The sequence below is a fragment of the Antechinus flavipes genome, chromosome 3, assembly GCF_016432865.1.
Source record: "Antechinus flavipes isolate AdamAnt ecotype Samford, QLD, Australia chromosome 3, AdamAnt_v2, whole genome shotgun sequence".
NCBI lineage: Eukaryota > Metazoa > Chordata > Mammalia > Dasyuromorphia > Dasyuridae > Antechinus > Antechinus flavipes.
In genome coordinates, this window is record NC_067400.1 from 382,198,825 (window position 1) to 382,311,081 (window position 112,257).

At 33.3% G+C, this 112,257-nt stretch overlaps 1 protein-coding gene and 1 pseudogene across 1 annotated transcript; one reads left to right on the forward strand and one right to left on the reverse strand.

The window, feature by feature from the left end:
- The first annotated feature begins 3,417 nt into the window (after nt 1-3,417).
- On the forward strand, nt 3,418-4,363 carry LOC127557996 (olfactory receptor 8A1-like; annotated as a pseudogene).
- A 6,924-nt stretch (nt 4,364-11,287) lies between these two features.
- On the reverse strand, nt 11,288-103,000 carry LOC127557273 (aldehyde oxidase 4-like). Its single transcript, XM_051990655.1, has 35 exons — nt 102,941-103,000; nt 100,070-100,127; nt 93,215-93,311; nt 80,010-80,118; nt 78,417-78,543; nt 73,208-73,269; nt 71,249-71,335; nt 70,835-70,915; nt 66,893-67,037; nt 66,450-66,542; nt 63,736-63,887; nt 62,464-62,557; nt 61,351-61,463; nt 59,483-59,667; nt 55,098-55,260; nt 50,417-50,509; nt 47,851-48,020; nt 45,815-45,929; nt 44,040-44,162; nt 42,918-43,014; nt 35,699-35,820; nt 33,601-33,734; nt 27,391-27,478; nt 26,133-26,219; nt 25,772-25,963; nt 25,315-25,542; nt 21,896-21,991; nt 20,766-20,894; nt 18,640-18,714; nt 17,777-17,829; nt 17,250-17,364; nt 15,812-15,877; nt 14,018-14,203; nt 13,296-13,463; nt 11,288-11,557 (listed from the first exon to the last, which is right to left on the reverse strand). Exons 1-35 carry the CDS (start codon nt 102,998-103,000, stop codon nt 11,504-11,506), a joined length of 4,017 nt encoding a protein of 1,338 aa, XP_051846615.1. The 3' UTR covers nt 11,288-11,503.
- Between the last annotated feature and the right edge of the window lie 9,257 nt (nt 103,001-112,257).

The following is a 112,257-nucleotide window of genomic DNA, read 5'->3' on the forward strand; positions in this document are numbered from 1 at the left end:
TTGAACACATAATTCCATCCACTCAATATCATACTCAAAACTATGCTAACAAAACTAAAAAAAACAGAGATTTCCAAAAGCTGTCAGAGAAAAAATTTTAGGAACTGAAAATATCCAATAAATTAATAAATAAGGATATTAATAGATACTTTTATTTATAATATGTAATATTAAAAACTATTTTAGTATGATACTTCCATATTTCATTTCATAAGGTTTAATACCTTGCTTACCATTTGCCTAACTTATAAAAGGTCTATGTAATGATTTTTTTTAAATTTTATTTTATTTAATAATAACTTCATATTGACAGAATCCATGCCAGGGTAATTTTTTAACAACATTATCCCTTGCACTCGCTTTTGTTTCGATTTTTCCCCTCCCTTCCTCCACCCCCTCCCCTAGATGGCAAGCAGTCCTATATATGTTAGATATGTTGCAGTATATCCTAGATACAATATATGTTTGCAGAACCGAACAGTTCTCTTGTTGCACAGGGAGAATTGGATTCAGAAGGTAAAAATAACTCAAGAAGAAAATCAAAAATGCAAATAGTTCACATTCGTTTCCCAGTGTTCTTTCTTTGGGTGTAGCTGCTTCTGTCCATCATTTAGCCATTGAAACTCAGTTAGATCTCTTTGTCAAAGAAATCCAATATCGTTGTCGAAATGTATAATGATCTCCTGGTTCGGCTCATTTCACTTAGCATCAGTTCATGTAAGTCTCTCCAAGCCTCTCTGTATTCATCCTGCTGATCATTCCTTACAGAACAATAATATTCCATAACATTCATATACCACAATTTACCCAGCCATTCTCCAATTGATGGGCATCCATTCAATTTCCAGTTTCTAGCCACTACAAACAGGGCTGCTACAAACATTTTGGCACATACAGGTCCCTTTCCCTTCTTTAGTATCTCTTTAGGGTATAAGCCCAATAGAAACACTGCTGGATCAAAGGGTATGCACGGTTTGATAACTTTTTGGGCATAATTCCAGATTGCTCTCCAGAATGGTTGGATTCGTTCACAACTCCACCAACAATGCATCAGTGTCCCAGTTTTCCCACATCCCTTCCAACATTCATCATTATTTTTTCCTGTCATCTTAGCCAATCTGACAGGTGTGTAGTGGTATCTCAGAGTTGTCTTAATTTGCATTTCTCTGATCAATAGTGATTTGGAACACTCTTTCATATGAGTGGTAATAGTTTCAATTTTATCCTCTGAAAATTGTCTGTTCATATCCTTTGACCATTTATCAATTGGAGAATGGTTTGATTTCTTATAAATTAGGGTCAGTTCTCTATATATTTTGGAAATAAGGTATTTATTAGAACCTTTAACTGTGAAGATGTTTTCCCAGTTTGTTGCTTCCCTTCTAATCTTGTTTGCATTAGTTCTATTTGTACAAAGGCTTTTTAATTTGATATAGTCAAAATTTTTTATTTTGTGATCAGTAATTGTCTCTAGTTCATCTTTGGTCACAAATTTCTTTCTCCTCCACAAGTCTGAGAGATAAACTATCCTATGTTCCTCTAATTTATTTATAATCTCGTTCTTTATGCCTAGGTCATGGACCCATTTTGATCTTATCTTGGTATATGGTGTTAAGTGTGGGTCCTTGCCTAATTTCTGCCATACTAATTTCCAGTTATCCCAGCAGTTTTTATCAAATAATGAATTTTTATCCCAAAAGTTAGGATCTTTGGGTTTGTCAAACACTAGATTGCTATAGTTGACTATTCTGTCTTATGGTCTATGTAATGATTAAAAAATTCTGAGAGATAGTTGCTGGGTAATTTAATGCTTTAATTAATAATGTCTGCATGTTTATTACCTCCAAATTGTAGATGACCTTGATTGCTACTCAGTATATTAAGATTGTGTAATATACACTATAAAGTCACTAATGATTTTTGAGAAGAGTAACAACCTAACCAAGTTTATATTTAGAAATTTTATTTTGCATATATGAAGGATTCATTAGAGTAGAGAAAGAGATCAAGAGAAAAGGGCACCTACTAGGTTTTTATAATAGTCAGGGAAAAAATATTTCAGCTTCTATTCTCATGGAAAGGAAAATTGCACAATGAGAGGCACAGTTACATAGAAGACCAGATATGGAGTCATGAAAACCTGCGTTCAAACCTGTCTGTAATACATATTAACTTTGTGATTGAGGTAACATTACCCAATTTCATAATGAACCCCAGGAAATATAAAAAAATTAAAGAATTAGTTACTTATTTCTTTAGATGAAGAAGTTGCTGGCAATCTTTCCCAGTAACTTCATAGCTCTGAAGTCTCCAGAATGATAGAATAACGTGAAACTTTAAACATATTTTATTTTCACTCCTATAATTTTATACTTTTAAAAATACTATGAAATGCAACTAGTGCCATTATATTTTATAATGTTTTGTTGATAATATTTGTTTTTATATCATCTACAATTCACAAGATAATTCTACCCCCTAAATTCTCTCTCTCACACACACACACACACACACACACAAGAAAGGGAGGGAGAGAAGGAGAGAATGAGTTCAAACAACTTAAAAAGCACATTCTGGTTCCATATTCATAGTACTAGCATTTTCAGTGAAGATGAGTAGACACTTTCTCAGATTTCTTCTTTGGGGCAAACTTGGGTATTATAATTTCACATCAATCAGTTTCAATTATTTTAGGTATGTTCTTTCAAACATTGTTGTAATCATTGTGTATTTTATTATCCTGGCTTTTCTTACTGAATTCATTTCCATAAATTTATTGCTTCATTTGGATCTGTGTTCATCATATTCATTGTAGCATTGAGCTAAACTGCTATATTACTATTTCCATGTTATTGTGGTCTGGAAGCTTGATATTCTTGTGTCTTGAAGGCTATCACTTACTTTATAGTTTCTGAAATGGAGAAATTGGATGCTTTTCTTTCTCATAGTTATCAGGAAATTTAATACTCATTGTTTTTTTTTCTTTTTGATCTTTCTTTTACCATCTTTCTTTCTTAAATCTTTTCATTTGAGGAATTTTTATTTCTTTTCACTCTATTTCCATCATTCTGTCCTTGAGAAAAAGAAATTTATTCTATTATATCCATTAGTTTGTTCTATTGTCACTTCATGATATTTCTTTTTCATATATAATTATTTATTTCATCAAATGTATTTTTATTGTAAATATAATTTTTATGTTGGTATTTATTGGATTATAAGATACTTAAAATTCTTTTCAAGATCATAGACTCTATGATCTAAATCTATATTAATAATTTATGAATAAATGTGAATGCTGATGCTAACTTCAAGAAAATATATACTGCCTGAGATCTTAGACTGATAGAAATTGTCAAATAGTTATTTCTATTTAATAACATTTTTTTTCTCCCCATCTCTACAAATCATTACTTTAACTTTCAAAGGACAATGTCTACTGGAAATTATTCCATGGTGACAGACTTTAACCTTATGAGATTAACAGACCAGCCAGAACTCCAACTCCCCCTCTTCTTACTCTTCATACATATATACATTATATCCTGGTGGGGAATCCTACTTATCATCAAGAAAGTAATAAAGGATCAGTTCTCAGCTTCATAACCCCGTGTACTATTTTCTTTGTAACTTGTCCTTCGTTGATCTTTGCTATTCCTCTGCCATTACCCCCAAAATGTTGGTGAGCTTTATATCAGAAAAGAACATCATCACCTACTCAGGGTGCTTGACCCAGTTCTTTTTCTTTTGTATTTTTGGTATTGCTGACTGCTACATGTTGTCAGCCATGGCCTATGACTGTTATGTTGCCATCTGTAGTCTCCTGATCTATACCACCTTGTCCCAGAGAACCTGTTTCCTGCTAGTGGCAGGAGTTTATACTATGGGAGTCTTTGGCACCATTACTCGTACAAGTACTCTAGCCAGACTGTCCTTCTGTGGAAACATTATTAGTCATTAGTTTTGTGACCTTCCTCCCCTTTTGAAATTTTCCTGCTCTAGAATATACATCAATGAGCTTTTGCTAATGCTTCCAGTTGTGATCATCTCATTGCTAACTACTCTATCTATCTTGATCTCTTATGCTTTCTTCCTCTCCAGCATCCTAAGCATTCATTCTGCTAAAGGCAGATCTAAAGCATTCAGCACATGTGCATCTCATCTGGCATCTGTGGCGCTCTTATATGGCTCCATCATTTTTATGTACTGTCAGCCTTCATCAACCAGCAATATCACTTAACAGAAAGTATCCTCAGTGATCTATACCATACTCATCCCCATGCTAAACCCCTGGATTTATAGTTTGAGGAACAAGGATGTAAAGCATGCATTAAGGAAAATCAAAAAGGACTGGTGTAAGTAGCACAGTAAAAAGCCACTGAGATCTTACATATATTTTCTGTTTCTTTACACTAGTGATTTATTCCCTTTGAGACACAAGGCATATGTGTACAATATTGCAAAATTGGAAAAGTTGTATTTTTTCCTAACAGTTTTCCTTCCTGATTTACTTGCCACTCCTACCCAAATCCCAACAATTTAGGTCACCAGGCTCATTACAACACTTAATATAATATATCACTCATGTTTTCCATCAGTTCAATATGTTCCCTCCAAAATTTGCCTGTGCCATATGCCAGCATTTAAGATCTCCATCTCAAGTTGTTGGCAGTATTAAAAAGCTTTTTCATCAATTGCTCCTTGCTAAAATGAAGTACTGAAGATTGATTGAATATTGAATTTCTATTGTAGGTGAGTAGAGATTATATCACAACTGTAAAATCAGAATGGTACCATCAGGATTAGTCTTGTTTCCACATTCAGATTAATGGGAAACAAATCCAAATCAAGGCCAATGTAATTTTGTACAATTTAGGAAGTTTTCCTAAGTATTGAAGTACCATTGCCTTGATCTAATTTCCCCTAGGTTCAGTCTAGTGCCAAAAATATAAGACAAATCTGATACGGAAAAATTAAGTGTTAAAAATTAAAAGAATTAACAAAAATGTAAAGGAAGGAGATTTAGGTTTATCAGTATCAGATTTTAAACTATAAAATACTAATTACCAAAATTATCTGATACTGGCAAAGAAATAGGAAGGAAGATCAATGGAAGAGAGTAGACATATCATTTACAGCATCAAAGAAATATAATAAATGTGGTGAGATGAGAATTCATTAATTGGCAAAAATTGATGGCAATAGAGAAAAGCTATATGGCAGAAACTAAGCATAGACCAATATCTTACACCATTTACCAAGTTAGGATCAAATGGATACATGACCTAGAGATAAGAGATTTTAGAAGAAAACTAGAAGAACATGGAACATATTATTTTTCAGAATTATGGGTAGAAGAAAAATTTATGATTAAATAAGAGATAAAAAGCAGTTATGTATAAAATGAATATTTAAATTATATTAAATTAAAAGTTTTTATACAAATAAAATGAATGATGAGAAGATTAGAAGAAAAGCAGAAAATTGGGTGGAAGGTTATACAGTTTCTCAGAATAAAAGACTCATCTCAAAAGTGATTTTTTTTTGTTATACTATGCTAGTTATGGAATGGCACAGTTCATAAATTGAAAATAAAAATATAAAGTAATTCTGATACAATTTTCATAAATGTATGGCTTATTATGCTCCTACTTCAAATTTCCTGATATTACACATGATTAAATCCACTTTGACTCCTAAATCTAGAAGATTAAGAAAAAGAAAACTATTCAGAGTTTCTCAATCCCTGTATTTTTCATTCTTCAGTGAAATTGCCTCCTTTCCAGTTGGAATCATTTCTAATTTGAGTGAAATGAGAGAGAGAGAGAAATTAGATTCCATTTAATTTCCATCTAATGATTCCATCCCCTTTCATCCATTTGAATTAATATAATGGTAAGAGGCAGAAATTATGAGTATTCCATAACATTTGAAAAAAGAATCCTCTGTGCTATAACATTCTTGACTAGAAGTCAGAAGAACTGGATAAGATGTACCATGTGATGGTGGGAAAATCACTTAAACACTCTGAGTTTTAATTTCTTTGATTGTAAAATCATGATACTGACAATATATAGCTCATAGGGCATTTTATGGAGAGTACTTTGTTAGCCAACAAAGCTTATTTAAACATGAGCTCATGATATTAGTCAGGCTTAAATTGTCAAAAATAAATACCTAAATACTGCAGAAAGCAAAAATTTCTGGAAGGAAAAAGAAATGGGCATTTTTAAAAAGTCAATACTGAAAAGTGGCTTTCATTGTATCCTCTTGCATGTTGCACACTTGGACCTTATCACCTTCCCTTAATTCCAGCTTTTGCCATAACAATGTAAAATTTCTACTGAAGGGAAGTGGAGACAAAATGGAGAAATAAAGGCAGGAACGTGACCAACCTCTCCCCTAAACGCTCCAAATTCCTTTAAATAATGACTAGACAAGTTTTAGAGCAACAGAATGCCCCCCAAAATGGAGTAGAACATTTTCCAGGTGAAAGCAACTTAAAATGTCAGCAGAAAAGGTTTGAGACACCAGGGTAGCATGCAGTCCTGGTGCAGGTAGCATCAGTGCAACCATGGCTCCAGCCCCAACCCCAGCATAAGCAAAGCAGAATCTCTGAATCAACAGCAGTACTGGTGGCTTCCAGACCTCTCAGTCCAAAGATACCAAAGAAGTCTTGGAAGGTCAGCAGTCCAGTATGCAACCCCAGTGCAGGCCAGTGCTAGCACAACCCCAGACCCAGCCTTAATCCACCCCAGAGTTAGCAATACAGGATTCTGTTGCTTTAGCAAACTAGATTTTACAGCTACAGTAGGGCAGGGACACTCAACAATTACAGGGCAAAAAAAGAATGCTTGTGGTCAAGTCCCTAGAAGGAGTTCTGAAAATAACTGCACAAGAAATTAGGCATGGACCCACACTTAACACCATATACCAAGATAAGATCAAAATGGGTCCATGACCTAGGCATAAAGAACGAGATTATAAATAAATTAGAAAAACATAGAATAGTTTATCTCTCAGACTTGTGGAGGAGAAAGAAATTTGTGACCAAAGATGAACTAGAGACCATTACTGATCACAAAATAGAAAATTTTGATTACATCAAATTAAAAAGTCTTTGTACAAACAAAACTAATGCAAACAAGATTAGAAGGGAAGCAACAAACTGGGAAAATATCTTCACAGTTAAAGGTTCTGATAAAGGCCTCATTTCCAAAATATATAGAGAACTGACTCAAATTTATAAGAAATCAAGCCATTCTCCAATTGATAAATGGTCAAAGGATATGAACAGACAATTTTCAGAGGATGAAATTGAAACTATTACCACTCATATGAAAGAGTGTTCCAAATCATTATTGATCAGAGAAATGCAAATTAAGACAACTCTGAGATACCACTACACACCTGTCAGATTGGCTAAGATGACAGGAAAAAATAATGATGAATGTTGGAGGGGATGCGGGAAAACTGGGACACTGATGCATTGTTGGTGGAGTTGTGAACGAATCCAACCATTCTGGAGAGCAATCTGGAATTATGCCCAAAAAGTTATCAAACCGTGCATACCCTTTGATCCAGCAGTGTTTCTATTGGGCTTATACCCTAAAGAGATACTAAAGAAGGGAAAGGGACCTGTATGTGCCAAAATGTTTGTAGCAGCCCTATTTGTAGTGACTAGAAACTGGAAAATGAATGGATGCCCATCAATTGGAGAATGGCTGGGTAAGTTGTGGTATATGAATGTTATGGAATATTATTGTTCTGTAAGAAATGACCAGCAGGATGAATACAGAGAGGACTGGCGAGACTTACATGAACTGATGCTAAGTGAAATGAGCAGAACCAGGAGATCATTATACACTTCGACAATGATATTGTATGAGGACATATTTTGATGGAAGTGGATTTCTTTGACAAAGAGACCTAACTGAGTTTCAATTGATAAATGATGGACAAAAGCAGCTACACCCAAAGAAAGAACACTGGGAAACGAATGTGAACTATCTGCATTTTTGTTTTTCTTCCCAGGTTATTTATACCTTCTGAATCCAATTCTCCCTATGCAACAAGAGAACCTGCAAACATATATTGTATCTAGGATATACTGCAACATATCCAACATATAAAGGACTGCTTGCCATCTAGGGGAGGGGGTAGAGGGAGGGAGGGGAAAAAAATAGGAACAGAAACGAGTGCAAGGGATAATGTTGTAAAAAAAATTTACCCTGGCATGGATTCTGTCAATATAAAGTAATTATTAAATAAAAATTAAAAAAAAAAGAAAAAGAAAAAGAAAATAACTGCACAAAACTATTGAAGTTTGGGGTAGTGCTCCCTCCACCTTGGAAACAGAGTCCTACTTTAACAAAGATTTAAAAGCAGAGTGATAGGTTAGAAAAATGAGCAGATTATAACAAAAAAGTTTACTATAGAAAGTTTCTGTGGTGACAAGGAAGATCAAAACACACACTCAGAAGATAACAAAGATAAAGCTCATATCCAAAGCCTCCAAGAAAAATAAGAATTTGGCTCAGGCCATGGGAGAGTTCAAAAGGGATTTTGAAATCAAGTAAGAGAGGTAGAGAAAAAATTAGGAAAAGAATTGCGAACACTGCAAAAGGAAATACAAAAAAGAAAATTGGCCAAATGGGGAAAGAGGCATAAAAGCTCACTGAGGAAAACAATTCTTTAAAAATTAGAATTGAGAAAATGGAAACTAATGACTTTAGGAGAAATCAAGATACAATAGAGCAAGACAAAAAAAGTGGTAAAATTGAAAAAATTTGAAATGTTTCTTTGGAAAAGCAATTGATCTGGAAAATAGAGCTGAAAGATATCTTAAAATTGTTGATCTACCTGAAAATCATGATCGAAAAAAAAGACATCGTCTTTCAAGAAATTATAGAGGAAAACTGTCCTGATTTTCTAAAATCAGAGGGTAAAATAGAAATTGAAATCTAATCACCTGATCACCTGATCACTAATCACTTCCTGAAAGAGATCCAAAAATAAAAACTCCCAGGAACATTATACCAAATTCTGGAATTCCCAGATCAAAGAGAAAATATTGCAAGCAATAAGAAAGAAACAAATAATTTAAATATAATGGATCCAAAAAGAAAAAAAAAATCAAGTAGAGTGGAGCCACAGTCAGGATAACAAAAGATCTAGCAGCTTCTACATTAAAAGATAAAAGAGAGTTTGGAATATGACATTCTGGAAAGCAATAGAACTAAGATTACAATCAAGAATCACCTACCCAGAAAAACTGGTATAATCCTTCAGGTAAAAAGGTGAATATTCAGTGAAATAGAGGACTCAGGCATCCATGAAAGACCAGGACTGAATGGAAAATATGATTTTCAAATATAGGACTCAGGAGAGGTGTAAAGAAGAAATCAAAAAAGTGTTTCATAAGAGACGTAATTAAAGTTTATTTGTTTACATTCCTGCCTGGAAGGACAATATTTGTAACTTATCAGAACTTTCTCATTATTATATCAGTTGAAGAAATATATATATATATATATATATATATATATATATATATAGAGAGAGAGAGAGAGAGAGAGAGAGAGAGAGAGAGAGGGGGGGGGGGGACAGTTTTAGTAGAATATGAAGGGATAATATCTTTTTTAAATAATGAAATAAAGGGGTGAGAGAGGAATGTACTGGAAGAAAGGCAAGGGGAGAAGTGAAATGGTGTAAATTACCTACAATGAAAAAGAGTAAAAAAAAAAAAAAAAGCTTTTGCAACGGAGAGGAAGAGGGAAAGGAAAGGGAGAGTGAGTGAACCTTTGTCTCATTAGAATTGGCTCAAAGAGGAAATAACATACCCACTCAATATGGTATAAAAATCTATCTTACCCTGCAGGAAAACAGGAAGGGAATGGCATATTGGAAGGGGAAAAAGTGATAAAAGAGAGAACATATGGGAGGAGAGAGGGAGAGGAGTGATCAGTAGCAAAATGCTTTTGAGAAGAGACAGGGTGAAAGGAAGGAGAGAATAGACTAAATGGGGAGGGTATAGTTAGCTATAGTAATTGTAAAAAAGAACTTTAAAGCATGTTTCTCTGATAAGGCCTTCTTTTTCAAATAAAGAGGGAACTGAGTCAAATTAATAAAATATATGAGCCATGCTGTAATTGATAAAAGATCAAAAGCCATAATTTATACCCAAAGGGTTATAAATTCATGCTCATCCTTTGACCTAACAATACCACTACTAGATTTTTTTTTTTTAAGGAAAAGGACCTATATGTACAAAAATATTTGTAGCAGCTCTCTTTTCAGGGCAAAAAATTAGAAATTGAGGGAATGTTCATCATTTGGAGAATGGCTAAATAAATTGTAGTTTGTGAATATGATAGAATATTTTTGTTTTATGGAAATGACTATCAGAATACCATCAGGTAAAAATCTGGAAAGTCCTCTAGAACTCAAGCAAAATGAAATTTACTATATACAAAATAATCTCAATATTCTGGGATGGTTATCTATAAATGACTTTGCTTTTCTGAGCAGCGATCCATGACTACTCTGAGGAATTATGAAGATATTGTATTCTATTGTATTAGAATAGATACACACAATAAGTTTTCATAATAGAAGTTCAGTGAATATATATTTTAATATAAATACTTTGAAATACATTAGGATCAAACAGAATTGGGTAGGACAATTCTTTGGAAAGAATTCTTTTTTAAAAATTTCTTTGTAGGGTATATCTATATTTGAGAAGTCTTTCTTCTGCTCAACTTGACCCCACAGCTCATAGCTCTGCATCTTCTATGATATGCTTGTTGCTAAACATACTTTTATCTGTAAATAATGGATTCTGATTACTTATAAATAGATTATTCAGGTGTGATCTAACCTTCTGATTAGTGTCAAAATTAGTAAGCAAAAAGTAATTTTTGCTTAGGCCCAAAGGTAATACCTAATATCAAAATGAATTTTCTATTTGTAACTAAAAAAGACAGAAATAAACAAATGAAGAAAAGTAAAGAGAGGTGGCTTATTACAATAGAAGAATATTGAAAAGATGTGAGAATATTTAGATTTCCAATTTTGTCACAAGTGAGCTCTGTGATCTGAAGTCTGTCACTAAGACCTACTGAGACTTTATTTCTATATGTGCAAAATGGAAAAGGCAATCCCCTGAAATATGTAGTTTATGTACTATTTCTATTATATTGTTGCCCTAGTTGCACTAAAACATGATATCATTTTTTAGTCAAAAATGTCTAAAAGTTTTGTAAATGATTATGAGATGGATTTTCACAGTACTGCAAAATAAAGTCAGAATTCTAAATATGGATTGAATTTTATTTTCTACATATGCTATATATTTTGGTGAAAAATCTGCATCCCTCAATCCCCCAAAAATAATTACACAAAAACAAACAAGCAAAGTTTAGAAGCCAAAAAACATTTTGTTTGATTTGAAACTTTAAAAATCAATCATAGATGTAATCTTTTACTATTTTCTCACATTTTAGGAAACGTGGATGGACCAAGGTTTGAAAGTTGAAGGATCATCTCTAGGAATCTAAAAGGAAAGACAAAAGAGCAAAACAAGAGCATACAATTATTTAACTTTTCAAATCAATTAAGACCCATTCATTTCTACCCATCTGATATTAAAATTAATGGCATTAAAAAGAAATACTTTCTGCGTATTTGGAGAAATCTTTGCAATTTCCTCAAAATAACCAGGTCATCACTCTGCTCCACTCCTCTTTCTTCTCTACCTCCTTCCTAGCAACTTTGTCTTTGAATGCATACTTTTCCTCTCTTACTTCCCAGTTCCCTCATTAGAATGTAAGATATTAAAGAATGAGAACTCTTTTGCTTGTTTATCTTGGTATCTCCAGATTCTAGCATGGCACCTGGCACATATAAACACTTAACAAAAGCTCTGTCTCTGTTTCTCTTTTCCCCCCAACTTCTCTCTCCTCTATCCCTCTATTTCTTCTTTCCCTCGTCTTTCTCCTCCTTGTTTTTCCTCTTCTTGTTTTTCTTATTCCTGTTTTTTTCTTTCTCCTCTTCTTCCTTTTTCTTTTTCTTTACTCTTCTTATTTCTCTTCTTCCTTTTGTTTTTCTTCCTCTTCTTTCTCCTGTTCTTCTTCCTCTTGTTCTTCCTCTTCTTCCTCTTCTTCTTCATCTGATCCTTCTTATTATATGTGTCACTTCTTCCTCTCCATCTTCCTCTTCTTCTCCCTTTGTTTTTCTTCTTCCTTCTTCTCCTTTCTCCTCCTCTTCCTCTTCCTCCTCCTTCTGTCTTCTTCTTCTTTTCCTTCTCTTCCTATCTCCTTCTCCTTCTACTTTTTCTTCGCTCTCTCTTTCTCCGGCCCTCTCTCCATATCAGGTATACACTCATACTGTCACAAATATACATATCAATGGACAAACACTATAGGTAGTCAAATTTTTCTTTTGGTAACTCACTTTTTAAATGACATTTCTGAGGTAGAGACCCCTTCTGTCTTTAAAGACCAAGTTAAGTAAAAACAAAATAGAAAAAAAAAAAAAAAACATGTAGAACAATGGGATCAGATTCTTCCTATCTGATTTAGTTTCTTCTTAACTGGTAACCAGAGGTAGGGTCAGAGTAGTCTGACTGAGCCACTGAGTGAGATCTTACTGAAGGAACAAATATAGATTTTTTTTTGAATTTTATAAGGATGTAAATGTCAAGACATGTGAATAGTCATTCTATATATAGTCACAAATACTATAGGAATAATTAAGATCCAGCTAGCACTTAAAATCTGGGAAAGAGATAGGGACACCACAGAGTGTTCAGTGACATTACATCAGGCAGAAGAGCTGAGTCTAGAGACTGGAAGCAATAAAGGTAGGAAGGCCACCATAATAGCATGTTCAGGGGCACAGCTGTTTTAGAAAGGAAGAAAAACCTTATATAATGGTCTGAGTCCCCTTTTTATGTGAAACATCTCACATGATATACTTTTGTGAAAAATCTTTATCTCTACAGAAGCATCTAAATTATAAAGAAAAACTAAAAGAGAAATAAAACGACTAGCATTATCTCCATTGAGACAATTCTTGTTTGGGGTTTGAGACAATTAAATTATTATTTGTTAGTGTGAATCAAAATCTTCCCTGCAGAAAAGAAAAAGATGAAAATAAAAAACTTTCAGTATAATTTGGAAAATAATCTATAGTGTAACTGGACATATTTAAATTTAATCAATAAAGGATCAAGGATCTGAAAACACATGGAAGTTATCAAATAACAGTTACTCCTTCCTAACCCCCCATACCTGTTTAGTAAACTGATCCTCACAAGACATCCTAATCATCTCAGGTGTTGCTGGACTATTCAAAGTGAAGGGCTCTGTCAGTCCTCTTTCCCTGCGAGCTGCAGCCACAGCATCAGTAATAGCAAAGAACACAGATGATCCCATGAACATTCCAGCCTCCCCTAAACCCTAAGAGGAGAGAAGAAAGGAAGTAGAGGGTCATTCTTCATTTATATTGGATCTGCATTCTGTCTCACTATTAGTTGCTGAGAATTTGCTGAATGATCAAAATTTCTTTTCCTCTCCAAATAACAAAGGACATTCTTTATAAAGCACATCCAAAATGTCTATAATGTGCTCTATACCATGACAGAACAAGAGGCCAGGACACCAGATAAAATGTCAGGGCAGCTTGTCACTTTTATTCCACTTTCTTATAAGTGTAAAAGATATGTTCCTTCCTCAAAATCACTAGAAAAATGACACAATAAAAATGCAGTCTTTCCATCTGAATTTCAAAGATATAATTATTCATTAATCTTAAAATAATGAAAGCATAAAATGTTAAAACTGGAAAAAAAAACTTTAGTGATAATCAACTACACAATTTATTTTACAGTTTAATTTCCAATTACTTAGTAATGTCTCCTAGTGTGTTAATGGGATCAAGACCTATTTTTCTGCTTTCTTTTTTTTTTTGGTGGTACTGGTGGAGAAGAAAATAAAATTATGGATATCCTTACCTTGGTTGAGTAGATGGCTATTGGGTTTCGGGAATGCACAAAAGTGACATAGAACTCTTCTGGAATTTCACTAACTATAGGAATTTTATAATCTTCTGGACTTCTAGAATAAAGAACACCTTCTGGGGAATATTTCAGTTCTTCAGTTGTATATAGTCCCATGCCTTGAACTAATCCACCTTCAACCTACTCCAAAAAAAATAAGGGTTATGAAGATTGAAATATGCTCAATTTTATGGGTTTAGTATGAAAAATGAGTTCTGAATCTATACTGAGTTAAAAATAGTGGGTCTTCTTAATCATTTGACATGAAATAAAATATGTTTATTTTAAAAGACATTGATAGAATATTGTTCCAAGATACTGTACCAAGATAAAAACTTTTTTTATTCTTTTTTTAAAAACAAATTATCATGAAAAGGAGAGAAAGAATTAACTAACACTCTCTTTTTTTTTTCTGAATGGCTCCAATAATACAAAATTCTGCTCTATTTATTGTTTATTAATTACCACTCTACAATCTCTTATCCCCAAATAACTCAGGAAAAATAAACCTAAAAACTCTCTTTCAGTCATAGTTTCACATGTAAATATAAAGATGACACATAAATCTTCACAGTAACTCCAATCAGGAAGAAACTATTTCATATCCTTTGTTTAATATTTTCTTTAATATAGGGAGATATAGGCTTGACAGAGGTGTTTTCAAGAATGAAGGAGGGAAGGAAGGAAGGAAGGAAAGAAGGAAGGAAGGAAGGAAGGAAGGAAGGAAGGAAGGAAGGAAGGAAGGAAGGAAGGAAGGAAGGAAGGAAAGAAGGAAGGAAGGAAAGAAGGAAAGAAGGAAGGAAGGAAAGAAGGAAAGAAGGAAGGAAGAAAGGAAGAAGGAAGGAAAGAATGAAGGAAGGAAGGAAGGAAGGAAGGAAGGAAGGAAAGGCAGGAAGAGAGGGGGGGAAAGGAAGAAGTAAAGAAGAGAGGAGGGAAAGGAAGAAGGAAGGAAAGGAGAACGGGGAGGAAGGGAAGGAAGGAAAGAGAGAAGGAAGGAAGAAAAGAAGGGAAGGAAGGAAAGAAGGAGGGAAGGAAGGAAGGAAGGGAAAGAAGGAAGGGAGGAGAGTAAGGCATTGGCTTCAGACAATGAATTGGACTGAAAACTGAAAGGGAGTAAAGGAACTAGCAAGCTTGTATGTAGGAAATCATGTGGTTCTTTCAATGATCACAATAGTCTATTTAGGACTTAGAAAGGTTCTTAAGTTTCCTTTTTGTTTACCATGCCATTTTCCATGCTACAAAAAGGAGTAGTAGCCTGAACAAGATATAGAAAGAAATCGCCCTGGAGAGATGTTATCTACCAGGAAAGAGCATAGAAAAGGAAGTAGCAGCTCCCAATAACTACCCCTATAGCGAATGCCCATGATGTAAAGGGCAATGAGGAAGTGAAGCAACTTAGATTCTTCTTGCTAAATGAACATAATTTATATACTTGTCCATGAGCAGTGTACATAGATAGATGGGAAAATGTGGTGGCATCAGGGAGGAAATAATCAATGATGTCCATGTTCATAAAAATCCAGTGTATGTTCATATATATTGGAATATAAGAATTTCAGGAATTATTTTGTTTTAAAATTTAAACTTGAAATAATAACATTCATTGGATGGAGAGACAAGAAAAGAGCATGGTTTGGAAACAACTTAGTAATGTCATAAACCAAATATCTATCATACTACCAAATAACTATCAAAAATGTTAAAATGGGGGAAAAGTTGCATTCAGATCATGTGTTAGTTGCTACAAACCTGTCCTATGTCAATAGCAGGATTTAGGCTGACAGCAGCATCCATGAACATGTCAGTTCTGAGGAGCTGAGAAAAAAAATGGAAAAAACTATCAGGGAACAAATAAGCTGAATGACCTTGATTTGAAAGTGGATTATTTTGGACAAAATTATGCTCACAGTTTTGTCTCTTTAGTCTCTAAAACTTCAGTTTAGATGAGGAACAATAGGGAATATGTGGGGGAAAGAGTCAATAAACTTCCTAATGAATCCTTGCAATTCACATGTGCTAAGCAAATTTGTCCAGGAACACCCACAATGTATGTTCAGCCTTAGGTCCTACAAGACAGGACTTTATTCATTATGCTAAAGGTCACTGGATAGCAGATTTGCACAGGGATGATGTTTTCAACTAGCATGCTGTCTATGTATATTTGTGCATCCACATTCACCCAGACATGTGCATCTACTGGGAAGATACAATATGGAAAAATAAATACCAGTATTTTTGCAAAACAAATACATAGTGATTGAAGTTAGGCACTACTAATAAAAGAGAGTACTATAAAAGAAAGATAATAAATTCTACTTTTGACATTATGAGTTTGAAATGTTTGTAGGAAACTAAGGGGAGATTCTGGATTTGGTGCTCAGGAGAAATAGAAATGATGTATATATAGATCTGGGAACCTTCTTCATTAAAGTAATAGCTTAATCCATGGGAGTTTATGAGACTACCAAGATACAGAATGAAGAGAGGATCAAGGACAGAACCAAAATCAATCTCCAGGCATAAAGGAAATATCATAGTTGATGATCCCTAAAAAGAAAATGAAAAGTAATCCCTAGTTGTTAAAGAACAAGAAGAGAATGGAGGAATCAACCATGTCAAACAGAAAAGAGAATCAAAAGGTAAGAACTGAAAAGAAGCATTGGATACAGTAATAAAGCAGAGAATGGGGAACTTAGTAAGGATGGAATTCTGATTGCAATGAGTTAAAAATTAATAATGATCATTCTATAGCACTTTTCTATAGCACTTTTAAGGTTTTCTAGATGCTTTATAAATTTTATCTCATTTTATATTTAGAACAAGCCCATTTTACTGATCAGGAAACTAAGAAAAAGAGAGATTAAGTGCCTTGTTTAAGGACAAATATCTGGTAAGTATCTGAAACTGGATTTGAACTCGGGTCTATGCTGTCTGTAGACCCAACACTTTATCCACTATATTACCTAGTTGCTTCAAAGAAATCATAAAAGGTAACACAGCTAGTTGGGAAGATTTGGAACTAGAACTTAGGTCTCCCACCTCTTATTCTAATGTTCTTTTTATTCAATATACTATATCATATATATGTATATATGTATACATATATGCATATATATATATTCCATTTCATTTCCTTAATGAGATGTCCTAAAGAATTTTCACTGCATATTTACAAAAAGGTATTTACCTTATGAGCTCCAGTCAGACAATCAATCTCAACTTCAGAACAGGTTGCTCCATAAACAAAATATGGATATGGATGACCTTTTTCTTTCTCCCAGTCCATATTTGTCTGATAGCCCCTGAGAAAATAATAGCATATAAATCAGGATAGAAACAAAAAGAAAAAAATTTATCTCATTATCTTTTTTCCTAGCTTAGTTCATACCCAGCCAGAGATACTACACTATGGTCATCATGCCTTCTATCAGATAAAATTCCATAGGTAACTCTTGCAAATGATTATTGCCTAGGCACTGTTTGTCTTGTTTTCTGTGGCTATATGATACCCTTCCTTCTATCCTTCTTCCACTGCAGGTGATTGAGCTACTGGTGAAAAAATTCCTTGGTTATTAAAGAAGTGGGCAGGAGTTCTGTGTATGGGGCCAGTTGGAACAACCTTTCCTTCAGGACATAAATGTCCTGGGATGTATCACTGCTTGAGATGTCTATGGAACCTCCACAATCACTGGGAAAAGCAAAAATATGTTTTACCTGAAATATCCAGTAGCTGAAAGATTGATTGATTCCTTAAAAGCCTGAGAAGCCTGCAAAAGGAGACTATTTTTAGAAGTGAGTGTGTGGGGAAACGAGCTAAATGCTTTCTGTTTGAGATTTGCTCTCTGTTTTGCACCATCACTATCCTTATAGTCTTCACTTGAGTCTAAATTGGATGTGTGTACCTATTGTTGGCATTTTTCTAAGTCTATGAACAATAACAATAGTGGCAACAGTAACAGTATTTATTTGGTACTTTCCCTTTTTAAAAGCACTTTAGATACATAATTTCACTTGATCATCACAAAATCTAATAGGGAACAATGAAGGCCACAGAATTAATGATTAACAGCCACTTTTGGTTGTGTTATCTAAATCCTCCTCCTTTCTGGATATATACCTAAGTCTGTAGGAGATAAAAATACTGATGTCTTGATAAACATCTTTGTTCAGGACACACTTTTAATAGTAATCTATACTGTTAATACTTTCTTAAATATAGATAATTAGCAAAATAGTGAATCAAGGACTGATTTATAGTCTGATTTCTATGGTGTAAATGCTCACACTGAAAATTTAACAGTCCCCTTTCATGGTTGGGATTGGCATCAACATACTCATGGCTAAGAGTGAGAAATTACTATGTATGATTCTCTTTCATTTAGAATGACAAGTGTTTAATTTTTTTTTACCTGCAGTGAAACAAGATGGGTATATAAATTTTGCATTTGATTAAGTATACATCTATCCTTAACTACAAACAAAATTTTTAAATAGTCTTTTCTTCAATCTTGATAGTAGAAATCACCAATCTCAAACATTCATTTGGTTAGTTACCTTTTCTTGCTGTCAACACTTACCCATTCTTCCCATTTTCCTTTTGGATTTTTTTTGATGATGGGTTCAAGGCGCTTCAAAAGAATCCGACAGGCATTCTAGGAGTTATAAAGATTTGGAATAGCATCAGAAAGATGATACTTCAAAAATATAAAATTAAATGGTTCTGATTCAAAAGTACATTGAAATTTATCTACAATACTTCCTTGTCATCTTTAATCCCACCTCAACTTACTATTTATACCTTTGCTGTGATTTCCATACATATTAGTCACAATGCTATTACAAATAAGCCAAGCTGGGACTTCCATCTTCTCTGCCTTTCTCTCTGCTTCAAAAGGTTTTTCACATTTTACTCAACTAGTTTCAATTGCCTTATTTGAAACCATCCGAATTTTTCATTCATTTCTAGTCCAGATCTTATCAAAACATGATGCCCTTCTCTGGATCTCATATCCTTCACTTTAGAGCTTACATTTTTTTCCTGACAAGGAAATTTGCCCTTTAATACATTTAATCTCAAATGAACATAAAATTTTATGTTGGTGAATATCTATAATATTTTTAAAGGATATTTTCTCATACTTTTGATCACCCACTCAGATCTCTATTGTTCTCTGTGGCAAAATCAAGATCTTAATCCAGGTTTCAAAGATTTTACAGTGTGATGACATTCTCTAACAGAATAATCAAATATTGATCCTTAGAAGGTCAGCCTTATATATCTTCCAAATATTTTATTTTCAGAAATTAGCAAGCTGGAATGCGGAGAAGGAAAGGATGCTGTCTATGGTTAGAGGTAGTTAGTAGCATGGTCAGAAATAGAATCCAAGTGACTCCTAGTCTTATGATTTTTCTACTATATATATATATATAATATATATATATATATATATATATACTATTTTTCTCTACTTTCCATTTAACTGAAAAAATAAAACAATATAAAAATGATCTATTTTAAAAAGTCACATGAACAAAATTTTGGACTGCTTTTAAATATATTAGAAAAAGAAAATATAATATCATATGGAACATAAAGTTATATTTTGTTTTATTTCATTGTTTTTCATTCAAGATAACCATGGATATCCTCAACAGAAAAGGTCAATATCACCTCCCAATATAAGTACAAGTTGTCAAATTTAATTCACCACAATTTTGTGACAACGTGAAACATTTTAATACACTTACTCCATAATGGTTAATATTTTAAAAACTGTTTTCCAACCAAATGGTTATTTATTTTTATATAATTTAATAATGTTAGACTTCTCATGCATTATACTAAAATGATTAGGTTATTTTGTTTTGTTTTGTTTTGTTTGCTGAGGCAATTGGGGTTAAGTGACTTGTACAGCTAGGAAGTATTAAGTGTCTGAGGCCAGATTTGAACTCAGGTCCTCCTGACTTCAGGGCCCGTGCATTATCTATTGTACCATCTAGCTGCCCCCTACCTTATTCCCTACCTTATTCACTTTTAAGAAAATTTATATACTAGCATATAATATTTCATAGATAACTAACTCTAGTTTTCCTTAAAAAGAACTTTTAGTCATTTAGAAATGCAAAATGATGAAGGTAAAGTTCAATTGCTAGGATAGTCCAAGATGGACAATTGACTATAAAAAGTATTCTGAAAGTTTTGATGAAGTTTTCAGCTGTTAAAACTTGAAATTTTATTAAGAATGGCTTAAAATTGTACTAAAACTTTTAAGATACCCTAGTATGAAATCATAGGGACTGAAAATAAGTTGGTTTTTTTCATGTTATCACTTCTAAATGGGTTCACTTAATAATAATGCACTGATGATCATTTTTTAGCAGATCCTTTCCTAAATAGTACCTTAAAGACCTAATCCCATAATCCCCAAATAAAGAATTGAATGAGAAAATGTCCATAGAAACTTAAAAACATATTAGAAAACAGAGTCAATGATTTTTATTTTTTGGTCAAAATTATTCAAGATATAGATATAGATAGTTTTCATTTAGTTGTTTACCTTGAGGATAGTCATGAGGAATTCATATTGGTATTATTATGTAGAATATGTAATATTTAAAGAGACACTTCATACTATTCTTGTTTTTCCATATAAAAAAACAGATTTGACAAAGAAGGGGACTTCAAAATAGAAAGATATCTAACCTGAACTGCTTTTCCATTGATATCTGTCCCCATAGATCCAGCTGTATAAGTGGCATTGGGCACGGTGGTAGTGCTTGTTTCAGAAACGTGTATGTATGATGAAGGTATTTTCAGTTCTCGACTAGCAACCTGGGAGCCGCACATGGAATTTAAAAACAACAACAATACATTTCTGATTTCACTGACTGTCATGGTAATATCTTTCACTACCCAATCCCCGAAGAAACATGTTGTAAGCCAATAACTAAATTAAAAAAAAATAAATGGGGAAATTTTCATTATCTACAGTTAACTGGTAAAATTAATAATAACTACTACTAATAATATCTAAGATTTATGTAAAATTTGCTACATGGCAGGGACTGTGCTAAGTGCCTAATAATTATTATTTCATGTGATTCTCATAACAATCTTGATAAATAGGTACTATTATTATCTCCATTTTACACATGAGAAAAGTGAGGCAAAGAGAGATTCAGTGATTTGTCCATGGTCACACAGCTAGTAAATAACTGAGGCCAGATTCACAACACAGTTTTGTGATTGCACTGACTCTATCCATTGTGCCACACTTATGTTAGTCTCTATTCTAGTAATGAGTTCTTAAATTTGTTTTTAATCTTGAAAAACCATATATTTAAAATCTTCAAGTCATTTAAAAGCAAAATAAGAAAAGTGACCCAATTATTATTTATTTTTTTATCAATTGAAATAGAAACATTTTCTTGAATTGACACATTAATTAACAGTAATTAATTAATTAACATTAAGTAAAGTTCCCATTTTGAGATTGTAAATTCAAAGTATATTTTATTTCTCATCATATATAATGCACGTTTTTTTCAATTTATTCAAGTTAACATAATATTGCATGTAATAGTCCTCCAATATGTTTTTGAAACAGTTTATTCAGCAAAAAAAAATTATTAAGGATTTGTTATATGCAAGACACTGGGGGAACATATAAGAATAAATAAGATGAGGTAATTAATCTCAAAAAGTTTACATTCTAACAGATTTGGATTTTTTTCCTAAAAAGAGAAGATAATCTAACCCTAATGATATGGATAAACTTTCTTATCTGATGAAGCATGTATTATTGTCCTATAGCACAATCTAAAATGTCTCACCTGAATCATTTTGGTGTAAAGACCTTGCCCCAATTCACAGCCACCATGAGTCACTAAGACAGACCCATCCTGATAGATATGAACTAGAGAAGCAGCCTAGAAAAAGAAACAAATATCAATTATGATAAGATAGAAGTGAAGGAGCAAACAGGTGCTGCTAAACATCTGGTACAAATGGCCAATGAGAGAGTATTTTTATTTTGCAGTCTATATTAGTTTCTTCCTTTTGTATTGCTGAAGAAAATCATAATCTTCACAACTACAAGAAGTTTCTAATGCAAAAGTGCCTGAATTAAATATGACTCACAAATGCATGAGTGAATAGTCAACCTCGTGTATTGGAATAAAACTCTTTTCTCTCTGCCTCTGAATATCCTGTGAAGATTGCCCCACTCTTTTTCTCCCTTTACCCCCTTAAGAATACTCTGTAAGATATGTTGCTGCCCATTATCCACTTCTGAAGATTCTATAAGGCTCTAATAGGAATTGTTTCTCTATATTCACTTCTCAGTAGTATATCACCATCAGCAACATGAAGATGCATTTCTATCTCCTCTTGCCTTTACATTTTTAGGCAGGTTTTTTTCTTTATTAAAGTTTTTTATTTTTCAAAATATATGCATGGATAATTCTTTGACAATGACCTTTGCAAAACCTTGTGCTTCAATTTCTCCCTTTCCTCCACCCTCTCTCCTAGATGGCAAGTTAAATATGGTTGAAATATATGTTAAATGCAATATATGCATACATATTTATACAATTATTTTGCTGCACAAGGAAAATCAAATCAAACCAGAAAAAATGAAAAAAGAAAAAATGCAAACAACTAATAAGAAAAAGAGTGAAAACGATATATTGTAAACCACACTCAGTTCCCACAGTCCTCTCTCTGAGTGTAGATGGCTCTTTTCATCACAATACCATTGGAACTGGTCTGAATCATCTCATTGTTGAAGAGAGCCACATCCATCAGAATTGATCATCATATAATCTTCTTGTTGCCATGTACAATGATCTCCTGGTTTTGCTCATTTCACTCAGCTTCAATTCATGTAAGTCTCTCCAAGCCTCTCTGAAACATCCTGCTTATTATTTCTTACAGAACAATAAAATTCCATAATGTTCATATACCAAAATTTATTCAGCTATTCTCCAATTGATGGGCATCCATTCAGTTTTCAGTTTTTTGCCACTACAAAAAGGGGTACTATAAACATTTTTGCACATGTGGGTCCCTTTCCCTCCTTTAAGATCTCTTTGGGATATAAGTCCAGTAAAAACACTGCTGGATCAAAGGGTATGCACAATTTGATAACTCTTTGGGCATATTTCCAAATTGTTCTCTAGAATGGTTGGATCAGTTCACAACTCCACTAACAATGTATTAATGTCCCAGTTTTCCCACATCTCCTCCAACATTCATCATTATCTTTTCCTGTCATCTTAGCCAATATGAGAGGTGTGCAGTGGTATCTCAGAGTAGTCTTAATTTGCATTTCTCTGATCAATAATGATTTAGAGCACTTCTCATATGACTAGAAATGGTTTCAATTTCTTCATCTGAAAATTGCCTGTTCATATCCTTTGACCATTTATCAATTGGAGAATGGCTTGAGTTCTTATAAATTTGAGTCAATTCTCTATATATTTTAGAAATGAGGTCTTTATCAGGATCTTTGTAAAAATATTTTCCCAGCTTATTATTTCCCTTCTAATCTTGTCTGCATTAGTTTTGTTTGTACAAAGGCTTTTTAATTTGATAAAATCAAAATTTTCTATTTTGTGATCAATAATGATCTCCAGTTCTTCTTTGGTCACAAATTCCTTCTTCCTCCACAAATCTGATAGGTAAACTATTATATGTGGCAGATTTTTTTTTTTTTGCCTGTAACAGCAATTGAGGAAGGCAAATGTTTATTAATTGAATTATAGAATCTGTGGTGAACAACATACTTCTGATTTTATTGGTCAAATGGGATTTTGGAAACTGTTTAATGAATATCTTATTTTTTATGTGAAAATGTGTTCCAAGCAACCAGTTTACACAGTAATTTTTGGAACTTGTCCCATTTGGGAGTTGAATTATTCTTATACACTTTTTCTGAGAGGAATAAATACAATGTCATATCATATGGACATAGGATTTAGAGTTGGAAAGGACTTTAAAATTCATCTAGTCCAAAGTCCTCATCCTACAGATTAAGAAACTTAAGCCTATACAAGGCAAATAGCTTGCACAAAATCATAAAGTTAGAACATGGCAGAGGCAAGCTTTCATGCTAGGTACTTTGACTCCAAAGTATAATAATTAATATTTCTCTATAGTGTTTTAAGGTTTGCAGGTGTTTAGATACTTTATCTCCTTTAATTCTCACAATAATTCTATAAATTTACATGCATTATTTCATTTGATCTTCCCCAGGACATTATGAGTTAGGTACTAATATTATTCTCCTTGGAATAATCTGGAAGCTAAGATAAAAGGTGAACAGACAATATTATAGGGTCACAAGGCTAGTAAATAAAAAAACCATAATCCAAAGCTTCCCCCAAATCTAGTACACTTTCCATTACACTACAGCTGTCTTCTATAATTAAAAAGTAGCTTGACTTAGTGTTCCCTGCATTATTTCCCTCCTGATTTCTGAAAGACACAAATCATTGGGGATTAAGTTGGCACTTGTGCTAAAACCCTTAGTCAAAGTATCAGAAGACTGAGATTTGAACTTTAGTTTTGAGTTTACTAACTGTATGATCTTATACTTTAGGTATTGGACAATAACTTCTCTAAACTTTGGTTTATTCATTTACAAAATGGAGAAAAAAAACCACCTACTTTGTTTGCCTTGCTGCTGGTGGTAAACATAAATCAAAATATGTCTAAGAGTGATTTTTGAAATAAAAAAGTGCCACACTTATTTAGTAGTTAAATAAAGCTTGCTCATATTTTAGGGCATATTCCATAGGCTTATAACTTTTTAAAACACAATAGTACTTTACAAATCCCCGAAGTGAAACTTAGCACCACATCCTCCTCCTGTCACCCAGAAATTAAGAAGATTGGAAAGGAAGGAGTCATTTTCTCTATGATGGTGGTCACTTTCTCTCCCCCTTTGTCTTCCCTGTCTTCATTGTTTTTTTTCCCTTCTTTCCTTCCTTCCTTCCTTCTTTTCTTCCTTCATTTTTCATTCTTTTTTCCTGACTTCCTTCTTTCCTGACATCACACTTCATCATCTTTCTTACTTGCTATCTCCCTGCTGTCCCACTTTCCTATTTTCCCAACTTTCTGCCTTCTTTGCTTTCTCTCTTTTTAAATCATCTGTTCTCTTTTCCTTTCTATTTAAAGGTTCTGTTGCTATATTTATCTTCAACAATTTGGAGAAGGCTTTAATATGATGATAGGTCTTTTCATGACCCACCTGGCTTTCATATGCAGTAGGCACTCCAACTGTAAATTTCATGGGAATAACAGAAATTCCTTTCTTCTTCCAGTAATTTTTGTTGTTAAACTCTTCGATGGCTATTTTCCTGCTCTGGAATGAAGATTTCTCTAGGCATTCTTTCCAACATTTTAACAATGGCTTTGGATTAAATGGTTCCTTGTAAGCTGTTTTGTTAACTGTTTTGTACATGTTCATTTCTCTGACCTGAAAGAAAAGGAAGACAATTAAATCATGAAGACAGAAAGCTGACTATTATATTTAAGTCATCTTTAATTACGTTGAATAATATTCTGAGGAAAGAGACAATTGCAAAGATAACATGTGAAAACTGATTTTGTTTTCATGTCTATATGTATACCCAGAAGTTTTACCTTATTTGATCATAAAGTCTTTATTGGTACTCTTATCAATCATTGATAGTTTACTTGATTACCTTCTCTGTTGGTAAGCCACATTTGAATGCCACAGCTGTTATGTAATTCTCAACTGCCAAAGTTCCTTGGGGGAAACCAAATCCCCTAAAGGCTGTGTTGGATGGCAAATTTGTTTTGCAAGCCCTACCTCTGCACCGAAAATTGGGAATATCATAAGCAGTTTCAGATTTCAACACAATGAACTCTATCACCTAGATTGAAAAGAGACAATATACATATATTAGAAATTCAAATGTTATAAATTTGAACTGAACTCTGGACTGAAATGTTTTTTTATAATATATGAATGTAGAAATGCATAATATAGAACTAAACTCAGACATGCTAAAGTCATGCTTTATCTTTTTATTAGAAACTTACCAACTCAGACTCATCTGGAGTACACCCAGCATTGATATAATATTGGAGATCAACAGCTTTAATCAGGCCATTTTTCATGAATCCTATCTGCAATATGTTAATAAGGATGTTAGTAAATTGTAAATATTTGAATTTAATAGCTTTACCTCAAAATACTAAAAATAATTGATTATAGTTGTCAAATCACATAGCATAGCTATCATAAATTTCAGTAAATGGCTCGTAAATAATGAATTACACAACTTTAGTCAAGAACTGAAGATATGTTACTTCTTTGTTTTGAGAGAGCTCAGAGAAGAGCTCCTGTCCTGTGAAGGAGTGAGGATCTTCCTGATGACCTGAGTTGATGAATGGAAACTGTTTTGACAATGACTTTGTGATCTTTCATAAGCTACATCTATCATTTTGGAGTTTATGTCTCCCTGCTTTCAGTTTCTCTTTCTCCCTTCTCTCTTTCTCCCCTTCCCCCCTCTGTGTGTATGTGTGTGTGTGTGTGTGTGTGTGTGTGTTTTTCTCTCTTCCTCCTCCCCCTAAAATACAGATATTTTATGACAGTTTTAGATACAGAACATACACACATATATTATATATACATATCATTCAGCTATAAATATATCTATATCTATGTGTTTGTATCTACATAGTTAGAGGCAATTATATCTATAGATCTCTATATCTAGTCAGGCATATGAGAGAGAGACAGAGACAGAGACAGAGAGACAGACAGACAGAGACACAGAGAGAGACAGAGACAGAGAGTTCCTTATATCATGTGACTTTTTAACTATAATATAGTATCAATGTTAAACTTGTGAATCTAGGCTGAGATGCTACAATACTATACATATATAATGAACAAATAAGGATATGTCTTTAAAGAAGTAAATACAAATTAGGAGATTTTATTTAAACCAATAACTAAATTAAATATTTTTAATTTTCTTCATCAATCAATAATATTAAATATTATACATCCTATTGAATATAATTATAACTCTTTTCACTTCTGATCTGTTAGACAAAAATGGTTCCATTAATACTTAGTAACTGAAAATTTTGTCTAAATAGCAAGATAGTAATTGTTTTTGTAGAAGTAGTAATAGTAGAAATAGTAATAGTGTAGAAGTAGAAATAGTAATAGTTGTAGACATAATCATAGTAATAGTCATTTTAGCAGTAGTAATCATTATACTAATAGTAGTAATAAAAATATTTGAGACTCTAAACCATAATTTGGAGAGTTTATTACTATTCCTACTTTATATTTTGCAAGCAATGGATGGCGACCAGCAGTTATTAGCATGTCATCTCCTCGTTCTAGAAGAAAACGAATTGGGTGGCCAGTCCTGAAGAGAACAAATTAACACTGTTAATTACTATGGATTATGTTGCTTCCTAGAAGTATACCTTAGAGCTATGAATTATAATTTTATATAATATGTATACATATATATATATTTACACAATAATATTTGTCTGAACATCTCTTCTCACAAGCAAATGAAGATCAAAGAGCAGGAAAAAAGATTAGTAAATTAATTTTAGGACTCAGAAAGTCAGGGTTAAGATTTTTCTTAAGATCCTACAGTTGTCCTTCTTTGAAAAAAGAAGCTTCCCAACAAACTGGGAAAACATCTTCACAGTTAAAGGTTCTGATAAAGGCCTCATTTCCAAAATATATAGAGAACTGATTCAAATTTGTAAGAAATCAAGCCATTCTCCAATTGATAAATGGTCAAAGGATATGAACAGACAATTTTCAGAGGATGAAATTGAAACTATTACCACTCATATGAAAGAGTGTTCCAAATCATTATTGATCAGAGAAATGCAAATTAAGACAACTCTGAGATACCACTACACACCTGTCAGATTGGCTAAGATGACAGGAAAAAATAATGATGAATGTTGGAGGGGATGCGGGAAAACTGGGACACTAATGCATTGTTGGTGGAGTTGTGAACGAATCCAACCATTCTGGAGAGCAATCTGGAATTATGCCCCAAAAATTATCAAATTGTGCATACCCTTTGATCCAGCAGTGTTTCTATTGGGCTTATATCCCAAAGAAATACTAAAGAAGGGAAAGGGACCTGTATGTGCCAAAATGTTTGTGGCAGCCCTGTTTGTAGTGGCCAGAAACTGGGAAATGAATGGAGGCCCATCAATTGGAGAATGGCTGGGTAAATTGTGGTATATGAATGTTATGGAATATTATTGTTCTGTAAGAAATGACCAGCAGGATGAATACAGAGAGGACTGGCGAGACTTACATGAACTGATGCTAAGTGAAATGAGCAGAACCAGGAGATCATTATACACTTCGACAACGATATTGTATGAGGACATATTTTGATGGAAGTGGATTTCTTTGACAAAGAGACCTAACTGAGTTTCAATTGATAAATGACGGACAAAAGCAGCTACACCCAAAGAAAGAACACTGGGAAACGAATGTGAACTATCTGCATTTTTGTTTTTCTTCCCGGGTTATTTATACCTTCTGAATCCAATTCTCCCTATGCAACAAGAGAACTGTTCGGTTCTGCAAACATATATTGTATCTAGGATATACTGCAACATATCCAATATATAAAGGACTGCTTGCCATCTAGGGGAGGGGGTGGAGGGAGGAGGGGAAAAAATCGGAAAAGAAACGAGTGCAAGGGATAATGTTGTCACTATAAAGTAATCATTAAATAAAAATTAAAAAAAAAAAAGAAGAAGAAGAAGAAATTGAGAGCCAGAAGACACAACTGTTTGGCCTCAAAACAGGAATAGAAAAAAAAAAAAGAAAAAGAAAAAGGAAAAAAGAAGCTTCCTACAAATATGACTATTAAATTCCTAATTTAGCATGGGAACATGTTGCATAACCCAACAATTCTAGGTCCAAAATTATTCAGAATCAAAACAGTTTTAAAATAAAATTTAAAATAAAATCGATGCAGTAATATTTAACTTTTTAAAATTCTATTCATTCCCTTAACTTCTTTGTTATTTATTTATGGCTAAATTTATTTAGTTTTGATAAAAGCAAAGTTGAGCCTCTCTACTAGTATAGTTTTACTGTCAATTTCCTCCTATAAATCGTTTAAATTTTCCTTTAAGAATTTGGGTGTTATGCTATTTGTTGTACGTGTGTGTGTGTGTGTGTGTGTGTGTGTGTGTGTGTGAATATATTATGATGTTACTTAATTGCCTATGGTACTCTTTAGCAAAATATAGTTTTCCAACACATCTCTTTAATGAGATCTATTTTTCATTTTGCTTTGTAATCATGCTCCCACACTCTGCCTTTTTTTACTTCAGCTGAAACATAGTACATTCTTTTTTTTTTAAATTTAATTTTTATTTAATAATTACTTTATATTGACACTCGTTTCTGTTCCGATTTTTTTTTCCCTCCCTCCCTCCACCCCCTCCCCTAGATGGCAAGCAGTCCTTTATATGTTGGATATGTTGCAGTATATCCTAGATACAATATATGTTTGCAGAACTGAACAGTTCTCTTGTTGCATAGGGAGAATTGGATTCAGAAGGTATAAATAACCCGGGAAGAAAAACAAAAATGCAGATAGTTCACATTCGTTTCCCAGTGTTCTTTCTTTGGGTGTAGCTGCTTTTGTCCGTCATTTATCAATTGAAACTCAGTTAGGTCTCTTTGTCAAAGAAATCCACTTCCATCAAAATATGTCCTCATACAATATTGTTGTCGAAGTGTATAATGATCTCCTGGTTCTGCTCATTTCACTTAGCATCAGTTCATGTAAGTCTCGCCAGTCCTCTCTGTATTCATCCTGCTGGTCATTTCTTACAGAACAATAATATTCCATAACATTCATATACCACAATTTACCCAGCCATTCTCCAATTGATGGGCCTCCATTCATTTCCCAGTTTCTGGCCACTACAAACAGGGCTGCCACAAACATTTTGGCACATACAGGTCCCTTTCCCTTCTTTAGTATTTCTTTGGGATATAAGCCCAATAGAAACACTGCTGGATCAAAGGGTATGCACAATTTGATAATTTTGGGGGCATAATTCCAGATTGCTCTCCAGAATGGTTGGATTCGTTCACAACTCCACCAACAATGCATTAGTGTCCCAGTTTTCCCGCATCCCCTCCAACATTCATCATTATTTTTTCCTGTCATCTTAGCCAATCTGACAGGTGTGTAGTGGTATCTCAGAGTTGTCTTAATTTGCATTTCTCTGATCAATAATGATTTGGAACACTCTTTCATATGAGTGGTAATAGTTTCAATTTCATCCTCTGAAAATTGTCTGTTCATATCCTTTGACCATTTATCAATTGGAGAATGGCTTGATTTCTTATAAATTTGAGTCAGTTCTCTATATATTTTGGAAATGAGGCCTTTATCAGAACCTTTAACTGTGAAAATGTTTTCCCAGTTTGTTGCTTCCCTTCTAATCTTGTTTGCATTAGTTTTATTTGTACAAAGGCTTTTTAATTTGATGTAATCAAAATTTTCTATTTTGTGATCAGTAATGGTCTCTAGTTCATCTTTGGTCACAAATTTCTTTCTCCTCCACAAGTCTGAGAGATAAACTATTCTATGTTCCTCTAATTTATTTATAATCTCGTTCTTTATGCCTAGGTCATAGACCCATTTTGATCTTATCTTGGTATATGGTGTTAAGTGTGGGTCCATGCCTAATTTCTGCCATACTAATTTCCAATTATCCCAGCAGTTTTTATCAAATAATGAATTCTTTTCCCAGAAGTTAGGGGCTTTGGGTTTGTCAAACACTAGATTGCTATAATTGACTATTCTGTCTTGTGAGCCTAGCCTTTTCCACTGATCCACTAATCTATTTCTTAGCCAATACCAAATGGTTTTGGTGACTGCTGCTTTATAATATAATTTTAGATCAGGTACAGCTAGGCCACCTTCATTTGATTTTTTTTTCATTAATTCCCTTGAGATTCTCGACTTTTTATTGTTCCATATGAATTTTGTTGTTATTTTTTCTAGATCAATAAAATATTTTCTTGGAAGTCTGATTGGTATAGCACTAAATAAATAGATTAGTTTAGGGAGATTGTCATCTTTATTATGTTCGCTCGGCCGATCCAAGAGCACTTAATATTTTTCCAATTATTTAAGTCTGACTTTATTTGTGTGGAGACTTTTTTATAATTTTGCTCATATAATTCCTGACTTTCCTTTGGTAGATAGATTCCCAAATATTTTATGGTATCAACAGTTATTCTGAATGGAATTTCTCTTTGTATCTCTTGCTGTTGGGTTTTGTTGGTGATGTATAAAAATGCTGAGGATTTATGGGGATTTATTTTGTAGCCAGCTACTTTGCTAAAATTATGAATTATTTCCAATAGCTTTTTAGTAGAATCTCTGGGGTAACATAGTACATTCTATTCTAGCCCCTTATTTAAATTCTCTGTATATACTTTTTCCAAGTGTATTTCTTGTAAACTAACATATTTTTGGACTCAGGTTTCTAATCCATTCTGCTAATCCATTTACATTTTATGAGTATGCTCATTCCATTCATATTCACAATTATGATTACAATGCATTTATCTCCATCTCATTTTTGTCCTGTTTTATTTCTCTCTCTCTCTCTTTCTCTCTCTCTCTCTCTCTCTCTCTCTCTCTCTCTCTCTCTCTCTCTCTTATCCTCTTCCTCCTAAGTCTGGTTTGTTTCTGACCATTGCCTCATTTAATCTGCCCTTTCTTATCATTCTTCCTTTCTTTTATCCTCTTTCCCACCTATTTCCCTGCTGGATAAGATAGATTTCTATATTCAACTGAGGATGTAAGTTATTCCCTCCGTGATCCAATTCCAATTTCCTTCTCCTCATTTCTCATTCTACTGCAAAACTTCTGAGTTTCTCTTTTATGAGGTATTTTCCCATTTCTTCCTCGCTTATAATTCTTTTTACTTTTTTATATAAAGAGTAATGACCCCCTTGTTTAAGAAGATGTTTAAGAACACATGTGGGTCTTCATGACTCACAGTTTAAGAAGGTGGATTGTAGATCATTTGGTATTGGCTAAGAAATAGATTAGTTGATCAGTGGAAAAGGTTAGGTTCACAAGACAGAATAGTCAACTATAGCAATCTAGTGTTTGACAAACCCAAAGATCCTAACTTTTGGGATAAGAATTCATTATTTGATAAAAACTGCTGAGATAACTGGAAATTAGTATGGTGGATTCTAGATCATGGAGATTGCTTCAATTTTATCTTCCATATATAATTTCTGTTCTAGAAAGATTTGAGAAGTGGTAGGGGTCAGAGAATATTTGTAGTTCTCCATCTTCTTGTTCACATGACTCAGAAGTATGTCATAGAAACTATTTTTACTGAACACTAAAGATTCGATTTCTATTCCCACTTTATTATCTGTATGTGTGAATGTGTATTTCTTCTCTGAGCATTAGCCCTATATATTTTTCTCTAATTGTGGTTTGTAAATTATAAATTATAAATTGCTACTAGAGGTAAGGGGGACAAAGACCAAGGACAAGTAATTCAAAGCAGTTATATAAAAAATTAAACTATCTCTTTGATAAGCAAATTTTTAGGGGTCAACCTTTTTCAATATGATCAACATAAAATTTAAGTTTACATTCTTAATAAATTGGCTCTTATTTCAAGGAAGAAAATAATGAGTGTAAATTGTTGGGAACAATCTATCTATATAAGTGCAATCCAATCCCTACTTCACAGATCCAAAACAATTTCAAGTTTGTTATTCTCTAATTCCACATATGTATTAAAAAACATATATCCACCATGGAAGCAATTTTATTAATATCACACTAGATACTTTCATGCTTTTTCTTCTATGTTCTGCTGTTGTATAATGTCTTACAGAAAATGCCAGACACAAGGAAAAACATGTGTGATTGTTAGAAATTTTGTAATGTCCTCTTTTCCCTTTCAAAAAAAGGCACTAACAATACAGATCTAGGAGGATTCATGAACAAACATTGCAATGTCCTCTGAATTATATGTTTTGTTGATAAACTTCATGATATAATTTTAATTCACATTCTGAATTATTCTTACAAATTAAAATACAATTTTGGTTAGAAACCACAAATTCAATATTCTGAAGACAATGAATGATATGTGAAATATGCTTAATAAAAATGTCTGGATGGAATTATTAAGACCAAAAGATCATATTTAGTATTAGGATTTTTTTATATTGATGATAGTATTCATATAGCAAGTATTTGTTGTGTAATTTTATATAATTTGATCCTTACAATTACCTTTGAAGGTAAATATAATAATGATTCTATTTTACAGATGAGGAAACTGAAGTGTTTCACTTAGGGTTACATAATTATTAAGTGTCTAAGGCAGGATTTGAATTCAGGCTTTCCTGACTCTAAATCCAGTACTCTCTCCAGTGAGTCTTTAATATAAATAATTATTAATCTTTTTGATTACAAAAAAATCTTACTTGTGAGCAGCCACTGCAGCAACAGCTCCCAGCAGAGAAGGCTTGGTCATTTTCCCTCCAAAGGCTCCACCAGTTCGTTTCATGTGGCACATAATCCTGTTCCTTGGGACACCCAAAGCAGCAGCTACAAAGTTCTACAAGAGGCAATGTCTTGTTTTTATGATGAGTCAATTTAAGTTTTATAGATAAGATGAAAATTAGAATAGTAACTTATTAGGTCAGTGAATTAAGTACTTATTGATTAAGAGCTTGTTATATACTAAGCACTGTGTTAACTTCTAGAATTACAAAGAAAGAAAAAACATAGTCACTGTCCCACCAAAAATAAACATTCTAATAGGAATGACAAAAAAAAAAAAAAAAAACTAACTGTGACCAAAATACTTTCAGAGTAAATGAAAAGTAACAACAGAGGAGTGCAGGAAAGCTAAGAAGTGGAAGTAAGGAGGGAGAACATTGTAAGCATGTAAGTGTAAGTGGTCAGGGAGAAGGTATACTCAGAAGATGTAGAGTCTGTCCTGTTCAAGAAATAGCCTATGCCACTGGATTGTAGAAAAATTAAGGCGGAAGACCAACTAGAAAGTGGTTGTACATGACATAAAGAAGGTTTGAACCAGGGCTGAAGCTGAATGCCAGGAAGGTGACATATACTAAAAATGTGAAGGTAGAAAGTACAAAAGTTGACAATGTGTTATATATGAATTTGATATATGAGGTGAGTATGAGTAAAGAATTAGTTAAGAATGACAAGATTGTAAACCTAGTACCCTAAAGAATACTAGGGAAATTAGGAAGAGGCACATGCTGGGGAGAGGGGGGGTAAAATAGAGGGAAAATTAATTCTGTTTTGACCATATTGAGCTTGAGATATCTATGGTATATATAATTTTAGATAACCAAAATGTAATTGGTGATATGGAATTAAGGCTCAGAAAAGAGGTTAGCCTGGACATAAAGAAGTGAAATAAACTAGTTAATTTTTTAAAAACTAATAAGCAGGGGCAGCTAGGTGGTGCAATGGATAGAGCAATATCCCTGAAGTCAAGAGGACCTGAGTTCAAATCTGGTCTCAGACACTTAACACTTCCTAGCTGTGTGACCCTAGGCAAGTCACTTAATCCCAATTGCCTCAGCAAAACAAAACAAACAAACAAAAAAGTGAATAAGCAGACAATAAAAATGAATTAAAAATTATAACTGCTATAGAAAGTTAAATCTACATGCAATTAGCTCTAAAGTCAAGGTTGAAAATTTTCATCCAGGAAAACCAATAAATATATCAAAAATGACTGGCATTATTTGTAGTGTTTTATCATCTGGACTTCCCAATCTCTAGTAATAATGGGAAAGAGATCTTTTCATATTAATTCCTTGGTATTAAGCTTGGTATTTATTCTTTTCATTTACATTGTTATGGCTACTGTGTACTGTTTTCCTAAGTATTCACTTATACAGCTCTAAAATTTAATACATAATGAAAATACAGGTAGAATTTCCTTTAATATATAATTGCATCATTAGTTTCAATTATTTTTGCTACGTCTGTTTCTGTATAGAATGATATGAGACTGCATTTTTGAGAGAAAATGGATGTGGCGTTTTTTCTGTTATTGGAGAAATATTATTACATTTCATAAAACAATGTTGCAGGTTATTTTACTAAATAGGATGGCTCTACAATTCTATCATATTATTTTTACACATTCATAATTGGCTAAGGTAGGAAACACACATGGCAATCAATATTTGAAAAACAACTTTCAAAGAATAATGTAAATTTTGCAGTTTCTTTTCTTTAAACTTAGCTATATAATCATGTTCTTGGAGAGATGGAGAACTTAGGATTTGGGAATGTAAAAAACCTTCTAATTGTTCTGAAAGCTTTTTAAGGAGCCATCTGTTCTATTTTTGTTTGTTTTTAAAATTCTGGATTTCATGAACAGTGTGCTAGAAAGGAAGGTGATAATTTGATATTTAAAGACTATAGGACCATTATGCTCCATCTATAATACTGTGATGGCATCCATCAATAACAAACTTATGGCATGATCCAAAAGAGGAAAGAAGACAAGGCTTTCTGAAAATGCCCCCATTTTACCTGAACTTGGGTTGGGTGCTGTGTTCCTGTGTATATCATCATTTCTTTATCTTCTGTTGGGAAAACCAGTATAGTTTGTGTTTCCATATAAAAATGTTCTTGCCCTTCAACATGGACTTCACCTGTTGTAATTATAAGGAAAGGAAAAGTAAAGTTTTACATAATCATTTATTATATTCACTTGATACAGAAAAAAAACATATATTAGCTTAGAAATGTTACTTTCTTTCTTTCTTTTGATTTAAAATTATATATTCTAGTCCTGACTGCATCTTTAGCTATCTTTCTGACCATGGACAAAAGATATAGCTTTTCTGTACCTCGTTTTCTTTATCTATAAAATGAAGACATGAGTCTAGATGATTTCTCAATTCCTTTCCAGCTCCCACCTTTATAAGTCTATGGTAAGCATATTGTAATTATTTTATTCTGCTTTGTATTAAAGCATTTCACCTTTGATTTCACCTTAGGCTTAGTTAAGTGAGAAGGAACTCTTATTGTCATATATTTTCAATCTTTGTAAGGCACTTGGACACCCATAGGAATTAAGCCCTTCTTAGGTAAAATTATTCCCAGAGTTACAATCCATTTCCTTTCAATATATCTCATTCTATTATTTGAAAATTTTGCTTGGTAAACTCAATTTCTTTTTCAAAATAACCTCATAGAAGAAAGACAGAGGCAACATTAAAATATAGTTTAACACACATTTATTTTTAATATAATGTTTGCGTTCTTCCTAGCTTGCCCATATTCCTGTTTTCCTTTAAAAGGGACCAAAATTAGGTTGAGCTATATATTAATGATCCTTCCTAACTACTCAGTGATACAAGATAAGTTTTGCTTTTTTTCCAATTAGCATAAATTTATTTTTCTCTTCCTATATCCCTTAGTTAAAAAAAGAAGAAGAAGAAAACCTTTGTAAGAAATACATATAGTCAAATAGAACAAATTTCTATATTGGCCACATATAAAATTTATTTTTCAATCTGCAGTCAAAGGCTTTCCCTTCTCTTTCAGAAGATGAGTATCCTGTTTCATTAGGGTAGTTTGTTGTTTTAAAGTATCTGAGTCAGTAAGCATAGCTTTGGGATGGAGTGAGCTAAAGTTATTTCTTGTGTACTTTTGGTCATTAAGCAATGCTATCCAATGGACCTTTAGATTATCCTTTTTCTGTCTCAGGTTTCAGCTTATCAGTTTTATGGATGGAAGAGAAACTGAATCTTAGCTTTAGACTATATTATGCTATTTTTGTTTTATCATTGACTTTAAAGCCTTTTTATGGTCAATCCAATTGAGAAAAGAAACTGAACTTTAGTACATGTTGCTGATATCTCTATTGGTTAGGAATAATATACAAAGATGAATGAATATTATATCTAAAAAAGTAGGAATGAGGAATTAAGAATCCTTAAACCATATACATTTTTCTTCTAGGATAGTGTTCCTAGGGAAAAGACTGAAGTAGTACAAAGCTTTATTTGCATTTTTCATATATACCCACATGTATACATATACATATATATGTAAATGAACCAACATCCTGCCATTATAATTTTCACATTGCTCTGAAAAATGGCCTTGAGAAATTGATTATTAGGATCTATCTGAACTGTCCACAAGATATATCCAATACTGACAGGGCCTCAAGATATAGAGATTTTAGGTTGGGATAGATAGATAGAGATAGACATAGAGATAGAAATAGATTTAGGTATACATACAAATATATACATGTATGTGTGAATGTGTATACAAATGCATATGTGTGTATATACATATATATTCATGCACACACATATATATGCGTATAGATTAGATTTATACTCTACATACTCTAGATTTATGTTTGTCTAAAAACAACTTCTAGACATTTTTTAGGGATTAGATGATTAGATCAGATAATATGAAGTAACTAAACCTTTATTTCCTTGATTTTTAAGAGGGATTTGAACTGCATTCATTGAAAAAAGAATGATACTTTTGAAAGGGGAAAGTTTGATTGTCTCTTTCAAGGAGAAAGATATAAAAGAGATATCTTCCTAAACTAGCAAAACAAAAATGACTATCAAAGTTTCTTTCCCTAGGATCATGAAAATATATTTTTAGATAATAAAAAATGATTTTAAAAAAGATAATAATTGTCAACTTATATTTGGAGTCCTAACTAGATTCTCTTCTATTCTTCCCTACACATCCACTATGGAGAGGATATCAAAGAGAGTATGAACCAATTTCATGAATTTCCAGACAGAATTTATCAAACCACTGAAGCAGGGCACTTTGGATAGCATTTGATAGTTATGATGAGAGGCAGCATGATGAAGCAGAAGGAACACTCAATAACATCAAGAGCTCTTAGTTCAAATTTTCATTCCATTATGGATCATTAGCTTTGTAACTATGTATAAATGATTTTATCTTTCTGAATCTCAGTTTCTTCAACTCTGGAATGGACATAATTGTTAGAGTTCAAATGTTGGAGTTTGTTCTTCTCAGGGCACAGCCGGTTTAGAGGCTTAGAGCCCTTCGGATGTCTCCAAATCCAAAGGTTCTGTCCTTCAGCCTCTGCCTCTGCTTTCTTCTGCCTCCAACAGAGATGGAAGATCTCTCTTATCTCCTTCTGGGGAGCCCCGTCACCAACTTGCTGCGGAGAGAGGGCTTCTGGCGTAGCTCCACTGAAGTCCGTCAAAAGTGTTCTCTGCAGCAGAGTCGTTCCTCTCGAGTCCAGCGCGATCAGCCAGCCAAGAGGAAAAAAGTGTATTCTGGAATGGCTGTCTCGCCTTATATCTGAACCTTCTGAGAGAATGGGATTATGGGTTTTCTCCCATAGTGCTCTCTGGCCCAAAGAGTTTTAAGGTGTGGACTCCCTTGAGTAAAGGTGGGAACACAAGCCTTGTCTTGATTAGTTCTACTTAGTACCTTGTTTCAGGTTCTGGCCAAAACAACTTCTTGTAAGATTAGATCAACTCTAATTACTTAGCAGTTAGTAAGGATTCCAACATCTCCCCCTTTCTTTTTTTTTAAAACATAGGGGGTTTCTGAGGGGGTACACATAAATCCATCAATATGGGCCAGAACTTTGTAACAGATATACATGGTATACATAAATCCATCAATATGGGAGGCATTATACATAATTTACATGAGCACATAGCAATATAACACAGGCTAGTAGTAATGTAACAAATAACAAGAATCAATCTGAAAATTTACACATGTCCATAAGTCCTAGAAACAGTCCAATAGGATTCCATTGTCCATTAGTTCATGTGCCAGGAATCTAATAATTCTTGTGAGCACAATCAGCAACAGAACCACCCGATATTTCTTGGGTCTTCTCCTTTGTTTCAAGGGTCTGCTCCATCTTTCTGCGATGGACAAGGCGAATGCGGCTCGTAGGCACCCATCTGATTCCTTCTCCACTTGTAGAGATGCAAGCAAATCCTCTCCCCCAAGCAGTTAGCCTATCTGGTCCCTTCCATTCACCACTTTCTGGGTCTCTCCACATCACCTGGCGATTATCTAAAGATAGTGGAGCTGCTCGCATTGGACACTGCTCTTCTGGTGGGTTATAAAACCTGTCTGCTGGAGCCAGTGCATCTTTATCAAAGATTAAAAAATTAATGGTATAGAGAACTAAATTTAGAAGTTCTCTAGGGTTACCCGTGGCTCCCCCTTTCTTTTGTTTTTGGAGGAGTGTCTTAATGTCTCTGTTTCTTCTTTCTACTATTGCTTGACCTTGAGGATTGAAGAATATGCCAGTAGTGTGTAAAATCTTATACTGTGCACAAAAGTGTTCAAAATGTTTGGAGGTATATGCCGGTCCATTATCTGTTTTTATTTCTTGTGGCACACCCATAATTGCGAATGCTTGAATGAGGAATTCAGTGACCACTCGGGCTGTCTCTTTTGCTGCTGGTATGGCAAAAGTGAATCCTGAAAAGGTGTCTACCACAACGTGGATAAAAGACAGACGACCAAAAGATTTATAATGAGTCACATCCATTTGCCAGATTTCATTGGGTCTCAAACCACGAGGATTCTTCCCTGGAGGCAGTGTAGGAGCTTGGAAGGGAAGGCAAGCTGTACAGCTTTTCACTATGCTCCTAGCTTCTTCTCTTGTAATCCCAAACTGTAAACGCAAAGCTCGAGCAGCCTGATGGTATTTAGAATGGGATTCCTGGGCCTCCTGAAATAAAGGCGTACTGGCCAACATAGTTAAAAGGCTATCTGCCTTTGAATTTCCATCAAAAATAGGACCTGGAAGTCCACTATGTGAATGGACATGCAGGATATAAATCTTTCCTGGATGCTTTCTCACTTGCTCTTGAAGTTCCTTAAAGAGCTGATATATATTAGAAGCTGCAAATTTTATTTGGGCTGTGGCAATTCTTTGTACCACACCTACTGAATAGGCTGAATCAGATATTATATTTATGTCGCCTGGGTAATAAGTGAGAGCTAGCATGATCGCATATAATTCGTTCTGCTGAGTGGACTGAAAAGGAGTTCTGACTACTCTTTTTACGGTTAGATCATGAGAGTATACAGCACAAATATTTTGTTTGGCTGCGTCTGTAAAGATGGTTGGTCCTTCAAGAGGAACCTTAGAAACCTTCTCTTCAAAAATCCATTGCCAATTATGCAGTAGTCTGGTTATCTTTAATGGAGATCCATGTGCAAAATTTGGAGCCATGGCCAATAAAATCTGCCACTCTGGGATGGTTTCACAGCATGCATTAATTTGTGCATTTGTATAGAAGGTATATATCTTGTCAGGTCTTGTCCCAGATAATTGTATTGCTCACTTAATGGCCTTTAATAGAATCCTAGCCACAAGCACTGGGTAAGGCGTAAGGCTTTGTTCTGGTTGTGCTGGGAGGTTCACCCACTCTATCACACTGTCTCCTTGATGAAGGACTGCTGTGGGTGCTTCTTTCGTAGCAAAAACTGATATTTCCAAGGGTTTTTGAGTTACTCTCTCAACTACATTGGATAAAGCCAGTTCAACTTCTCTCAAGGTCTCTTGAGCTTCTTTTGTAAGCTGGCGTGGTGAATTTAAAGCAGTGTCTCCCCTTAAAATGTCATATAGGGGTTGCAATTGATTGGTAGTTAAACCTAATACTGGACGCATCCATTGGATATCTCCTATTAATTTTTGGAAATCATTTAAGGTGTTCAACATCTCTGTTCTTAAAGACAGTTTTTGTAGAGTAAGTGCCTTAGGATATATTTCATATCCTAAATATTGAAAAGGAGTATGCCTTTGAATTTTTTCTGTAGCGATATGAAGTTTGTAGTATCTTAGTGTTTCTATGGTTTTTTGTAGACATGCTTCTAGAATTTGTTCCTCCGGTGCACATCCCAATATATCATCCATATAATGTAATAGCATAACTTTTGGAAATGCTTTTCTTATTGGAGCAAGAGCAGCAGCAACATACATTTGACACATAGTGGGGCTGTTCTTCATACTCTGTGGCAAAAGCGTCCATTCATATCTTTTATAAGGCTCAGCTAAATTGACACTGGGCACCGAAAAGGCAAATCTCTTCATATCCTCCTTATCCAGAGGAATGGAATAGAAACAATCCTTGATGTCTATAACCCAAAGAGGCCATTCTCTAGGAAGCTGAGTAGGAGATGGAAGTCCAGGCTGAAGAGTTCCCATAGTTTCCATCTGTTCGTTCACTTTTCTTAAATCAGTGAGCATCCTCCATTTTCCCGATTTCTTTTTTACAACGAACACTGGTGAATTCCAAGGACTTAGAGAAGGTTGTAAATGCCCTTGTTCAAGCTGCTCCTGTACTATATCTAATAAGGCCTGAATTTTATCGCTACTTAAGGGCCACTGTTCTATCCACACTGGTGTATCAGTTTTCCATTGGATAGGAATAGGTGAAAGTGTTGGCAGGCCTTCAACAGCAGCCCTGATTAAAAAACCGAAGTACTCATTTTTAACCCCAATTGTTGTAAAACGTCTCTTCCCCACAGATTGATGGGGATTTTTTTAACTATAAAAGGAGTAAAAACTCCTGTTTTGCCTTCAAAAGTCCATCTCATAGGGGCAGCACTAACTTCAGCTGCTATTGATCCTCCTACTCCAGACATATAGGTATCTGCTTTAATCTTTGGCCAGTGACTGGGCCAACTGGCACCTCTAATAACTGTACGATCCACACCTGTGTCTACCAATCCTTCCAATGGTAGGCCATTTATATAGATAGTGAGCATAGGTCGATCAGCCGTTACTGCTGCTGTCCAATATATTTCTGGTTTTTGTGGTCTGGAGTCAGAACCTGGGTGACTATCACGAGGCTGCTTATTAGGATTCTGTATGAGTAAACCTGATGCTACTACGTCTCCTGGGTGATAAGTCACACATTGTCTACCTGTATTAGTGACTGGGATATTATCTATACATTCCCCAGTTTCCCACATCAGTGTGTGGATGGACACTGTTTTGTACATACAAGGAAGTGAAATGGTCAAGCCTACTGTGCCTGGAGGTAAGGGATCCATAGGCTGGAGAGGAACAGATTTCACCTCTTATATGTCATGATAAAATCACTTTCTAAATATTGAAATATTAATAAATTGATTTAAATATTTAGTTCCTTACATTGAGTTAGTTTATTGAGTCACTTTGCTATAGTGGATAGAGTCTTAGACTGGGAGTCAGGAAGAGATGGGATCAGAATCTTTCTTTGATATATATATATTAGATTTGTAGCCTTCCATATGCTTAAGACAATAACCTCCATATGCTTAGGGTAATAATTTAACCCCCATATGCTTAAGGTAATAATCTGCAAAGCAACTTCATTAGCAGAGTTTCCTTACTCTTAAGCTTCTCATAAACATTTAATCACATCCCAGATCAAAAAATTGGTTATATAGAACGTGGATGGTACTTGTCTTCTGATACTCCTTCTACTGAAAGATTGTTCCTTCATCTTCTTTCCTTCCTCCATATTCTGCATTCTAGATGTAATTCCCACTTTCCCAATCATGAATATCTGACAAAAATTTGTCTTGAGTCTTTTTTCTGCTTTTTCTTAGAACCCAGGTTCTATAATTTCAACTATAATTTCTATACATAGTTACTTACAGATCTATATATCCAGATCCAATCTCTATCCTAATTTTCAGTTAACATTACTAGCTCTCTGAAGGATACCTGCAAATTACGCATCCCACATAAGGAAAAACTTACCTTCAATGATTTCATCTACATATTTGAATGCTTTTTCTACATTTCCCTTTTCTATTTTCTTCTCTTTAAATAAAAAGGAATTATGTTTTATGGCTTCCTGTGCAGAAAAAAAATAAACAGACACATTAAGATATTTTTCAGAGGAGTTTTAATGTCATTGTTAGCTGTCCTAGCCTCAAATTCTCACAGACCTATTTCAGTGACAATAAACAGAGGTATAATTTTGATTTGTTCATAAACATCATTTACTTTATTTATTCATTCCATGAATTTATTGAATATATACTCTGGGAAGAAGATTACAGAAGAAATGAGTATTTATTCTCAAAGAGCTGTTGTCATAAAATATCACAAATACCCAAATAATTCAAGGTTACCTTGTGGTGTCCCACTGTACCTTAGGCAATCTATTCCCCAAAGAAGTAGATGGAATTCAGAAAAACAAGGATTCATATATATATTCCTTGTTATAGAATCTAATTTTGCAGCTCCTTATCACAACTATTCCCACTGGTATACATACTAAACAGTGTAAGGCTCCTCCACCACTATCCTGGAATTTGTGAAGGTTCTTCTAGGTTTTGTCTATAAAGAACCAACAATATCAAGTATAATGGAAATAACTGATTCTGTGAAACAGCATCTTTCCAAGAGCCAGATGGTAAAGTTCACATTGGACACAATGAACCTCATAAGGAAAAAAAAACCTTTCCTCTATTTGAGCTTCTACCACTAAAGCTATAGCCTGGACTAAAGACTCAAGGGCAACTCATTACAGTCAATTCTATACCTTCTGCTTCTTTATATAAAATAGGAATCAGTAATTAGTCTACTATAGTTTACCCAGTTCTGTTTGCAAAGGGAAAGGCCATCATTACCACCGGGCAGAGCTGAACATAAAGAAACACTAGGATGAGGTTGCCAACAAAGCATGAAGTAGGTAGAAATAAATAAAAGGGGAAGAAGTAGCTAGATAAAGAAGTGTACCCACTGGATAAAGCAGCCATGAGCCACTAGTGGAGGAAGTCCATCCTGAATGAGGCTAGTTTGTGAAGTGATGTGCTAATTTCTGAGAAAACCTCCATCATTTTTACCAGCAAGAATAGGAAATAGGGTGATTACCTCTATGGTTATGATTCTTGGCTCCATATCTTCATAACTAATCTTCACTTTGTCAGCTGCTTGCTTTGCATGGGCATATGTATCTGCAGCCACAGTACAGACAATCTGACCCACACAAATCACCTATGATACAACCAAATATTATCTTTTATTTCATGAGAGTAGTCACCATAAATTTTATACTCTGTTGATAAGAGTTTATTTCATTTCCCAAAAAACACAGGGCAAGTAGATAATATCATGTTCTTCGGCTTTCTCATTTGTAAACTGAAAACATTGATAGCACCTACCTCCCATGATTGTAACAAGGATCAAATAAGATACTAATTATAACATGCTCAGCACATGTTTTTCTTCAGTCATTTCATTCCCTATCAGCCCTTCATGACTTTATAAAGGTTTTTCTTGGCAAAGAGACTGAAGTGGTTTGCCATTCCCTTCTCCATATCATTTTTACAAATAAGGAACTGAGGCAATTAGGGTTGATTGACTTGTCCACACAGTCAATAAGTATTTCTGGTCAGACTTGACCTAAGGAGAATATCCTTGATACCAGGTCCAGCATTTCTATTCACTTCACAAGTGTTTTGCACATAGGACTATTTAAATGTTAGCTGCTATTATCATTATTAGTAGTAGTATGCTTAGCATAGTGCCCAACACATATTAAGCATTATATAAATGTTAACTATTATTATTCCTTATTCCTGGAAATAAAATTACAATTTATAAATTCAGAGCTGGCAGAGATTTTAGCTATGATCTAGTAAAGTATCCTCATGCATTCTTCTTGTGAGAAAATTGACATGTGGAATGATGAAAAGACTTGCTTACAGTTACATGAGTAGTAAGGACCAGAAGCATGCTTAGAACCCAAATTCTCATTTTTCCAAATTCATTGTTTTTTCCACTACTGAAGAGGGTCACAGACAGTGGGGAAAGTATGACCCTTCAGTCCAGAGGGAACCTCCTAACAATGTTTGGTTTAGCTCCCCATCTCCCCTAAGGGCTGTCAGCCTTCCTGAGAAGTCAGGGGGCAGTGACAACCTGTGCTGTGATTGAAGCAGAGTGATGCCAGGTGGAAGTGATACCAGGTGGCAAACTACGTACAATAGCAAGTTGTTTATATGGTCCCACATGCTCAGTATATATTGGGTGCATGCCCAGTGGTTTTGTTATATAAGGGTATGAGGGTATAAAAAGGGGAAAGTCCTTGAAATAAACAGACTCCATTTTCCCTCATCCTCAGGATTCCTGCCTCATCACTTCTCCACTAGGATGAGACATTTTATCACCCCAGCTTGAGGGCTCTAGAAAACAGGACACAACACACTTCTCCACAACTTATCCAGGAAAAGAATTTAGTTTCCCTCCATTATTTTGTTGGATTTCCAAAACTGTGAGTCAAATAGCAAAAAAAAAATACTATTACATCCATTTTACAGCTAAGAAAACAGAATTTTGGAGAAATAAGGTAAATTTCCCAAAGTTACACAGCTAGAAACAAAATAAATATAACAATTAATGTGCTATACTAAACTGGGAATATAAATAGAAAAAGTAAGAAATTCACTGATGGTACTATGACTGGGATTCAGACATAAGTTTTCTGTCTATGAGTATCTGTATATGATGCATTTAATCTATACGATTGCGTCAAAGAAACAAATGACTATTCTGGATAATTAAGGCAACATATTTAGACAATTAAATCATACATAAAAATAATCAACTGAATATTAAGTTCCTCATTGGTCCTGAAAAAGATAGCACACCTCATTTTCTGCATAAAATATCTCCCCTTCATGGTTATTTTCTCCTGGGACATCATTAGCAGTTATCACATCAACGACTCCTGGTAATTCTAGGGCTTCTGAAAAATCAATTGACCTTGGAAGGAAAATGTTAGAATTAACAATATAGATTGTGATACCATGATCTTGATCTTAATATTGAATTGTAGATGTGTGCTAATGATTATTTCTCATTGTGACACCAGAAATCTTGAAAACCATAAGGAAGAACCCAAATCATGGAGGTCAGTCTGCCAATCCTACTGACACAGTTACTCCCATTTTCATAGTAGGTGATGGTGGTGTGAACTCTTCTGGGAAATGAATTTGGGTGTGTTGGAAGGAAGGTAGGAACTGCTTTTAGTTTGTACTTCTGAAGAAGTCAGCAAGTAGAACAAACAGAGTGCTGAGATTACAACACAATATGTGTCATATTAAACCTTTATAACCTGAAGGACTATTTCATAATGAGTTCCTGGCAGCTATTGGCACTGCTCCTTATGCTGACTTTCACTATGGGACATCTCAGCTTTTCACTTTGTCCAAATCTCGAATCTTGATCTATTTGTATTTTATTCTAATCCTTAACCATTCAAAAAGTTCTCAAATGCTCCCTTTCCTCTAATCCTCAAGTGAGAATAAAGAGATGAGCAAGAAAAAATTTCCAAGATTGGAGACTTTCGAATCTCTAGGAAATTGTAACAAGCAACTACTATATTGGTACCAAAAATCCAAAGTTCAAAATGAAAACTTCTGAGTCCAGAAAAGTAAAAGTTTTCTTTATCAAATGGTTCTAGGACAAAGGAAGCAATTCTAAGTTCCTTCCTTGCATGTTAGGAAGCCAGATATAAAGTATTATTTCAAGTGTGGGTCGAAACAGGAAAGAGTATGTTTCCCTCAGGCCTGTAGGCTAGCAGAGTCAAAGCTAAAGGTAGAGTAGTTAAGATTATGGAAAAGTTGAGGCACCTTTATCAACCCAAATCTATTCTTTATAGACCCAGTATCTAATCTAACAACTAAGTAATATCCACAGATATTAGCAAGGAACTATCAATAGACATTAGTAACCTAAGTCATGAGGGTACTAGGGAATAGTAATGATCGATCAACTGATAAATATTATTAAATGATTTTATGTACCAGACCCTATGATAAACACTGGAAATACTCAGAGGTAAAATATTGCCCTGCTGTCAAAGAGGTTATAAATTAATGGGGAAACAACTTGCAAATACATACATAGCAAGCTATATAGTAGATAAATAAGAGATAATTACAGAGGGAAGGCACTGAAATTTAGAGAAGTTACAGACAGCTTACAAAAGAAGGTGGAATTTTAATTGAAGCTTTCATGAAATCATGAGAGGAGAAAGGAGAATGGGATAGCTGGGATGTGCTGGTTAAAGATTAACAACTATTCTTCCTCCAAAATGGATTCACAGCATACTTTTAAGTTTAATCTGCAGTATTAACATTCTTTCCATCATCTTAAGTCTAGAGATCAATAAAATCAAACTGTGATTTGTATTATTTACCAATTTTTCAAGTACAGAGGCTCACATTTAACTATCATCTTGCAAAGCCAAAAAAAACTGGTTCTAGAATACTCCTGGGTGACATGGGCCCAGAGAATTACATGATTGCTGCAAAGTTAATTCTAATATGTGTTTATTGCGGAACAGTAACTTTAAGTAATTCCAAATAAAAAAAAGAAATCACAATGGACTTATGAAATCACATGTAATGTATTGTGATATTTTCATAGCCACTATGTTATCCTTCAGGCATACTTTGCTCTATCCTCTCTCCCTCTCCCTACTGGATTGTATCATATTGAACAGATATTGACTCTCTTGAGTCATGTATTTCTTTTTTATTCTGCAATAAATAAACATCAATTACTTTTTACTAAAAGACTTGAAGATGTATAAAAGGACTCTAGTATAGAACTGAGAATCTATTTTTTTTATTGTAAAAATATTCAATAGCTTTGTAAGATGTCTTTTTTGTTTACTTACAAGATTTTTGCATGTGCTCTGGTACTGGTCACTACAGCCAGGTGAAGTTCTTTGTCAACTCGGGGTATGTCATCATTATAGACAGCTTCCCCAGTGGCATGTTTAATCCCTGACTGGTGCATGACTGGATGTCCAACTGGATCTTGGGGAGATTGGTGAGGATCTACACACTGACAAATGTAAAAAAGTAAATTAATCCACCATTAGACATTTTTATCCATCAAAAAAAATCATAGAAATATTTCTGAGCCATTGATAAACTCTAAGAAAAAGAAAAACAACATAGAGGCAATGATTTACTAAATATTCTTATCAATCCATCAGGTATTTGTTTATGAACACTTGTGTGCTGAACATAGTACTAGATATTTACACTTTAAAACTTGCAAATTATTTAGTATTGTTATACGGTAATAATAGCTAACTTTTATATAGTGCTTTCAGATTTCCAAACAATTTCCATATACAAGGTATCCCTATAAGTCTTAAGCCATTTGAAATTTTAATATCTCTCAAGATATTAAATTTGCTTAAATTCTTTTGTACTGATACCTATCTAAATATTTATCATTGTCCTATTTGATCCTTACAGTAACCCTTTGAGGTAGATGCTACTATTATACGAATTTTATATATGAGGAAACTGAGATCAGAGTTAATGTGACTGGTTCAAAGTTATAGAATCAGAATCTAAGAAAAGTTTCAGATTCTGGTCTTCTGACTCCAACATTCTATCCACTACTGCATCCTTCCCCACATATACAGCAATATATTACCATTATATATATGGTATTATATACAGTAAAATATATAGTTTTGTGTATCAACATATTATAGTCTATATCATATCATATATAATATATGCTATATTATTACATATAGTGTTATATGCAAATATAAATATAGAGACCTATGTATATGCATATATACAACATATACTATGTATGAATACTATGTTCATACACACATTATCATATTAATGTGAAGCATATACATATAATGCATAGCATATTTACATACATATAACATGTATATATGTAATAAATAGTATATATTATATAGAGTGTATATTAGTATTGTACATGTTATATGCCATCTTATATATTAGTATATAGTATGTATATATCCTATAATGTATATATTCATGTTACATACATATCTTATATAATATTATATATCTCTATATAGAATGTATATAGTATGCAATATATTTAGTATTGCACGTTAATTAAAGGACAGGGTAGTGTAGAGGGTCGCAGTCAGTGGGGAAACTCTGGGTAAGGTATAAGACCCTTCAGCCCAGAGAAAATCTGCTAACAATGTCTGGTTAGACTCCCCATTTCCCCTAAGTGCTCTTGGCCTTCCTGAGAAGTCAGGGGGTGGTGACAACCTTTGTTGAGATTAAAGCAGAGTGATACCAGGTAGAAGAGGGATACCAGGTGGCAAACTATGTACAATAGCAAGTTGTTTATGTGGTCCCATGTGCACAGTGTTATTTTTGTTACATTATATAAAGGGGAAAATCCTTGAAATAAAGGGACTCCATTTTTCCACCATCCTCAGGAGTCCTGCTTCATCACTTCTCCACTAGGAATATATATTTTAATCATACTGTGTGGGGACTCTAGAAAGCAACAGTAAGTTTTGTCACCCCAATTTAGGGGCTCTAGAAAGCAGGATATTTTAATCACCCTGGCATGGGGACTCTAATGATATGTTTTGTCACCTCAACTTGGGGCTCTAAAAAGCAAGACATAACAGGTACTGCTTAGAGAGCATGAAGAGAAGCATAAAAGAATGGTCAAAATAAAATGAGATGAATCAGGGCATGCTTCCTGGAGATGAGATTTGCATCGAATATTAATGGAAAAACATGAAATGTTACAAAACAACAAAAAGGACATTTTTAATGAAAGTCTCAAAGTAGAAATTCAGATAAAATTTCCTTCGGTAAAAGCTTGGAACCAGAATGGAGAAAATCATATGTAAATGACAATGATCAAGTCTACTTAGTTGCAGCAAAGTCCCTAAAAAGAAATATGCTTGCTGAAAATGGGGAAGGGCATGAGGAATCCTTGCTAGCCTCAAGAATATGAAGTTTCCTCTCAGTTTTCAAATTAAATGTGAAATGGGCAAAGGACTGGCCTCTCCTCCCCTCCCTCAGTCTTATGGCCGGGGGCTGGCAGAGAAGGGTCTGCTCAGCTAGATTAGGGGACTTCTTTTGCACTTCAAAGTGCCAGATCAACAATCTCCCAAGGATATCTGTTCCACGAGGGTGGTCACCTAACCCTGATCCCTATCTATGTTAAAACACCTGCCTTTGTATCTTTTGTCCTGTAAAGTGGAGTCACTGTTTAATGTCAAAGGTGCCAGCAAGGGTGAACAAGAATGCTTATAAGGCTGCCCCTACTTCAGTTGGGCATTGAACCATGCCAGAATCCTTCTGGAGGTCCATCCTGGCCATGAACACCATCTAGGCCAGTTACAAATAAATATTTCTAAATTATGAATTACTATGGACATCTTGAATTTTATTGCCTGGACTATTTCAAATGGTGCTACCAACCTGGAACATTTGTATTCCTTTTGGAATATTGATGGGAAATTCTTCCAGAGCACTCATGAAAGTTTCTGGAATTTCTGGGTACATCCCGGGATTCTGAAAAAGAAAAAAAAATATTTTCTTAATTCTTATTAAGTTTTTTATGTTTCATGATTATCACAGTTTGGGGGTAGCTTTAAAAGTGACATTTTCCATTAATTTCCAAGGCTTCAGTTGCCAGTTCCACTATGAAAAAAATCATGAGTTAAACTTGATGAGGTTAGGGTTCCTGGTGGTCAGGGAGTTAAATGATAAAGTTAGTGGCAGGTTCAGGGAACCAAATGAAGAGGTTGGAGGTTGCGTCCCCAAATGGTGAGGTTCGGCACAGGGTCCCCTTGATTGTCCTAGGATTCAGCGCAGGGCAGGGAGTTGTGAGAACCTCTTCTGGCAGCGCAGAGGTCCTTTGTATAAAGGAATTTACAAATCTGAAAAGCTAGACTGGCAAAAGAAGTTTTTTATCGGCATTGAGAAGTCTGTCTTAGCTATGCATGAATAGAAAGACTGAATTCTTTGGTGGCAAGGTCCTGACAGAGAAGTAAAGTTTCTAGTGGAGGAATCCTGACAGAGAAGCAAAGTTTCTAGCAGAGAAATCCCGACAGAGAGATATAAACTCTTGTTAGGGATATAGGTGAGAAAGAAATAAAAGAGGGGGTAATGCTGAAAGAGAACATCATTTCAGTGGACAGAAGTTGCTGCTATGCCAGGGAGAGAGAGAGGTTCCTTGGCAGGTTGGGTTCTCTGCAAGGACTAGGCCCCAAATTGGCTCTTTTTATAATAGAAGCCTAGGCTAGCAGCTCTTGATGGGGGTTGGGTGCAGTCTGGGCTGGAATCAGAATAGAAAATCTTGGAATTGATTGAGTGTCTCAATGGGGTTAGAATCTCCAACTCAGCTAAGTAGGAGTGGAACTCAACCAATGCCACCTAGATAACAGAATGCTTGATTCCCTGGCTCTGGTCTTTTGCAGAGGCAGGGTTCAAGAAAAATCTCTCCTTTTTTTAATCATTATTATTATTATTATTATTTATTTTTAAATAACTTTTTATTGACAGAGAGAATCTCTTCTTCAAGGAGCTTCTCAAGTGGTTTACCTCATGGCTCACCCAGAAGTTAGAGAGAGGGAAAGAGAAAGAGTTTTGGGGCCCCCCTCATCAAACTGAAAGAATAAAATCTGATCTCGAGAAAACTTTGAGCAAGATACAATGATCATAGAGTTTGTGGTCCCTGGCATCAGCCTTCCCACCCTAACATACTGGCCAAGAAGCCATATTTACTTAATTGGAATGATGGATATTGGGGAGGAGGTGACTGAATATGAGTTTGAAAGAAGTCATTTAAAGATACTCTTCCATCCTAATTTCCAAAAACTCTTGGTAGAACCACAGAGGAAAACAAGCCTCCTCCTCACTCTGTCTTTGATTTGCTTCCTTTTTTCTCTCTCTAATTCCTATCTATTTGTTGGTCCCATACAGCATTTCAATGCAACTATCATTTTCAAATGCCTCATAAGTTCCAGACTCTTTGCTAGGCCCTGGAGCTGTACAATAACAAAGGTACATTTAAATAGCACTTTAAATTTTACAAGAATAGATTTACATGTCTTAACTCACCAAATCTTCACAACAAACCTATGTAATAAGGTGGTACAGGTATTATTCTTATTTCTATTTTACAAATAAGGAAATTCATGATCAGAGTTCCTAAAAATAACTTGTCTTTTTAAAATGTGTTTTATTATTAACAAACACCAAAAGGTTTATTTTCATGCACATAGAAAAGAGAATTCTTTTTGAAACCATGAATCTCCATTACGTTCAAGACTAAACTGTTTGACTCTATTTCCATCTGAACTTTCTCTTGCTCTCCTCTGTGAGTTTTTAAAAATTTTACAATGGCCTTTATTTGGAGTAGGGAGAAGATTACATTTGCTAACTTACCTTCTCAATTAAAAAAAAAAAAGAAAGAAAGAATAAAATAACTGTAACAAATAAACTTGAACAAAGAAAATAAATTAACACATTGGCCATATATTAAAATGTATCTATTATCTTGCTATCAGAAGTTAGATAGGCAACATTCTTCATCATTGTTTGTTTTTTTTTAAAGACATGGTAGGTCAATATTTTGATCAAAGTTCTTAAATCTCCCAAAATTGTCTTTCTTTACCATATTGAATACTTATATAAATTTTTTTTTCTGATTCTGCTCACTTTAATCTACATCACTTTATACCCAGGATTCTCTGAAGTTTTCTCTTTAATCATTTTTTATAGTACATTAGTACATATTTATTCATGAATACATGAATACATATTCATATACCATAATTTGTGCAGTCATTACTTCATAAGTAATTAAAAATTGCCACACATTCTAGTTCTTTGATTTTCTTATTCCCAACCCTTTAGTTATCCTTCAGGATTAAGAAATTTGTTTTTCTTTTGACTATAAACTCTCTGGTATTATCCTCTCATCTTATGCTCACCCTGCCCAATGACCACTTGTTTCCTTGTTGACTTTCATATTTTTCTGCATAAGCTTGTGTGTTTAACCTTTCTTTGTATATTTCAAAAAATAGGTTTATCCAATGTCCACTTTGCCCTCCTTCTTTCTTTTACATTTGTATATTCTTCTTCCACACCCCCAAAATGACGAATAGTAAGTTCACCTTCTTTTACCTTTCCATACCATTTTATTCCCTCCTTTACTTTCCTCTTAAAATCCCAAGAACAGAACCAATTCACCACCAACCTCTTTGTTTTTCTTGTTTCTCCATTCTCTATTATTATGCTACCTACATAATCATATAGTCACATCTAATTAATTAAATAAATTTACCTTTCTTGTTTGCTGTGAAGCTTTTGTGTTTTAAAAGTCTTACACATCGTTGGGCTTTACATCAGAACTGCTTGAAAATCCTCTACAACATTAAATATCCACTTTCCCCTCTTGAATATGTAATACCAGAGAAACTGAGGCAAGACAGAGATTGGTTTTTAATCTTTTATTGTGGAGAATTTTAGTCTAGCCAACCAGATGGAACTCATGTTCAAAAATCATTCCAACCCAAAGGAAATGAGGCAGAGAACTTATAAAGTGTTTTAGTCAGGAAAGGATCATAACTTAATACTGATAGGATAAGGGTCAAGATAAGAAGGTCAAGGATAGGAGACAGAGAGGCAAGGGACAATACTCAAAAGGAAGAAGAATTATCCTTGCAAAGATCCAGATAATGTACCTGGGTTTTATGGCACAATAGTATGTAAAGGTGACTGAAGTTCCAAGATTTTTCCTAACTCAATTCTCCCAGTCCTAATGGCAAGGAAAGGTAGGGTGGCCATAAAAATCTTGTTCAGGGCATAGCAAGTTAGGATATAGCAAATTATATCCACATATAATTCCTTATAGAGAAGTTATTGTTGGTTTTTAATTGGCTTCTTTTGTCTTTGTGAATATCTCCTCTAGTTTTGTTTTTGTTGTTTTTTTTTTAATGTTAGATCCAATATATGTATATATATCTTTTTTTTTATTTTATAATAACTTTATATTGACAGAATCCATGCCAGGGTAATTTTTTTTACAACATTATCCCTTGCTCTTGTTTCTGTTCTGATTTTTCCCCTCCCTCCCTCCACCCCCTCCCATAGATGGCAAGCAGTCCTATATATGTTAGATATGTTGCAATATATCCTAGATACAATATATGTTTGCAGAACCGAACAGTTCTCTTGTTTATGCATATATATCTATACAAGCGTCTTGCTACACAAGAAAAATCAATTCAAAAAGGAAAAAAAAATGAGATACTTAATAACTATTCACTTGATCATCCGGAAAAAAAAATGGAACATATACATTCTGTATTTGATATAAGCTGGTATTTGGGAAATTATAGAGATATGCTTAAAGGATTTATAAAAGGAGAGGAGAGGATTTCTATGATGATCAAGAGGCTAGGTGAGAATAAATAATAAATAAGCAAAAGAAATATGAATTCCTAAGAAGAAATCTCATAAGAAAAAGACTGCTTTTATAGGTTGAATGCCACTGAAAAGATTATTTGGTAGGAAGCATTTTTTCTTTAGTAATGTCCAAGTGAGAGGAACTTGAAGAGTAATATCTTGCTTCTGACTATACCTAAGTATGTATGTGTGTGTGTGTGTGTGTGTGTGTGTGTGTGTGTGTGTGTGTTTATATATCCTTGCTTAAATATAGTTTGCTTGGGAGAAGTGGAGGATGAAAGGGAAAAAAAGAATAAGGTAAAAAAAGTCGCACAGCAGAACACAAAAGAACATCCTACGAGGAAATAAAGAAAAAATGGACACTCATGAATATAATTTTTTCTACTATCATATAGCCTTTCTTGAGCTAGTAATTTATTGTTATATATATTTGCATCCTTTCTGATGTTCTGCTGGGCACATGACGATGTTTTGTTTTGTTTTTGTATTCCTTTTCTATTTTTTCTTATCATTTTTAATACAATAATTAAAAAGACATTTTAAATAACCTGGTAATATAAAAAATACTATCTGATAGCAAAACCTAGACTTTAAAAAATCTTTTTTAAAGACTGCTCTGGGGAAAACAGGCTCACAAAGCATGAACAAATATTAATAAACTTCAAGATGGAAAAAAGCAGTTTACCAGCTTATGTAGTTCTCTTAGTACTTTAAGGTAGAATTTGAAGATGAAACTTATCATCAGGGTTCTTTTGTATTCAACCATGCCTCCCACTGCTGTTGGTGGAATTTGAATTTCATCCAGCACCAATCTGCAGGCTTCACTCAACATAATATCATTCCATTGTCTATATGAAAAGAGTAGACACAATTAGCATGCTTTGACAAGAGAAGCTAAGTAGCCGAGAGGATAGGGTTTAAATCTGGCCCCAGACACTTAAGCCCCTTACTCTTCTTAGTCTCAGTTTCCTCATTCATAAAATGAGCTGGAGAAGGAATGGCAAAATATTTCAGCATCCTCGCAAAAATAACACCAAATATAGTCACTTAAAGTCAGATATAACTGATATGACTAAACAAATTATTAGTAACCTGTACAATAGTGCCTATGAGAATAATTTCATTTCCACTTTCAAAATGTTCTGAAAAGAAACATTTTAATGTCCCCAAAAGTTAATATAGTTTACCAAGCAACTAATTTGTTATTGAGAAATCTATCTATAGCAATATAAATTTCACTAATATACCAGGAAGGGAGGTTAGATAAAGGAAGTCATCAGAGATACAGATTATAATTATATATTTTCTTACTCACTGTTAAAAACTTTTATCTTAAAGGGGTTGATTCTGTGGTATTAATTTTTCCAAAAACATCTGCTGAGTATCATAATACTGACAACCATCTGTCATAATTGTTATGACAAAAAAGTATCAGCTAAATTGGAACATTTTGCAAAAGAAAATGCATACTATGTTGAAGTTTCATAATTTTGTCATAAGAAAATCAACAAATCTTTAAAATGAAAGATATTCATTACACTATAAAGTACTTCATAGATTAGACTATTGAAACACTTTGGTTTTGGATACTTTAATAATAGTCTATAAAATTTTATGCATTTCCAGCTCTAACTTCTTTGCCTCAATGGCAAATAAATTCTTTGTTGAATATTATAATATTTGATCCTCAAAATAATCCTAGGAGGTAGATGTCATTAACATCACTATTACACATGAGGAAATAGATTATGAGACAAGTTAAGTGATTTGTCCAGAATCATATAGCTAGAATGTCACCAGTGAGTAATATAGCCAATGATTTTATGTAGAGAGTGTAGGATCTGTGGAAAGGAAAAAGAAGCACATTTATTTTCTCTCTTTTTGGTTCCTTTCTCACCTCTGCTACAGGTCTCTTTTCCCTTCCTAATTGAAATATTTGAAATTTATCTCTATAACCTCGTGGACTCTAAAAAATTCCAGACAAAGCAATAGCTCTGCTATTGGCTATACTTAAACAGTTTCCCCATAAAACATTGTTTTTATTAAAGAAATAATTTAATGTGGAGGATCTATCTTTTACTTTGCTTCATATAGCAGATGATCACATGTAATCTGCCTTTAGTGGTTTACAAAAAAATTGGCTTTTCATATATTTTAAAAATAAAATCTAATATATATTGTAAACTGAGATTTAATAGAAACATCTGTATTTTTATCTCTAAACTTCCCATACATTATAATTTATCCAAAATTTTTGTCTTTCAAATTTCTATAATGCCAGCCACATATCTTCCAACAAAATCTGATATAACACAAATTGGTTTGTTGTCATATGTTTCCTATATGACAGTACTGATTTTTACCACAAAAAGAATAAGTATTCTCCAGTGGCATATGACTTTTTGCCTTTCAATAATGAGTAAAAAATCTCAACAGAGGTTTCTAAGGATTGATCATTAAGTTTAGTAAAATCTTTATAAATTTCTTGTAATTTTTATAAAAATAATGGACTGAGTTGGATCATGGCTTTGACTTCATCATATAGTTGAAGAAGAGCCTACATTGGGAATAGTCTCTCATTTTGTTCTTTTTCACTTATCCTTGTTTTGTGAGGGTTATTTCCACTATACAAGAAATTTGCAGTTATCTTTTAAAGCCCCATTATTCATTTTTTGAAGATGAATTTATTTATAAGTAGGTAATATGAAAGGCAACTAGGCAGTATAGTGGATGGAATGCTGGGCCTGAAGTCAGGAAGATTCATTTTTTGAGTTCAAATACAGCTTCAGAGACTTATTAGATATGTGGGATAAGTCACTTTTCCCTATTTGCCTCAGGTACTAAATCTGTAAAGTGATTTGCAGAAGAAAATGGCAAAACCCTCCAGGATCTTTGCAAAGAAAACTTCAAATGGGGTCACAAAGAGTCAGACATAGCTGAAATGACAACTAGATGATATAATCCATAAATCTATTTAACTAGGCAATATAAAATGCAATATATTGTAAATAAAAGACAGAGTACTTCTCTCAAATTCTTACCAAATTTCTTCCCTCAAAATGGTGTGTGTGTGTGTATTTGTGTGTGTGTGTGTGTGTGTGTGTGTGTGTATCCCTTAGAAAGACCAATTATATGGGATTTTCACCCTATTGTTAGAGACTGATTACTCAATGTCCTGTGCATGTGCAAGGGGTAAAGTGGATTTGATGAGAATGGGAGAAAAGAGAAATCTAGGGTTCTTCTGGTTTCTAGCTTCGAGAGATATTTCCATTCTCTCTTTTTTAGGTTATTAGAGAGAAAGACAATGAAAAGAAACTGATATGAGAGGAACTGGCAATTCTCTTCCATCATCAGCTATATTTGATACTCAGAAAAATTTTCCCCTTGAGTGACATCTGGGACTTTCTTTGTCTCTTATGTCTTTGTCCATTTGTCTGTCTATCTCCCTCCCTCCCCCTTCTCTTCTCTTCTCTTCTCTTTCTCTCTCTCTTCTTTTCTCTTCTCTTTTCTTCTCTTTTCCTCTCTCTTCTCTTCTCTTCTCTTCTCTTCTCTTCTCTTCTCTTCTCTTCTCTTCTCTTCTCTTCTCTTCTCTTCTCTTCTCTTTTCTCCCTCTCTTCTCTTTTCTTTTTCTCTTCTCTTCTTTTTTTTCTCTCTCTCTCTCTCCTCTTCCTCCCTCTCCCCCTCTCTGTTATTCTACATCTCTATATCTGTCCCTCTGCCTCTTTCAGATAATCTAATTATTTTGCTCCAAATGGGAGAGATTCTTCTTGCTATATTGTCTGGTATATATTCTTCATTATTTACTTTCTCTTATTTCTATTTGCTATTCACCATATGTGTTCATAATGTATATCTGGTGGGAAGAGAGTCAAGTCTTGAATATAAGGCTTAAGAGTCTCAGTTCTCATTAAAGAACAACAATCAAGAGTTTAATTTGAAACTAAAAATTATAACCCCTAATCTAATAAAACTATTGAAGAAGACAAAGTTCTAGTTCAATACTCTTCTCTAAGGAGAGTGGTCTTTTAACCTAATTCCCCACTTCCTCTTCTGTCAGAATTAAAATCTCCCTTGAAGAATAGTGAACAGAAAAAATGCTAGTTGTCTTTTTTGCCTACCTATGTACTTTATGTAGACCCATGGAGATATGCATAAGGATATATATGGGGATATACATAAGGGCCAAAATAATAGCACACTAACACTTCTTGCATACAAATAGAGATAGGGACTGCACTGATAACTTAATTGGTATAGAGAACACATGTTGAAGAAATTTCTCTGTCTAGGCTGGTTGACAACTTTTCTATAACTTATAATCCTAAAGGGCTACATAGAAGAATAAGGAAACTCATTCACACCAGGACATAAAGTCAATGCCAGAAATTCAGTAAAGTTAAACATCTGATTAAGAGTCCCATAACTCATAAACTAAGACCCATGAAACAATGAGAAGATCATAATGTATAAGGGAAGGAGAGTAGAAAACACACTTTTATATCTTGTTTCAAGCAATATGCTAAGTATTTTACAAATATAATCTTATGTGATTCTCCAACAATTGAAAGATAGCTGCAAACAGATTAAGTGATTTGCACAGATTCACACAGCTTAAGATTCATACAGTTTATAAGTATTTGCTATAGATTTGAACTCAGATCTTTATGACTTCAAGACATATCTATATATCCACTGTACTATCTTGCTGTCTCGTGACATGCTATCTTCCATCTCCAATTCTTTGTCCTTCCCATTCTCCATACCTGAAATGAAGACCTATGATCCTTTTCCCATTTAAAATGCCTCTTTTCCAAGAACCAATTGAGAAAGAATTATCACCCAAAAATTAATAAGATCATAATTTTTCTTTTTACTACAGTAATCTATAGATTCACAAAGAAGTTATGACCCACAAATAAGGTGATACTTAAACTATTGAAATGAATGACTCCCAACATATTGAAGTACAATATTCTAAATAAAACATTGTACAAACAGAAGATAGGCAGTTTTAAAAGTAGTTGTTAGAAATTTTAAAATGTTCCTTTCATCCCACATTTTTCAACATACTTGCCAATGAGCTGCTCACAAGTTTTACTTGCTGAGACTGTGGTAGAACCAACATTTCCAAAGAACATCTTAAAGTCCTTAATATTGTTTGTGCCTTCTTCAAACTGGACGCTCATTCCAGCATTAACAATTGCAAAGGCATTCTCTAAACGCTGTGCTTGTCGTTGGGCTGCTATAATGTTCCACTAAAAAGAGAAAAGCTCTGAATTGTTATCCTATAGCATGGGAAGCACATACAATTAATAGTCTATCATCCTGGTTATCCTCAGTGTCCAGGATACAATATTAATCTGAATTCCTAGAGGTGATTAAAGGTAAGTGATAACATACTTGAAGAAAAAAACCCAAAGAATTCTCATTTTAAGTGGATGTTGTTGCAGTAAGTAAATGAAATGGTAGCAGTTGTCTCATGCCATTGAATATAACCTGTACATATCAAGGGCATTAGAGAGGAAGGGATTGGATCCCTAGACCCTGAAGATTATCATACATGTTCAGATTGTCACCTGAGTTCAGCTAGGCATGAGAAGATATGAGTAGGAAACTTGAAAGAGGAGATCCAGAATGAGAGAGGAACTCTGGGGAAAATAGCCATAAAATCACGAGGCCTACACCTCGGGAATCCCTGGGCTTGCTTGGGCATGGAGGGACACAAGTAGAAGAAGTAACAATTTTGTCAGGGATCAATAGGATAGTAAATGGTTCTTATCTAGAATAGCACTTCTCTATGAGAGAACTAAAATGCCTCTCTAATGAGGTAGTTGATTTTACTGCTTGAGCAATAGCCTATTTTCTTTTTTTTTAAATTAAAGCTTTTTATCTTCAAAACATATGCATAGATAATTTTCAATACTCATACTGGCAAAACCTTGTGCTCCAAATTTTTTTCTCCTTCTCTTTCCCCTTATCCTCTCCCCAGATGGCAAGTAATTTAACATACATTAAATGTGTGATTCTTCTAAACACATTTCCACAATTATCCTGTTGCACAAGAAAAATCAGGTCAAAAAGAAAAAAAGTGAGAAAGAAAAGAAAATGCAAGCAAACAACAACAAAAAAGTGAAAAGACTATCCTGTGATCCACACTCCGTGCCAGTCTTCTCTCTGAGTACAGGTGGCTCTCTTTATCACAAGACTATTGGAACTGGCCTTAATCACCTCACTGCTGAAAAGAGCTATGTCCATCAGAATTGATCATATAATCTTATTATTGTTGAGTACAATGTTCTTAAATTTCTAATGACTTCACTCAGCATCAGTTCATGTAAGTCTTCCCAGACTCTGTGAAATCATCCTGCTGATAATTTCTTATTGAACAATAAAATTCCATAACATTCATAGCATAACCTATTCAGCCATTCTCCAATTGATGAGCATCTACTCACTTTCCAGTTCCCTGCCACTACAAAAAGGGCTGCTACAAATATTTTTGTACATGAGTCCTTTTCCCTTTTTTATGGGATTACAGGATACAGTCCCAGTAGAGAGACTGCTGGATCAAAGGGTATGCATAGTTTCATAGCACTTTGGGCATAGTTCCATATAGCTTTCCAGAATATTTGGATAAGTTCACAACTCCACCAATAATGTATTAATATCCCACTTTTCCCACATCCCCTCCAACATTCATCAGTATCTTTTCCTGACATCTTAGCCAATCTGAGAGGTATATAATGGTACTTCAGAGTTGTGTTAATTTGCATTTCTCTGATCAATAGTGATTTAGAGCACTTTTTCATATGACTAAAAATGGTTTTAATTTCTTCATCTGAAAATTGTCTATTCACATCCTTTGACCAGTTATCAATCTTTTTTTTTTCAAATGGCCAATTGTAATGGCACAGACATGAATAATCAACAAAGCTTACCTTGGGCAGTTGGGGAATAACAACAGAATAGATAATCTCTCCTTCATGAAGTTCTTCTTTGAGAGGTGTTGATGTGAAAAGTTCTTCTATAAGTATTTGCCGTTCCCCTTCTGCTAGAGAAAATGATACTTGTTTGAAAAAGAATTTAACAATTCACAGAGCATTCTGTACTTTATAAGGATAAAATTTATTGAATCTATGTTTTTAAAAATTACTTATAAGTAAAGGAATTTTGCAGTGTACAATACTCAGTAATATGTATTTTTGTATCTGATTTTTAAAATTTCTTTAAAATGTATATTATCTTTACTCTGAGGTTGATATATTATTAAATAAGTGGAAAAATTAATGTACCTGCTAAATATTATTTCATTTCAAATGTAAAATCCTTCAAGAAAAATTGCCTCCTCTTGATTCAGAAATTTTGAAAATTTATTATAAAAATTTTAGTTTTAAACAAATTAATAATCTGATGCCTTATATGGAAGTGAATCTCAATTCTAAAAAGTGTTGTTGAAGGAACAATAGTTTCTACAGATCCTAGCATATTTTAAAGGTTTTATTATAGACCAGTAAGTATACTGAATAAGTCTACTGTCCTTTGTACAAAAAAATGTCATCCTCAGAAATTTCTTTTGTTTTTTTTTCTGACATAGCAATCAAATTGTTTCATAAGACATGAGAAATTATAATTTATGTTGATAGAAGAATTTCATGGAGAAATTGAAGAATTTCAGCTATTTCAAATCATAGATATTTTAAGATAAGCAAATTTTTTTTAAAAAATAGATACATAACTAGTATATCTTTTTTCAATAAAAGTATTTTGGCAAAGTTTAGGCTATAGCACAAACATGCAAAAAGAAAATGGGAAAAAATAGTGAAACATTTGGATAATTGTTCTAAAATTTATGATCTAATTAGACATTGTCTGTAGTTTCAGGTAGATGACTCACGCCACTCAATTCAACAAATATTCATTAGATGCCACCTCTGTGTCACTATGCTAAGCTCACCACTAGTAAAGGCAAAAAGCAGTATCAACTCTTATCGGCTTAAGGAGACTAACTACCAATAGCATTTACAAAGGAAATAGACAATTTGGTATCTTACTTTTGGAGATTAAATTGAGGATGGCCTTGCCTGCTGCCAGGATGGGGTTGATATCAGAATAGTCATGTTTGCTTGCCACATGTCCCCCTAAAGTCTGAAAAGAAATGAAATGAAAGGAAAGTGCATATTTTCAGCTCTAATTGCTGAAGTGAATACTTATATATCTGTCTGAGCAAATTTGGGAGTCACGTTCATTCCTAAAAGGCCTTGAGTTACCCTTGAAAAGAACATGTTCAATTGTTTTGTTCTATCTCTTTGTGACCATGTGATTTTCTTGGCAAAGACATTGGAGTAGTTTGCCACCTCCTTTTTCAGCATGTCTTCATTTTACAGATGATAAATTGAAGCAAATGTGGGTTAAATAACTTGCCTAGGGTCACACAATAAGATTTTAAAGTGGGGTTTAAAATCAAATCTTTCTGACTGCAGACCTCTTGTTCTATCTATTGTACCACCTGGCTGCTTTCTAATTGCTGGAAGAGTCTTGTCTTCTTTTAATCTATACAGTAGGATCAGCAAAGGTCTTGCTTTTATGCCACATCCTAAAGTGACCAACTCTGATTTAAGGGAAAGAAAAGGATGCACTGAAAGAGGAAGGGCTCAACTTGCATACCTAGCCCTTGGCCTCAAGCTAAAAAGTGTTAGACCAAGAAAAACACAGGAGATTTTGGCAAAATAGACTCATGTCTATGAAATCTTAATATGATGTCACCTAATATAACAGAATCATAGATTTGCATTGCAAAGAGCTCTAGCAGTGATTTAATACTTCTCCTTGTTTTACAAATGGGGGAATTGAGTCCCAGAGAAGGATCACTGTATTATATAACTCTAAAGCTAGAAGAAAATATTTCAGTTATTATCTAGTCCAACCCTTTCCATTTTACAGTGGAAGAAAATGAGGATTTAGGAAGTTGTCATTTACCCAATATCATAGAGGTAATAAATATCAGAAGGAGCATTTGAACTCACATTATTTTACTCCAGACAGTGCTCTTTCTACCATATCCCAAAGGGAAGTGACATCAAGATTTCATGATGAATTGTTTGTAGAAATCTAAAATTAGAACCTAGGACAGTGCTCTTCCTACTACATTTCCCACCTCTTATTTTGGCAACACAGGACCAATCAAATCATGATAGTTGTTTGTCATTATTGATTTGAATTTTATGTAAAATCTGCATCACTATTTTTCTGATAGGACTAGATATCTTTTACTAGAGTTGCTCATGGTAAAACGCAAACAAAAACAAAAACAAAACAACACTTACAGCCATGTTCCGGATCTGATGTCCTGCCAATGTTCGCAAGTGCTTTAGGAGAGCATGATATATTTTAGTCTTTTCTTCTGGTTCCTTTGAAACTGTATAAGTCAAACTTTCTTTCATTTCAGCCAGGCTACATCCAGCACCTATTGTCACACCTGCACTTAAGATAAATGGATATTTTGGTAGTCAGATTAAAGATCCTTCAAGTTGAGTTTTTAGGGGGAAAGGGAAAAAGAAAGAGGTTGATTTGAATTAGAAATATTCAATCATTTATTTGGTCAACAGATCGTGATAATAGAAACTATTCACGATGATAATGTATGTGGGCATAATTGAGCAATGACTAAAGTTTGAAATGACTTTTCCCTTTAAAAAAATAGAAAGTAAATTTTCTTGTTTTTCCTGCCTCTGAGAATAGAATACATTTCATGTACATATGCATCTATGGATTTTATGTGTTTTTGTTTTTTGAAAAAATAATGCTTAGCTCAAGTACAATCTTGTGCATAAAGGTTTTCTTAATTCTACAAGCATCAGTACCTTTGATCAAAGAATAAAATAAATAAAAAAAACCTTATATTTATTTTGTATTTGTTTATGTGTGTATTTATTTTCCCTGACAAAATATAAGCTTTTTAATGGCTAGAAATTTTTATTTCTCATTTTTATATCACTATTATTTGACATAGGTGCCTCCCATATGATGGTTGCTTATTAATGCTTATTGATGGATTAGTTGATTATTCATCATCCCCCAGCTGTTAGTTTCCTCTCTCTTAAAATTATTTTGTATTTTCTTAACTGATTTTGTGTTGTATCCCCTAGGCAATATAAGATATTTAACACAGGAACTAATGGCTTTCACCTATAGTAAATGCATTATGAAAATATGCTGAATTAAATTGAAATGATGTAGATTGTAGAGAGATGAATAAAGAATGTTAAGTAAAGAACTGAATCTTTATTTTAACCACAATTCCAACTTTATATGTTCTGCTTTTTTTATAAAGCATACTCTGTATATAAGATCAATGAATGATATTTTTTGAGTCAGGAACTCATGAAGAATAAAAAGATCCTTACTCCTGTCCTTAAGTTTGTGATAATCATTAAAAACACTTACAATGAGGCAAATCTACATAAGTATAATTAAGAATTGACTAAAACATGTTAAGTCATACAATTTTTCTTATTTAAAAAAATTCATAATAACAAAGAAGACTAATCTCTTATGTTCTGTCTCTAAAAGTACACATGTATGTTTGTCTATTCGTGTATATATTTTATCTATTTTAATTTTTGGAAAAGTTAAGCCAAAAGAAATAAGTGATTGATTTAAAAATAAAATTGTCCTTTAACATTCAAAGAGTGAAAGATATAAGATATATATGTTAATTATTTTCTCTAAAATAATGCAATTCAATTTAAATCAATTCAACAAATATTTGTGGAGCATTCACCAATGACAAGACGTTATGCTACTTTTGATGTTCTTATAAAAACTATTTAAAAGTTAGAATATAATATGTTACATACTTTAACATATTTAACATGTATTGGACTACCTGCCATTTAGGGGAAGGAAGAGGGGGGAAAGGAGGGGAAAAATTGGAACAGAAAGTTTTGCAAGGGTCAATGTTGAAAAATTACCCATGCATATGTTTCATAAATAAAAAGCTAGAATAATTTAAAAAGAATGTAATATGTTATTTTCACATTGGAAAATATTCATATTGTTTCTTTGCTCTAAAAAGGAGCTTTAGTTAAGGAGAATAATTGGACATTTTCCTTAGATATGCAATCCAAGTGCAAAACTTGAACATTTGCATAAGACTCTTCTCACTGTTAGGGAGAATGATATGTTCCTGGCACATAATGGTCACTTAACAAATTTGACTTGTCCTAATTTGACTGGAAATTGACAGTATGTGGGAGGCCTGGAGTTGACATAAGAGCTTTGGAGAAAGAGACATTTTTCATCTTATTTCAAGAAAGAACTCACATAGTTCCAGACACATGAAAGAGAAAATGAGAGTCAGAGAGAGACATTTTGAGAAATAGCAGAGAAACATAGAGAGGGACTGGCATCTTTCTTGGAATAAAGGACACTCTCTTGGTTGAACTGAGCTAACTTGCTACTAAAGGAACATTTTACTATCTGAGTTAATATTGTATAGTATATTCTAATTTGCATAAATTCTCTGATTTCTGTTTATACCCCCAAACAGAGAACAGGTTTCCTATTGGATAGTAAACCTTACTTACATAACATTTTAATTGAATATATTTTATGCAATTATCTTCTATTTTGAATTATATTTGATTACATATTGTATCACTATTAGAATATAAGGAGCATGAGGGTGGGAGATCCATTTTCTTATGCCTTCAGCACTTAATGTAAAGTATATATTCAGTGTGTGTCACATTAAATTTGCTGAAGAATTTCTGTCCAATAGATCCATGTTAGATGGAGAAGTAAAGTATAGAAACTCTGATAAAATGAGAATATTTTTATACTTAGGAGACTTTTGATAATGTAATACCCAGTATTGTACTTTGTGAGCCAGTTTAAAAAGAGCCAATGGACTGGCACTTTATGATTATGAGTTTACAAATTAAATATTTGGAATAATATAGTGAGGCATAAATATTCTAATATGAAGATCTCATTAATAATCATTACTTATACTATACTATAAAAACAAAGTACTTACCATCATCTGTAAAATCCACAAAATTTAATTCTTGAAGTGCAACTGGAGAGATAATAATAGGGTGGAATTCTCCTTTGAATTTCATATTTGGTCCTTTAGTAAAAAATCATTTAGAGGTTTAAATAAAAGAATCTGACACTCTATTTTAATAGCTACATAATATATAAATTTGGATGATTTTATAGGACTGACTCTGACTTCAAGGATTCACTTACAAAAACAAACCAACCCCACAAACCATTCTAAAAGAACATATGGATTCTAAAGTAACAAACTTCTATTTACATAGCTAGGTCTTTCCAGGGAGTAAAATACTGTCTTACACAACCTTATTGTCATCATACATGAGTGAAAGACTGACTTTAAAAGGGATAATAATGGATAAAAAATTCAATGCTCTTTAAGGAACTCAGTGCCAAAAGGTGCTTTGTGATTCTACTCACCCACTGTAGTGTTACCCGCAACAAGGGGTGCTGTAGGATATTTTATTCTTAGCTCCAGAAGTTCATTCAGATTAGCAGGTGTCATCCATATAACCCGGTCTCCATAGAAAATAAGAGTTTTCTTTTGGGGATCTTCTGCCATCCTCTAAGGGAAACAAAACATAGGAGAAACTTAGGAATAATTTTTGGATGCAAAAACCTAGAACAATAATATCTATAAAAAGTGACCATTTTGTAGTTATAAACTCTGAATCTTGCAGTCCTAAGATAATGGTTTATTAAAGCTGGAAAGGGTCTCAAAAATCATTTAGCCCCATCCCATAATTAATATTAATAATAGTCTACTGGGAATTATTAGCTGTTTAGATTCATAGTAGCCTGTGAAAAGTATGCTAATATCAGCTCTTCCTGACCAAAGACAGTGCCATCATCTGTAAAATGCATATGATAAAATTATCATATTTGGAGACCTAAATTTGATCTCCAAAACTATGATGAATTTATTTGAATTTGCAATAATGTTTATTTTCCAAATAGACAAAGGATCAAAGGAGATGAATAGGTAGTTCATGAAAAAGAAACACAAATTGTTAATAACCATTTGAATTATTATTCCTTAATTTCCTAACTGTGGGATGTTGTGTCAGTCTCATCAATTCATTATACTTCATTTAATATTAAAGGATTGAGTTATATGACCTCTTTCAACCCTTTCAGATCTAGCATTCTGTGATTATGTAAATATGGTTTAAATTTTCTACTAACAAAAGAAGTACATAATAAAATAAATTTTGAGATACTACCGTATGCCCCTGAAACTAGCAAAGCTAGCTTAAAATAACAAAATTCAAAAATAGTGGGGCCAAGATATCAACAGCACTATGAATCAAAGCTTTCCTTGAAATAATAAGTAATAGCTACCTAAAACCATCTGCAAGAATTATATCTAATGGAGATAATCTAGGAGCCTTACCAATAAAATTAAGGATAAAGTAAGGGTGCTCATTATCACCACTATTATTCAATATTCTACCAAAAACATTAACTATAGCAGTAAAAAAAAAAAGGGGGGGGAGGAAATAAAGGAATTAGGATAAGCAATAAAGGAATAAAATCATTACTATTTATATATATGATGGTATACTTTGAGAATTTGAAAGAATCAACTTAAAAATATTTTTTGCAAAAAAATTGCAATAATTAATAATGTTAGCAAATTGGCAAGATACAAAATAAACCCACATAAATCATCAGCAATCTATATGCTATCAATAAAGTCCAGCATCAAGATATATATAGAGAAATTCCATTTAAAATAACCATAGACAATATAAAATGCTTGGATATCTACATGCCAAGACAAAATCACAGGAACACAATTGCAAAACACCTTTTACACAAATAAATTGAGATTTAAACAACTGGAAAAATATTAATTGTTCATGCTTAGGCTAAGTCAATGCAATGAAAATGACAATTCTTTCTAATTTAATTTACTTATTCAATGTCATTCAAATAAATTTTCAAAAGTTGTAATAGAGCAAGAAAAAATCATAATCTGGAAAAATAAAAGTTCAAGAATATCAAGGGAATTAATGAAAACAAAGATGAAGGAAGGTTACCTAGTCATACCACATCTCAAACTGTATTATAAAGCAACAATCATCAAAACTATCTGATACTGGTAAAAAAAAAATAGCATGAATCTGAGGAAGAAATTAGGTATACAAGACACAGTAATGAATAATCACAGTAATTTAGTGTTTTATAAACCCCCAAATCCTAGCTTTTGGGATAAGAGTTCACTATTTGATATAAACTGCTAGGAAAACTGGAGAATAGTATGGCAGAAACTAGGTATAAGTCAACATGTTACACCATATAGCAAAATAAAAATAAACTGGGTACATGGTTTAGACATAAAATTTTATTATAAGCAAATTGGGAGAGCAAGGAATAGTTTGCCCATCAGATCAACAGAGAAGGAAAGAATTTGTGACCAAATAAGAGATAAAGTGTATTACTAGATGTAAAAAGTTTTGCACAAACAAAACCAAATAAGCAATATTAGAAGAAAAGTAGAAAGTTGGGAAATAAATTTCTTACAGCAAATGTCTTTGATAAATGCCTCATTTCTCAAATACTTAGGGAAATGAGCTAAATTTATAAGAATCTAAGACATTTCCCAATTGATAAATGATTGAAAGATATGAATAGGTAATTTCAAATGAAGAAATCAAAGGTCTCTCTAGTTACATGAAAAAAATGTTCTAAATTAACTGGATAAATGCAAATTAAAACAAGCCTGAGGTTCCACCTCACATTTATCAGTTTTATTAATATGACAGAAAAGGAAAATTATATATGTTGGAGGGGATATGGAAAAATTGGGATGGTAATTCACAGTTCATGGAATAGTAAATTCATTCTACCATTCCCAAATGCTATATAAACTATTTGGGGAAAAAAAATTAGGTAAAGAAATACTCTTATCAAAATCTTTCTAACATAAAATTATGGTTTTGATACCTAAACCTATTAGGGCAAAAACAGAAAAAGAGAAGTATAGGTCAATTTCCCTGAAGAATAACAATACCAAATTTTACATAAAATACTAGCAAGGAGATTGAAGCAATATAACATAAAGACCACACTCTATTGTGGGATTTATATCTAAAATCCAGGCTGGTTTAGTATTAGAAAAACTACAAGCAAAATTGATCATGTCAATAACAAAAATAATATGATTATTTCAAAAAAAGACAGAAAAAGCTTTTGAAAAATTACAATATTCATTTCTATCAAAAACCATAAAAAGTACAGGTATTAATAGAGCCCTTCTTAAAATAATAACAAGTTCTATTTAAACCAAGAACAAATATTATCTATAATTGTTTTAAGTTAGTCTTCCCAATGAAATTAGAGTTGAAACAAGTATATACCACCATATTCAATATTGTATTCAAAATGAATAAGACCAGAAAAAGAAATGGAGGAATAAAAATAGGCAATTGGGAAATAAAACTATCACTATTTGCAATGATATGATGGTACACTTAAAAAACCCAAGAAAATCAACTTTATAGTTATTAACTATTAACTTTTAACTATTGAATGAATACTATTAACAACTTTAGAAAAGTTAAGGATATTAAGTAAAACCATATAAATCATCAACATTTCTCTACATTATGAATGAAACCCAGATAGAAGGGTTAGAAAAAGAGTTTCTATTTAAAATAAGTCCAGAAATTTAAAATCTATCAAAATAGTTGGAAATCTATCTGCCAAGACAAACCCAGAGACTATGAGAATACAATTATCAAAACCTTTTCACTCAAAGCAAATCAAACCAATAACTGAAGAAATGGTAAATGCTCATAGATAGGCTGAGTCAATAAAAATGGCAGTTCTATCTAATTATTTTGCTTATTAATGAATCCATTTCTCTAGTAGAATGTTCACTCATTAGTCACTGGGAAAAGATCTCATCTTTTATAGAGTACTGACAGCTAAATGAATGTTTATAGCTTAATTAAAAATGGGATCATTCTTTGCACCCTTGGTCCCTTCTTTCACCACTCTGAAACCATCATTATGTATAAAAGCAGAAGGAAGCTGAATCATTTTCAGAATCTTGAAGTTCATGGAAGTTAATGGATTTGCCTAAGATTCTATGAACAAAAAAGCGGTAAAGCCAGGTTTTAAAGCTATGTCTTTAGACTTGCAGGTCATTGAACACTATTTTGTGTCAAATCCCAGTTCTTTAAAGTAGCACTTAACCAAATGTTTTGGAACTCTATAGGATATCTGGAAACATGGTGCTAGACTGTTACATTCTGATGTTCACTATTTTTTAAAAATATGAGTAAAATGTCAAATAAACATTATTTCCTCATACTAACATAAACAAGCAATGAAAACAAAATTAAAATACCTTACTATTAGCTCAGGTGGAAATATAGGTTCCTGGGATGGATCAAAGGGCCGGAATTCACTTTCATCATACAGCTTAGTACACATCTCAAAAACAAACCAAATTGAATTACATTAAATTAATGTTTCATGGAATAAAGGAACTTAATTGCAAGAGGAGAGAATTCATAATCTTTAACCTGAAGAATGCTTCATCCTCCACCACTAGTGCCATTTTTCCCCCCACATGCCAGAAACATGATCAACTGTGGGCTGTTTTCTTTGGGGAATGATTTACAAGGTTATAGTATAGCTTATTTTTTGTTACTACATATTTTAATCATTGAAAAGAAGAAAATGGAATTTATCTGGATTTATGTTTTCATTACTCAGCTACTTTGATCATCCAATTACCACATGAAAAGGAAATTCATGACATACCTTTTCCTCTTTATCCAGGAAGAATTGATTTTCCTCTTTGTCCATGCAACACTTTCCTGTTCCTTGAAGCTGACAAATTGTTGATTCCTGTGGAAATGGCATCCATTAGAAATATGTTCATGTGTTAACTCTGCAGGGATTTATTTAGAGTCTAGTGTGTGTCTATCCTTGTACTAGGTCCCATAGGGACAACATGTTCTCTGCCCTCAGCTAACTTACAGAGAGGAGTGAGGAATGAGAAAAGGACGGAAAGGCTCACATGGATGAAACAACTAGAAACTATAATGAGGAAACATAACTGATAGTACCATGCAGAAGAATCTCTAAGCGATGAAGGAAGACAATAATGGACTAGTCTTAGTAGAGTTCAATTAGTCAGGAAATGTTCCTAAGAGAAGTGAGTCTTGACCTGGAGTACTAATAAAATGTGCATTTAAAAAAATCTAGAACAAACCATACAATTGGTAGTCTTTCAAAAAGTTACTCCACTCAGTAATTTATGATTTTCATAGCATCCATGCAGAAACAAGAGGCAGTTCTTCCTTGATTATATTCATTACTATATTCACAAGAGGAGTGTAGAACATTTTGATAATTCAGTCATAGAAATTGTTATTTGGTGTGTGTTTTGGGGAGAGGGAGTCTTACTACACCAACTAAACTCCTTGTCAGTAGGATCTGTTTTATTTATCTTTATATCCCATGACCCAGCCAAATTCCTTGCACAGTGTAGGCTGTTGTAAACATCAGCAATCTCAATTATTAAAAAATTAATTTAATGTCATTCATTCAATAGCATTTATTAAGCATATACTCAAAGCCAGTCACTATCTTAGTGCTGACAGTACAAAGATGACAAGTCCCAGATTTCAATGAGCTTATAGTCTATCATCTTTTGACTTTCTTTGTATCCTGAACAGTTAGCACAGTGCCTAATATATAGTAGGTGCTTAATAAATACCTACTATTTCTTCATGTATAAGAGTCTTTCACTATACTCCTTGAGAGCAATAAGGATAATCTTTGCATTGAAATTTCACTACATAATAGGGAAGCTTACATTAACAGCTAAATAAGGATACCCAAAGTGAAAATAATCTAGCAATTTCCATTATTTTCTATAGATTTGGTAGTACATAGTTTTTTTGACTGTAAATCCATAGCAAGGTCTTTTAATTTTGAAGATTTTATTTGTAATAATAATTGAACAGAATTTGAGTTTTAAAAGTTAAATGTGCATATTATTTTAAAGATTCCTTTGATTAAATACATCTTTATTAATTTTAGCCTGCTAAAATATATGGATGAATTTACTTTTTTTAGACAATGTATCCTATAATTGGCATCTTACTTAAGTTGTATCTAAGAGGACAGCTTCAAAGACATATTACTCTACATGTAAAACTTTACTTATTGTAAAATCAAAATATCTGCCTGTTTTTCCTCCAGTAATTTTTTGACCCAGTAATACATTTCCAAATTCCCTTGTAAGTGCCTGGTAACAACTTATCCTAATACTAATTGCCGGGTTCAAAATCATTGAATCCATTTACTCCTCTTTATTTTTTACTTCCCATATTCAAGTGGTGAACAAATTATATCAATTGCTCTTCTGAAATGACTCTCAAATTTAAACAAAATATTCCCATTCTCATTGCCATCATTTTAGTTTAGTCCTCAAAATTTCCTGTCTTAATTATTCTAATTACATTCTACTTGGTGTTTTACCTCCAGTTCCCCCTATCTACCCTAGCTTATGTTTAGATTCCAAGAATTATTTTTATAAAATGTTCTTTCCACTATGCCCGTCCCCTTGGACAAAAACATAGCGGGACTTAATGCTATTTACCATGTCCAAATCCAGGTCCAGACATGACCTTCTCTGAATTCCTGTGCATCATTAGCCACTGGCTAAACTATTAGCTATTATATAATCACACTTTTCTTTACTTTACTCACCTCACAGAAAGTCTTCCCACTTTCTACAATTGGTCGGTATCCAGTACATCGGCACAGATTACCTAAATAAGGAGAAAGTGTATATAGATATGAAACACTGTATGTAATGTCGGAATTAGTTGATGTGTTGCTTAGTTTTGCTAGTATCCCACCCCCCGCCATTTTTTTTATTCTTTGCTTTAAGGAATGACTTTCTTGAAGGCACAAGGAGAGGACTATTGGGACCAATATTAAAAAAAAAAAGACATCAATAATTTTTTTTTAAATAAAGGCATATATTTTAAGGAACAAAATGCAACCATGTTATATCTTGCCTCGTTATTAATAGAATGAATAGAATGGTAATGAAAATTCTTCTTTACTAAATTTCTAAAATCTTCAGTATTATTTGTACAATATATATGGGCTTATCACTTCCTGATTTATTGAAGTTATTATTTTTGAATTCTTATTTCCCTAATGTAGTTATGGAAATAAAGAAAGCTTTACTTCTTTTCACATTTTTATTTCCCTCAAGATATCTAATTGGTATATTACATGTGTAATGGTTGTTTATTAAATATGTATTGATTTAAGTGATAAAAATTTATGAACAGTCAATAGAACCTATGAGGAAACCAGTATAATTACATTTTAAAACTATCTTGGAGGTAACTAGGTGATGCAATGGATAGAGCACCAGCCCTGAATTCAGGAGGACCTGAGTTCAAATCTGGTCTCAGACATTTAATACTTCCTACCTTTGTGACCCTGGGCAGGTCACTTAACCCCAATTATCTGGGGGTGGGGAGGAAACTAGCTTGACATTCAAATGATTAATTTAATAAAGAAACTATTTCCTCCTTATCTTTTAAAAGATAGGGAAATATGAATGAGGAATATTGGGTATACTATGAAACCCAGCTGATGCACTGATTAGTTTTGCTAAAGTGATTTCTCCCTTAATACTATTTATTGATAAAAGGTATGGTTAAGCAGGTGGAGAAGTATATGTTCACAAATGAAGGTGATAAATATATGTGTGTGGATGTGGGGGTGTGTAGGGGTATGTACACAATTATAAAATCTCAATAAAAATTGAAAAAAATAATTTTTAATTCAAAAAAATAAGCTATTCTAATGGTTTGGGAAGCCTTACATTTATTTACAAATCTGATAATTCTAGCAATGAATTTTTAATAATTTGATAAGAAATAATTTTATAATTAACATAAACTTTAAAATTAGTATATAAACACAGACATAGATAAAAAATTCAATAATCTCTTTTCCTTGCATAAAATAAATATTATCAATATTACATAGAAAATATGAAAGGGAAATATTTAATATCAGTAATGATTATAGAGGAAAAAATGAATCCTGAAGAAGCAATCAACATCTCTCTGATATCCATTAATAGGTTAAAGGGATAATTAGGGTAAAGCTTTAATTTTTTTTTAATTTTCTCTTTTCCCCAGTTAACAAATCAAGAATATTTTTAGCATTCAATTTTACAATAGTTTCAGATCTAAATTTGAGGGTCAGGCTCCTTTCCTTCTCTTCATTTTTCCAAAGATGGTAGGCAGTTTGATATAATATATACATGTTTTATCATGTAAAGCACAGGTACATATTAATCACAATTGTGAAAGAAAAAACAGATTAAAATGAAAAAGAAACCAAGAAGAAAGAATAAAGTAAGTGAAAGAAATATGCTTCCAAATGTGTTCAGAGTTCATCAGTTTTTTTTATCTGGTTATGGATAGCATTTTCCTTCATAAATCCTTGGTACTTATTTTGGATAATTGTATTGTTGAGAAGAATATGTGTGTATATGTGTGTATGTATGTGTTTGTGTGTGAGAGTATGTCTGCATGCTTAACTCTGCTTGGAAGTTGGAAAAGGAAGGAAAAAACAAGAATAAAGTAAAAAGCACACAATGGAGAACAGAAAGGAAGGAAAGAAAAGATAGATAATTATGAATACAATGCCTTCTATTATTATATATACTTTCTTGAAATGGAAATTTTTTACATATTTTAAATACTCATGTTTTGCTGGGCACATGACAATTTTTTTTCTTTTTCTGTCTTTTTCTATTTTGTTTTTTCTTCTGCATTAAAGTTTTAAATAAAGAAATACATTTTAAAATAACATGGATGCTATACTACTTAGTGCATATATATTTAATACTGATATTGTTTTCATTGACTATACCTCAGAGTTGCCCCTTTTTAAAATCCCAATCCATGTGCTTTTTTTAAAAAATGCATTTCAAACTTCTTATTCGTTGAAGCAACTGTTTTCAGAGAAGAATGGAAGGAAAGAAAGAAGAATGGAAGGAAAAGAAGAAGAAAGTAAGGGAAGCAAAACAAAGGAAGCAAGGGAAGGAAGGAAGGGAAAGGAGGGAAGAGAGGAGAAGAAGGGAAGGGAAGAGAAAAAGAAAAGAAGGAAAAAAGAAGGAATGCTTTCCAACATTCCTGCAGACCATTTACTGTTGAGACTGAATTGGACTTTTGACACTCAACCTGATTTGTATTTATTGACTGTTCCTTTGACAGTGAGCAAAATGCAGATACCAAAATATGGGAGTAATATAGGGGAAACACCATCATTTCACCAGGCCATCAGAAAAGACTTTTTTTCCCCCAGTCATTATGAGTAATCAAGGAGGTATGAAAATGCTCAATTTTAATTCAAATGTTCAGAATGGAAAGAAAGTTAAAATAATTCACTACTGAAATAGGCTAAAATTCCATAAAAATGCAAAATGATAAAGCTCAATAGATTATTAAAAAAAAAAACTAGATCCAATACATACTGAAGAAAGGTTAAGTGAAAGAAAATGTGTTATTTAAGTTGGCAAAAAAATATGCATGATTCATGTAATGGGGGAAAATGTGTATATTTAGAAATGAAGGATTCCTATGATATAATTTAGATAGTATTATAACTAATAAATAATCAGTCAGAAGATAAAAATGCATTTTAAGATGAGCAAGACAATTTAATTAGTATTTTCAGCTATTTTAGTAAACAATATATTTTTATTTTTTAAAATATATGGAAGTGCCAAACCAAGATAGTGGCAGAGAGTAAGCAATATAGTCACACTCTCCCAACATTCTGCTCTAAATAATTTTAAAATAACACATTAAATTGAATTCTGCAGCAGCAGAGGAAACAAAAATCAGGATTAGACTAAAGCATAATAGATTCTTCTGCCCCTTATTTTAATTCTGTGTGTGTTTTTCTATTTCAAATGTGATACTCATACATCAACATAATAATTGATTCTAGTTTCTAATCCATTTTGCTGTTTATAAAATCACTTCTGTTAATCATGATAACATTCTGTTATGGGTTAGAAAATAGATTGGTGGATCAGTGGAATAGATTAAGTACATAATAAAAAGTAAATAATCATAGCAATTCAGTATTTGATAAATGCAAAGAACCAAGCTTTGGGAGCAAGTACTCATCATTTCCCAAAACTAGTTGTAAAAATATAGACTGATAACTCACACCATATACCAAAATAAGGTTAAAATGAGTAAATGGTTTAGATATAAATGATAAGATCATAAGTAAATTAGAGGAGCATGGAAAAAATTACTTGAGTAAAATTTTCTGTCCATAGAAGATACAGAAATGATGATGGAAGTTAAAACATCCAGTATTAAAAGGAAATTAGTTAATTAGTTAGAGCTAGGAATTTTACATATTTCTCCAGAAAGATCTCCCTTCTCAAATATAAAAGAAATGAGCCAAAATTATAAAATATGAGCCAGTTCCCAATTAATAAATGGCTAGAGGATATAAACAGATAGTTTTCAGGAGATATCACACCTATCAATTCTAAAGCAAGAATGATTAGATAAACACATGGTCAAAATGCCTCTGAAGTACCACTTCATACCTTTCATATTAGCAAACATCACAGAAAAGCAAAATCACAAATGCTGGAGGGAATTAAAAGCATAGAAAATTGTAGGTGTAATTGTGAACTGGTCCAAACAGTCTAGAGAATAAATTTGACCTGTATGCAGATGGTTATAAAACTGTGCATAACTTTTGATTCAACTTTTATTTAGTCTGTATTCTAAAAGAAAATGAAAAGGATTCATATCTACTAAAATGTCTAAGTAGCTCTTTGCAATCAAAGATCTGGATATTGAAGAGATGTTCATCAATCAGGAAATGTCTAAACAAGTTTTGGCATATGATTGTGATGGAATACTACTGTGTAATTAAAAAGTGAGCATGATGATTTCAGAAAAAAACAGGGAAAACTTGCATGGTCTGATGCAAAGTAGAGTGAGAAGAAACAAGTGGCAAGAAGAAACAAGAAACAAGTCCACAGTGGCAATCACATATAAGAATGATCTTCTATGAATGACTTAACTAGCCCAATCAAGAAAATGATTTACAATACCAAAAAGCCCACGGTGAAAAATTCCATCCATCTCCTTTATATAAAGAAAACTGGTGAACTTTGTGTGCAGATTGAAGCATATTTTTTTTTTACTTTTGTTTTTTGGAAGATGGCTAGCATATGGAAATGTTTTGCATGACTGTATATATCTTGCCTTTTTAGTGAGTGGTAGAGAGGTAAAAGATGAAGAAAGAATTTGTAACTCAAATTCAAATTCAAAAGTCATTTTAAAAAAATAATGTTAAAAATAAATACCAAAAAGATCATAGTTATTTGTTTGTTCATCTATATAAATTTTTAAATTTTGTATCTTTGGCTAAGAGTAGGCTGCTTATGTCTACATAAACAAAGTAAGGCAACATTATTTCATCCTAGGTAGCAAAAAGAATAGAGAGAAATAACAAATTTTTCTATAAGGCTGATTTTATATATCCATGTCAATTAAAAACACTGAATGTCAAAGAATTTTAAATTTTCAAAATCAAAAGCAAGTTTTTTATCTTAACAATGAACATAAATCTTCTAGATTACCACAAGAATAGTGTCTTAGATACATTTGATCCATTTTAAACTTCCAAATCACAATCAACTCATGAAACTGCACAAGAATCAATAAACTCATATTTGGAAGTTGATCAGGTGTCGTATATTAGAACTTGTGATTAAATCCCTTCTCAAACTCTTTCCTATTATGACCTACATCTCAAAGGTCTCTCCCATTCTATGGTTTTGTCCTGTGAGTAAGGAAGAAAAGTGAAGAAAATTTTATTTATCATAGAAAAAGAAACTTACCACTAAGAGTTTCCATTAATTGCTCTGTCGATGGATCTGGGTGGTTCCTCAGTAGAGTATATACGGACATCACCATTCCTGGGCTGCAGAATCCACACTGAGTGCCATGGCATTTGGCAAGCCTTTCCTTAGAGGATTAAAAAAAAAATCATACTTTAAACCAACATCATTTTTCAGTCTTGGTCATCAAAAACCATGTATCTACTTTAAAAATGACAAATCAAACTACAATTCAAGAAAAGAAATCGAGGAGAAAGCAGTTCTTTCTTGGAATTGAGATTTCCCCCCAAAAGCCCCAGCAGCACACTTAAAGCAACTATAGTCAAGAACAAATTTGAAGGGGCTAAGGAAAAAAAAAACAGGAAGATGAACAAATATCCAGGGACTCATTGTTAAGACACCAGGATTTTCTGCAAAAAAATGCGCTAAGCATAATTTGTCCTCAACATATTTATAATGTGATTTTAATCTAGCCTTTCTGTCTATTCTCTAATAATAAATATGTGATAGATCTCTAAGGTCCTTTTCAGAATTCCTATGATTGTATAGTTATATATCAATCACTTTATTGTCTTCAGCAACACTATCAGAAGGAATGACTCTATTTTGGAATATATACTGGGGTTTAATGGTAAATGCTTAACAACCAGGGTCTCTGCAGGGAAGGTATGGGGGAAAATATACAAATAGCACATTTACACATTTAAATTTGCATTTTAGCAGAATAAGTCTTAAAAACTAACCAAATAATAAATCAAGTCCTGATTTGTAACAATTGCTAATTTCTAAATGTCCACACTGAAAATTTAGCAATTGACTCTCTGACTTTTTTAGCTGATTGAAGCAGGCTCTAACATATTCCTGAACATAAGGAATAATATGAGAAATATCATGCAATGGTGAGTTGAGGACCTGTCTTGGAAGTAGGAAGACATAGATTCAAATCCTACCTCTGATATGCCTACAAATAATGTGACAGTAGGAAAATAATTGAATTTTAAATTGTTCCAGGCAAGCTCCTCAAGACTACAAGGAATATTGGCAATTTGTTTTATGATAACAGGAGTTTTCACATTAGTAATTAACCACAATGATAAAAATATGAAAATATGGAACAAATTAAACTATGATAGATTGATGGATGAATGGATGGATAGACAGATGAATAGATGGATAGATAAATGGATAGAAAGATGTGTATGTGGCTGGATGGATGGACAGATAGATAGATAGATAGATAAATAGATAGATAGATGGATAGATGGATACATGGATGGATGGATGGATGGATGAATGGATGGATGGATAAATGATATATCCAAGAACAGAGTGAGTTGGCTTACTTCTGGGAAACTGCAAAATTGTTAAGATTTTTTAAAATGACCATCTGAAACTGGGGCCTACAATATTCTGTTCTACCAAACAATACTGAAGGCTCTAAAAAATTTAAATGTATAATGGAAATGAAAAAATGGACAAAAGTTGCACTAAATGGACATAATGGATGAGTTGTCCACATCAGTGGAGAGTTTTTACATTGCTGAAGTCATACAGTATATACTTTCAGTGCCACAAGATACAATGTAATCTTACCTGAACTGGATGAATCCTGGTTTTGATGCTTCCAATGCCTTCCACTGTGGTGACTGCAGCACCATGGAGAGAGCATATGGGAACCAAGCAAGCAGTGGCAGAATAATGACTAGAGTGTTTTAAAATTACGTAAAGAAAAAATCAGTGATTGTAATTTTTCCTTCTTAATAAAATTGATTGAAAGTCACTTTCATTTTAACTTAGAAGTATAGGAGGTAAAACTTCTAGGATCTCTTAAATGAGGATTAACCACTGATTAACCACTTTCTAATGAATAATGTATAAACTGACTGACAATTTAGTCAAAACTAATATATCTATGTAGTGATACAAGAATAAAACAGAGTGGTTACCAAGCAACATATGAAAATACAGCAATAATAATAAAAAGTCATAAAAACAGATGGTATACTCACTGCTATCCTGAATAACAAGCATTAATATTCATAATTTCTTGAGTTGTGCATGGGGGTCTACTCATATGTAATAATAATATGTAATAAATCACTTCAAAATTGGCTTTTATTGGGCTTAAATAAGCTTGCAACTCAAGCTACAGAAAACAAGAAAAACATTTATTGAAAAATCAAGATTTTAGAATTGATGCTTTTCATATTGATGTAAATTATCTTTTCTCAATAGCATATCATTTTCCTATAACATATTTTCAGCATTCATTTTTATAAGATTTTGAGTTCCAAATATTTTCTCCTTTCTCCCCTTACTAACCCCATCCCCAAAACAGCAAACAATCTGATAATAGGTTATACATGTACAATCGTTTTGAATATATTTTCAAATTTGTCATGGAGACAAAGTCAGTCTCCATAGTATTTCCTTTAGATGCAGATGGCATAATCTTGCTGTTACTAGGTACAATGTTTTACTGGTTCTGCTCACTTCATTCACTATGTGTGGGATGGCACGACCCTCAACTCAAATTGACTACTCAGAGGCACCTCTAAGAACAGACAGAAAGTTCCTTTATTTACAATCTTGAGAAGTGGGTGGTCCAGCACTGAGTCTAAAGGGAAAAACTCAGCACTTGGAGGCCATTGGACAGACACTGACAGCCAGCTTTTATTATCAAAAATCACAAAAAATACAGTATTTCCTTAACCCACCTTGTTCCTCCTTATCTTCAGGGAATAAGGAAATTTGTGGTCTCTCTGCAAGGTACTTTCACAAAGGTACAAGAATATGATTGTTGCAACAGCATTTTGTAAGGTCTGATATAAGCATTATTGTAAAAGGGTTTAGTAATCTTATTTCTGAGAAATGGAAATTGGAGCTCTCAGACTTTAATTATTTTAATAAGCTTTTTCTGGGAGATTTCCTCTCTCTCTCTCTCTCTTTCTCTCTGTGTGTGTGTGTGTGTGTGTGTGTGTGTGTGTGTATATATATATATTTCACTCAACTATAAGTTCAGGTAATTCTTTCCAGGATTTTCTGTAATCAGTCTCCTTAACATTTCTTATAGAACAATAATATACTATAACTTATCTAGCCATTTCTCAATTGATGAGCATTCAGTCAATTTCTAGTTCCTTACTACCACAAAAAGAATTGTTACAAACACTTTTTGTGCACATGGGTCCTTTTCCTTCTTTTATGATCACCTTGGGATACAGTCTCAGTAGTGACACAGCTGGATGAAAGGGTATGCACAGTTTTGATATATTAAGTTTTTAACAATTTTGGAAAATACAAGGGAAAAAAAAGAAAAAGAAAAATACAAGATAAAAAATAATTCTAGGGTTAAGTTTCCATTATAATAATTAGGGATCACAAAAGATTTAGGTTTATGATAGAGACTGAAGTTGAAGGCCTAAATTTGTAACAATTCTGCCTTGGAAATAAGATTTTTGTTGTTGTTTGTCCTTCATTCTCAAAGAGGACCATGACATCATTCATGAATTTAAGTGAGGGAGGAATGAATTCCTTAACCAACCTGACTGTTTTCTTCAGTACCACCTGGGTATAATGGCCAGAAATAGATCAGGACAACTACAGATGGTCCTAGATGCAGTGGGAGACTTTGATCTTTGAGGCCATACCCATTCAGTGATTAAGACTAGGTAGCATTTGAAGGAAAAAGGCTATTGAAGCTATTGAAGTGAAAGAGGCTATTTCACTTAGTCAGAAAAACAATAAATAAATAAATCTTAGAGGGGAGATCCTCAGATTATCTGGCCAAAATAAAAAAGATTGCTATCTATATTCACTGGGAATCAATCATGATGCCAACAATGACCAATTAAAGCTTGATCTGGGACCTATTTATACAATTTATGAATGACTTCTATTTAAGTTTTAGAGAAATACCTTTCTACAATCAGCTGGAGTGTAATTCTCAAAGTTCTCCCACTCCCTTATACAACCAACAAAGGAACAAACTCTCAAAGCTTTCCCATTCCCTCATACAACCAAACAAGGATATGGAAAAGATAAAATCAACCACATGTGCTTATGAGATATAAAATTAGATTGGTAAGATGCCATTTCTAAGAGAACAAAACAAATAGTCACAAACATATACTAGTCACCCTTTGTCTGTAATAGAGGTGGAAATAAGGATCATTTGTTTCTCCTTATCTGTTTGTTTATGATTTTTTCCCCCTTAGAGTGCTGTTTACCTGAACAAGTACCAATGATAAAAAGAAAAAAAAAATACACCCACAGTCTTAAATCTTTCTGCTTTATTTTTCTCCTCTCCAAGCTCCCGTAAGAGTGGGATTGAAGAGAATTGATAGTGTTGCAATCTCTGCTGCTGTGACGCGTATCACTTATCCTCTTCTTGATGTATTCCCCTTTCTCTTTAAGAGACCTTTAAATCTGCTGTAATGAAGGACTCCACCCTCCAGTCCTTATCTCCATTAAGGCTTTCTTTTAGAGCCAGAATAAAAACACTGTCCAGTGATTTACCCCTCATGGTAGGGAAAGCAGTTTAAGCTTTGCCAGGACTATTATAATACCATCAGTCCATTATATCCTGTGTAGATTCTTGCTGAAGTCATTTACCACATATCAATTCATTTTCTTTCTATTCTCAAATTCATTCCCATTTCCTTTTTTACTTCAAATTCCTGCCTGCCCTCACTAAAGCTGAAGGAGCATGACAACTACATTAATGCCCTATCTGGCATCCTAGTTCTTTAATCTCTTCAACTTCTATAATCTATATATTTATTCCAGCTATTCTTCCTCAGTTATTAATAAAGGACTGTCGATTTAGAACTCTTTATTCAATTAGCATTTGTTCATTCACTCATTAATTTATTTAACATGCATGTGCCAGACACTATGCTAAGCATTATAGATATAAAAAAGCAATAATTCCTATCCTGAAAAATCTTATTCTAATCCCATTATCTATAACTACTATCTGCATAATTCTGAATGCCAAAATTGCACTCTTTTATCATACCTTCTATTCATTCAATCTCTCTCTGCAGCAATCTTAAAACTATTCCTTAAATTCATTGTCACCTCTACTTCCAGCTCTCCTTCAAATCCCACATTGTTCAGGCTTCACATTGCTGCCTTTGCCATTCTGAACGCTGTGTTTGAGCAAATTAACTATACAAAAACCCCAAATCCTTTGCTCTATTCAAATGCAATCCTGGATTTACCACTATCATCTACCTTCTCTCATGCTTCTGGCTTCTGAACCCAACTAAATATTGTCAGTGAAGCAAACTGGGGCTTTTACAAATTCATGGTATCTGATCTCTACTAAATTCTCACAGTCAATACTTTTATTCTTCCATGACTGTCATACTCTAAATGACTATTGCAAACTTTTTCCTCTCTCTCAGCAGAGATCCTTGCTTTTTACTTCACTAAAAAAAAAATCAAGTCACAGAGTCAGGCTCCTTTAGCGCTCTCCCAGATCTTAATTCCAAGACCACCTAAGAAGGGAAGCCTCACAATTTCTTCCATTGAACTAGAGTGATGCTCAATTTTCTTCCTCAGGAAGAGAACTCTACCTCCTTCTGGACTTGGTTTGTAGTCCTCAGGGAAAGAAGTCAACAGAGCAAGATGAGCAAGATTTACCCATGAACAAAGTTACTATCTTGGAAATCGGAGTATCTAGATCACAGAGGGACTATGCTTTTCATTCCTTGGGAAACATCATAGAAGAAGATTTTTAGCAATATTTATATTTAGCCAACAAGGTAATCACAGGCATTAAAAATAGTAAAAGTAGAAGATAACCTTATAGTCCAGTGGTCCTCAAAGTGTAGTCCAAAGAATTGTTGGGGTCTCTGAAACCCTTTCAGAGGGTCTACAAATTCAAAATCATTTTTTTATTTCTAATATAGTAAATAGCTATAAATATAACCCATGTGAACAAAAACTCTTTGAACAGATCCTCGATAGTTTTTTTAACAACATGAAGATACTGAGAACAAAAGTTTGAGAACCACTGTATATAGTCCCTTGTGCAATGAAGGACTGTAGAAATTGGGTGCTTATGAATTCATAGTACTTCTGGGAATTGAAATTTTATATGGATCAAAGAAATTTCAAATCACATTTGACTAGAGAGAGAAATTTTTCTTTTTCTAAACATTCCCAGAATCTTAAAGTCAAAGCAATAGTATATTCAGTAAAAGAGGCCTAGGATGGAGAGAAGTCAGAAGTTCTAGTAATCATGGCTTTTAAAACAAAGAGAAAACTATTGAAAAGAACTATTCTTTTTCTGCCCTTGAGAAAAATTCAGAGAGACAGAGACAGACAGACACACAAATACACACACACACACACACACACACACACACACACACAGATACAGAGAAAAGAAGAGGCAGAAAAAGGGGAGGAACAAAAATTGCAAACAACTATGCAAAGACTTGTAGGTCAGAAGTTAATATTCATATAAATGGAGAATGAGGGTACAGCTGTTGTCTGTTGTCTGTATGTTCAAATATAAAGAAATGCTCCAATGGTAAAGTATGAATTCTTATCAATGATGACAAGAAAACAATCTTTTATTTCTTCCTTAAACTTTCCTCTGGTATCATGAAAGCTCCTTAATCTTTGTTCTAAAATGCAAGTCTATTGGCTTTTCAATTTTTAATTTTTATTGTAGGACATGGAAGGATCAGTCCTAAGGAAACCTAACTATGAATCATGGAACTCAAAGCAAAAATGGTAGTAAGGATTTTCTTTATCTGTAATTTATCAATTTTAAAATCTTCATTGAATCAATGTCCTGGCAGGAATAGGGTGAGCTCATAGAAAATCAAGATTACTGAAAACTCCTTTTTGATGCTGTAACTCAGACTATTCTGTATCATGTCCTATTCTTTCTGCCTTTATCTCTAAGAAAATGGTGAGCTTAATTCTAGCAATGATCAATCCCTTTGACAGGGATGATTTCATCCCTTCTTATTGTTATGCCACAGTTCTCTTTTATTGTTCTGACTCAGTTTCCCTAATTGTCCTGACTCAGTTTCCCTAAGTTGTCCTGCCTAGGTTAGGTTTCCCTAAATTGTCTTACCCGGTTTCCCTGAATTATTCTGCCTCAGTTCCTAATTGTTCAGGTCAATACTGCAACACTATCTCTCCCTCCTAATCATGATGATCCAGATAAGGAGAAAGACCTTCTATCTTAGACATCATCAGAATGTTGGGCGCCTCTCCCCCTTCTGTCATTCCAGTTTATCAGATATCCTCATGCCTCCCCCTACCCCATCAGAACCAGATTGATAGACTCTCTCAGTACTCCAACTCCGCCCCTGCCTCAGTCTACCCCTATAGCTGAGCCACATGTGTATATGTATGTCAGTAAGAACTCACTTTGTTTGATGGATTATTGGAGATGATAATCTCATTCAGCCCTGGGACCAAACCATGGATCTATTTGGTCCCAATAAATCTCTCCCTTTCAAATAAAATATTAAAAACTCTCTTATTTCTATCTTGCCTCAGTTTCTCCAGCATTACATTATTTACCCTTTTGATTATTCACCACCTTCTCTTATCTTCAATATTTCCTTATTTACTGGCTCCTTTCCAACTAATGACAGAAATATCCAAATCGATCTCATCTTCAAACGACCTTTCCTTGACCCTAATATTCTTCAAATGACTTGCCTATATTTTACTTTCAGAGGCATATTCCTAGGAAAAAAATAAAAACCTCTAGAATTGTCTTTAATTTATCATCTCCATCTCACTTACTATCCTTACAAAATGACATATTCAATCCCTTAATTGAAACAATCCATTCCAATTATATTAAGGATCCATCTTTTAATGGCTATTTCCACCAGTTCTTTGCAAGCTTTTGACCTGGTCTAGCACTTCCTTTTTTTGGACATAATCTCTTTGTGACCTTGGTCTTTATTGATTCTCCTACAAATTAATTGATCTCTTTCTGCTAGAAAATCAATACCCCATATTCAAAATGTGGCTGTTTCCCAAAGTAACATAACTGTCCTTTTTTCCCTTCTATCTATATCTTCTCTTTTTATGATCTCATCAGTTGCCATCAGTATAGTTGTCACCTCTGTGTAGAGCTCTTCCAAATCTAGTGCTATTTCTATATCACCAACTGTCTGCTGGATATATCAGCAGGAGCTGTCTCATTTATAGCTTAAAAATCAGCATATTCAAAACTGAACTCATGATCTTCCTACCAAAGCAAAACAAACAAACAAACATTTTTTTCTACACTTAATCATTTGTTATTAGGTTACCAAAATCTTTCCAGTCTCCCCAGGTTCACAACCTCAGAGTCATTCTTTACTTCCTCTCCTTTATTCTCACCATTTTCAATCATCTAGAAAGTCTTGTCAATTCACTGCTCACATAGTTCCTTTTCTCTTCACTTTCATCACCATGGATCCTAATTTAGGCCACATCAACTTTCGCCCTAATAAAATAAATTTATAATTTTTCTCCTTTCCAATCTATCTTCCAGGTAGCTGGATTCAATCACCAGACTAAACATGTCATTTTCCTGCTTAAAAATCTTCACTAATTCCTTTCTTATCTATAGAAAAAATGCAAACATCTGAGTTTGGTATTTAATGCCTTCTACTATCTAATTCCAAACTAGCATTTTAGTTTTATTTTATTATACCCCTACCTCATGCACTATATGCTCATTTTTTCATTACTTATCTCAATACCTTTCTGGTGTCTGAATACAAACCAATGATTATTTGTTGTGGATTAAATCAATGCTAAACTGAGGCAAGATAGAGATTAAAGAGTTTTTAATATTTTATTTGGATTTTTGAGAGGGAGAGATTGTGCAGGGGCCATGTTGCCCCCAGGGCTGAAGTCTCAAAGCATCCAGCAGCGAATGTGAGTTCTCAATGACATATATATATATATATATATATATATATATATAATATATATATATATATATATATATATGTAAATCAGTTTCTCTGGCATTACAAAATTAATCTAGAAGCATATCTCCCCACGATTAGACGAATTTTCAGAGGCATTGAAGGGGGGAGGACAACTTGTAGTTCTGGAAAACCTACTCACATCAAGAATGGATTAAATAGGCAATACTTCATATGTAGGATGAAGGGCATAGCACCCTCCAAAATCTATAAAGAAATAAGGGCGGGGGAAGCAATAAGATAAGATGGGATACAGAATGATGTATAGATTTGTGGAAATGGCAATGGGACAAATTGTGTAGTTAATGGGCAAAAGATAAAAGAAAAGGCAAAGTATAGAAGGATGTGTATGGTAGTGAGATAAGTATGTAGATTAATGGGAAAGAGATAAACAGGGTGAGAAAGATGGTATATGATAAGGTGGGACACAAGAGTATTTAGATAAATAGAAATGGATAAATAAGTGTGTGGATTAATGGGAGTGGGATGAGGAGGGAAAGAAAGGGAGGAGGAGAATGGAGGAAAGGTTAAGTAATAGCAAGGCAAGTTAAGGAGTAAAATTAAAGCAGATTAGTTAGCAGGGATAGGAAATACAAGCACTACAACAAGGATTAGGAGTTGAATTTATTAGAAAATAGAAAGAAGGGCTAGTAATCATTGACCTTAAACAAAGTCAAACATAAAGATTTAATCAATAAAGAATTCTACATTATATGTCAGCCATATTAATATTGTTTTAGATACATATTTACATATGGATAAATGTGTGTGCATATATATGTGTGTTTGTAAGTAAATATAAAATGTGTGTGTGTGTAATATATATATATACATATATATGTAGGTATATATATATATATATATATATATATATATATATATATATATATATATATATATATATATAAACATACCTGTATTTAACTGTAACCTGCTTGGGGGAAGGGAAAGAAGAAAGAAGAGGAAAAGAATAAAGTAAAAAGTACACAGCAGAGAACAAAAGAATAACTTGCAAGGAAGCAAAGGAAAGATGGGTACTCATGAATATAATCTCTTCTATTATTATATACACTTTCTTGAAATGGAAATTTATTGTTACTTATTTTGAATCCTCCCTGATGGTCTGCTGGGGACATGACTGTTATGGACCAGAACTCTGAACTTAAAACAAAGGATTCTTACAAGGTACTAAGTCAGTGGATGTTTTGGGCCAGAATTTGAAACAAGATACTAAGTGGAATTGAGGAGACAATAGTTAAATCTAGTTTAGCATTGATTTAATCCACAACAAATAATGGTTTCCTAGTGATATAATGATTGGTTTGGATTCAGTGTGGAGCATATAAGTGGGGACTCACAGCCACATCCATTCATCCCATCTCATACCCATCTTGGTGGCAGCCTCTCTTCCTTCACTTCTCCACTGAAACCAATACTCCAAAAGACCCCCAGAAAACTGCCCAGCCCCAGGAAGGAGATAATAAAGGATGTGGACTATAAGAAAGCTAACCAGGCTCCGGGAAAAGAGATAGGACTTTGAAAGAGATAATAAAGGATTTGGACTTTAACACCTGGCTGCACTTGTGGTGATTACTGAACTGAAACGAAAGCTGCTCCCAAAGACCCCCAACAGAGAACATTACATTTTAGATAGAACATTACACATGACAATATATTGTTTTCCTTTTCTGTATTTTTTCTGTTCTTTTTTTCTTACTTTGTATTCAGTTCAATTAAAAATATATATATATTTTTAAATTCTCTAAGTTGGTATGGGTTCATTCAATTTTCCCCAAGAGTAAAAGAGTTAAAACTGCCCAAGAGAATCAAGGTTCTCAGATTAGAGTAAAAAGTTTTCAAGGATTTCCCCATTCTAGAGAGCCCTTATGTGTTAGGTAACAGGACTTTGTGCAATGTAAACTAACTTAGTGGTTAACAAGATTAACTCGATGCATGTACAGATTTATTATATACATGTTATGGTAGATAATTTCTTTTTTTACCATACACTCCAAATGTTTTGTGTATTGGCAATTCACCTCTTTTGTGTAAAATTTTTACATTTTTAATAATAAGATGCCAACAGCCTAAGACAGTAGGCACCGAGAAGGCAAAAAGCATTGAGAAGCCAGTTTTAATATAGTGAGGGTCTCAAGTTATAGACAGTAAGTTAGTTATACTGCAATATAATACAACTATCAGTTCTTGCATAGAGGCGACTGATGATAAGAGGCAAAGTTGGGGAGCAGCTACTCTTAAGGAAGTTTAGTTAGAGACCTGCCTTCCCAAATCTTATACTATTTGGTTATGAAAAGACTGAACTTGTCTCTTTGTAAATTCTTCCATCTATATGAAATGAAACTGAAGGAGGAAAAGATAATATCTCCTGAGGTACTCACAGACAACTGGGAACTCTAGAGAATATGGTTTAGCAACAAGCTTATCTAGAAATCTAAATCTAGATAATACAGAGAAGAAAGAAACAGATGGAGCAGGAAGTTTGCTTCAAAATTGTTTTTAGTACACAAGGAACTGGCTTTGCCAGAGAGGGAAGTATTAGGTCATAGTTACATATTTTGAACAAAACAGTGTCATTACTAAGGAGACAATGTGCAAACATGGTCTGGGAGATTAGAATCAGATTGGGCGGAAGCAGGTTGTATAAGAAGATTATTAAATATTTGACAGCATTAAAACCTCAAAATGTTTCCAAATCAGATTTGAATTGTTGTTTTGTAGATTGGCTAGATTTAAGAAAGTGATGAAGTAATAAGATTAACTAAACATAAAAGTGTGTCAAAAGGACATTTCTTTTTCCTGAGAGCTAGTTATTAAAAATTTATAGTCACATCTCTGGGTGGAAGAAACAGAAGTTTGTTCCTTATTCTTTTCCATAAGCCCCCAAGATAATTTGGTGTTTAAAAAGGAGGGCAAAGGCCCAAGATGGCACTGTGGATAGTGTCAGAAGTGAAGACAGGAAGACTCATCTTTCTGAGTTCAAATCTGCTTTCAGACCCTTAATTTCTGTGTAATCTTGAACGAGTCATTTAACCCTATTTGTCCGAGTTCCTTATCTGAACGAATGGGAGAAGCCAAGAAATCTAGCTAAGAAAATCCCAGATAGAATCATGAATGTTTGGGCATGACTAATATGACTGAACAAAAAGTCCTCTGAGTCTTATGCTTTCCTAAAAACTAAATCTTAGAACTCACCAAGAATGGAGAATTCCCTTTTACAACATTTCAGCCATCAAAAAATAAAACTTTAAACACCAAAAGATGGAAGGAAAATTTCTCTACAGCACAATTAGATAGGCTACATATGGAGCACTCTAGGGCAACACAGGCAAGAAAGATGGTGGTTATTTATTCATTCAAAAAATTAGGAAGCACAAAACTCAGGGGGCTGACTGCTAATTCCCTTTTACAAGGCATTTATGTTTAAAGAAAGTTATGACCCTGTTTGGTCCAAGATAAATTATAAGGAAGCTCGACTTTGTCTTTGTCACCCTTCCAATCAATTAAAAAGCCTTTTCACACAAAGGCCATTTTGTATTCCTGTTGAAAAGAAGCAAAGGACTTTATTACTCTAATCCTTTCTGAAGTGTTAATGGGAATTTGACTTTTAGCAGAATGCCAATATTAGAACAGACCATAGAGATCCTCTAGTACAACCTCTACATTTCACAGACCAGTAAACTGAAGTACAGAGAAGAAATGATTGACTTGGTAATAAATGACAATAGAGTAAAGATTTAAAACAAATTTTTGACTCTAATCTTTTCCCCACTGTACAAACTTTTCCTTTGACAAATAAGAAAATTGAGACTTAAAGAAATGAATAGAATTACTTAAGGTCACATAATTTGTCATATGTAAAAAGAAAAATTTGAACTAGATAATTGTTAGAATTCTTTTTGAAAACATATGACTTGAGCTTAGAAACAAAAATATTTTCAAGATTCAAAAGAATACTTTTCTCAGGCTAATATTCCTTCAGGTTAGTGAGTAATATGTGTGTAACTGAAATTATGGTCTATAAGCCTATATATGTAATGAAGGATAAAGACTATTTCCCTCAGTAATATCCAGTCTTCAAAGGAAGGATCTCTACTTGCCACCAACACATATGGAAAGTTCAATGTCCTGCTTTTGGAAGCATGCAGTATTGCATAATGAATGGACCCTACCCCCAATTAGAACATATGTGGGTATTCCATGATTAACTGCTTTTCAGCTAGTAAGCAATAGAGGCATAATCCTGAACTCTCTAATTCTAAGGTTCCTCTATGAAACTACCTTTCATAAATTAACCTGTTATTAGTCTAAAGTTCAATGTAATAATCTTCATGTAATGAGAAACACACAGAACAATCTGTGGGACTTTCCAGCTTGTCTACAAAAAAACGTGAGAATAAAAGGCTACCTAAAACACTAGACTATCCAATAAAAAAAAATTGAATTGGGAGAAGTGACAAGTCTACAACTGGCATTCAAATAGTTGCCCACCTATGATTGTTTAGCAATTACTATCATTCTCTTTGAAATACAAAAATGCTCATTAGACTGACTCAGGAAGTTTCACATAAGTCAGAATTCTCAAAAGAACATACTTTCTTGGAATAAAGGAAAATAGAAAATACAGCAAAGTTCAACCACAAGGAGGGCAGAGAAGGCAATTGTTTTATGCAGTACACATACACACAAATAATACACATGTATATCTTTTATATAGAAAGATATATCTTTTGAAAATAGCATATGATGCTTATGCTCCTAAATAGCTTGAATAAACTCTAAAAGCCTTCCTACCTTTAAATTCTATGATCCTATGGTTAAACTCAGACCTGCTGAGCAGCCTAATTTTTTTTTAATTTTTTGTTTTTACAAAGAAATATTTACTTCAGAGGTATAAAGCAGATACCCATCTGAGCTCAGTCCCTAAAGGTAAGCAGTCTAGATCAGTTGAAATGCAAAATAACAATATGAACTAGACTATGGAAATCCAGGGGTTCCAGAATTCTGACATCAAATTTACTCTCTATCATTCTACAGGACTCACTTATGTAGAATGCACTGACATATCAATACTCCTTTTTTTTTTTTTGCCTTGAGAATTGGGTCAAGCCAAAACAATGGTTTATTATTTCAGCTTTCAGCAACATTTCAGCCATCAAAAAATAAAACTTTAACACCAAAGGATGGAAGGAAGATTTCTCTACAACACAATTAGATAGGCTACATCTGGAGCATCCTAGGGCAACACAGGCAGGAAAGATGGTGGTTATTTATTCATTCAAAAAAATTAGGAAGCACAGGACTCAGGGGGCTGACTGCTAATTTCTAGACTGGCATAAGGTCAGCAAGGGAATAGCCTGCTCCAAATGCTTCTCCATTTCAAAGAGCAATTTCACATTTACCACTTTTAAAAATTGCCAAATTTCCCTGGGATCTTTTATCTATCTGAAATTTTTTTAAAAATCCATGGAAACCTAACTCTTTAATACTGAGTGATGTTGTTGTTGAGTTAATATGCTGTTTCCAAACAGCAACCATGAAAAATGCATATGTGTTTTCTGGGATGTGTAATACTATAACTTATTATCATGGTAACTGAAAGCAAGGTCAATTTATGGCCCAAGGGAATTACTAGTAAGAGCAAGTCCAAGAGGGATACTGGATCTGAACAGTCAGGCAGCACCTGAATTCAGGGAGACTAGTGAGAATTATTTCAAGCAGAATGTATGGCAGAGAAAGTTCCCTAGGATATTTACTCTTCTCCCCCTCCTTCAACCACAAAAATCTCTCAACATGAGTCATTATAAAGGATACCGGATCTTCTTGGTGATGGGATTATATTTTGATATCATCACTGTGCAGGCTCCACAGCCCCCTGTTCCACAGCCATATTTGGTTCCTGTCAGGCAGACTAGGAAGGAAAGTAGTCAAGGAAATAGGCATGTAGGCAGATTTATTTTATTTTTCCACCAACACTTAACAAGTAACGAATGAATGGCCAACTTTCCCATTATTTCAAATCTCAGCTCTAAAGAGATAAAAGATACCTTAAAGATTATTCAGTCCTATTTTCTCATTATGTAGTTGAGGGCCTTAGAAATAAAGTGTTTTACCCAAGATTACAACCTTGTTAGTGGAAGAACTGTGATCAATTCAGGTCCTAAACCCTTTCTTTTTGGATAGATCCTTGACTTTTAGTGCTTTTTGCATTAATGAGTTAGAGGCAAGAAGAAACTTGTATAAAGCTATAGTCTTATAATATTACCACAATTGGTTGAAGAACAAAATATTTTTCCATTCAACCATTTTTTTAAATCTTAAATCAATTAATTTGTTTTACTTGATTTTCCTCCTAATGAATTGCTTAAATCAGAGATACCAAACATAGCCCTTCCTTTACTCTACTCCCAACCCCAAACCCATAGTATTGTAAAACTTCTAAATGTGGCTGAACCAGATTAAGATATAATTGGGAAATGGTTAACAAAATAAATTACAACTCTATATGGATATTATTAATTTGTGGTTTTATAAGTAAAAATGCATCCTTCAGGAATCTGCTTCTATTTGAGTTTGACACACTGGTTTAAATTGATCAATCATTTTTGTATACTGTAGGTACATCCAGTGGTTTACTATTTCTTTCTTCAGTTCATTTTATAGGTGAGAAATACAGCTAAGTGACTAGTAAGTGTCTGAGTCCAGATTTAAATTCAGAAATATGAAATTTTCTAAATCTAGACCTGGCACCCTATCCACTGCACCATCTAGCAATCTATCATTTTAGAACTTGACAATGCTTGTGTTCTGTTGTCATAGTTGGTGAGAACCCAGGCTTTTCTCCAGGTCAGGAACAGGCATCCGGATGACTCTTTTAGAAGTGTTATCTTATGCTTTACTAATAGAGCCATTAATAGTGCCAGATCAATAAAAGTAAGAAGTTTACTGTTCTTAGTGCTAGCTAGACCACTGGATCTGGATAATTCATTTGTGGACAGCATAATTTAAGAGACATGGACAAATTATAGTTGTATTGGACGTCTGAAAACTTTGTCATATGAGGAATAATAGAAAAAACTAAATATGTTCATCCTGGAGTAGAGAATATTAGGATAAGAATGGAATGTGAGAAGGAGATGGAGGAGTAGGGGAAGGTGAAACTATCATTTATATCATCAATTATTTGAAAATTTTTCACAAAGAAAAATGATTAGACTTACTCTAAATGAATCTAGAGGCCTGTCAAGGGTATTTATGAAAAAAAAATCTGGATGGGGTAGAACTTTAAACTAGATGACTTCTAACCTACTTCTATTTATATTATGATTTCTGATCATAAAAGTATGGAGAAGCAGGCAGAAAAAAGATGAGGAATGGGTTTGGAAGTAGCAAAACCCTTTTCTTCCCCAATAGTTTTTTGACTTTTCTGTCTCCCACATTTATCCCATTACTTGGAAATTTATTTAGTTACAAAGCTACTTTTTAAAATTATAAAACACTCCAACTAGTAAGGGTAAAAGCAGGTGACGATGTAGTTGTGAATCTCTTTAATCAGATTGGTAGTAGTTATAAATCTGAGCATTTCTACACCTTTACTTCTCTCCAAATCTGACTTATGTGACTCTGAATATAATCTTATAAATTATATTATATGTTTATTTTTATAAAGAATTCATCTTACGGATATGGTCTGTGTTGAAGATAACTTCTGTTTGAATCAGTAAGTTAGTTATTCTTTTTCAGTAATAGAAGTTTTTCTGGAAAGGTTAGGAAAAGAGAGTAAGAGTTATAATTTCAGAGCATGGAGCATCTTTACTGGATCGACAAAGTTGGACAGTTTGCACAGTAAAAGAAAAACATAGGGGCAGCAAGATGACGCAGTAGATAGAGCACCAGCCTTGAAGTCAGGAGGAACTGAGTTCAAATCTACCACTTTCTTAAAATTGAACACTACCTAGCTATGTGATCCTGGGCAAGTCATTTAATCCCAATTACCTCAGCCAAAAAAAAAATTATGAGTTTAGCATATGTGATTTTTCAAGTTCAAGCTAAACTTGCAATAGCTACTTATTAATGGGGAAAGGAAGTTTCAAGTTTAGTGTGCCAGGCTTAACTCCATTGCTACCTAATATAAATTCCACACTGAATACCTCTAGGAAGTAGCAAAGAACTAGAGTAATAGTAGTGAAGATGAAGTAGTAAGAATTCAGGAAAACCAAGTCAAAACAATTAACAGGAATTGGTGACTACAAATAAGAGGAATTGCCAGACATGTAAGGAAGATTCTGTATGTAGATGGCAGGGAAGATGATGATAACAGTGACAAAAATGGGGTTAATAGTGAGTGAAAAATAGCTACATTACTTCTTCAATGAAATGTGGGCAACTGAAGGAGTGGAAAGAAACTACCAGTGAAGAGACCAAAATTATCTTCTTTCCTGCTCCCACCAACTCTGCCTTTCCCTTAACACAGATTTAGGGTATTGATCTCCACCAATAAGGAAAGCATCCCATATACCATCTGGGACACAGCTTACAGAGAACTGGAATTACAACTTTTAAGTTGAAAGAGATCTCAAGAACGATATAGTCTAACCAATATAAAAAAAAAAGACTTTATCACAATATGCTTGCCAAGTGATATTAATATTCTAATCACCATGTATTAAATTAAATCTCAGAGTTTATACTTCTTTTCCTCCTTCTAAGGAAATTATATTTTATACTTCTATATTACTAAAGTTATTTTCATTAGGGGCATTCTTGTTTTAGATAGATTTTAGAACAATGAACATTAATATCACTTACTTCAAAGAATCCATGATTTCATTCATCTGAAATTATTATGAGTGGTACATTGTAATTCTATACTTATACTTTAAGATTCTTATGCGACACAACTTCACCAATAGTATATTATTAATGTTTTAATTTCCCCACATTATTTCCAATGTTTGTCATTTTTCTATCATATTAGTCAATTTGTCAGGTGTGAGGTAGTAACTGAAGAGTTGTTTTAATTTGCATCTCTCTCATCATTCAGTTATTTAAAGGATTTTTTAATATAACTATAGATAACTTTGATGGGCTTTGCACATTTTTCTGTTTATATTCTCTGACCATTTATCAATTGAGGAATGACTCTTATTTCTATGAGTTTGACTCAGTTTCCTATGTTTAAGAAATAAAGTCTTTATCAGAGAAATTTTGTAATTTTTTCCATTATAATAATTACCAACTATGCATTTACCTCTACCCTAATTCCCTCCATTTATTCTACTCTCTATCTTTTCATCTTGTTCATTCTCAAAAGTATTTTGCTTCTGACTTTTATCTTCTCTAAGCTGCTTTCCCTTCTGTCAGCTCTCCACTCTCTCTTCTCTCATTTCTTTTCCTTCCAACTTTTCAGTATAACAGATATCTACATCCAACTCTGTTTGTATATTATTCCCTCTTTAAGACAATTCCAATGACAATAAGGTTCATGTGCTCCCCTCTTTACTTCCCCTATTTTCTCCTCCATTGTAAAATCTCTTTCAGGCCTTTTTTTTTGTTAGATAATGTATTCCATTCTACCTCTCTCTTTCCTCTTTTCTTATTTCATTCTTCTCTCATCCCTTAATTTTTTTAGTTAATCAAATCATCACATTCAGCTCATGTCTATACCTTCTGTTTATGCATATTTCTAACTGCCCTAACAATGAGAGCTTTTTTTTTTTAGGAATTATAAATATTACTTTCTCATGTAGAAATGTAAACATTTTAATCTCATTAAATTCCTTATTATTTTTCTTTTTTTGCCTTTCTATGGTTCTCTTGAATCTTCTATTTGAAAGTTAAATTTTTTGTTCAGTCCTGGTCTTTTTTTTTTTTATCAGAAATGTTTGAAAGTTCTCTATTTTATAAATGTCATTTTTTCCTCCTGAGCAATGATACTCAGTTTTGATGCATGGGTGATTCTTGATTGTAATCTTAGTTCTTTTGCCCTCTGGAATATCACATTACAAGCCTTCAGATCCTTTCATGTAGAAGCTGTTAAATCTTGTGTTGCTCTGCTTGTGGCTCCACTATATTTGAATTGTTTCTTTTTTGGATATTTCCAGTATTTTCTCCTTCATCAAGAATGTCTGGAATTTGGCTATAATATTCCTGAGAGTTTTCATTTTAGGATTTCTTTCAGTGGTGGATTCTTTCAATTTCTATTTTACCTTTTGGTTCTAAAATATCAGGACAATTTTCCTCTATAATTTCTTGAAAGATGATGTCTAAACTTTTTGTAATCATGACTTTCAGGTAGTTCATTAATTTTTAAACTAATTCTCCTAGATCTATTTTCCACGTTAGTTGTTTTTCCAATGAGATATTTCATGATTTCTTCTGGTTTTTTTTCATACTTTTGATTTGTTTGATTGTTTTTTGATGCCTTATAAAGTCATTACCTTCTACTTGTTCAATTCTTCATTTTAGAAAATTATTTTCTTCAGTGAAATTTTGTACTTTCTTTTCCATTTGGCAAATTCTATTGAAAGAGTCCTCTTCAGTGAATTTTTGAATATTTCCCCCTTTATCCAGTTCTGCTTTTCAAGTTATTGTCTTTATTGGAGTGTGTGTGTGTGTGTGTGTGTGTGTGTGTGTGTGTGTGTGTGTGTGTTTTAAACATTTGAGCTATTCTGGTTTTTAAGGTGCTATTTTCGTTAGTAATTTTTTGTGCATCCTTTGCAAGATATTCTTTTTTCAGGATTTTTTCACATTACTCATTTCTCTTCCCAATTTTTCCTCTCTCGTATTTGATTTTTAAAATTCTTTTTTGACATTTCCATTGCCCAAGAAAAATTCATATTTTTCTTTGAGGACAATCTAAAGATAAAACCAATAATGATTATATTGCCCTTTCAGTGAGTGTTTTGATCTTCCTCTTCACCATAGTAATTTTCTATAATCAGAATATTTTTCTGTTGTTTTCTCATTTTCCAGTCTATTTCTTAAGTTTTTACTCTAAGCTAAAGTTGGACTCTACTTTCCAAGTGTAGTAGTCATTGTTCCAAGCTTCAGAGGGGTTTTGTGCAGCTGTTTTTTGAGGTATTTTTGCAATCCTGGAAATTTTTGCCACTTCCAAGGTAATATGATCTAAGCAGAGGTATATTTACTACTCTCCTGAATTGTGCGTTGGTTTGTGAGTGTCCACCAGGATTTTTTTCAACCCTAAAACTGTGAGTAGAGCTGTGGAACTGTAATTTGTAAACACAAGTTCTTATGTACTAAGACTACTCTTCAAATTGGGGCTAAGATCCAGGATGGTGACCCAAATCCAAATATAGGCAATACAACAGAGTGCCCTCTTATAATGGTGTCTGATGCCAGTAAAAGAAACCCTGAAAATTTTCTTCTGATCCATTGCTTAATGCTCTTACCAACTGTGGGTTTAGAGGTTAGGAAACTGTCACTAGTGCTACTGATTCAGTCATCCTAAGGCCCCATCTATACTGGAATGGACTGTGATGGACTGTTTACCAAGGTGAGAGAGGAACACAGACTTCTTCTGCTGACCTAAGTTGTCTTGGACTGGAAAATTATTTCATTCTGTCTCTTTTCTGGGTTCAGACACTTTAGAATTTTTTTTAGAGTCATTATATAAAGGTATTTGGAGGGTTTTGGGGGAGAGCTCAGGTACATCCCTGCCTTACTCCAGCATCTTGACTTCTCCTGCCTGTACACACTACTAAACTCTTGTTTAAACATAATAAATTTTAATATAGAATTTATACATTTATACATACTATCAAAGTCAATATACAAATCAATTAACAAATATTTATTAAATACCTTACTACTATGTATTTGAAATAGAACAGGGATTTAAACAATCTCTACTCATAGGAAGTTGACATTTAAAATAAAATTGATCTAAAGACAAAATCAAAAATTGGAACATAAGCACTAACAAGAAACTTCTATTTTTCAAAGTTTCATTTAGTATCAAAATTTCTTTTCTTGAAGTCATCAGTATAAATAAGAGATGTATGGTTACTGTAATCACAGAGAAATAATTTTTGATATTAAGATATAAGGATTTTGGGTTTCTGGTCTTCACAGAGGCATATAAATACCACAACCACATGTATAATATGTTGACAAAAACTCTGGTTTTGGCATTAGGAAATATGGAATTCAAATTAAGGCTCTTCTACTTAATCTTTATGTGATTTTAAGTAAGTCATGTAATCATGCAAGGTTTCCCCCCAGTTTCCTTAATAGTAAAGTAAATAGATTGAAATGTTACTTTAGGTAACCTAATTCTGTCTAGGCTTTAGTTTTCTTATCTGTTCTAATAATCTAAGATTACATTCATATGATTTATTCATCTTCTCTTTTTTAAAGAAAAAGAGAGAAAGAAGGAAGGAAAGAAAGAGAGAAAAGGAGAAAGGAAGGAAAGGAAGAAAAGGAAGGAAGGAGAGAAGGACAGGGGGATGAAGGGGATAAAGAGATGATGACGGAGGGAGGAATTTTCTCTATGCACCTCCTCCCCAACAAATACAATAAAAATGTCAATATATGACATTAATTTCATAATATCTTTTTCCTTGTTTTTATAGTTCTTTTAGGGATTCTTAGACTATCTTAAATACCATTAATCATAGTGTTAAAGAAGTTTTTAAAATGTAAGGATACGGACTTTTCTCAGGTAAAACAACAGAGTCACTTCAGGATCTGCATGTCTTTCTACTACCTGCATTGAGAAATGAGAAAAAGATTATGATAATATGCTGAAACCAAACCAACCATGTTACTTTATTTTAATCTTGCAATGTTAGGCATTGCTTTGATTTCCTGAAGGGAAAAATTGACCTTCTTAAAATTCAAAGTTTGTCATATAATACCATAAAATCCTACAACAACAATTCTCTCATGATTTCAGTTTCTTGGTATTTTTCCAAATGAATAACATTGTGGATCTTACTAGTCATAATAACAATTAATAAAAAATAAGCAATCATGAAGTGCTTACTATATACAGATTTGCTAAATACTTATGATCAAAGAAAGGGGGGAGCATGTTTTCTACCCTCACAGAGCATCCATTCTTATCAGAGTTACAACAAGCAAATAACTCTACAAAAACAAATTCATAGGAATTGGCAAAGATCTCGTAGAGAATGTAGGATTGGAGCAGACTCTTGAAGAAGGCCAGAGAAAGAGGAAGTGATTGTGAAACAGGAGAATATTTCAGACACAGAAGACAACCAATAAAAAGAAACAGAATTAGGATGTGAAGAGTTGGGTGGGAAGTACAGCAAGTACATTAGAATATCTATAATAGATTATGTGGAAAGGAATAAAATATAAGAGGATTAGAAACATAGGAACAGACCAGATTTTGAAAGACTTTCAATGCCAAACAAAAGATTTCATATTTGAATTTGGAAATTTAGCAACTACTTAGGAATTAAGCAATTTATTGAATAGGGAGGATGACATGACCATACTTGTGCTTTAAGAAAAATACTATGGCAACTGAATGGAAGAATGACTTAGGGGAGAACTTTGAGGCAGAAAGACCAATTAGAAGGTTATTGCAATAGTTACTAGAACCTACGCCACTGTGTGTGACTGTAGTGATTGTGTGAGGGAAAGGAATGGGATATATAGAATGCTGTTAAAGTAGAAAGTGTTCCCTCCTCACAATCATTTCCTCTTTCTCTGGCTTTCTTCAAGAGTCAGCTCCAATCCTACATTGTCTAAGAGATTTTTGCCAATTCCTACAAATGGCAACAGCATTTCCAGTTCAAATGATTTTACATTTTTACTATGCACTTTTATTACTCTTTCTCCAAAGTCTAATATATCCATAGGTACAAATATACACCAATCCTAGTACCCATTCATGAGAAAAAATTATATCTAATCCACTTGAAATTTGCAAAATTTCAAAAAAAGGAAAGAGTGAAGGAAAGAGTAAGAAATTAATAAAAGTATGTCACTGTCAGTCCTGAAAATAAGCCAATACAGAGGATTCCTTGCTATTCTTAACTTATAGTTAACTTCTATATTTTTAACTTATATATATATATGTATATATACATACAAATATGCATATACACATATAAAATCTAAGGATAAGAGTTGCCTTTCTATAGTAATAAAGGGAATATTTGAGAAGGAATCATTCTATGAATTTTTTTCAGTTAATAGTTTAAAGAACATAACCTGTACATCTATATGTTTGTATTTATATACAAATATACAATTTGTACATTTGATTGCTCTCTCCACTACTTACATGAATAAACTCACACACATTCATATATATATATACATACTCACAAAATTCAATAATTTCTAAAGTATTTTTTAAACTGCTTTAAATAACTTTTCTATCATTTCTTCCTTTTTACTTTTCCCGCAGAGATTTAAAAAACAAAGGTGACAAAAGAAGTAAGAAAATAAAAAATGACACCTGTTTAAAATATTGGCTGTCTTAGAAAAGGCTTTTTATTATCATAATAATGTTAAAGTAGAAATAGATAATACTTATCCAACTATTTCAAGTGTTTGCAAAGCATTTTCCATACATTATCTCATTCATTTGATCCTTGCAGCAACCAAATTAAGGCTAAGAGAAGTAAAGTTATTTGTCCAGGAGTTTTTATAATCTATAAGCAGAATTTGCCAGGTCTTCTAGTATTCTATCCACTAATCAAGCAACTGCCACATGAACAATTTCATTAAGGCAAAATAAAGGAAAATAAGGAAACTATTTTGTCCATTAGAAAAAATTGGTGACTTAAATCTTTAGAGAACTTAACCCATTTTTCTTTCCTTAAGTTTTTTTTTTTGCCTTCAACTCAGTTTATAAGAAAATTTCTATACCATATACTGCAAATAGAGGTAGATGAGACTTTATAGACAATAAATATCTTTAAAATCTCTTCTGACACATGATAGAGAAAAACTTTGGATATTCTACGAAATAGAGACTTTCTCAATGCCAGCAAATAATGTGAGAGTAATTGAAAAAAATTCAGTTGAATAACTTAAGAAACAGCCACAGTTTAGTTACTATATTAATATTTTAACTTGATAGACAAGACAGATGAAATTTGCTCAAAAGAGTTTGATTGTTATGATTATCGTTGCTATTACTATCATAGTTACATTAAATGTTTATTATAATAGCCCTGGTGAACTCAGTCAAATAAAACTTTAATTTAGGAAATTTCAACTACATCATATCTGCTAAATTACAAAATATCCATCATTCTTTATCTATTCCAAAAGCAAAATAAGGAAACAAACAAGTCACATTCACTTTTGATTAGTTTGTTACCTTTTTAGAACATATCCAACTGTCTTAAATATATCTAGAGCACATCAATAGTAAATTAATTCTGAGTATAGAAAGACTAGATTTGAAATATCTCCTTATGTTGAAAAGGAAATAAAATGAGGGGAAAAAGGATAAGAAAATATCTTCTTAAAGAAAATATTGCTGTACTTATACAAAATCTATGGAAATTCTTCAGAATTATATCCAAAGCTCACCTTTTTTCCATTCACGAAGAAAATCAGGTGATCAGATTGATGAGGATTAATAGAGATCATCGTTATAGCTGCTAATACCTAGCTTTTATTTTTAACAGTAGGATAATGTTCCAAAAGATTAAAAGAATAATTTCTCTAATGACTCCTAAGTATACGTCTGTCAAAGTGAGAACAGTAAAGAGTAATTTATATCAACATCTTGAATCCAAATTGAGCAATTAGTGTTGCCTCCCACACAGCTAATAATTGTTTTATGTTTAATTCTCATTGCAAGTTTTCTGCCTCTTCCTTCACATGATTTATACATTCTTCATTCTTGTCCAAGAAAAATGAGGTCTTCTTTACTTGGGAGAATTTATATAAAATGAAGCTATAACAATAAAAACCCTATGTATCATAAATACAACTGTTAATAGACTTATTTTTTTTTATTTTAATTAACCATTACAAAAATCTATAACATCCAATATTTAACTTCTAATACTTTTAATATTCAATATTCAGACAAATTTTCACTTAATGGGCATGAGGATGATAATTTAGAACAAAAAAGTATTTTAGTATTAAAGACTTCATAACAAATTTAATAAAGTAAAAATCTAAGAATCATAAGATTTAAGAAGTTAAAAGGGACCTTAGAGATCATTTAGTGACATCCCCAAGCTCAGAAAACTAAGACCCACAGAGAAGAAATGAGTCAGTCAAGCAGAAATAATTATGACAGGATGTATTTTTATTCAATTTTTAATCTTTTTTTATTATAGCTTTTTATTTACAAGATATATGCATGGGTAATTTTTCAGCATTGACAACTGCCAAACCTTTTGTTCCAACTTTTCCCCTCCTTCCCCCAGATGGCAGGTTGACCAATACATGTTAAATATGTTAAAGTATAAGTTAAATACAATATATGTATACATGTCCATACAGTTATTTTGCTGCACAAAATCAGACTTTGAAATAGTGTACTATTAGCCTGTGAAGGAAATAAAAGATGCAGGTGGACAAAAATAGAGGGACTGGGAATTCTATGTACTGGTTCATAGTTATCTTCCAGAGTTCTTTCGCTGGGTGTAGCTGGTTTAGTTCATTATTGTTCTATTGGAACTACTTTGGTTCATCTCATTGTTGAAGAGGGTCACGCTTGTCAGAATTGATCATCATGCATTATTGTTATTGAAGTATATAATGATCTCCTGGTCCTGCTCATTTCACTCAGCATCAGTTCATATAAATCACTCCAGGCCTCTCTGAGATCATCCTGCTGGTCATTTCTTACAGAACAACAATATTCCATAACATTCATATGCCACAATTTATTCAACCATTCTCCAATTGATGGGCATCCCATTCATTTTCCAGCTTCTAGCCACTACAAACAGGGCTGCCACAAATATTTTGGCACATACAGATCCCTTTCCCTTCTTTAAAATCTCTTTGGGGTATAAGCCCAGTAGAAACACTGCTGGATCAAAGGGTATGCACAGTTTGATAGCTTTTTGAGCATAGTTCCAAATTGCTCTCCAGAATGGCTGGATGTATTCACAATTCCACCAACAATGTATCAGATGATAGGATATTTGAATCTTGATCCTTTGATTCCAAATCCAATGTTCTTTCCAGAAGCAAAATGTTCACAGCTATAAATACTAATAAAGAATCATCTTTATAAAGATGGCTTATTTTTTTCACTATACTTAAAAATGAGTATTTCAAATTACAAATTGCTTAGATTTGCCAATTAAATTATTTGCATTAAGATGAACAAAATTCACACTTTCTATGAATCTTTTTTTTTTTTTGGCAGAGTCAGTTGGGCTTAAGTGACTTGCCTAGAGTCACACAACTAGGAAGTGTCTGAGGTCATATTTGAACTCAGGTCCTCTTGACTTTAGGGCTGGTGCTCTAACCATTGTACCACTAGCTGCCCCATGAATTAGTTCTTAAGGAAAAAAAAAAACTTTTGCCCCACTCCCATGAATGGAAATTGACAATCATCAATTCAATTGTCCCAGAGCTAGAACAGAAGGAAAGAAAAAAAAGGAAAAAAGGAGGGAAGGAAGGAGGGAAGGAAGGAGGAAAGGAAGGAAGGAAGGAAAAAAGAAAGAAAGAAAAAAGGAAAAAAGGAAGGAAGGGAGGGAAGAAGAAGTTTTAGGAAGATAATTTTGTTCATTGTTGGACAATCAGATTGGATTGTAATAGGCAGTGATTAGAAGTGAGAAAACATATAGTAATATAGATGAAAAATGAGAGGTAATAAGGGTCTGAACTGGAATTGTGGTTCTGTGAGAGAAGAGAAAGATCATGGGATCTATGGGATGGAGATAGAATTGACATGACATTATATACAGGAAGATTCAAGAATAATTACAAGTTTACAAACTTGGGAGACAAGAAAGATGGTGATACCATCAACAGAAATAAGGAAATGTGTTTGGAGGGAAGGTCACTTCTTCAAGGGGGAAGAAAATGAGTTCCATTTTGAACAAATTGAATTTGAGCTATTGATATCAATATCTAGGTGGACATATCTAACAAGAATTGGTGATTGTAGATTAGAACCTAATAGACACATTAGGAATGGATATATAGATTTTAGTATCTCCATGAGCATGATTGAACCTATGGAAGCTGATGAAATCACTGAAAGATGATATAGAGAAAAAAGAGAAGAGGTACAGGATAGAGAGACTCAGGGACCCATACCAAGTAGGCAAGACACACATAAAGATCTAGCCAAACAACAACAATAACAAAAAAAAAAAAAAAACCCTCAGGAAAAGCAGTCAAATAGATGGGAGGAAAACTAGTAAACCATATGTTAATATGCTAATGCTTAGATTATATAATATGTTCTATTCTGTGTTGTTGGCTTATTGTATACATTATTATGCACTGAATGTGTTTCTACATAAACTCATGATTGCTATATGTAATTCTAACATGAAGTACATGTGTTATGTACCCGCATATGTGATGAGACATACAATTCAACATTTATCCCCAGTGCTGCTTGATATTAGATTTTTGAAAGAAGAATAACTGACCATTGGCCTTTTTAAATGAAGGAATTATAGGGATAAACAAATACATGAGCTAGTATTATGAACAATTAAATTTTCCAAGAAATGAGGGCCTTTGAACAGTTCTATACTGCCACAAACTGAAAATTTCCCCCCCCAATTTAAACAATCTCAAGTCTCTATGGATTTAACTATTTTTTAAAATTCTATTTGTTTGGGAGAAAAGAGGGTTTTTTTTTTTAATAAACAAAACAAAACAAAAAAACAAAACAAAACCCTCACACCCATACAATTTAGGAGACTGAAAAGTTAAAAAAAAAACAAAACAAAATGAGAAAGTGAGGTAGAGAAGAAACAGCTTCTTTAATGTGTTGGAATTGAAAAAAGAATTAAAATATTGTGTTTTATGTATGAGATATATGTCTATCTAATGCTTCCTAATTTTTGCCATAATGTTACTAATCTAGTTATATTATTTCACTACAAATTTGAGGTCTGTGTGAATGTTAATCAGGATCTTCCAGAGAAAATTGGTGAGTTAGGGAAAGAAAGGAAGGCAAGTGAATGATAATCAGCTGTAGATAAAGAACTTAGGAAGTAAAAGTCTAGTTCTTAAGCTTAGGAAAAATGTTCTGAAGCCACATACAAAATGTCATACCTGAAGCTTTACCTTCAAATAAGAAATATTAAGAAATCGGTTAGACTCATAACTTCAATTTTCAGCTCTGTCCTAATCATTATCAAATCTATATAGCTTACGTGGGCTCTTGTCCTGTATTGCCAAATGCTTAACAAATATGTTGTATGTCCTACTTCACTTCAAAAACATTTCCAAAACATTTTCAAACTTAAAGCTTGTTTTGTTTATGCTTAAATAAATCCTCTCTGAAACTATCTTCTATTTTATATTTCCCTTTTTTATTTTTTTTATTATAACTTTTTATTGACAAGAGCCCATGCCTGGGTAATTTTTTACAGCATTATCCCTTGCTCTCACTTCTGTTCCGATTTTTCCCCTCCCTCCCTCCCATCCCTTCCCCCAGATGGCAAGCAGTCCTATACATGTTGAATATGTCACAGTGTATCCTGGATACAATATATGTGTGCAGAACTGAACAGTTTTCTTGTAGCACAGGAAGAATTGGATTCAGAAAGTATAAATAACCCAGGAAGAAAAACAAAAATGCAAGCAGCTTATATTCATTTCCCAGTGTTCTTTCTTTGGGTGTAGCTGCTTCTGTCCATCCTTGATCAATTGAAACTGAGTTAGATCTCTTTGTCAAAGAAATTCACTTCCATCATTGTTGAAGTATATAATGATCTCCTGGTTCTGCTCATTCCACTTAGCATCAGTTCATGTAAGTCTCGCCAGTCCTCTCTGTATTCATCCTGCTGGTCATTCCTTACAGAACAATAATATTCCATAACATTCATATACCACAATTTACCCAGCCATTCTCCAATTGTTGGGCATTCATTCATTTTCCAGCTTCTAGCTACTACAAACAGGGCTGCCACAAACATTTTGGCACATACAGGTCCCTTTCCCTTCTTTAGTATCTCTGGGGTACAAGCCCAGTAGAAACACTGCAGGATCAAAGGGTATGCAGAGTTTGATAATTTTTTGAGCATAGTTCCAAATTGTTCTCCAGAATGGCTGGATGTGTTCACAATACCACCAACAATGTATTAGGGTCCCTGTTTTCCCACATCCCTCCAACATTCCACATTATATTTCCCTGTCATTCTAGCCAATCTGACAGGTGTGTAGTGGTATCTCAGAGTTGTTTATATTTCCCTTTTTAATCCTCCTGTTCTTCTCTGTATCTCTAATGAGTTGAATGGATTTCTATACAAAATTGTTGTGTGTGTTTATGTGTTTGTTCTACCTTCTTATGATTAGTTTAGATGAATGTGATACCTTAGTTTAAATACTAAATTGTATTCAAATTGAATTCAATTTGTACAACTTTATTTTTAATTTATTTTTAGCAATAGATGCTGCTGAACAAAAGATATATTTCTTTATATTTCCATTCAATTTTCTCCTGAGATCCATCATATTTAACTCCCTTCCTCCCCCAAATTTTTTTCTTGTTTATTTTTTGGTTAAATTTATCTAGTTTAGAGAGGGGAAAACTGAAGTTTCCTGCTAGTATAATGTTATTGTCTATTTCTTCTTTTCTTCTTCAAAAATTTAAATGCAATTTCATTTTGTGTATTTTTTTTTAGGATCAATATTGTTTCATTGTCTTTTTTCAACAAAATATAATTTCCTTTCTTATTTCTTTTAATTATATTTATTTTTGCTCTTGCTTTATCTGATATCATGACTGTTACCCTTGGTTTTTTGTTTGTTTTAGCTGAAGCCTAAGATACTCTGCTCCAGTTTCTTATTTTTACTTTTTGTGTATCTCTGTGCTTCATATGTTTCTTGTAAATAACATATTATAGGATTCTGGTTTTTAATCCATTCTGCTATCTATGCCCATTTTATGGGTGAATTCATCCCAATTATATTTATACTTATGATCATTGTGTATTTTCCATGCTATTTTTCCTTATTAACCCCCTCTCTCTCTTACCCCTATCCTGTCCCTTCTCCCAAGTTTTTTATTTTTGATCACCATATCCTCCAATCTACTCTCCCTTCTATCAATTCATATCCCTTCTTTTTACCAGTTCTTTTTTACTTCCAAATAGGTTAATTTGGATTCCTTCAATTGAGTGCATATGTTATTCCCTCTCTGAACCAGTTCTGATGAAAGTAAGGTTTGAGATTTACCTGCCATTATCATCCCACTCCTCTTCTTCCCCTCCATTATACTAGTTCTTTCATGCTTCTTTTTTTGTGAAATAATTTGCCCCATTCTATTTCCTACTTTACTTCTTTTTCTAATACATCATTTTTCTTACACTTTTGTTTTTTGGGGCATCTCATCAAAGTCACTCTATATCCACACCTACTCTATGTACGTGCCTAATTATCATTGTAGTAATAAAGTTCTTGAGTTACAAATATTATCCTGCCATAGTAGGGATTTAGTTTAAATGAACTTTTTAATTTTCTTAAAGGCTTTTCCTGAATCTATTAATTTAACAACATTATTTGGGGATATTTTTTAATATAATTAATTGTGTTGATTGTTTTCCTAATGCTGTCATTATAATGTCTCTGAACTAAATTCAACTTGTCTAAATTGAATGATTTCTTCCGTTAATTGTTGTAATCCATGTGACAGGATTTTATTTGAAGTTTTTGGATCAATATTCATTAATGCTATAACTCTTTAGTTATTTTACTTTGCATCATTCTTCACTGGTTTGGGTATAAGAAGTACATTCATTACATAAAAGGCTTTCTTATTCAGCTTTTGGCAATAATTTCTGTAACAGTTGTAGTAAACTTTTCAAAGAGTAATAGATTTTCTTATAACTCCATCAGAACCAGAAGTAGTTTTTTGTTTTGAAGGCTTTTTTTTTTCATTTTTTGGTTTTGTTTTTGGTATTTTCTTTATAGCTAATTCTATTTCCTTTTCAGAGACTGCATTATGTAAAACTGCATTTAATCTTTGTTAGTTTGGGTATTTTATATTTTTGAAGTCATTCATCTAATTTTGCATTAGTTTTGTTAGCATATAACTTTATAATTGATTCTGATAATTCTCTATATTCTGGTTTTGTTGTGATTTTACTTCATTCATTTGATGTTTTGTTGATTTCATTTTTACACTCTTCAATTAAATTAGCTGAGTATAAAAACAGTCTTTTCAAATAACTACATATGAGTTTATTTGTCATTTATCTTTTTTGGTTTCTATTTTTATTATTTTTTCTATTATATCTAGTTTGGGTTTATTCACTTTCTAATTTTTTAATGTATAGTTAGTTCATTAATCCTTCCTTCCTATTTTGTTAAATGTACTTGTATAGGTATGATTAACTCTTTTATCTACAGCTCAGAAATTTTGGCATGCAGTTTCATCATCATTATCTTTCACATAATTATTATTTTTTCCTATGAGTTATTCTTTGCCCTATTATTATTTAGGATTTAATTATTGTCTCCATTTGTATCTGTTTTTTATTTATACTCCATGAAGTAATACTCATTTTATTGTTAAGATAAGGAATATACCTATTGTTTCTGCCATTTACATTTATTTGTGATACATCTGTGCCTTAATACATTGTTCAATTTTTGTAAAAAAAATAAAATAAAATAAAGAAGAAAGAAAGAAAAACATCACATATGATGCTGAAAAATGTATATATTATTATCCTACTTAGAAATACATTAATTCTTTTATGTCTATCCCAGCATTTGGTACAATGCTTGGTACATTGTAAAGGGCTGAAACTCTTGAGTTAATGCACTGAGGTTAGACAACCGAGTACTTAAGGCTAACTACCGATTAGACAATACTCTATAATCATATGCTTGGAAAATGGCCCTTCCCCACTATCCTGTGCTGGCTTGATAATTGGTGTATACAGAGAATTGTAGGAGAGACTAGGGGGTGGAGTAAGACTAGCCAGGGTCACTTTGGTGGTAGACAAGGAAGAAAGTGGTCATGAGATTCCGCGTCCATTCAATTTAATCCTACCTCTAAAGACCAAAAATAAAGACCAAGGACTTTTGCTTATCCTGACTCTGGCTGATTCTAAGGTATTCAGGGTGCTAACTCGGTCTTCACAGTACATAGCTAGTATAATTTAAATATCTATTGTTTGATCTTCAATAATTTGTTCAATTCTATATTTTCTTTTTTGTTTTCTGTTAGAATTCTTCAAAAGTGAGACAATTAAGTAACATTTATCTTCATCGATTGCCCCTTTTTGGCACTCTCTTTCCAGTGGTTCAATGCCCTTATAGTATATTGACTTTCAGGGTCAGGGAGTATTCCAGTAAATATCTAACAACTAACTCTCCAAAGTGAGGAAAATTTATTTATTTTTGTATATATTGTGTTTCTCCAATAGGTCATAAGCTCCTTGAAGGCAGGAACTGGAGTGTGTGTGAATACATATCTATGTATGGATTTTTAACTTTTATATCTAGCACAGTATATCACATATGCAAGTACTTGAAAAAAGAGAAGGGAAAAAAGAGAAGAACAAAGAGGAGGAGGAGAGGAAGAAGAGGAGGAGAAAGAAGACAAGGAAGAGGGGAGGCGGAAGAGGAGAAGGTTAGGGTTTTTCCCTTATTTTTTCTTCCTCCAGTGAAAGTTAAGGATCTTAAGAAGTGTAGATTAGAAGGGAAAAAAATTAAAGGCAAATGGGACAAAAACTCAGACAGGAGATGGAATGAACACTCTGGAGGCTACCAAATAGCTAAGTTTAGCTTCAATAATGAGTATGTGGAGGAAAGTAGTATAAATTTAGTCTGAAAAGGTAGTTTGGAACAAGATTGTACAGGGATTTAAGTATCTAGCTAATTAGTATGTGTTTTACTCTAGAGGCAATAGGGAACTATTGCAGATTCTTAAGCAGGACAGAAATCTGTGCTTTAGGAAGACTATATGAATAACAGGTAGAATAGAGTGGGATCGAGTCGGGAAAAAAGGAAACGAAGCAAATGCCTATTGCAATAGTCCTAATGAGTGGTGATGAGGATCTAAATGAGGGTGGTGATTGTGTGATGGATGTGCAATTAACATAGAATTGCCAAAAAATTGAAATAAATTAGATAAGAAAGGAGGAGATAGAAATAAGAATTGCAAACATGGATGACATGGAAGAGTATAGTGCTATTAATAGAAGCAAAGAAGAGTGAAAGAAATGAAATTTTCACTGGGGTAAGACAATGGGACATTATCTCTATTTGGGACACATGAGTTTGAAATGCTTCTAGAATAGCTAGGTAGAAATTCCAATAGGAAGCAGGAAATTTGTGATCAAAGATCAGGAGAGAGATTGTTTTTAAATATATAAATTTTAGTTATCTGCTTAGAGGTGATAATCGAACTCATAGGAATTGATCAAATCTGCAAGGAGATATAGAGAGGCAGGGCAAAGAATTAAGGAATATCTATTTAGGGACCTGAGATGTAAATGATCTAACAAAAGAGATTATGAAAAAACAGCTGGATGTAGAAAAGAAACCAATAAAGAGCAATATCACAAAAGCCAAGGGAGAAGAAGATATCTAGAAAGAGGGAATAATTGACAGTGTCAAAATTAAAGAGGTTAAGTAAATGAAAGATGAAAGGCCATTGGATTTAATAATTAAGGAATCCTTTGGCAGTTTTGGAGAAGACAATTTTAGGAGAGTGACAGAACTAGAAACTGGAC

Excerpts from the sequence above, each read along its gene's own strand:
- LOC127557273 (XM_051990655.1), bottom strand. The coding sequence starts at position 103,000 with ATGATCTCTATTAATCCTCATCAATCTGATCACCTGATTTTCTTCGTG. Across the intron at positions 71,336-73,207 it reads GTGGGAAGACTTTCTGTGAG|GAATCAACAATTTGTCAGCT; the intron begins GTGAGTAAAGTA and ends CCATTTCCACAG. Across the intron at positions 59,668-61,350 it reads TTATTCCCCAACTGCCCAAG|TGGAACATTATAGCAGCCCA; the intron begins GTAAGCTTTGTT and ends TTCTCTTTTTAG.